We start from the raw sequence: 144,179 nt of genomic DNA on the forward strand, positions 1-144,179 counted from the left end.
AGGACCAAACTCGCCTACCCCTGCCCTATCCTGTAGGAAATCAACATCTGACCGAGAAGCTGAATGAATTTCACTGCAGATTTGATAATCCCAGTCTCACACCCCACACCAAATCTGACGGTCTCTCTGCACAGCAATCACCCCACTTTCTGCACTTCGGTCACTTCAGGAAACAGAAGACCAGAAAAGAACTAGGCTCAGACAGTGTTTCAGACTGCCAGTCTAAAAACATATGCTGTACAGCTGTCATTTATCTTCTCACAGATCTTCAGTAAATCACTGGAGCTGTGCGAATAAATCGTTTTAAATAAATCAATGGTATTGGTCACCATTTACGTCTGTCTGTCTGATTTACAAATATATTTAGCCTAATAAAAGTATTAAAAAGAGCTTGTGACAAAATCTTTTTGGATCCACACAAACTGTCAGTCAACCTCTTAACTCCGCCCCCTGAGTGCAGCGAACTGAAGTTCCACAGCAGAGCAGCTGAACGTCTTGCAATGGTAAATAAATATCTTGTTGTTTGAATAAGTAGGCTACAACGTTGTCTTTACGAAAGAAACATTGGTATAACTATAAAGTTTCATATTTTATGCATTTGAAGCCTGAGACCGGCGGCAGAGAGATAGGGAGGGGGCTAGCATTTGCCTTCTAAGTTAGTCATAGCCAATAGCCTACAAATAGCCTTAAATATCCTGTGCATACAGTACTGTAGTATTACATCTTTTATAAATTGAGATTTTGGCCAAAAACTGAGTGCTCATAACCTATTGATGACGACGTAGAACATAGCCTAATGTGATGCCATCGTTTTAACATTTTTATTTTGCACATATTCGCTGGTCAAAAACCCGGCGTAACTGAATTTGAGTTTGACAAAAAAGCGACTGAGTGATCCCCGTCGTCAGCTATTTAAAATATATTTCAATCATGACAACTCTTGGAGTGAATAGATTCAACCAGCATTTTATTAGCATGGAGCATGGAATGTACATAGGCTTGATTTTGGCGGACGAGATCTGCTTACGCTGCTGCTGCTGCTGCTGCTGCTGCTGCTGCTGAGCAAATACATAATTGTTCAGCTTAGTCAAATATAACAAGAAAGGAAAGGCTGCTGCAGAATGATAGAACCCCCCGTAGCAGATCTCTACAGGTGGCGCTGGGGAGGAGGTAGGATTATAGGAGTTCTCATATTGTGCGGCGTGCTGATCGCAGCTAGGATACGGTATAAATAAAGCCACGTAAATGAAGAAGTACCTCCGATTGGTTGGTGTCGCAGTACTAAAAGAACCAATCAGCGATAGATAGAGTTTCATGACTGAACTTTGTATTTCTAAGGAATTTCTTCTTTGATTTGTGATGGCTATCTGCTGATACACTTAATTTATTAACATTTAATCATATTATATATGGTCACACAGTATGGTTAATGTTTACGATGTTAATATGTATTTGCTCGCTAGATAATTTTTTTAATATTCCCCGCTCGTCTTCACATGTAACATAGTAAAACATGGTTTTACTACAGTAATGTTGTAGTAACTAAAAAACATTACAGAATTGTAAGGTCACTGTGCTTCTTTATATTTTATCATGCAGAATGTAATGTGTTAGTGTGTATTAATGTGTTGAGAGGGACATCCCTGGATCACAGTAAAGTCAAACATCTTCAAACACATGGCTCACAGAAGATTGCTGTTGTAATTATTTTTAAAGAAGCCCTGAAACTCTCTCTCTCTCTCTCTCTCCCTATATATATATGGGGGGGGGGTGCCCTTTTTCAGTTTCAGCACATGCCCCTCAAAAGGTCTGTGCACGGCCCTGCATATGTGGACATCAGCTCGGATTTCAACACCATCATCCTAGCATTCCTCCAGACTAGGTTAACCCAGCTCTTTGTTCCTAGCTCTATCTGTCAGTGGATCACCAGCTTTCTGGCAAAAGCTACTGAGAATGTGGAAAATCACATCTAACACCCGGAGGTGGGGAGAACACCCCAAGGGTGTGTTCTCTCCCCACTGCTCTGCTCCCTGTACACCAGCGACTGCAACGCCCCCCAACACCTCCCTTCTGTCAAACTTCTGAAATTTGCAGACGACACTACCATCATCTGGCTCTTCCAGGATGGTGACAAGGCTGCTTACAGGCAGGAGGTTAAAGAGCTGGCTGGCTGGTGCAGTCACAACAACTTAGAGCTTAACATGCTCAAAACAGTGGATATGATAGTGGACTTTAGGAGAAACCCCCCTGCACTCCCCCCCAGTCACCATCACGAACAGTACTGTGGCAACAGTGGAGTCTTTCAGGTTCCTGGGCACCACAATCTCTCAGGATCTGAAGTGGGACAATCACATCTGCTCCATTGCTAAAAAGGTCCAGCAGAGGGCAGAGATTGTACTTCCTTTGTCAGCCTAAAAATTTCAACCTGCCATAAGCGATGCTGAAACAGTTCTACTGTGCAGTTATTGAGTTCGTCCTCTGCACTTCCATAACTGTCTGGTTTGGTTCAGCCACAAAATCAGATCTCAGTAGATTACGGAGGACGGTTCTGACTGTTGGGAGGATTATTACTGCCAAGAACTATTTTAGCCATGTGTTTCCCTGAAAATAATTGCACACCTTAGAACGTTTATCATCCAATTAGATTTGAGCATTCAACAGCCCCATAATATATTTATGTATATGTGTGTCTTTTTCACATGTCTTTATTATTTATTTCTTATTTTACTATCTGTGTACTGTTGTTGTCTCTGTGTACTGGAAGCTTCCTCTGTCACCAAAGGAAATTCCTTGTGTGTGCAAACAAACTTGGCAATAAGGATCTTTCTGATTTCTGATTAAAGTAACATTGTCCAACAGCGACACCCACAGGTAAAGTTACAGTGGGAGGCATGTCTCCTCTCCCCTCATTGACTTAAAACATTGCCCCCAAAGCCTAGGGTTGGTTTAGGCCTGGTCCCAAATGGCACCCTAAACCCTCATGGTTTTCCTCTGATTCCGCACTTTCGTGATGTAATGGTGTTTTTACTGCCGGATAAAGTCCTCTGAAGTGCGCATCGAGGGCACATAGCAGGCCACAAAGGGGCCACTCATGAGCACCCTTCTGAAACCTAAAATGACTCTACGGTCTTGTGGACGCTGCAGCCATTGTAAGTCCACAAGACCAAAAGTGCATAGAAGTGTTCCATTTGGGATTCAGCCTTTGCCTGGTTTTAGGTTTCAGAAGGGTCCTTGTGAGCGGCCCCTTTGCGGCCGCTATGCACCCTCGATGCGCACTTCAGCTGAGCCCGCAAGTCTGTGAGCTACGCAGAGGACTTTACCCGGCAGTCAATGCACCATTACGTCATGAAAGTGCGGACTCAGAGGAAGACCGTGAGGGTTTAGGGTGCCATTTGGGACCAGGGCTGCCTGTTATTTTTGTGCATGTTCCGCGTTCACAAATTGGCCTGAATGAAGACAATGATGGCTTTAATGTGAAGACTAAAAAAAAGTAAGTAAACAACTCAGTTAGATATCACTGCTTTATGTCACATCAAAATCAAACTTGAAAGGTCTCCCTCCTCTTTAGCCCGGAGGACACAGCGTTCATGATTTCCAACAAGAATGTCAAATTTGGAATCGTCTGACCATAGAACACTTTTCCACTTTGAAACAGTCCATTTTAAATGAGCCTTGGCCCACAGGACATGGCGGCGCTTCTGGACCATGTTCACATATGGCTTCCTTTTTGAATTATATAGCTTTAGTTAAATCTGCAGATGGCAAAGCGGATTGTGTTTATCGACAGTGGTTTCTGGAAATATTCCAGGGCTCATTTAGTAATGTCATTGACACAATCCTGGTGATGAGTGATGCAGTGTCCTCTGAGGGCCCGAAGACCGCGGGCATTCAATAAAGGTCTTAGGACTTGTCCCTAATACACAGAGATTTCTCCAGTTTCTCTGAATCTTTTGATGATTTTATGCACTGTAGATTATGAGATTTGCAAAGCATTTGCAATTTGATGTTGAGGAACATTATTAGCGTTACATAGCATAGCGTTACATCTAGTTCTTTATTTTTAAACCAGCTGTCTGATGGGCCAATTCACCTGTATCAAAGGAAAAATGTTGTTGAATTAACTGATTGCGCAGCTAGAACTGATCTTGTGCCAGTTGTATGCCGCTAATACAACATTAAGAAGGAAGAGATGAAAGGCAGAGATCAATCAAGACTCTCAACTTCAAAATAAGCTCTTTTGCAAAGAGACAGATTAGCCATTCTGTAGCAATTCAAACTCAAGAATGTGTGTGTTTTCCCAGCTGTAGCTATAGGATAATCAGATAATAAATGATATGCCAACAATTCTGTCTATGAAGTCATTAAGAAGCATTTCTGTGGTATGAAACCACTCAAGTCATTGATTCTCAAGAGCACATCAGTGGACCAAACAGTATCTTTCAAAGATTGTTGCATCTGATGTCAGCTATTCCCCACTGTATTTGAATCAATACAAATAAAGACCATTCATTAGCACTTCAGTTGATCAAACAGTTTTGATCAACAACTTTGCACAGGAATATTCACCACTTACCATTTCCTGCTCCACACTCTTTAGTGAGAGAAACCCCGCTCAGAGCATTCAAAGCTTTAAAGCTTCCATTTGCAAGATACAACACAAACTTTAACATTTAAAAAATCACGAGGTGGAGATTTTATATAACTCATAGAATGTGAACCTAAACCTAAGCCTCAGTGGGGTATAAGCAGATCTTATAAAGATTCACAAATGAGAATGTATTCATTTGAATTAGCCAACAGTTCACCAAAACATGAAACTGCCATGAAAAGCCTTCTCCTGGAACTCTTGCAGTGGCACTTGACCAATCAAATTTGGGGACATGACCAAATCTGCTAGTAGAATGTGTATGTACCTATACAGTCCAAAAATAAATGAATGAATATGTATATATATATATATATATATATATATATATATATATATATATATATATATATATATATATATATATATATATATATATATATATATATATATATATATATATATATATATGTGTGTGTGTGTGTGTATAATTTCTATCCATTTGTATTGCACATTGCCACGCTCATGCCAGGCTCTCCCTCACTCATCCAATGTCATGCTCACCAGAGACTACATTTCCCATCATCCTCCCTGACACTTAACCATGCACACCTGACACTCATCAGCCCTCATCATCACCAGCACTATCAGTAGAGCACAGGCACTCATTCATGGGCTACGTCCGAAAACTGGAAAATGCTGCTTTCTGAGGACACATTTCAAGGTAGTAAGGCATCAAGGCATGTCCGAATCCACTGTTAGCTTCACTTCCTGTCTCATGAGATACCTTCCTCAGATCGATTTTTGAAGGAAGCATAGGGTAGTGATGGGCAGAGCGAGGCTTCGTGAAACACGGAAGCAGTTGAATCAAATGTGCCGTGATGATTCGAGGCTTCGAAACAAACTGACACTTGACTCCACGGTGACCCCTAGTGGTCAGAACAGTGTAAATGCAACAAAACTCAAACTAAACATGCAGTAAAAACACCTTTTACAAATCTATTGCAAATGTTTTATTGAAAGTAAAATCTATTAAATGCAATTAACTAATTCTCTAATAAGATTAGGCTACATATAGAGTGACTGTATATCTGTTCTTTTATCCATTTTCAAGGCTTGTTTCTCTGTTCCATGGCTCAAGCTAAACAGGCCAATAAGAGATTAATAACTACCATTATTAATTTTAATTATTCTAATGTCTCATTAAAACATCTACAAATTTATAAAACTGATTTAGAGATCAGGTAAAACCCATAGACACTTGCTCAATGCTTCTCAGTGAATCTGCATGATTCATGGGTTAACTTTATCATCGCCCTCTACCGGTGAACCACTGAAATTTCGAACTGTTTTGAAATGTTTCGAAACAGTGATGACGTAATGAAGCCTCGTTTACTAAAATCACGTGACTTTGGCAGTTTGATACACGCTCCGAATCACTGATTCGAAACAAATGATTCATGAAGCTTCGGAGCTTCATGAAGCATGTGTTTCGAAATCGGCCATCACTAGCATAGGGCTGCGTTCCAGTTCGGTTTTTAAATGCCCTTCCCTCGCTAACTTCACTCGGTCTCGTTGACTCGGATGTACGTCATTGCTTACGTTGCACGAGTGCCCACTTCTGGCGGAACCTTTGCAATGGGCTGAACTGGAACGTCCTAAGCCCTTGATCACTTGGAATCCGCAATGGAGCTGATTTATTATTTATTTTTTCCCCTTACAAATTTGTTTAATACAGCATGCTATATGTATATATGTGTGTTTTAAATGTTTAAAAAATAATTAATATATCATAGAGTTGTTTGTGGTGGGGTAAATTAAACGCGATATGCGGTGACGTCACAATCGTGTTGCATTGTGGGTTATGGAGCTGCCTGAAGTGTGCATATGAAGTAGACTCGCTCCCTCTGTCAAAATCGAGGGAGCGAGGGTCTATCCATATAAACTTCCCTCGTCCACTTCACGAAGTGGAACGCACTTCAAAATGGCGGCAGGGATTTCCCCCGAGGGGAAGTGTTTAGGGAAGTTCGCGAGTGCGTGTCTAAAACTGAACTGGAACACAGCCTAGATGTATCCTTAGCTGCCTTTGATATCCCACAATCCTGTGCTTTCCATTCTGTGACAGTTGAGCTAGAAAAATAAAGATGGCATCCGAAAGTTGCGTTTGCTGCTCGGTTTGTGTATAAATGTACAATTTTGACCAACATATTTGAATTTTGATATCATTTCTATCGAGAAATTACTACTGTAATAACTTAATATTTGTTTAGTTCTCACCAAATCTCGCACTATTTTGCTGTAGATCATTAAACTGATAGGCTGCCTCAGAAGTCTGTCCTAAATAAATTTCGTGAGGTGCCTTCATGCACAAACGCTGCCATACAACCCACATGGAAAGAACCTATATGTGGATATATGCGCATATATGAAACCTATATGCAGTGTATATGCGCATATATGCTGCATATATGCACATGTATGATAATATATATGCGCATATATGCCACACATATGCTGCATATATGCATATATATGCTGCATATATGCGTATATATGCCACATATAGGCAAAATTGAGGTGTATATATTTGCAGATATACAGCAAATATAGGTCTCCTGTATTGCTTCTTCATATCCACATATAAGCCCTATACATACAAGATATGTCTTCTATATAGCTGATGGCAGGATCTGGTCATTTTGTAGCTCATATCTCATTTTTGACTGTCATACATGATGCCTAGCTCATATTTTCTATTATCAAGGCAAAAACTAAGAATTAACGAAAAAAGTTATGCAAGAACTTATGTATGTCTGAACATGTGAAATTGGTCCCACATGGAAAAAACCTATATAAACATATATGTTTCAATATAGGTTTTGATATAGGTTTTTAATATATGTGACATATATAAAATTGACCGTTTTCCTATATTATATGTACATATATGTGAATATTATGTATGTGTACATATATGTGAATATTATGTATGTATACATATATGTGTACATATATGTGTATATATTTGTGTACATATATGCACATATAATATAGGAAAATGGCCAATTTTATATATGTCACATATATTAAAAACCTATATCAAAACCTATATTGAAACGTATGTTTATATAGGTTTTTTCCATGTGGGAAGTCATTCTCTTAAGACAGCGAGGCAGCAAGAGAGCTACCTAGGTTTTCAGACACAGCCATGGTCTGGCCTCATCTGATGCTTCAGACTACTGCCAACTTACCTACTTTATGATCCTGTTTGCAACAATTGATAATCCTGGCTGTAACTTCTTCCAAGTTGATCTCAAGCCTTCAAAGTTATTCTTCAGTCATCCCTTGTATCAGGTGTGTGTGAGAGCACAAGCGTGAACACTCATCAGTATCTATAAACAAAAGCCTTAAAGTTAACCATAAATGTATATTCTCCCCATTTCAAGCATCACCACTTACCTATTTAATGATTGTGTTCCTCCCCAAACAGTTAAAATACACCTTGTTTGAGTTTTTCCTTGTTTCTTGGTTATTTCAGTCTGAGTTTGTACGTTGCACACAATCTAATAAATGTAATGCATATTTTTCAGTCATACATTTCTGCTCTCAAAAAAATAAAAAATAAAAACATGGAATAGTTTATTATAGGCCTACTATTTGCATGTTTTTGGCTTTATTTAAATAAATATATTTTCAAAAAGCATTTATTCAATTGCTTAGAATCAACATAAATCTGTTAATTATGAAACAATTAAATTTAAGTTAAAAAGTATGAACATGGTTAAAAGTTAAAATGTATGAGATTAAAAATGATTTATGACAAAATTACATTAAAATGTTTTATAGTATATGTTAAAACTGTTTTTACAAATACATAGTGTAATTATTATTATGATTAGTTCACTTGTTACAGTTCAGTGTAATACTGTATATTCAATTGATTTTATTCAATATTTATGTCTATTTATCTGTATAAAGTTGTCTGAAAACGTGATGGTCATTTTGCAATGCTGTAAGGCAAAATTTATATTTTCAAGTTATCTGACAAAACTTTTTTTTGGGGTATGACATTAATTGTCATTCACAACCTGACATACATTTCATTTCATAATTACAGTTTAATTATATTCCATGTTGAAAATGATCTGACCACTGAATAACCTGTTAATATCTATCACAGCAAATTATAAACCAATATCCACTGCACAAGTTTGTTTGTCTACATTAAAGGTGCCCTAGAACGTTTTTTTACAAGATGTAATATAAGTCTAAGGTGTCCCCTGAATGTGTCCGTGAAGTTTCAGCTCAAAATACCCCATAGATTTTGTAAAATAATTTTTTTAACTGCCTATTTTGGGGCATCATTAGAAATGTGCCGATTCAGGCTGCTGCCCCTTTAATTGCACGCGCTCCCCGGCCCCAAGTTCTCGACTCTATCATTGCATAAACAAAGTTCACACAGCTAATATAACCCTCAAAATGGATCTTTACAAAGTGTTCGTCATGCATGCTGCATGCTGATCATGTGAGTATAGTATTTATTTGGATGTTTACATTTGATTCTGAACGAGTTTGATAGTATGCTCCATGGCTAACGGGCTAAAGCTAACATTACACACTATTGGAGAGATTTATAAAGAATGAAGTTGTGTTTATGCCTTATACAGACTGCAAGTGTTTAAAAATGAAAATAGCGACAGCTCTTGTCTCCTTGAATACAGTAATAAACTATGGTCACTTTAACCACATTTAACAGTAGCAACATGTTAACAAAACATTTAGAAAGACAATTTACAAATATTACTAAAAATAACATGTTATCATGGATCATGTCAGTTATTATGCAGTTATGCTCCATCTGCCATTTTTCGCTATTGTCCTTGCTTACCTAGTCTAATGATTCTGCTGTGCACATCCAGATGTCCTGCCCTTGTCTAATGCCCTTGAACATGAGCTGGCATATGCAAATATTGGGGGTGTACATATTAATGAACCCGACTGTTACGTAACAGTCTGTGATATGTTGAGATTTGCCTGTTCTTCTGAGGTCTTTTAAACAAATGAGATTTACATAAGAAGAAGGAAACAATGTTGTTTGAGACTCACTGTATGTCATTTCTATGTACTGAACTCTTGTTTTTCAACAATGCCAAGGTAAATTAAATTTTCCATTCGATGGCACCTTTAAACATGATAAAACTGGCATTAGCCAGTAATTGTGCATTTTAGCAGCTCCTATGGGAAAACGGTATTGATAAAAGCATACTTTGTCATAACTCAGGAAGAGAAGTTCTCATTTATGTTTCATTTAGGTCTCCAAAAATTCTTTGGAAACACAAATGGACACAAATTAGACAATGATTGGATTAGATGAGATATTAAATGAACATGGTTATCATAGCTGAGATAATTTGGTTTTGGGAGAGTTTTGATGAGAAATGTTATATTGAGATTTGCAACTTTTGTTTGTAGGGCTTCTGGCATATCTGAGGACAGGAAGCACATGTGAGATTACTGAGGTCTTTTTCCTCAGGAGAAAAATCTTTTAGCCAAACGACTGTAGCACAAGTCTCCATTTGATCTCCATTTAATTGATTTTTGGTTCTTTAGATTTGTCTTCTTTAGACACTTTATTAATGAAACATTTCAGAATGCATACTGTAGTAGATAGCATCATTGGGCAAATCCAGAATTTAATATTTTTGGCTCCCTTTCAAATCAGGGCTGGAATTTTCCACATGTTCCACAGAGAGTTAAATTGAAATTACAGGAAGAGAAGTGTAATGAATTGCAATTCAAACAAGCTACGCAGAACTACAAATAATTACTTCATAAATATTGACTAAATATACAGATTTTCCCCTAAATTTTCTCAACCAAATTGAATGTTGTCGAAGAAGTGAACATCAAAATGCGCTTCATATGGCATCATCTAAATTGAAGTCCCCCTGATGTAGTCAATAATTTTATCCCTTAAAACACATCTTTGATCGCCAAAATTACAAACGGTATTTAAAGATTTTTTTTTCCTGTGAAAAAAAAAAATTTCTTAATGCCTTAAAATAGCTTAAATGTAACTCTACACCCTTGCCTCATTTAAAGCAGAACTAAGTAACTTTTTTACCTTCATAAATAGCTTTCTAAGTCCTTACGATGGTTAATTGACTTGTAGTGGTGTGTTTGAGGCATGCACTTACCCCTTCTGGCACGTCTACCAGAATACAGCACTTGCAACTTGAGCTGCACCGACCCGAAACAATCTCGCCTCATGTTTACGTTCACGCGAGAGTGACAAAATGCTTTACGGTCATTCAAAAACAATGTATATATTATGTCTTTATAAGACAATTTCGAAAATTACCCACCTCCATCGAGTGTACTGTATTTGCAAATTACCCACCTCCTCTTTCTTGTACTGTATTTGCAAAACTACTGCTCTGGCGAGTGTTGTAGTCGTTGTAGTCCAGAGCTGCGCTTGAAGTATTTATGACAGTGTCATTCACTGAAGGAAACTGTAGGGGGAGCTTCGCGAATCTTGCTTAGTTCTGCTTTAATATAGGTGGATCTATGAATATGATAATTAGCCCCGCCTCCTCACGCACGAGCTCAGACCAAATCCACTTGGTCAACTTACTGAGGTAAATACTGCACAATGGTATCACTTTTTACAATGTGAGACACATAACAGTAATTAATATGATTAGCGATTTGCTTGACTATGTTATCGCTTTGAACAACTCAGAACATCAGTGGAGAAAGGCATATAGGTCATCATAACATCAAGCATCACACGCCCGCCATATTTCTAAATCTACCCGATTGTTCATATCAACAGAAAAATATACCGGGGTAACCTTCTTTTGACACTCCCTTGCGCTGTCAGTTAAAGCCCGCCGGCACGTTGACGTGATTGGTTACAAGGTAGTTTGTGACGTCAGAAACACCAGCGATTTCAAACCGCAGGTTTGAGACCGTCTTTGGTTTTCTGCAGTTTTAAAGAGAAAATACTCAGCAATGGTGTTGACTTATGAATTTGGACATGGTTTGTCTTAAAGCATGTTAAAAAAAAAAAAAAAACACCAGATAGACACAACATTAAAGACTTTATTTTCACCACAGGGGGACTTTAACAACACATTTTATTGAAATTAAATATAAAATAAAAAAAATGTAATATAATAATACAAATATAATGTAAATATAATGTTTTCACATGTTAATTAATACTTTAATGAGAGACAATAAAACATAATGCTAAATATATTTGGCTTACTGTCAGTGTTTTGAGGTTATTGTTTACAAGGGGAAGCTCTTTGGCCAATGGATGTATTTCTCTGCACGTGTGTGTTTGTGTGTAGTTCTTTGACGCCATGCCCACGTCACGATGACGCTGAGCTCTTTGCCTTCACTCTCACCACTGTCTGATCCTTCAGACTTCAAGCACAGAGCAGTGACAACTTGTCAGGAGTCAGACTCGACAGACTATTCATAAAACCCCATCAACAACACAACAACACATCAAGCTGGACTCATATCAGCCTACTTCTCCAGTTCATCCTCTTTGACTCACTGTGCGCATTTTATTCTTGCGGTTTTTCACTTATGTCCCGCAAATCCAGCGATGACTATAATCTGCGTAGTATGAGCAATCTGATGGGCGAGAGGAGGAAACGAGCGTCGGAAGATGGAGAGCGGAGTCTCATCAAGGCTCCGTCCAGCGCGAGCCTCAGCAGCGCCGGTCCCTCAGCAGCGTCCCCTGCGCCCGCGGAACTGGAGCGCGCGGCGCGCAAACAGTTCCAGCAGGATGTCACGCCGGGTTTCGTCTACGTGCTGGCCGTGTTCTCCGCAATTGGCGGCTTTCTGTTCGGCTATGACACCGGGGTGGTGTCCGGAGCGATGCTTCTGCTAAAGAGGGACATGAATATAACTTCCCTGTGGCAGGAGCTGCTGGTGTCCGGGACTGTTGCCGCGGCGGCGGTGTCTGCGCTGCTCGGCGGGTGTCTCAACGGGCTGTTCGGGCGACGGGTGTGCATCCTCACGGCAAGCTTCACCTTCGCCATCGGGGGGATAGTGTTGGGATCTGCTCCTAATAAGGAGGCACTGCTGGTTGGACGACTCATAGTAGGGCTTGGGCTTGGTGAGTGAGACACACCTGACCGATGCTGATGCATTCAATGTGCTCTTGACATCAGAAAAGTTACTATGAGGTTGTTTGGTTTCTTGCTATTGTATTGTCTTTCAAATATATGTCGATTTAACACTTTACAATAAGGTGTAATTTGTAAACATTAGTTAACTACAACAATAGTTAACATGAACTAACAATGGAACAGTACATACAGCATTTATTAACCTCGTCATCTACTAATACGTGAACATTTTTTATTAGCTATAACAAATGTTAATAAATGCTTTAAAAATATATAGCCTACTGTTTATTGTTAATGTTACTTGAGACCTTATTAAAGTGTTCCCTATTTATGTAATTTAAATTTTAAGATGTAATGATTATATCAAGCAGATATAAATAATGTTATGGTAAAATATTACAACATTATACAAGTGGTAGGCTACATCTGCAGTTTTTAAAGAGCCATTTCTACCTAAGCTTTTAAATAGCCTAAATATGTTTAATTTATGTAACCTAGGTTGAATTATATATATTAAAATTAGTCAGGCAATTTCAGCCCTGTGGACTGTAGAAAGAAATACCTTTATCACTAGTTTTATGTCTACCGACAGTGTTCAACAGTCTATACAAGCATCACGGGAGAATAGGCTTCTCAAACCTGCAGACAGCTTTTCACAGGAAGAAGAGTCAGTGTTGTTCCACTCAATGTTAATGGCTTCAAACAGCTCATAAGTAGTTGAAAAAATGTCTCCTAGTTTGTTTTCCATAAATAATCATAGTAGCGTTAAAACCTGGACTCTGACCAAGGACAAAACATGAGCCGGATGAACTTGTTCTCAAGCCACTTCATGGTTGTCTTTGCAATTTGCGCAGGAGAATTGTCTTGTTGAAACATAACATCTGATCATTCCTCTTTAGATAACAACTTTTCAATTGTGGGAAGCAAGCCATTCTGCAATATTCTCTTGTACTCCAAAGCACTAAATGACTTTTCACAGTGAAATAGCTCACCAAAACCAGCAGCTAAAAAGGCTCCCTACACCTCTTCCTCCATCTTTCACTTTGGTAAAGATGCATTTATTATATTTCTCACAGATTTTTGAAGACACCGCTCTGGAGCATCACCATGCAACTTGTGCTTCATTTTAATTAATCTATCCGCACACAACTTTCCATATTCTGCCAAAAATGTCACTTCATTACTGTGACCTTCCTTTCTACTCTATCCACCATTTTCCACAAATTATGGGAGTCACTTTTGTTAAACTGTAAACAAGATTCTTAGAGCATTCCAGTGAATTATTCATGAAATACATTGTAAATCAGGAGATCAGACAACAAATGTGCAGTATATTTTATCTTTTTTATACTGTTACAGCGGTATACAAATGAAAAATAATGCAATGACCGAAAAGAGCTCTTGACATAGATATTCTCACCATACCACTTCACATTAAAATACTAAGCATTACGTTATTCTCTAAGTAAATTAAGGACATTTTTACAGCTCATTCAGTGAAACCGATGGATAAGGATTAAGGATTATTTGTAGCACAACCTTATGATTTGAGATGATTTGTTTCATTATTTTTGAATGGAACATCCCCAAACTGGAAATGCCTCCCATAATCTAAAATGCAGTAGGCTTGATAGGAAAAAGGTGGATTGGAGTTATTTCTGTTTGTTTTTGTCATTTGTGTTGTCATGTGGCCTTGTTGTACATGACCTTTTTGGATACCTTTGTTCTCTTGCCTCTTTGTAACAAGATTAATAAGAGTGGGTTTCTTTCACATTTCCTGTGTAATCATCGTCATGACAGAAGACTAGACATGGACCTAGTGGGATTCAGCAAGTACTTCCAGCTTAGTAAGGAAACACTTAAGTGCCATGAGACAGTTCTCTAATGTATTTAGACAACCCGAGATGCTCTAATTTGGTCCTTGCCCTCATTCTCCATTTCTGCAGGCGCTTACACATCATCTCACAACGGAAGAAATTGTGACCGCCCGTATTTTTAGCCTCTTCCTCTACCTCACCCATGGCCACTCCAGCCTGTTATTCTAGCTCTCCTAACCATTGCAACTGATTCCTTCTGCAATGCTCCTTAAGCTATGAGATGCAGCCCAACCACTTCCCGACTGAGAAGGCTAAGGTGGCATATATCATCTCTGTTCTTCCTGGCAAAGCAGGGGGCGTTGATTATCTTGGATCAAGGTGGTCCAGTTCTCCAATCCACCAGTGCTTTCATCAAAGAATTCCAGGAGATGTTCAAGCAACCATTGTGAGATTCACCTGCCGGTGAGTAGTTATCGCTTCTAAGGCACTAAACCTTGTCTGTGGTGCACTGCTTCTTCACCCATGTAGTGTGTAGCAGTTGGAATGAGCCAGCCATCCTCACCACATATCATCAGGAGCTAATTCTTGCTTTACAGAGGCAGCTCCCAGGTAAGGATGATGCTGTAGGACTGCAGTGTTTTATTCAATTTGTGTGGGTAACCTACTAAGAACCTACTCTGCCCTTACAAGCTGTATTCCAGTTATCAGAGTGAATAGTCCTCATTGCAGCAGTCTAAGCATCAGATGCTTTCCCTGGAGGAGACAATGCTGATTAGTTCCACCTGGCATGACTCCAGAAGAGCAAAGGAGTAGACAGGATCAGCGTTTATGTTTATACTTAATGAACACCATTAATTGTTCTACCATCAATACCTCATCCTTCACATTGAGAGTAACAATACAATAATTCTATCCATACTCCTACCCTCGTAGACTCCAGCACAGCAGGAAATTTTATAGCCCAATCACTCCTCTCTACACTTCAAATTCAACTAAAAAAAATCAGTTCCCACTCTTCTCCTTCATCAGAATACCCATTGGTTTCGGATTCATTATTCATCGAAAAGGATCACTCACCTCCAACCCGGGGACCTTCACAGATAAACACATTTATTATTGTTAAATCCACAGCAGATGTTGTCCTGGGACTGCCATGGCTAATTCATCACAATCTGACTCTTTCTTTGGTCCACTAAAGATGTGAGCAGTTGGGGTGAGCAATGTTTTTAAAGGTTGTCTGTCCATTCTCTTTTGTCCCACCACCACTGAGAGTCCCTCCATCTCCTGTAGCATTGACATTCCTCCTAAAAATTCAAGCCTTCCTTGAATTGTTCAGTCCACTCTGAACTGGATCTGCAGAGCACCTATAACCTCATTCATATCCATAGGGGAGATGAGTGAAAAACTGCTTTTTAACTTCGTCCATTACCTTGGATATTTCATATTGTTTCAAACAATGCAAGTGCAAGCTATCACATTCTGGCTTCAGCCTTCCATCAAGGAGTTACAATTTTTCCTCAGCTTTAAAAAATTTGATAGGCAATTAATTCATAATCTCAGCTTTCAACAGGGCCCCCATCCTCTATCACCCGGATCCAGAGCTCCTCTTTATCATGGAGGTCGATGTATCAGTCCCTGGGGTCAATACTGTCCTATCCCAGAGACGGGGAACTCATCCTAAGGTCTATCTCTGTGCTATCTTTTAAAAAAAAATTGTCCACAGCAATCCAGAATTATGATATAGATAAACGCAAGCTGTTGGCTATCAAGATGGCTTGGGAATATAGGAATGGTGGCCCTGGTTAAAGGGCCCCATCACCTCTTTCAAGTCATTACAGACGACCACAACCTTGAGTACCTCTGATCAAACCAAGAGAACCTTGAATCCTTGCTAAGCTTACTGGACACACTTCTTCAGACCAACCCTACTCTACCTAAATTGCACATACGTGCCCAAACCAATTTATCGCTTTCTCCTGGATTGCCACTCAGGAGTCACAGAGGTGCTGGCACTGACCCAGAAGAGATACTTGTGGCCCCATCTCCTTCACGACAAACAATTATGTTCTCATTGTTCCTATTCTGAGTGCATTATCTCCAAGGTTCCTTGAAATCTGCCATAATATTATTTTTTATGTAATCTTGTTTAGGTTATTAGAATCATTAATAATTACTATTTTCATAATGGATTTTCGTAGCTTGGAATTAAAAGTTTGGGGCATGGGTAAAACAAAATCTATACCTAAAAAGCAACTTGAAAAATAGCAAAAATAAATGAAGACAGTTGGTGGGTTGAATGCTGATTTTATGGTTACATGTGGTTATGCAGAAACCAAATACTAACTCAAACCTCAAAAATTCTGTCATTAATATATCTATATATTTGTGTGTGTTTGTTTTGACTATATGTTTTTTGGACTAATGTCTGTCAGACTTTTTTTGCCTTTTGAATTATGTTTGAGTACATCCACACAGGTTATTTAAACTGTGCTCAATGTGGCTGATTTTTCTAAAGGATTGTAGACTTTTTAATTGCTTTGCTTAAAGGATACCAAGTGAGTCATAATGTGTGTAAGATCACAGGCTTTGATAAAATTTCATGCAGTGCTTCATTGAAAATTCAGAACTATTTTTAACTCAGGCAATTAGTACAGAGTCATAAGGATTCACATGATTTGACTGGGTGGTAAGACTGACAGAGCTCCACTAGCTCAAGTGGTATTTCTCATTAATGATGTGTGTACCACAAGGAGCTTCCAAGAATGAGCTGAATATCCCATGAGTATTTGGAAAGAGCAATTTGGCCTGATGCTTATTGTCTAGGATTACACACTGTCATTAGGGAAGATTGGTGTTTTCTCACTCTAATGTTGTCTTGATTGCTCAAATGCAGAGAATTACAATTTGAGCATTAAACCCTGGACCATAATCCACATTCATAATTTTAAAGGTAGACTACTATTACTTTTTAAGTAATACACACACAGTACACATTTTGGTAAAAAGGGGGCTCTTTTGCCAGTAGGCAACCATCCAGAAATACATAGCAACCGCCCAGAACACCCCAGTAACCACCAAGAACACCCTAGCAGTGCTTTTTGTGAAGTTTTGTGTAGTAAATTTTGTCTTCAGGAAGTATGATAATATAATGTTGTTTTTTTTTTGTAATTTCAAGTCTATTTTTTTAAATACTTCTCATAAATAAATTGTCTTAGCTTTCCTGAAAGGTCATTGATCTGATAATTGACCACTGACTTCTGGTTTAAGCAATTGAGCCCAATTACTTCCACACTGACCTTTGCAAAAACACAAAACCATATGGAGCAAAACCATATGGAGCAAAACCAAGGTCAGTTAAACCATCAAATTAATGACCTTTTCCTCAGCTCATTATGTTTATTTGGCATAGCTATGACAGCAAAATTTTCCTTTACTGCACAGTCTATTTATGTTTTTACTCTGTATTCAGTCTATACAGTATGTGAGTCAAGTCATTAATGCAGTGTTCAATCTCAAAGGATTTGGGCAATTCCTCATCCTAACAATCCTTCAAACTGGGTAATCACAGATGGTGTAAAGTAGCAGTTCATTTGGCTTGGTGATGTCTGAGGCAATGGTGTGATCAGAGAAGAAGCTAAGCTGTTTTGGCAATCGTCTGCTGTCTCCATGACTCCACCACCCTTGTGGAGCTAAAGGCCATGAGAGTGATGGCCTCTCACGTTGAGTGTCTGGGGTAGGCCGTCGAATGAAGTGGATGTGTTTTTGCTTTAAGACACTGTGGCTAATAATAAGGGACAGCTACAGCTTCCGTGTGGAGTCTCACTCTAATGAGTTCACTCTCTTGTTTAGCAGCCATACCAAAGCAAAAGAATCTACAGTTTCTTTAGTAGACATAACCAAGACATCAAAACAACATAGACTGTTACATCATAGGGCACAGTATCAATATTGATATTGTAATGTATTGTACTCAGGAAATCTTATTTTGTCTAATGATATCAGTGAATTGATGCTAAGTATTCCCTAGCGCAGATTTACTGGCCATCAGATTTACTGATGGCCATTAATGTTGAAATATAACACTCACACTGTAACTCTCATACAACATCAACAACCTTGTAAATTGCGATTCAGTTGTTTGTGTTTTTTGTACACATTGCTGTTCCAACTGGAAGTACATGCATAGCTACCTTCTGAAGCAGCTTCCTAATCAAGACAAAACCTCATAAGTGACTTAATAGTGTTCTACTTCAGGATACATGTTGAGGAGGGCATTTGTTAAACAGACAGAATGATGCAAATGTTTTTTCACCTCTTCTTTGGATCGTTAGGGATATCAGATTTAGGGACATCGGACAGTGATGTCTCAGAGCGTCTTCTTTCAGTGGAAGCTCTCCATTTGCTTGGCCGCCGTCTGTCACTGGGCAGGCTTATGGATTTACTGCTGGACAAACCCTGGTAGTACTGGTCATCATTGTCCAGCTTTTTGGGGCTGGTGGGTGCAGAGAAAATAGATGAATTTGTACCTATACAGAATCAAAAATAAAGGTCCTTTATTGGCATTGATGGTTGAGTGAAGAAACTTTAACATCTATGGAACCTTTTCAATAAACAAAAGCTTCTTTATAATGGAAAAGGGTTCTTTGGATTAACATGTTCTTAAAATGGTTCTTTTAAGAACTGTTCACTGAAGTTCTTTGGGAAACCAAAAATGGTTCTTCTATGGCATCGCTGCAAAAATCCTCCTTTGGAACCTTTATTTTTAATATTTCTTTCACATCGAGTTTTAAAGGATAGTTCACACAATAAAATTAAATTGTGTCATTATTTATAAGTCAATTATTTGTTTCTTCAAAAGGCATGTAATAATAACATGTCATATGGACTATTTTTAAGGTGTCCCCATCTACATTTTGGAGTTTGAGTGAATCATGACAGAACTATTCCTGTTTACAATGATGTATTTGTAAACTTTGTTATCAGCAGCACTGTAATTTATTACAGAGTTAGCTGCAAAGCTAACCACAAGAAAAGCTAAAAAATATAGCACACACATTTTTTTGTGTGTGTGATTGGTTTATTTTGAACAAGCTGGAACTATTTTTAGTGATAGTTTTTAGGACTGAACTAATTGACCATTTGTTTCTGTTAGCCATCTTTTAAAAAATAGCTAGTTGTGAAACATTCTGGGATTTGGGATTTCTGACTGTTTACACCTGGTCACTTCATGCATTTTTACTGATCAGATAGCTGTCTGATTTTTCAAAACAATTATATTTAAACTCGGCCACAAATGGGCCTGTTTACACCTGGTCACTTTATGGGTTTTCTCTGATTGGATAGCTATCCGATTGTGAAAAGACCAGGTCTAAATGCCCTCCGAAACGCATTCGAGATGGATTTTAATCCGATCACTCAAACCACTTCAGGAGGTGGTCTAGGACGCATTCCAGTCAAAACTGTCTAAATGCATCTGGTTGTTGAAACCACATATATAAATTTTACTCCTCCCAAATATGCTAAAAAATAAAAAATAAATGTGTGAGAGCAAGTTAAAGGCTAAATAACAGATATGACGGCGCTACTGCAACACGCATCGCCGCAGTTGAGTCTCTTCCGCAAGCCGACGCGCAAACTGCTGCAAATGAACCTGAAAGTAAGTCACAGACACTCAAAACACAATCATCTTCAATAAAAGTAATGAGACTAAATGATCTTATCAGTGCAACTGTGGTCTTTCATTGTAAGAATAATCCCCGTAAAATTTACAGTAAAAAAACGGGAGCTGTGGTGGCTAGAACTTTAAAAAAAATATGGTAGGAATGTTTTAGGTTTTATGGGACAGCTCAAAGCTGCATTTAAAGGTTTATATTGTAAAAATTACGGTTCAAAACTGTTAAAAGTCTTCAGTTTTCAGTTAAAAGGTGTCATTTAAGCTGCCCCTAAGTTAATAATTAACGATTTTTACAACGGGAATGATTAAATCAATAACTTACTTCAGTTTGATAACAACTTTCTCCTAGAGCTGCTGTAAAGCCAAAACAATATATGTCCATTCATTTTCCTATTATCACTGTGAAGCTGCTTTGAAACAATCTGTGTTGTAAAAAGTGCCATATAAATGATGACTTGACTTGACTTGACCAAGTGTAAATGGAATCATTTTGATAAATCGGATGGCTGTCTGATCAGTAAAAATGCAAGTGACCAAGTGTAAACAGGCCCATAAATGTGGGTTAAGTATATGTGACTTACTTTCAGTTTCATTGACTTGCTAAAGAGATAGGTCTACTCTCATCTGCTGCGATAGGTTTAAGTGCAGTAGCGACGTCATATCTGGATATAACATGTCATTTAGCCTATACATGCTCTCACACATTTATTTTTTTAGTATTTTTGGGAGAAGTAAAATTTACATATGTGGTTTCAACAACCAGATGCAATTAGACTTGTTCAGTATTTACTGAAATGCATCCCAGACACTTCCTGAAGTGGTTTGAGTGATCTGATTTATATCCGTCTTGAATGTGGAGGGCATTTACACTGTCTTTTCAGTTTACTACATCATATGTGATGCAAGTCAAAAGTCAAAATGAAGTAGTTTACAAATCATGCACTATGGTGAAATTGTTTCGAAGTCACAACATAGTTATGTGCAAGAAGCAACATGAAAATTGTCTTTAATAATCAATAATCTGCATCTGTAATTGTAATTTGCGTGAATAGGAATAATAGTTGCTGCTGTTTTACTGCCACTAATGTTTATTTAAGCTGGAAATGGCAGTGAAATGTATGTATAGGCAAATTTTTTCCAGTAAGACGATGTTGATTAGAATGCATTCATAGGAGGTAGCTGCTTTTTCAGATTAGGTTTTGGAACAGACCCTTTGAGACAACTGGGCAAGTCGTGGTTTCATTGGATAAGCAAATGATTTAATGTTTTGTCCCTCAGTGGAACATGAAATGTTTTCACCAGATACAGACAAAGAGTATCATGCTCCACACCGGCATCTTAGTCATTTTGAATGATCCTTCCATGTGATGATATATTGGTCTTCCCACATGTATAAAAATGAAGGATTGTCTATGAATAGCAATTTTGGATACATGCACCAAACACTTCTACGTGAGAGGAGAATACATCCTTCACTCATGTGAAGTCAGTGTCTTTCAAAACGTAAACGTAATGCCAATAACAGCTGTCGTCTCTCAGTATTGATTAACCTCCTTGTGAGGCAAGCAGTGAGGCGTTCCCATGGCAACAGGTACGTTGTCTGCCGGGCAACAAGAGCGACAGTGAACTGGGGCTATTAATAGACTTTATAGCAAGCGGTTATGTCGTAGACCTTGTCAGATAAATGTGGGCATGTACTTTTTGTTAGTTCTCCTGTGTAAATATCATGTGAACATTGGTCCCGCCACACCACATCACCTTTCAATTTCCTCCCCATCCCAATCTGTTGGAAGCAAATTCACATTTTATGGTGTCCCTGCAATTCTAGAAATCACTTGCTTGTTGAAAATTTGCATAATGTGACACATCTGTGATGTAATTGGTGGGAATGAGAAGGATGTGGCCGGGCTATATTATCATTCTCTTGAGCCCATGATTGGCAGGGAACACGGGCACACAAAGCATATTCACTATGCATGTCACATATTCTTACGTGTAACCCTCTGACAAAGCCCGCCAAGATGAGGTCCTTTTGTAGATCTGAGAGACAATGTCAGAGTAATAAGGCTTTTAATGTTTGGGGATTTATTATGTGGTGCATGTCTGCAGTACTAGATTCAGATTCAAACAGCATTACTGGCATATATTCATATTTACATGTTAAATAAAATAAGCTTTTTTTATTTATTTCTACTACTATTACTACTACTACTATCTACCACTATTTTTGACAATACAATACTTTAATAAAAAAAATTAAAAAAAATCATTTAATGACCCCTTGTCATGTGTGGCTGTAATAAATCGCACGAAAAAAGGAGTAGAGGATCATAAACGGTCATTAATGATAAGTTCAAAAAGGAAACATGCAGGATAATCACATGAAAATATAACTCTGAAGCAAACGGCGGAGTCGAGGGAGGGAGGAGCCATGGAGGATACTTGGCTGACGACACCAGGGGGAAGACTGACGGAGATGAAGCCAATGGAGATGGAGACCCAGGTGAACCTGAAGAGCCCATGATCCCACACAACACCAATGGTTCTGGAGACCGAGGCAGAGCTGCAGCGATGAATGTCAGAGGTGGAGCCAGGGTGCCAGAGGAGTGAGGCGGAGCCGGTGTGACTGACGACCAAGGCGTAGCCGGAGGTAAGGCAGAGCCCAATGGAGCCAAAGGCGTGGAAGGGCGGAGCGTAGCTGATGACCCGTAAGTCTGTGGTGGCATTTGACCAGTGCAAAGCCAGAGGGATGAGGGAACCCGGTGCAGCTGTAAGGACGGTCCCAGGTGTAGCCGAGGGAGGAGCCAAGGTGTAGCTGACAGGAGCCCAGATGGATTGATGGACTCAGGACAACTGGAGGCGGTGTCAGGGGATCCTCTTTCCAAGGCGGAGCTGTTGACCAGAAGATCCGAGTCACATCCAAGCAGCATCTTGGAATTAACGGGAACCAGCGGAGGGGGAGTTGACGGACTGGCTGACTTTGGAAGAGGAGGCAGGAGAGGCAACGTGGCATCGTGGTTCGCTCCTTGCAGTGTGTCGGTGGTGGCTGGCTGGGCTCAGATGGTGAACGCCGATCCATTGTTCACCAGCACCCACTCCACAAATGTGGTGAAATTCTCTCTAGGACCATTCCTTGGTAGGCCTGCCTCGGATCTGGAGATGAGGCTGGAGATGTAAAAAAACACAGAGTGAGCGGTCTGGATAGTGGGTTAGGCATTTCAGATGGTCCTCAGAAGAACAGACCAGGGAGTGGCCCTTCTGTTCAAGGAAGGTAGGTCTATATGTGAAGGGGGAGATGAAAAACAAAAGCACACAAAGAAGGAGTACAGAAACAAAAACAGTCTTTAATGATAAGTTCAAAAAATGGAACACACAGGAGAATCACATGAAAAATATAACTCATAACCAAACTTTGACAATACCGAACAAAGGAGCAGAATGAAACTCCGGCTTAAATACATGGGGAATGTAATATAGGTGAATAGAAAGGTGTGTGGAAACTAATTAACAGCCAGGGAAATTAACTATGAAGTCAGGCAGGCAAAACTGGAACAGAACACAGTGAAAAGGAAACCAAAACTATACATGTTACACCCCTATGCCATTCTAAATCCGTATTATAATTATTATTATTATTATTATTATTGGGTGGAACACAAAATGACTGAAATGAATTAGCTAGGAATATACTGGCTATAATAAAAGTGAATGGAGCTTGGGCTGTCAACCTCAAAAAAAAAAAAAAAAAAAAGTCAGAACTTCAGAACTTGTGGAATATAGTGTACGAACAATATGAGATACTATATGATTCTTTAATCAAATGTTTTTGGTGCTTTTGTTTAATTTTGGAGCTCAACAGCCCCAATACCCATTCACTTTTATTAAGGGCAGACAGTACATTCTTCAACATCTCCCATTTTGTGTTCCACAGAAGAACGAAAGTCATATGAGTTTGGAGCAATAAGTTAAGTAAAGGATTGAATTTTTATTTTAGGGTGACTTATTCCTAAGGTGCTTGTGTGTTTTTGCTTTGGGAACTATGCTATCTAACCACAGGATAGATTTCAAAAACAAACCTTTGTAATAAAAGACAAAAGTATGTAGGAAAGGATTTTGTGCTTAACCATTCTTCCATCCATTCCATACAGTATACTCTGTTGAAATCATTTTCTTTGTATATACTCTTTATATAACTCTTTGTCATGACAGGCACTAAAATTTAATATCAAATTAATGTTTTAAAACCGTTACTGCTTATGTCCACAATCACCCCCTCCCCAAAAAACAGCTGGGTTAACATACTGCACTGTAATGTCTTATAATTAGTTTCACATCTGTGGAATGTGAGCAGCTTATGGAAAGATGCCAAACCAAATGGAAAATAACCAATATTTTACTGCTGTATATACATCTGTTCAGGTATTGGGTCCATGACCATTCCTGTGTACATCGCTGAAACCTCGCCACCCCACCTGAGAGGACGTCTAGTCACCATCAACACGCTGTTCATCACAGCAGGCCAGTTCATAGCCAGCCTCATCGATGGGGCCTTCAGTTACATGCAGCACGGAGGTTGGAGGTAGGAGCATCCAAGTATTTGGGTTTTGCATTGAATCTAGAATTTGTCTTGTTTCTTTGCTGTGGTGTTAAATGCAGTTATCTTTTATTTTTGAGAATTAGTAGAATTCAATGATTTCTATGATGTTCACAATCTACAGCACCATGGCAAAAGTAATGACTAAGATGTGAGCTTGAATTCTGAATTTAGTGTGGTGAGAGAATGAATTCACTGTGTGGATTTGTCTACCTCTCTGTGATGTGATGTGAACGTCAACTCTACTGGAAAGAGTCATCCTGTAGGGCAGATCCTGTAAATCATATCATTCTCACTCTCTGTAGCCTGTCACAATAAATCCTCAAAACAATATAAAATAAATGTTACACCAGCTGTAAAATATCCTCCTCACAATGTGCAGCTGTTGCTCTGGGAAAGAAAATGTTATGAATGTGTACTTGATGGAAATGTTGCCATTAATTTACTTTTATCTTCCCCAGCATCAAAACCACAAGTCACTCTATGTAAATGAAGGGATTACTGCCTACCCAACACATTCTCATGATAATTTGTAGTAAATAAAGATGCAAAGGATGGCTAGGTTCATACAAAAAGTTAAGACTGTTTTTGCTTTATTTATTTTATTATAGCCATTAAGTTTGATGTTTCGACTGTATGGTAAGGTTTAGTATGACCGAACTACAAATTTTGATGAAGAGTTTTCTTGTACAAGTTATTATAACTTTTCATTAGACCAAGTTGTCTTAACTGGAAGATATTTCTTGCAAAGATCTAAAATTTGATTAATTTACTCAGAAATACTAAGCACAAACCTAAAATATGGGTAGCACTTTACAATAAGGTTTCTTATGTTAACATTAGTTAACTACATTACATTTGTTAATTTGAACTAAAAATGAACAATACTTGTACTTCATTTATTAATCTTAGTTCATGTTTATTTTTATCTATTAATATATTAATGCACTGTGAACTAACATATACGTGAACTTTTTTTAACTAACATTGTCAAAGGTGAATATATTGCTCATTGTTAGTTCTTATTAGTTAATGCATTAACTATTGTTAACAAATGACTCCTTATTGTAAATTGTTAAATATGTAAACTATGTATATGTTGAGAATGTTCTTACCCCATTGGATTAATTTTTTTTTTTTTTTGCCTAAATCTTACTAAATTTAGATTGATTTATCTGGTCTCATAATAATGTACTAGTATGTATGTATTTTTAAAAAAAGAAAACATATTTCCCGGTTAAACTTCATTTCAAGTCAAGTCAACTTTAGACATACTAAAAATAAGTAACTTAACAAATACATGTCAACTAACTCTCATTGATTTGAAACTACATGTCAACTACATGTCAACATTAATTTATTAGTAGAGTGTTAGGTTAGGGTTAGTAGAATAAGTTGACATATACTTGCAAATACACTTAAAGCCAGTAGAATGACTGTTGGGGGACAATCAAAATAAAGTGTTAGCATATAGTAAGCAGACAGTCTACTAATATTCTAATAAGAGTTAGTTGACATGTAGTTGCAATTTTACTCATAATTACCAGAATGCCTACAGTCGACTGTTGTAATAAAGTGTTGCCCAATTTTCCAAATGAATTCTTTAGTTCATACCATCCATCCATACCATTAATGTCATGTTCTGTTCACATCAGATGCAGTTTCAAAAATAAACTATCAACAAAGCGTAGGCACCATGTAATCTTTCAGCAGCTGAGGATATGTGACTGAAACAGAAACAATTATTTTTTTCTTCTAATTTCTTACATCCTCTGTTAATTTATTGTTTCTTTTTCTTCTGCGTAGGTATATGCTGGGTCTGTCAGTGGTCCCTGCATTGCTGCAGTTCCTAGGGTTCCTCTTCCTACCAGAGAGTCCTCGCTGGCTCATCCAGAAAGGTCTTACCCAAAAGGCTCGGCGCGTGCTCAGCCAAATCCGTGGCAACCAGAACATTGATGAGGAGTATGATACTATCAAAAGCAGCATTGAAGAGGAGGAAAAGGACTGCGGAGGAGGTGGGAAAATAGTCTTGCAAGCACTCTCACATGCAAGTAGCTCAAAGAAACACAAATATAGTCTCAGTTCACTGGTTTCATTAAATTATGGAAAGTACTCAAGTGCACAATAGAACACCATGTGGATATTGGCAAACTTAAGAAGCTTTCACATTTACAGTGATTTGCAGCATCAATGCACTTGGAAGTCATTTGTTTTAAATGAAAGTTGGTGAATTGAGATGTAGCATTAGAAACTGCTACAAATGCGACAAAGTTGCGGTGACCAATAGGGATGCACAATAAGTCAATAAGTCTAAAACTGCTCTGATTCATTTAGTGAATCAGTCATTGGACTGATTCAAACTGATTACTAATGAGTTGAATCTTTTTAACCAATTCTTTAAAAAAGAACTGACCTATAAGGCTTATTTGTTAAGCATTTTGCAGTAGTACTGTATATATTCAGTAGAGATGCAGTCCCAGTATTCTGGTACAACAAGCTGTCCAATTCTGCTCATGGAGGTCCACTTTCCTGCACACACCTGGAAGTTTCTGGTGATCCTGAAGACCTTGATTAGTTCAGAAGGTTCAGGTGTATTTATTTAGAGCCAGAGCTAAACACTGTTGGAAAGTGGCCCTCCAGAAGCAGGGTTGGACACTCCTGTGTTACAGAGTATTTTGGTACAGTGTTTCATGTGCAATGGTCAAAGAATGCTGACCAAGAGCAGTTAACGGATCCAAATATTTTGAAAATCATTTGGTTCCAGTAGTCTCAGTTGTCAACCATAGCAACTACAAATAGGGTTGCAGGATTGTGCTCTCTGATACAGTTGGATACGGCAGTTGAGTAGGAATTCCTACTAGTAACCTACAGTACAGCATCTTGGCATCCTCAGTGTCAAAGCATGTTCATCCTTATGAAAGCAACAACAAAAACAATTCAAAGTTATCGAAGATGTGGCAGCACGTCTCACACAGAATAAAAAAAAGCTTGCGAAATCCAGATGTCAAGGGACAAGAGGATCTTGGAAAGTAGATTGGTTCTGTCCTTAATTACCTCTGATTCAAAGGTCGCTAACTACTGACTGAAGAGTTCTATACATCCCACTTTCCTCTGCAGAGCTGAAGGTGAAAGAGCCCCTTGTTTTCAAGCTCTATCTAGAGCAACAGTCTTATTGTGGCAAATACATTTTTATCTGTTACAATCCAGGAAACCCTGTGGAGATTAATGGAAATGAAAGAGGAACAAATGTTTTCTTATTGCCAAACAGTACATGCATGGCGCACCAGTACTAAAAACCCGAAGGGGCCACAGGTGTTAATGAACAAAAATTCATTTGAGTCAACATATAATAGTCAAGTGCAATGGAAGACAACACTACCAGCAATTCAGCGGCACAGCAGGGTGGAAATGACTACTGAATAGCACATGTATTTGAACAGCATGTTTCATCCAAGCAAATCTAATTCGGCAGTAGGTGGAGCCAATTACTAACCATGGGAAGTCACCAACCCCCTAATCAGCCATTATACAACCTTGTTTACTTACCAATCACAAGTCAACCATAGTCTCCCAGACCTTATAGCCACTTTAGAACATCTAAATATGATCAGAAAGGAGATCCTTCATCCAGGCTAAAAGTTTCTTTGACCCTATGGACATCATGGTGATTACACCTTTGACAGAAACACATATATTTTCTGGTCCTGCAGCTGTAATAGTGATGATGTCATGCTCTCACCACTTGAATGTGAAAGGTCACTGTTCATGGGTTTCAAGTGGGCAAATGTTAATTACTGAGACAGTAGGCAGTAGTAAACAGGAGCTGAAGTGAAGTGATTGCAGTGATTGTTCTTAAGGGCTGTTCGGAGAGACAGTGGTTTGCAGCAACCAAAAGTACCATTTACTGTTAGAATTAGCAATTTTAAGTAACATAAATGACAGTGACCGTTGCTGATGCAAGTTTAACAGAGTTCAACCGAGAAGTCCCTTTTAAGAAAATTCAGTTCATGCTGTGGCCATATTTGCTTGCCCTATTAAAAAAAATCTAGTATTGCTGGTCACCAGCATATGTTTTGCATGCTGGGTCCAGCATGGGATGCTAGTTACTTGTTTGCAGGTCCCCAGCATGGGAAGTGAGTGCTGGTGAATCAGCTACACTAGCTCAGTCTTGCTTGAGAACATCATGACTATGCTGGTCCACCAGCTAGACCAGCACTATTCCACCAACATAAACCAGCTTGGACTAGCATGTAATTCATACATGTTTATGCTGGATCAACAGGGAATGCGTATTTGCAGTCCCAAGGGCATGTCTCAGGACACTGACTGTTTCTATGGGAACCAGAGCTTCTAACAGCGGTTGGCTCTTTAATATAGAAGGTGGGATTACTCTGCCATATTCCACTTTATCTCATTCACAGTAATATGAGTGAACCATCTTGGTATATATTCCTTGGTTCATCAAATGAGCAGCTAGCCCTGCATAAGCTACTGTATCTATATAGCAGCAACATTATCCAACATTATCCAAACAACATGATAAAACAAACATTAATGATCAGCTGTCAGCAGCTAATGTGATTTGGTTTTGTAGTTTAGTATCCTGTTAACTTGTCCTTTTGAGGTTTTAATGACAGGAAGTTGTATGCGAGAATTGTATGTGAAAATTTAAAACTGACGGATCTGAACAACCAGCACCCCCACTTCCCATGCTGAGGACCAGCAAACCAGCAACCAGCATCCCATGCTGGACCCAGCATGCAAAACCTATGCTTGTAACCAGCAATGATGGATTTTTCAGCAGGGTTAACAATACAGAAAACAAAATAAAATGTAACATTACTCATCTCAACAAGTTTACTCAGTGTTTGGACACTCGCTTGCACTGCTCTGCTTTCAATCCCACAATCCTCTGTACAAGCCTGCTACTCAACTCCCACAGAAATAAATTGAAAAAACCTGCCCAGCCCCACTCAATCCACACCTGTGGACAGTAATAGTGATATCAGCAGTAACAGTTCACATCCACTACATAATATCAGTGGTGACAGAGATTTTGAAGAGAATATAATTATATTTGCATTGCAATCATGATGCGTTGTCCTACTGTGCGGATTGCATGTTGTTCTGATTTTGTTTGTCGTCTTGTTTGTTTTGATTGTTCCTGATGTGAAACACCTCAGCACTAATAGAAAAGGAAATGGTAGATGTGGAGAGGATCAAGGGAAATGTAATGAGAAATCGTCTAAATGAGGTGACACTGTTAAACCTGCCATCTGTAATCGCAATGACAGAAACAGCTAAACTGAAATATCACACAGAGACACACAGTAAGCAATAGAGAGGAGTGAGAGGAATGAGAAATTTAAGACCTTTTTAAAACCTTTTTCCTTAGCCTTTTTAATAAAACCATATTGATTTGTAAGGATACAATTAAGCAATATTACACTCACACTTGTGCTGTTGTAGTCTACTGAATATTAGCATGACCATGCTAAAGTTCCAATTTAGGCTTGTTGGATAAATGTGAGTACGAAATATTAAGTTGCTTCTTTTACATTTTGTGACATTTTCAAAGTAAAAAGTGTGTTCAGTTTTATCTGAAACAGATTAACGTGACTCTGGCAACGTTTTATTATGTATTTGTCGTATGTGTAGGCTCTGCCGCTAAAAGTTAAGGCTCTATTGCATTTGAAAATAACGGACCACCTACAATAAACTATACCCTAAACCTAACCGATAATACAAACATGAGCTAAAATGTATTTTCTGAACAAACCATGCCATTTTAGCTTGCTTCTACAGGTCTTTGAGTTTATTTTATCATGACACATTTCCCAGGAATTGAGTGCACTGCATAGCGCAAGTGCAGTGCTGTACCAGGTGCGCTACTTATCAAGTTTACTATGGCAGAAAGGCCATACTTATGAAGCTGGTTATTTGATGCAAAAATCTAAATATGTTTGTTTACAAATCATGCACTATGGTGAAAGTGTTATGAGGTCATAATATAGTATTTTGAAATGAATTTTTGTTGGTGTTTTAGTGCCACTAGTGTCCATTTCAACTGGAACCTGCAGTGAACTGTGTGAATATACACTTTTGGAGTTTTGTAAAAATGTAGGTAGAGGCATGCTTCTCCAATGAGTAAGAAATATAGACAGTATTAACGACACACTGAATGAATAATTCAAAGATTTCATAAAACCCTTATGGAGCTCATGCCTCTAGGAAATTTGGTTATATATACACATGGAAATACATTTTAATGTTCAGCACATTAAATTTGAATCAATGAATTAATGAGAATTTTCTTGATGTGTACAACTGTACATTTTGTACTGTGTTTTTATGCATAGTGTTACACCTTTTTAACACCTTGCATCTAAGCGTCTACTTTCATCTCCAGACTTCATTATCCCCTAAGTGGCAAGATTTGCAAGTCTTATTTATAAAATGACAAATTGAATATTAAAATGCTGAAGGCATTATCTTTTACTTCAGTAGTCAGCGCTGAAAAATAATTAAAAAAAAAATAAAAAAACATTACAGTAGAATTCTGTTTTTTCTCCTGAAAGTAATGAAAATTTCCAGTGCATTGGGGGTTAAGTCTAATTTCACATATAGTATTTTAAATATATAGAATTCAATAATATTTTCATACTTTTTGCATAATTTTACAAAATTCACCCACATATTGCATGTATCGTATTTCATCTCAAACATGCTCTTTTCCTCTTTGGTAAACAAGTACACTTACTTTACATAAGCAGAAGAAGAATCTTTAAAAAATATAGGATTCTCTTCAAAATGTTCCTCCTCTATTACAATAGTTGACCTGAATGAGAAAACTGAGGGTATGTTTACTCGACAACGATGTACTAAAAACTGAAAAGTTTTCCTTTGCGTTTTTTTGTATAGAGACGACCATTGTTGGGTAAGTCAAAAAAAGTAATCCACTACAAATTACAAATTACTACATTAAAATTTTAATTTGATTACATTGCTGATTACTGCATGTAAAAAGTAATCAGATTACTAATTACATTCAAGTTACTTTGAAAACCTACAAAAATACACCACAAAGTGAAACTCATAAGGTGCGTCCCAATTAACGTACTTATGCACTATTCTATGACATTTTTATGTATAAATAGTGCAATTAATGTGTTCACACTGAAAATTCCAAAAATAAAAAGTGCACTTTAAATACCCGGATGATGCAATAAATTAACAGAAAAAAACAAAGTGTGGAATGTTGGACACTTCATGCACTGAACTGTCACAGCATTAATTACGTAGCAGAGGGGGTATCAGAATCCATTGTTAAATGACAAAATAACCTTATACAATTCATGCACTACGTGGATGAGTACTGGATGAGTGGATGAGCGCATAAGTACATAGTGTATAAGTGCATAGCGTATCATTTGGGACGCAACTACAGTTCTTTCCGTAATTTAATATTGATTGAAAAATATTACAGAAGTTTGAAAACAGCAACTTGACTTAACGTTCCATTACATTACTAGAACTTAAACTTAACATTCTTAAAACCTACCTAACAATGAAAACGTCTCAGGTTACAGATGTAACCCTGGTTCCCTGAGTAGGGAACGAGACGCTGCGTGGTAATGCATTGGGAACCTTCTGCGTGATGTTGTCACTGAAGCACTCATGTATCTAGCCAATTGCGAAGCGAGACGTCAGAGACGGGTGACGTCACGGACCAGGAAACTATAAAGCACACTCGGATGCAGAGCACGCCAGCTTCTAAGTAAGTCTGAAGCAAGCACTCGCAAGTGTGCAGGGGTACTGCAAGAGACGCAGCGTCTCGTTCCCTACTCAGGGAACCAGGGTTACATCTGTAACCTGAGACGTTCCCTTTCGTGGGAACTATCGACGCTGCGTGGTAACGCATTGGGAACGCAATCCCAACTGAGCCGTAGCTCAAGCACTTGCCAAGGTTATCTTGACAGGACAGAGGACCCCGGAGTGGAGCCAACATCAAGGTTATAAAATTTAATAAATGTGTGCTGGCATGACCATCCAGCTGCATCACATATGTCACTCATGGAGACTCCTGACATCAGAGCTTTTGATGCCGCCATACCCCTGGTTGAATGGGCGCGAACATTCAAGGGAGAGGGCGGTCCGGCCGCTTCATATGCAAGTGAGATGGCCTCGACCACCCACTTGCTCATTCTCTGTTTTGATGCTGGGCCCCCTTTTTTAGGTGACCCATAACAGACAAACAACTGATCTGACTTACGCCACAGGGCAGCTCTGTGGACATAAGTATCCAAAGCCCTCACTGGGCATAAGATAAAATTTTTCCTGATCCGCAGATTCAAATGGAGGAGGATAGAAAGACTGAAGCACAATGGGGCCTGGGACATTGGTAGGGACCTTTGGGACATACTCCGGTTTAGGATACAGGAATGCTTTCACCATTCCTGGAGCAAATTCAAGGAAAGAGGGAGCAACAGAAAGTGCTTGTAAATCTCCTATCCGCTTCAGAGAAGTGATAGCCACTAAAAGCATCGTTTTCAGAGTGAGGAACCTCTCAGGAACCTCCTCTAGTGGTTCAAAGGGAGCCTCAGCTAACCCTTGTAAGACCACAGCCAAGTCCCAGGTTGGCACCCTTGTGCGCACTGGAGGTCTCAACCTCAGTGTGCCACAGAGGAAGCGTGTGACGAGGGGGTCTCGACCTACCGAGATATTCCCCTCAAGAGGAGCATGATATGCTGAAATTTCTGCAACATAAACCTTTAAGGTTGAGTGAGATAGGCCCTCCGAGAATTTTTTCTGGAGGAATTTTAGCACAAAGCTAATAGAAGAAAGGACAGGGTCCGTATTATTGTGTCTACACCAGTTAGAAAACAAATTCCATTTGTAGGCATACAACTTCCTTGTGGCGGGAGCTCTGGAATTAAGAATGGTCTCCACAACCTCGGTTGGGAGACCAGCATCTACGAGTCTGGCCCCCTCAGAGGCCAAGCCCATAGTTTCAGTCGTTCTGGGCGGGGATGTATAATCATGCCGCCCGCTTGAGACAGGAGGTCCTGTCTGAGAGGAAGCTCCATTGGGGAGCCGTTGAGTAACGACACTAGGTCTGAGAACCATATCCTGGTTGGCCAGAATGGGGCTACCAGTATTAGATTGGCCCCCTCTCGGCGTACTTTTTGCAGAACTCCCGGGAGCAGTGCGATCGGGGGAAATGCGTACAGGCGCAGCCTTGGCCACGTCTGTACCATAGCATCCAGACCCAGAGGTGCTGGATGTGTTAGGGAGTACCAGAGCGGACACTGGGTTGACTCTCCCGAGGCAAACAGGTCGACTTCCGCTCGACCAAAATTTTTCCACAGGAGACTCACCACTTCTGGGTGGAGTCTCCACTCCCCGGGCCTTGGCCCCTGCCTCGACAGGGCATCTGCTCCCACATTTTGATGTCCCGGGATGTAAGCTGCTGAGGGAGGCGTCTGTCGTAAGCATTACTCGACGAGTAGGGGCCCCCAACATGGGTCCCTGGGACAGGAACCGGGGGTCTTTCCACATGGTCAGAGAACGAAGACATCGTTTTGATACTTTGATCATGCGAAAGGGATTTCCCCTCGGGGAGAACCCCCTGGTCCTGAGCCACCACTGTAGGGGTCTCATGTGCAGAAGGCCAAAAGGTATCACGTTGGACGCAGCTGCCATCAGACCCAGCAGTTTCTGAAACTGTTTTACAGTGAGTGACTGGCCTAACTTCACCCCTTTCATAGCCATAAGACTGGCACTCACCCGAGCGGGAGACAAATGTGCCCGCATCGTGGTGGAGTCCCACACTACACCCAGATAGTTGGTGGATTGAGCTGGAACTAGCACACTCTTTTTGGCACTGAGTCTCAGCCCAAGCCTCTTCATATGGGACAGAACAGCATCTCGATGCTGAACTGCTAGTTGCTCTGACTGAGGTAGAATCAACCAATCGTCGATATGATTCAGTATGCGAATGCCCTGGATCCTCAGCGGAGCCAGAGCTGCGTCCACGCATTTCGTGAATGTGCGGGGTGATAATGATAGGCCAAACGGAAGAACCCTGTACTGGTAAGCTTCGCCCCCAGACTGGCCTCTGGTGTTTTTTGAGCACCTGATTCGACGCTCTGAAGCGGCATACCGGCAGAGAACAATCGAATCAAGTGGCCGGCCCTCCTCGGAGGGTCGGTGGAGACCGCTGCGCCCTGACGCACACTGGGTGGCAGGGTTGGCATAACGATCCCCTGAGGGTGCCGAAGGGGAGCGGCTGTTAGATATATTTTTCGCCGGCTCCCTTCGGAGGGGGCCGCCCTCATCGGTTCCTGACCCACAGACATCAGGACCGCTTCGAAGCCTTCCGGGCCAGGATAACGGCGCGCAGGTCCGTTCTGCCCCAGAAGGCTTCGGCTGAGCGGGCCGACCCGATCCCCAAGCTCTCTGCGGGGGAGCACGGGCGGCCACGCTGATTTTTTGTTGCGCTCTGTGGTGCGCTGAGGAGCTCGTCGACGGCCGAGGCTGATCCCGCTCATCAGCCTCGGGGGGAGGGATTCTTGTTTTGCGGGGGACGGTTCCTCTTCCGCCACGCTCATCACATCAACCTCCTCGGAGGAAGAGAGATGAAGCGCGGGTGCCTCTCTCTGGGGGGAAGAAACTGCTGCGCGTGCTTCCGCCGCCTGAGAAGAGGCACTGGGGCTGGCAGGTAAAGGGCGAGATAAGGCTGGGCCCGTCTCAACCCCCTCTGCCAGCTCCATTTGCGAACCCCACGAATGAAGCCGCCGCTGTGCCTCAACAACAGCGGGACCCGATCCGCGGGGAACGCCGACCGGAGCACCCTCTTTATTGTGAAAGAGTAGCAGACACGAGTCTGCTACAAGAGTAGCAGACTCGTGATCTTAAATCTCTGAGGGTGAGCTTCTCGCAATGGACACAGACAGCCCCCTCGAGAGCTGCCTGTGCATGCTCAACCCCCAGGCAGACAACACACATCTCGTGAGTGTCCCCATCTGGAATATATCGTGTACATGGGTGAACACACTTTTTGAATTGTCTGCCTTCCGCCATTTCACTCGTGTCTTATTCACTATATATATATGTGTGGTGCACAATAACACTCTTGTCCTCAGATGAAGAGATAATGTTTTCCAATATAAGCAGGACAAACAACACCAAATAAGAGACACAAGATAACATGGAGCGCTTGCTGAAGACACAGAAGCTGGCGTGCTCTGCATCCGAGTGTGCTTTATAGTTTCCTGGTCCGTGACGTCAGACGTCTCGCTTCGCGATTGGCTAGATACATGAGTGCTTCAGTGACGACATCACGCAGAAGGTTCCCAATGCGTTACCACGCAGCGTCGATAGTTCCCACGAAAGGGAACTGTAGTCTCTTTAAATTTGTACAGTAAACATGTACAGTGTCTTTTCTACAACATTCCTTGCTGTGTGTAGCATGTATGTGTGTGCTAGCTTAACTGTGTTTATGTTTGTGTTTTTGTATGTAACTGCATGAAAGACAAGAAAAAATTGCCTTAAATTGAAAAAAATTCTAATAACATTTAAAAACAGTATTGAACAGTATTCTTCAGAAGTTATTGTCCCTCCCGATCCTGAACAAAAATCCAATCTAGCTTGTTTAAGCGAGGTTGGACCGCTCTCGTCTTGTGCTCGGGTATCCTCCTTGGCGATAAGTCTTGTTGTAGAATGCTTTCTGTTTAAGTGCTTCAACAAATTGCTGGTTGAGTTAATAGCGGTAGAAAGTTCATTAGAAATTGCACACAGTTTGCATTAAATGGTATTATTTTTAATACGCACAAAGAAATCAAAATAATGTTTGTATTTCCATAATTTTTTTCAAGAAACAACCACCACACTCCTCTCTGTCCTTTTAGGCACACGTTCTCTGGTGATTAATGATGCATCCGCGCCAAACATGATTTCTTTTAGAAATGCATTTTACCTAATATTTTTTTCTTGTAACGCAAGTAACATAATTTTATTGACATCAGTAACAGTACTTTGTAACGCATTATACCTTACTCTGCAGACGACAACATTGTCAAAACGATCCCCATTCACACAGATCCGCAAAAATTAAAAAATTAAAAATACCGTAGCCTATTATTCATGCCAGGCCAGTAGTTTAGTGATGTCACATTCTAAATAGACTATGCACCTATTAGACTGAACACATAATGACATGACATCACCGTTTTCCCAAAAATTGTTTTTTTTAGACATATAAAAACGTTTTCCATTTTTAGTTGAAAATTATGGCTTTTAAAGGTCCCATGGCATGAAAATTTCACTTTATGAAATGGCGATGGGTGTAAACCGAGCCCTGGGTAAATTGAGAAAATGAAAGCTCAGACGGCCCAATCTGGAATCTTCCCTATATGTCGTCATAAAAGGAAAGGTTACCTCCTCTTTCTCTGCTTTGCCCGCCCCTGAGAAAATTAGCTACTACAGTGAGATTTGAGCACAATATTTTTTTTTCCTCAAGAGACATCATGCCTTGTAAACGAGCAAAGCATGGCAGTTGCTCAGTGGATGTACAAATGAACACCTTAGTATTTTTTTTAGTTCTTTCATCCGAGCCTATGAAGAAACAGTGGGTTAGTTTTATTTTCTCTGGTAATGCGCCAATACAACGTCCCATAGTTTTGTATGTCTGCGGCACACATTTCACAGACGACTGTTTCCTCAACTTGGGCCAATACAGCCCAGTTACTGTTGCTAATGTAAAGGTAGATAGCATCAAGTGTGTGTGTGAATACACACACTGTAACGCGAGTGTTGTACATTTCTTTGTTGTTTGGATAACTGTTCTGCTGTTGGTGTTATTGCGCATGCGACATCCACATTTCCAGATTGCAGAGCTTGATGTAATTGTAATAAGACTGTAAAAACTTTTAAGATTCATGAAATATAAAATATGTAAATAAATAAATGATGTTGGCATGGTAGCACAATGGCACCTATCAGAAAAGGTATTTGTAATAATGGCAGAGGTCTGAGTAATTTAGTTGCGCTGGTTAGTGTCTATAGCTGATAATTATATATATAATATATATACGATAGCAAATCAGAGCAACATGAAGAGCCAACAATGTAGGCTAGCATTAGCTACATGATAATAACTGTAACAGCATACATAAACCAACTAAAGTACCGTATCCAGACACAATGTTTTAAATGAACCATTTGGAGTCATCTGGATTAGATTCTGGGTCAAACTGTAAAGCTTGAACGACTGCGTGTCTACGAGCCATTGCGATACATCCACTGTCAACATTAGCGCATGGTACCGTGGCTGCAAGCTGGTTAAGGCCACACACCCCTCCATCTTGCCCCGCCTCTCTCCTCCTCATTAGCATTTAAAGCTACAGACCCAGAAACGGCACGTCCTGAGGAAAGCTCATTGTGGGACTGGCTTGTAGTGGCTGAAATTCTGCACCAAGGCTGAATTTCGGGAAAAAGACTTAAGATGCAATACTAGAGACCACTTTGGCCTATATAAAAGCATCCAAAAAGTAGCATGTCATGGGACCTTTAAATGCCCCCTAACTATAGAAGAAGAAAGTTTACACTAATGTACATTATAGCGTCCCTTGTGGCAATACTGAGAATGCAACATGTACTTCCATTGTATTGTAAATAGAAAATTCCATATTGTCACATTTCATAACTCGATGCAAGAAATCAAGCTTGTGCAACTAGAAGTGTTTGCATTCATGTACTTGCCTAGTTGGCCTATGGTCAAAAATAGCTCTTTTTAAGTATTCAAAAAGCCTTCCAGACACATTTTTATTTATTTTGTATATGGGTGTATATACTGTATGTGTATTTGTTCTGATACAATCATAGTGATTGTATCATGGAGCGAGATATTGAAAATGACCTATACAGTATTATCCTTTGATAAAGCATAATGTGAGAAGATTGGATCTCAGGCTTTAATGCGGTATATTAACAAGACCAGAGAGCATTAGAACATAATGATCCATTGAGGAGATCTGTGATGTTTGCCATGTTATGTTCATTCAACATACTGTCTGTAGCTTTTATAATATAATGCTTCCAGTTAAAATATACAGAAAATATTTTGGCTGCACACTATTTTCTTCTTGTATGCTTGTTTTGCAACCATTGTGTAGATATTTTCCAAATGAGCAGGAACAGGGACTACAGGTATGACAAATTGTCCTGAAATCTCTTATCTGCCACATCTAACCAGACACACATACATACACACTAGCCTATTGCAGGCGAAAACTGTCACAATTATGATGTCTTACAATATGAGATGGGTTTTTCATTGCAAATTCTGCCATTTTGGTGACATTTATGAGGATTGTGGGAAGCACAAAAGAACAGTCGGTTAGAACACTGTCCCAGAAATCTTGAATAATTTGAGCTTTTTCAAGCACATTCAATGGAAGAGAAAATGCATTTCATGCATTTTCATACAGTTCATACATAATTGCTGATGATGTTATTGAAAGCTCTGTGGATTTGGACTAGTGGTCTGAAAAGAGCTCTAGAAAGTGAAATTTTACTGGATATATAAAAGTGTGTACAACATGGAAATATTGTTGTAAAAATATGCCCCAGATACTGTATTTTAAACCCCATGACATTTGTATGCATTTGTATGCTATTTCTCAGTTATTTATTTATTTTTATATTAAGATTATTTGATTTGATGGTGTCTTAAAACTATGTGAAGTAGGATGGTTAGTACAGTAATCATAAAGATGACTTGCTGAAATTATGGTCAGTTTTGAAATTTTTTTAAAGGTGCCATAGAATTGAAAATTGAATTTACCTCAGCATAGTTGAATAACAAGAGTTCTGTACATGGAAATGACATTCAGTGAGTCTCAAACACCATTGTTTCCTCCTTTTTATGTAAATCTAATTTGTTTAAAAGATCTCAGAAGAACATGCGAATCTCAACATAACACCAACTGTGACGCAACAGTCGGGATCATTAATATGTACACCCCCAATATTTGCATATGCCAGCCCATGTTCAAGGCATTAGACAAGGGCAGGCAGTATTAACGTCTGGAGCTGCACAGCTGGAACAACAGACATTATGCAGGTAAGCAAGCAAGGACAATAGCGAAAAATGGCAGATGGGGCAATAATAACTGACATGATATTTTTAGTGATATTTGTAAATTGTCTTTCTAAATGTTTCATCAGCATGTTGCTAATGTACTGTTAAATGTGGTTAAAGTTACCATTGTTTCTTACTGTATTCACGGAGACAAGAGCCAGGGACGTGCACAGGAATTTTGAGGGGCAGTTGCTCTGACCTAAAAAAAGGGCACTCCCCAATCGCTTCTCGGGTCGACATACACTGAAAAAAATTAGATTCAGAATTAAAAATATTTTTATACCACTTTTTAATGTGTGATTGTGTAAAGGTTTTCACGAGATACCAAATTTCGCGAACTTGCTTCCAATACTCGTTCTCATGGAGGCGCAGTGTGCACGGAGGGGAGGGGCTGTGCGCGCGCGAGTATGTGAGAGAGACGCTTGAGTGAGAGACGCAGGGAAATGAAATGCAGCTGAACGTTTGCTCTATGAAAGACATTGACAAAGACGAAAACTAAGGACATTTAATCTATAATTTTATTTTATTTTATTTTAAATAGTTTTCCCAAACACACATTACAGTTTTGGTTAGTTATCGTTTTTTTGTAATGCCTCGTTTTTATTTTTATTTCAGTTAACGACAATGTTTTTTCCCACCTAGTTTTCTTTTTTTTCCGTTCGTTTTCGTTAACGATTATAACCTTATTCACCTTTCCGACAATGTTAAAGGCCCTTTCACACAGGACGCGGCATGGGCTGCGCAGCCGCTGGGCTGGCCAGAGCACAGTAGGCGGAGTTTTCCAAACATGTAGCGGGAGTTTTATACATAGTCATTTGATTGTTGTTCCACCTTTCGGTCAGCAGTAAAGTATATGTCCCGGGCCATGCTAAGAAGTGAGCAATAGCAATAGCCCTGCTTGTAAGAAGAAGAAAGAGAGCAGCTCTTGACAGTGTCTGTCATGTCTCCATGACACAGCTTTTCTCCCGATGTCACTATAAGACCAGCAAACTTGTATTGTATAGCTCTGGAAATTACAACTCAGTAAATAAAAACAGCAAAAGTTGAACTATTTTGAACTTTGACCGCGGCGTGCGCGGAAGCTGTGCTGCGCTGCGCTGCCCTCGCGCAGCGCAAGCCATTGAAATGAATGGGTTTCATACCGCGTCCTGTGTGAAAGGCCCTTAAGTCGTCTCACCCGACAACCGCAACAATCTCCTTCTAGTGCCGCTCATGCAGGCTCAGCTCAGGTGCCGGTCGCGTGCAGTGCTGCAGCCACTTAAACAGAGTTTGCCCTTCCCCTACTGACTTTCACTTTCGGACGGGTGCCCGAATATGGAAGTGAATGAGGCTTTGCGAATTTTTTTTATTTATTTATTTTTTTTATCTAGGCCTACGTGAAATTCTGCATCCATTGTACGATTGTTTTATTTATTTTTTTCCACCTCGGAAGGGCAACGTGAGTCGAGAAGGGCATATGGGCAGTTGCCCGGGCAACCTGAGCAACCCCCCTGTGCACGTCCCTGACAAGAGCCGTCGTTATTTTTATTTTTAAACACTGGCAGTCTGTATAATTCATAAACACAACTTCATTCTTTATAAATCCCTCCAACAGTTTGTAATGTTAGCTTTAGCCACAAAGCATAGCCTCAAACTCATTCAGAATCAAATGTAAACATCCAAATAAATACTGTACTTACATGATCCGATAGGCTGCATGACGAACACTTTGTAAAGATCCATTTTGATGGTTATATTAGCTGTGTGAACTTTGTTTATGCAGTGTATTATAGAGTTGCGAGCTTGGGGGCGGGGAGCATGAGGATTTAAAGGGGAAGCACACTGAATCAGCGCATTTATAATGATGCCCCAAAATAGGCAGTTAAAAAAATGAATAAAAAAAAAATCTATGGGGTATTTTGAGCTGAAACTTCACAGACACATTCAGGGGACACCTTAGACTTATATTACATCTTGTAAAAAAGCATTCTATGGCACCTTTAAATGTTTTTTTTCTGGGTGATCTTAATGAGCAGCTGGTGTCTCGCTCTAAAATGAAAGCCCTACATTTATGATGAGCTTTTGTGTAAATCGTGTTTCCAATGACAACAGCACTGAGATCAGGTGATATTCAGCAGCCCTGTTATCTGTCTCGAGAGGGTAAATGGGAGAGGGTTTAAGCCAGTGGAGACAGACAGCTGTGTAAAGTGTATTTGTCCCTTATGTTCTCCTGTCATCTGTAAAAACATAATTTTCCATCATACTGTGGGATATTAAAAATCTGCAATGTGCTGTTGACCTGTTGCTTTACGCTCAATACAAAACCACTCAAAAAATTGATATTTTGTTCTTCACTTGCTCTGTGAGGAGATTAAATGCTTTGACTTTGAGGAGATTTTATGTCAAGTCAAGTGATCTTTATTTATATAGCGCTTTTCACTTAACATATTGTTTCAAAGCAGCTTCACAGTTACAATAGGAAAATTATTATCGAGCTAAAGTTGGTTTTTGATTGAATCACTTCCGTTGTAAGAATTGTTAATTTTTATTTTAGGTAAGAATTTCTTACTGGTATTATTTTATCTATAATTAATATAGGCTTAAATTAAAATATTCTGAGAGTGAGACTTGGTAACCACAGGTAGAACCATACATGGCTACTCACTACTACCACTGTCAAATTATATTATATTATGATATAAAAAAAAAACGCCTAAATGCAGGTAAAAACTATAAACACCTTCACCATGAATTATATATTCCCATACACACCTAATAAATATATTGCAATATAAATGTCTAAAACATGGTATTCAGTATAAATATTCCACATTTCCACAATCCATGGTAAATTACTACAGTTCATTCATGGTAAATTTTTTTTAAGGGTGTTGATTTTGGGATTTAAAAATCTTCATTCATGGCACGTTTCTCCTGTTTTCCTCGTTGGGAATGTTGAGGCTGTTTCATCTGATTTAAAACTAGTTTAATTATCAAGTGTTTTGTGGTTTTTCCCCCGAGACTGGGAATAAATGCAGCTGCTTTAAGCTTTTGTTCCGTTATCCACTGGGCCATGCTGCATAGGTCAATGTAAACTAGTGAAATGCCCTTGTTACTGACTGAGAAACAACTTCAGATGATTCAGTGAAAGAGCAGTCCGAACGAATCCAAATAGTTTCAGATTGTTATGGAAGCGCCTTTGGCCAATTCACAGAAAAGAAAGAATCAAGACAAAAGAATGATTAATTCATGAATGATTGTGTAGCACAGTTAAAGTTCGTGTGTGGGAAGGAAGAGGTCTGGGTGGGTGAACAACTGCTGACTGAGCTTTTATTGAGAACAAAGTTCAACAGAAAGACTGTGCAGCGCACAACAACAGCAACATAAAAAGTCCACAAAGGGCTTCACTCCAGATTTGGTAGACACAATCCACAAGGGCTTCACTCCAAGTAACTCGCTGTGCCTCAGTCAGCAGTTCCCCTCTCTCTCACACACTCCTGCTTCTCATGCCGTCTTATCCTGTCTCCGTGTCAATCACTAGAACGAGAAACAGGTGTTCGTGATTTGTATTCAACCCACTCACTTACCACGCGTCTCCTGCTATTCTCTCCGGTTGCAGACCTCGCTGAACCACGCCCCCCTCGCCACAGATTGGTAACGCTGGTTTAGTCGACATAAATATTTGCACGGACAATGTTTCTCAGGTCAGTCAGAGGAGTATGCATGGTATGAACAGTGCACTGCCGCCACCCAATCTGTGCGTGTAATCTCGTAGAAAATATACTCCAAAATGACTTTTGGTGTGCATATGACACGCAATTTATGGTGTGCATATAATATGCTTGGTAGTCTTGAGTAGGATTAGTGGTGTGGGTGCCCATGGGCCGGATGAAGATGATTGGGAGATCCTGGGAGAAGCGTGCTCCTCATGTCTACCCACAGTTTAGATTTATTCATTGATCGTGGGGCTCAAGGAGAACGGTTATGGTATGATGCCCAGGGTTGAAGAGACATTAGCTACATATATCTCCCCTGACACTGCGTCGTTTCTGAAAACCCAGACATGCCCGCCAAGCCTTGCGTATAGGGCAGCAGGCCAGACCTGTTTAGGGACCAGGATGAGGGCCAAGGTGTGGGGCCTGATGCCATTAAATAACTGTGTTGGGGCACTATTCTATCTCTCCATGCCACAAAGGAAACTGCTCGTGCCATCAGCAATGGCACCTCTGGCAGAGGTTCATTCCTTATTACCATAGGTCCCAAGGGGCCGCTGCCTGGGGCATCCCCAGCCCATTATACCCAGCTCCTCATACAGGCACAGAAGGAGAGTGTTGCTGCTTGCAACAATCTTGGAGGTCGAAGCAACACTTTTAGCATAAGCTCACAAAGGAGAAATGGGATCTGAGGACCATTATTCTCTCTAAGTGGGCTTCGGGAAAGAGGTCCAAATGGTCGAGTCCCGTTCTCCCGCGGAGCCCTCAGGAAATCGATTTGTCAACCACGCTCATTTGGTGTCTTGGGGCACAATGATTTCCAATGAACCCAAACCCCAATGTCCGCCTGTCAATGTTGCCCCCATGTGGAGGTCGCTGTCCTTAGAGAGGCCTTTAGAAACATTGATTTGGTTGAACCCGGCCATAAATTTACTTCAGGGCACTGCTCTGTCGAATATATCAGAGGTCAGCCTTGAGAGGCTGGTTCCTCTAGTACAGTGATTCCCAAACTTTTTAGAGTGGAGTACCCCTGAGGCATTTACCATTTTTCCGCGTACCCTCTCTCTTCTGCACCTTTTCCATGAAGGGGTCAAGGCAGGGACTGAGGCCTGAGAAATGGAGACTCCACCTCAACTCGGTGGAGTAAATAGGGAGGCTGTTTTCATCACAAGAGATGTCTTGTTGCCCACTGTGGCTCTCCCTCTCTCATTCAGCTCCTTTGGGACTGGATGCCATGGAACAGAGGTGGTCGAGGCTTTGTCTGTACGTGTTCACCCCAATCACTCTGCTTCCGGGAATTCTAGTCTGTAGGGTATCAGTTCCTGAATGAAGGTCTGTCAATTGATGTTGTTGAGACCATTCTCAATTCTATAGCTCCTTCCACATAGAAATTTTAATACATTAAGTGAAGAGTATTCATTTTCCACGAGGAAACTTTATACATTAAGTGAAGAGTATTAATTTCATGGTGCAGAGATCACCTGCTGGACCCAGTTAACTGCCCAGTGGCTTCTGTGCTGGTGTTCCTTCAAGAACCTGGTGTTCCTGGTGTTTTTTTCAGCCGGTCTTTCCCCATCCATGCTTAAGGTGTACATGGCAGCCATAGCTGTTTTTCATGTGCCAGTAGCCAGTGGACCTTTGGGGCAACACCACTTGGTGGTTCATTACCTTCATGGTATGCTGAGGATGAGGCCTAAGGCTCAGGTTATAGTCCCAGCCTTGGACCTATCCATAGCATTGGAAGGGTTATCCCTGGCACCCTTCGAGCCTTTGGACACTGCATCTTTGAAATGCATTACTCTCGAGATGGCACTCTTACTGGCAATCACTTCTTTTGAAAGAGTAGGTGATTTGCAGGCTCTCTCTGTGGCCTCCTCATGTCTGGAGTTCACTCCAGGTAAGGTCCTTACCCTAGGCTGGGTTATTCACCCAAATGCCCACTGATGTGGCCTGGCCATCAGTTCTTCAGGCCTTTCATCCTCCTCCTCATGTGGCGGAACAAGAAAAGCTTCACCTGCTCTGCCAAGTTAAGGCACTTGAGGTCTACAAAAAAGTTCACACCAAGACAGGCATTTGTCAGTATGGTGTAGTGGGCATCTCATTTCTCATCTCATCATTGACGCAGCATGAGTTCCCTCAACAGGGAACGTTTTGGGTTACAACTGTAGCCCCTGTTCCATAAGAAAGGAATGAACTGGACAGAATTTAAAGTTGTTCACAGGTTTCAGAGCAGTCACATTGAAGGCGTTCCCCAAAGTGTCATCATCAACGCAGCATCTCGTTCCCTTCTCAGAGAACAGGGGTTACAGTCATAACCGAGATGTTAGTCTTGGTCTGAGCTCGTCATTTTATATGTGTTCTGTTTCTCGTGTTCTTGTTTACAGATAACCTGAAGTGTAATTTGAGTTCCTATTTATTTAAAAAAAAAAAAGAATAACTGCTCACAAATAGATCCACATGATTACCATCACTCATAATATAAAAAAAAAATCCGCACCATCACACATTGTACCAAAATCCACTTGAAGTTTGAACAAGGCCATGTTTTTACAGGGATGAAATTGAGTTTTTTAAAGCAGAATTTTTTATTTTATTTTTTACATTTCAATTGGTCAAAAGTGCCCCCAACTGAAGAATCACCTAAATATGTATACTGTATGAAGCTTTAGAGATTATGCCTTATGCCTTCATTCTGCTCTCACAATGTCAACTGTTTTTACCATTGGGTTGTCATGTCTCTTGCTTCACAGCATATCTGTAATTAAAAAGGAGATGGAAAATGTGTAAAAGAACAAGACAGAGAGAGAGAAAACCTCTATTCTCCTGTAGAATTTTTCTCTACTTATTAATATTAAATTATAGTCGGAGTACAGCAAAAGCTCAATTATATTCCAGGCTGCTGCAGTTGTCAGCAAACCTCTTCCAACTTTTACAAATAAAGAGCTTTGCGTGTACATAATTAGAAGAAAATGTATTCTCAGGGTCGCATGGATTGTACCCACTTTTGAGATTCTTGAGTGATATAGATGAATAGGTAATTCCTGTAATTATTTAGAATATAAAACAATATGAAGACTCGAAACAGAATATGATAAATGTTCAACAGTTTGATTGAGGATATATGTAGTCTCATGTAAATAGCACTAGAAAGTCTAATTCATTCATCACTCAAACGTTTTCTCATAGAATTTTGCATTTCATTTTTGTAGTGAAAGTGGTGTTTGCTATATAAAAAGAATCACTATTACTAATGTCTGCCATTGGTCAGTCAAGCCCTAAACTCAGTTTATTGGTTAGTGGCGTAGCTAATCAGGCTAGTAGCTCAAATAAACAAAGCAATGTTTTGAAAGTACCGCATACCTGCATGCAGCATTTACATGTTTAAGAGAAATCCACCTACGAATGGCTTATTTATAGTTGAGATATTTTAGTACTGTGACACCAAAAAAATTCACATACACTCTGAACTGGTGTGAACTAGTTCAGAGTGAATAGTCGACAGAATCATTAAAATAGCTAGTTCAAAAATGACTAAATCTAAAGACTAAATTTAAGAGATATACTTATGGACTGGTTTTAGTTTATTTGAAGTGGTTTGTGCATGTTTACAGTACTGACACTGTAAATTAGTCATGTCCTTGTTTTTTCTACTCTTCCTTTTTCTACCATGACTCTGTGAAGCCATCACCAAACAATATGCTTTTGTTCATTGCATCACTGATGCCTATGAGCTTTGTGCTGGTGAAATGTCACTGCCCATCTGGGAACATATAGATCTCTCCTTTCAAAAGGCTACAAAAGTGAACCCTTATATGACAAAACCTGTGATAAACCTGTCGGTATACAGACCATTTATGTCTGCGTGGTGGGAAATGTTGATATTTTGTCAATATGTGTAATGTACTGTTTAGGGAACATAATTCAGTCAGTGGAAATGAAATCAACTGACAAAGTTGATCATTAAAAAGTCTATGTTTATGCTTTAAATGCAATTCTAGAGTTCTGCTTAATGTATACTGCACTGTATGTACTGCATACTGCCTCGTATACACATTTATTTTTAATTATATAAAAATTTGTGTTAAAATTTTCTGTGCAATAAACATTGTACGGCTGTTAATGTGCCTATTAAGACCCTTATGTACATTCCAGTGGCGTGCAGTGGTGCTCTTTTTTTTTTTTCTTTTTTTTTATGACTCATTGTAAATTCATGTGCATTACTCTTAAAGTTGACAAATCTTCCTTGTTAAATGAACATTACTTTACAGTACATCAAAAAAAAAAAAAAGAGAAAGAAAAGAAACCAAATACAACTCTATTTTGTAATTTTACATTAACAATGTAATGTTCTATTTATCAAAACCAAGTCAATCTCATCAAGCATCAAGTGTTTTAAGCATTTCTACATTCATTCCAAAATAATAACTAAATAATAATTTAAACAATATATTTTATTTGTTTATTGCGGTTTTTCTTTTTAATTGTCAACCTAGAATATTTTGGATCATCAGTCATGCTCCATTAACACCGTCTGTCACAGACACGAATTGCATTTTTAATTTCACCAAGCTGATTGTACTAAAAAACCCCGCAGTAATCATGCTTTCAGTCCATTTCAAGTTTGATTTTGACGTAACATAAAGTAGTGATATATCTAACTGGGTGATCTGTTTACTTACTTTTCGATTAGTTTTCCGATTGACGCCATCATTTGTTCAGTCAAACCTACGCGCGGAACGCGCACGTCAACGAGAGGCGGGATTTATCGCACAAACCAATCATATCCAATCATAACCAATTACATCCAATCATAGCGCGATGGAGACATTGCCTCCTCTCACGTGACTTTCCCCCATTCATTCTCAATTACCCCCCACAAAACCCACCGCACGCCGGGGTTCTGATGATTTTCTATAGATTCCTATGAGAGGAAAGGGAGGCATGACTCCTCTGTGTAACTTTACCTGCGGGTGTCGCTGTTGGGCAGTGTTCCTTAAGAAATACGCGTGACTTGCGTTCTTTTTAATGTCATAATTTGTAATATTTGTGTTGTTTTATATGTAGTATGGATTATTTTCTCATCCTATTTTTTTGAGGAGGCACTGCCTCCCTTGCCTACTCGGAGGAAACGCCCCTGGTACATTCCCATACCATCAATGCGACAGAATTTTTTGCTAAGCGACAGTGAATAAGAAGAAGAATCTGAAACGGACCTACTGTCCGATTTTTTTCATTTTTTTTTTTTTTTAAACAAACAAATCGCATTAAAAAATAGGACCTTTGTGTTGGTGTGAACAGACCTTACATCTATGGCATCTCATTGTTCAAAATGTGATCACACACTTATAGTAACAACCTTGAATTAGTTTGTCACCATTAACATACAGTGCAAGTATTCCCCAACTTTTGTCAGCTGAACCTAGGCCTAATATATTTATTTGAAGTACTCGCTGATATTTTGTTAATTCTATACTAATAATAAATAATAAAATTAAGTTCACAGTTGATGTCGGTAAATGGTCACATGCCATGCAGGTAAACAAATAAAATATTTTATTTGCATTTTTTTAATTATTCATTTTAACTTTAAATTTAAGATTTAATTACTTAATAGCTTTTTATTAAACCCTGTGCAGTTCCATCAAGAACCTCAGCCTGGGAAACCCTGATGTAATGTAATATTTAATGCACTTATTGTTGTTGGTAACAGTCACGAATACGGCTCCCGCGGCTCTTCATCCCGGCCGCCGGAGGGAGCCGTCACCGGGATATTGACTTTTTACTATCTGGACTACATTACCCATAGGCCCGCATTCCTGGGACTGATTGCGCACACACCTGCACTACATCACACTCACTCCATAAAACACTCACACACGCAGCCATGCACCGCGAAGTCTTGATTTGCCTTGGAGATCATTTCTGAGCGTTTTCCTGTGGACTGTTACTTTGTTATCGATTGGACTGCCTTCTCTGTGTGAACCTTTGCTGCCGACCCTGATCCTTGCCTGTTCCCTGGACTCTGTTTGCTTGCTGCCTGCCACGATCCCTGCCTGTTGTAAGACCTTGATTCATTGCCGCCTGTCTCGACCCAAGCCTGTCCCTGTTTATGCTTCTGCTTTGTCCCTGTTTGTACTGTGCTGTTTATCTTATTAAAGACGCTGCAAATGGATCCTCACGGTCTTGACCCATCATTACAGAAGACTTCGCCATCAAACGATCCAGCAGCACTCATGCAAATCTCCACCAAGCTTTCAGCACAAGCCAGCCAACTCGCAGTACACCAGCACCAGCTGAATCGTCTCACCTCGCTCACAGAGGAACTAGTGAAAACCCTGCAAAGCCTCCGCTTCACCTCTCCCGAAGCCGCCATGCCATCAACTCCCGCCACTACGAGTCAGACGATCACGCCATCACCAGTCAACCCACGCCTCGCTCTGCCCGAGAAGTTCGACGGTTATCCTGCCAAATGTAAGGGCTTCCTGTTACAATGTTCTCTGTTTGTTAAGCAACAACCATCCTTATACTCCACGGAGATCAGCCGCATATCCTTCGTGTGTTCACTACTCATGGGCAAGGCGTTAGACTGGGCCACGGCGGTGTGGAGTGAGGACAGCTCGGTGTTCCCCACTTTCTCAGCATTTCTCCAAAGCTACAAGGAGGTGTTTGAACATCCAGAGGGCGGTAAGAGTGTTGGTGATCAACTGCTCACACTAACCCAAGGAAAGTCCACGGCCGCAGAGTTTGCTCTACAGTTTCGCACACTGGCCGCGCAAACTAACTGGGTGGAAGACCCACTGAAACTCCTCTTTCGCAAAGGCCTGAATCTTGAGCTTCAAGCTGAACTGGCATGCCGTGACGAGGGTCGGTCATTAACCTTATTCATCGAGTTGGCCATTCACATTGATAATCTCCTTCACTCCTGCCGACCGCTCCGTCCCCTCGCCACCAACGCAACCAGCACGACCACTCCCGAACCCATGCAACTTGGATATACCCCACTTCAACCAAAGGAACAAGAGAGAAGACGACAAATGCACCTATGCCTTTACTGCAGACAGGCTGGTCACATTAAGATAAACTGCCCTATCAGACCCAACGTCTCCAACCCCAGATTGGTGAGTTCAAGTTACCCATCTAACTGCATAAGAATACCCATCCAAATCACTTGTAACGGCCGGGTTGTGTCCACTCACGCACTCCTAGACTCCGGGGCTGCCGGAAACTTCATATCAGATGCTTTCATCCAAGAACATGACATCCCGTTAACAAACTGTCATTCCCCGTTAACAGTGGAGGCGCTTGACGGAAAGCCCATAGGAGAAGGAAGGGTGTCACATATCACTTCAGAGCTCGATCTGCAAGCCGGGGCTCTTCACAGAGAACAGATTCGCTTCTACGTCATTCATTCACCCAATAACCCCATCATCCTTGGCCTGCCCTGGTTACGTACACATAACCCTGTCATTTCTTGGAAGGAGGGTCAAATCATCCAGTGGGATCCCGCCTGTCGTCAACGCTGTTGTTGCCCAGTCCTACCACTCACCATTCACACCATAACCGTCATTGAGGCCCCAGTTGATCACGAATCAGTCATTCCTGCCGAATACAGCGACCTGGCCCTAGCTTTCAGTAAATCCAAGTCCACCGAACTGCCCCCACATCGCTCCAGTGACTGTGCGATTGATCTACTGCCTGGAACGACACCACCCAAGGGACGAATTTTCCCTCTGTCTCAACCTGAGGAGGAAGCTATGAAGTCATACATTGAGGGAGAACTAGCTAAAGGATTCATTCAACCTTCTACCTCTTCCGCCTCATCAGGGTTCTTTTTCGTCAAAAAGAAAGATGGCAGTCTCTGACCCTGAATCGACTATCGTGGTCTCAATGACATCACCATAAAGTTCAGGTACCCACTACCACTAGTACCAGCGGCTCTCGAACAACTTCGTCAAGCCCAATATTACACCAAGTTAGACCTCTGGTGTGCTTATTATCTGATCCGCAATCGAGCAGGTGACGATCAACATGCGCAATCCCAGCAACATGTCCGCCTAACCGCACATTCGTTCCTGTGCATCTCCGAGACAAATTATTGCACCAGGTTCACAATTTCCCCAGTTCCGGCCATCCGGGCATCACAGCCACTCTCCAGCTCCTTCAAAACCAGTTCTGGTGGGAGACCATGCTCGCTGACGTCACCACCTTACTCAATAACTGTACTGTCTATCAAACCACCAAAACGTCACACCAAGCTCCGGCCGGTCTTCTTCAACCACTTCCCATTCCTCAACGCCCCTGGTCCCATATCGCAATTGACTTCATCACCAACCTACCTGAGTCCCAGGGAAACACCACCATCTTCACGGTCATTGGTCGCTTCTCTAAAGCCTGCCATCTCCTGCCACTACCCAAACTTCCCACCGCGTTAGAAACTGCTGAACTCCTGTGCAACGCAGTCTTTCGCTTCTACGGATTACCTGAAGACATAGTATCCGACAGAGGACCCCAATTCACCTCCCGCGTCTGGGCCGCCTTCTTTAAACAACTCAATGTCAACATCAGTCTCACATCTGGATACCATCCTGAATCCAACGGGCAAACGGAACGCATGAACCAGGAACTGACACGGTTCCTATGCACCTACTGTAATCGGAATCAGGCCGACTGGAGTCGTTACTTGATGTGGGCTGAATACGCACAAAATTCACTATGAAAACCTGCCACTGGCATCACACCATTTCAGTGCGTTCTGGGCTTCCAACCTCCGCTCTTCCCATGGTCTGGCCAGCCGTCAGATTTACCCTCAGTCACTGAATGGATGCGTCAAAGTGAGGAGACCTGGGAGTCAGCACACCACCACCTACAGCGGGCTGTGAGATGTCAAGAGCACCAAACCAATCGCCATCGACGACCCAATCCTCGCTACGCTGTTGGGCAATGGGTATGGTTATCCACCAGGGATCTTCGCCTCCAACTTCCATGTCGCAAACTCAGTCCCAGGTTTGTAGGGCCTTTTCAAATTTTAAAACAAATTACTCCTGTGTCATTCCGTCTAGAGTTGCCTGCTAATTATCTCATTTCTCCCACTTTCCATGTGTCGTTGCTGAAACCCTCCGGGGGACCGAGAGAGGATCCTTCGGGAGCCGAAGCCCGCAACCCCCCACCCATGATCATCGAAGGCGAGGAGGCTTATCAAGTTCGAGATCTACTCGACTCTAGGCACCGGGGTGGTAGACTGCAATGGGGGGGGGCTCTGTCATGAATACGGCTCCCGCAGCTCTTCATCCCGGAGAGAGCCGTCACCGGAATACTAGAGTTTTTGCTTCAACATGATGTAAAAATTATCCTGCCTACTCGTTCATATAAAACAATATATTGATTTAGATTTTGTAAGACACTTTTTGTCAAGAAACACAGTATGCGTGGAGGTGTGAATCATTATGAATAATGGGTCATTTACACCTGAGAAGACAAAATAATCGCATAATGAGCTGTAATGACTTGCATAATATTGAGGTTTTTCAGTCAGGTAGGCTGTGAAAAAACCCTCTGTGATCATGTCTCAAGCTCATCATTGTGTATATCAAACATACAGAAAAAAAACAGCAATACTGTGAAATATTATTACAATTTAAAATAATGGTATTCTATGATATACTTTACTTTTCTAGTGTCTGAACAATTATGTTACCTCTATGGCATTTCATATAGCCTTTTAGCTTAAAAGCATGCACATTTGGAGAAATATTGATGGATTCTCATATGTTTGTCAATTTTCTATACAGAGGAGTAATATTTATCGCATATTTATTGTCATCACTATGAATGCTGGATAATGTGTTTTCAATTCATACTTGCAGCCGGAGGGCGTTCTGTGCACATTTAGTCCACAAATTAGGACAGGTCATGTGGCATTCCAGGAACTAACGGCATGTCTTCCAGTGGTCTCTAACCATGGCTTTAACATAAAGATAAACACTTTTCAAGACAATAAATACATGATTGAGATGCTGTATGCGTGTATTGCCTCAGAATTTGCGTCTGAATAACGCTGGCTCCATGGGCATGGCCTCATTAGCGATAATGAGCTGAATCATGGGCGTCTGACATGTCTCTTTTCATACAGATTACATAAACACAGAATATTTGTTTTGATTTGACTTACACGATTTAAAACCTGACATTTCAACGTTTCTTTAGACATCAGATTGGACTTCGTTCAGAGGTAGACAAGAGATCACGCATCATGTTAGTTTTCTTTATTTTTCAAAAAGCACAACATTTTGTTTTTACTCTGAGTGTACACAAACAATGACTGAGTATTTTGAGTCTCATTTACACTGGTAAGAAAAAAAACGAGGTGGTATCGCCGGCGTGACTGCCAACCCGAGGGAGTTAAACTGACAGAGTGTGTCTGCTTCCCGGACATTGCTAGGAAGACTGTTCTAAAGTTTAGGTGCTAAACAGGAAAAGGATCTACCGCCTGCGGTTGATTTTAATATTCTAGGTATTATCAACTGGCCTGAATTCTGAGATCGCAATAGACTATAATGCATGAAGGAACAAGCTCACTCAGGTACTGGGGAGCTAAACCATTTAATGCTTTGTAAGTAATTAGCAAGATTTTAAAATCTATACAATGTTTAATAGGGAGTTAATGCAGTGTTGATAGAACCGGGCAAATATGGTCATACTTCCTGGTTCTAATAAGAACTCTAGCTGCTGTGTTTTGTACAAGCTGTAGTTTATCAAGCGAGCAGGGCAACCACCCAGTAGAGCATTACAGTAATCCAGCCTTGAGGTCATGAACGCATGAACTAACTGTTCCGCATTTGTCATAGAGAGCATATGTTGTAGTTTAGATATATTTTTAAGATGGAAGAATGTGGTTTTACAGATGCTAGAAATGTGGCTTTCAAATGAAAGATTGGTATCAAAGAGCACACCCCAGTTCCTAACTGATGACGAGGACTTGACAGAACAGCCATCAAGTGTTAAACAGTATTCTAGGTTATTATGTGCAGAGGTTTTGTCCAATAGTTAGAATCTCTGTTTTTTCATCCAATCATCCAATTTTTATGTCAGCTATGCATTCCGTTAATTTTTTGAATTGGTAAGTTTCATCAGGGTGCAAAGAAATATAAAGCTGAGTATCATCAGCATAACAGTGAAATGTTACACCATGCTTCCTAATGATATTTCCCAAGGGTAGCATGTACAGAGTGAAAAGCAACGGTCCTATTACTGAGCCTTGTGGAATTCCATTTTGAACTTGTGATGAATTCTATTCAAAAGAATGTTGTGGTTGATAGTGTCAAATGCAGCACTAAGATCCAGTAACACTAGTAGAGAGATACAACCCCGATCTGATAAGAGCAAATTGTTTGTAACTTTTAAGCCGTCCCAGTACTATGGTATAGTCTAAATCCTGACTGGAAATCCTCACAGATACCATTTAATTCTAATAAGGAACATAGTTGTGATGATACTGCCTTTCTAGTATTTTTGACAGAAAAGGTAGAATGAAGATCGGTCTATAAAAGACTAATTCTCTAGGATCAAGTTGTGTTTTTTTTAATAAGAGTTTTGATAATAGCAAACTCAAAAGTTTTCAGTATGTATCCTAGTGACAAAGATGAATTAATGATATTAAGAAGAGGATCTATGACCTCTGGAAGCATCTCTTTCAGTAGCTTAGTCAGCATAGGGTCTTGCATACATGTTGTTGATTTCGATGATTTAACACGTTTAGATAGTTCTTCTTCTCGTATAGCAGTGAATGAATGTAATTTTTCCTCAGGGATACTGCAATGCACTGTCTGAAACGACACTAGTAGACAGTTGCATGGTTATAATTATAACTAGTCTAATATTGTCAATTTTGCAAGTAAAGAAGTTCATAAAGTCATCACTGCTGTGCTGTTTGGAAACACCAGAAGTTGAAGCTTTATTTCTCGTTAAATTAGCCACTGTATCAAATAAATACTTTGGGTTGTGTTTTTCTTCTAAGAGATTTGAAAAATAAGCAGATCTAGCAGTTTTTAAGGCCTTTCTGTACTCAAACATTCTCTCTCTCCATGAAATGCGAAAAACTTCTAGTTTTGTTTCCACCTGCGCTCCATTTTTCTGGCTGCTCTCTTGAGGGCCCGAGTGTTCTCGTTGCACCATGGTGTTGGACTAATTTCTTTAATTTTCTTTAAGTGCAAAGGAGCAACTGATTCTAGTGTGCTGGAAAAGAGAGAGTCACTAGTTTCTGTTGCAACATCGAGTTCTTCTAAGCTATCTGGTATGATAAGGCGATGAAACTGATCAGGAAGATTATTTATGAAGCAATCCTTAGTGGTAGAAGTGATAATTCTATCATAGTTGTGGCAGTTTTGCAACCTTGGCTAAATGTAGTATACACGAGACTAGATAATGATCTGAGATGTCGTCACTCTGCTGTAGAATTTGAATGGCATCAATATTAATTCCATGTGGCAATTTTAGATATTATGACAATATTAGACAATAATAGAAGTATGATTATGACAATAAGTGGGTCCTGACACATGTTGTCTAATAGAGTTTAGAATATCTGTAAATCCCAATCCCAGTGCGTCTTTTTCATTATCTACATGGATATTAAAAAACAACAACAATTAGGACTTTATCTGCAGCCAAAACTAACTCCGATAGAAAATCACCAAATTCTTTGATAAAGTCTGTATGGTGCCCTGGTGGCCTGTATACAGTAGACAGCACAGATGTCAAATGGGATTTGCCACTTACATTACATAACCTTACATGAAGCACCATCCTTACGAATAAATTATATTTGAAAGACTTTTGAGTACTACTGAAGATATTACTATAAATTACAGCAACACCTCCCCCTTTGCCTTTAAGACACAGCTAGTGTCAATCATTTTATAGTTGAGAGCTGGACTCATTTAAAATAATGTAATCCTCTGGTTTTAGCCTGGTTTTTAGCCTGGTTTAGCCTGTTTTTAGCCACAGCACATCTAGATTATTGATAATTTACAATAAGTGCTATATTATCTACTGCTATGGAGAGAAAATGCTATAGAGAGAAAATGCAAGAAGAAGCGTGAGAAAGTGAGACCTCACTCCCGTCTCCTGGGCATGTCTGGAAACCTAGCAACCAGTCATTCAGGGCTCTCTTGGATAACTACCCAGCTGCCAAGGTGCATCTGTGTAGCAGGGTGGCTCAAGCTTAAAGGGTTAGTTCACCCAAAAAAGAAAATTCTGTCATTTATTACTTACCATCATGCCGTTCCACACCCGTAAGACCTTCGTTAATCTTTGGAACACAAATTAAGATATTTTTGTTAAAATCCGATGGTTCAGTGAGGCCTTCATAGGGAGCAATGACATTTCCTCTCTCAAGATCCATAAAGGTACTAAAATCATATTTAAATCAGTTCATCTGAGTACAGTGGTTCAATATTAATATTATAATGCAACAAGAACATTTTTGGTGCGCCAAAAAAAAACAAAATAACGACTTATAAAGTGATGGCCGATTTCACAACAATGCTTCAGGAAGATTCTGAGTGTTTTGAATCAGTGTATCGAATCTGCTGTTTGGAGCGCCAAAGTCACGTGATTTCAGCCGTTAGCAGTTTGACACGCGATCTGAATCATGATTCAGTACACTGATTCATAATGCTCTGAGTCTTCCTGAAGAAGTGTTTTGAAATTGGCCATCACTAAATAAGTCATTATTTTGTTTTGTTTGGCACACCAAAAATATTCTTGTCACTTTATAATATTAATATTGAGCCACTGTACTCACATGAACAGATTTAAATATTTTTTTAGTACCTTTATGGATCTTGAGAGAGGAAATGTCATTGCTCCCTATGAAGGCCTCACGTAGCCATCAGATTTCAACTAAAATATCTTAATTTGTGTTCCAAAGATGAACGAAGGTCTTACGGGTCTGGAACGGCATGAGGGTAAGTAATAAATGACAGAATTTTCATTTTTGGGTGAACTAACCCTTTAACCAAGTCCAGTGATAGAGAGGCTGACGTGGTGATTAAAAACAGTAATGCCTGGCAACCGTTCTACCTGTGGCTCAGTCAGAAGCGCATAAAAGAGATATCAGACTGTCTAATGGCACAGTCATCTTATTGTTTCTTTGTTGCCATGGTGTGTTTGAAAGAAAAGAGCCAACGTTCTTCTCCTGTCCTCCATTGAACTGCCTCATAATAACACACAAGTGGTCAGTTGCGCTGATAGACGCTTGTAGCACAATTAGCATGAGCACATGCTTGATTAGAGACTGATGAATGTAGTTGACTGCCTTTTTGTGGTTCCAAAGTATGACACATCGATCAGCCTGCTGTCTTTGAATTGATTTAGATATCACTGACATTGACATTTTTGTTTTCAATGGAGATCACTTGTTCTCAGGCAACCTTATTGATTATGGGCTTCTTTGTGGAACGCTTGGTCAGCTGGTGACGTTCTAGTGCTGGTGGTCATGGCATTTAATGGTACAAAATATTGTAACATGACTGTAAATTGAGTTATTCTGTCAGTTAGCATAATTACAGAGTAAAACATTTTTTATCCTACATCTTTGGATATCAGATGTGTTTTTACATATGTATTGCTATAAATCCATAAACTTTGTCCATAAATATAATAAATAAAAAAGTTATGTTGTTAGCACTGCCCCTGCCAATGTTTCCAAAAACCTCTACCAAAATGTTTTGCCACATTCATTTTTGAAAGTAAATTGTTTTCTTATATTTATTCTTAATACTAGGCCTTTCAAATTCAAGCTTATTTGATTCATGTAATTCTGAATAAACCAAGCAACACTTTAGTCATAGGTCACCTACACTTTAATAATATTCCTCTTATTATTTCTTTCTATTTTGTAATTTTGATACAATTATTGATTTTATTTTTCATGAAGTAAAACTGTCAGAAGATGAGTGGTTTTGTGTTAAATTGTTATTTTGTGCAATTTTCTCTTTATTATTTTTCTGTGCCAAAATATTTTCTGTTCATTTTATTGCCTTCTGTCATTTAAAGGTCCCATGACATGCTACTTTTTGGATGCTTTTATATAGGCCTAAGTGGTCCCTAGTACTGTATCTGAAGTCCCTTTCCTGAAATTCAGCCTTGGTGCAGAATTTCAGCCACTACAAGCCAGTCCCACAATGAGCTTTCCTCAGGACGTGTCGTTTCTGGGTCTGTAGCTTTAAGTGCTAATGAGGAGGAGAGAGGCCGGGCAAGGTGGAGGGTGGGTGTGGCTTGTGGCCACGGTACCATGCGCTAATGTTGACAATGGATGTATCACAATGGCTTGTAGACACGCAATCGTTCAAGCTTTTCAGTTTGACCCAGAATCTGATCCGGATGGAGAAGCACCGAATGTTGCAACTCAGCGACTACAGCAGGATGACTCCAAATGGTTAGTTTAAAACATTGTGTCTGGATACGGTACTGTAGTTGGTTTATGTATGCTGTTAGTTATTAGGGACTTTAAGCAGCAGCTGCTGATACAACGGCAACGGCATTCTGGCGTTCCATTGCGCATGCGCAAATTTAACTGCTAACGTTACTTCTTGACGTTCTACTGTAACCGTCTACTACGGCAGGGTAGCCGATTTGCCGTAGGCGATAATACGTGACAGACTAGATAAGTAACTGTTATGCTCTATAGTTATGTGGTATTTTAGTTGTATCTGTATGTCATTTAATGCCAACAGCAACCATTCTCTTGCTTTTATTTACATGTAATGTATTGTTTACTATGTCAAATGATTAAATGATCCACGCCATCCTCTTTGTTGTTGCTTAGTGATTTTTGCATTCTTTAGCTACGGCAGTTGACAGTTTACTTCCGGTCGTCGTTGCCGTTCCATCAACAGCTGTTGCTTAAAGTCCCTATCATGTAGCTAATGCTAGCCTACATCGTTGGCTCTTCATGTTGCTCTGATTTGCTATCGTATATATATTATATATATATAATTATCAGCTATAGACACTAACCAGCGCAACTAAATTAGTCAGACCTCTGCCATTATTACAAATACCTTTTCGGATAGGTGCCGTTGTGGAAAATGTGCTACCATGCCAACATCATTTATTTGTTTACATATTTTATATTTCATAAATCTTAAAAGTTTTTACAATCTTATTACAATTACATCAAGCTCTGCAATCTGGAAATGTGGATTTCACGTGGGCCAACAGCAGAACGGTTATCCAAACAACAAAGAACTTGCGTTACAGTATGTGTATTCACACACACTTGATGCTGTCTACCTTTACATTAGCGACAGTAACTGGGCTGTATTGGCCCACGTTGAGGAAACAGTCGTCGGTGAAATGTGTGGCGCAGACATACAAAACTATGGAATGTTCTATTGGTGCATTACCAGCGAAAATAAAATTAACCCACTGTATCTTCATTGGCTCGGATGAAGGAACTAAAAAAATACTAAGGTGTTCATTTGTACATCCAAAAACTGAGCAACTGCCATGCTTTGCTCGTTTACAAGGCATGATGTCTCTCGAGGAAAAAAAATATATATATATATTGTGCTCGAATCTCACTGTAGTACAGGGGTCCCCAAACCTGTTCCTGGAGGGCCGGTGTCCTGCAGAGTTTAGCTCCAACTTGCATCAGCACGCCTTCCTGGAAGTTTCTAGTATGCTTAGTAGGACCTTAATTAGCTGCTTCAGGTGTGTATGATTAGGGTTGAAGCTAAACTCCGCAGAGACACCGGCCCTTCAGGAGCAGGAATGGTGACCCTTGCTGTAGTAGCTCATTTTCTCATGGGCGGGCAAAGCAGAGAAAGGGGACGTAACCTTTCCCCTTATGACGACATATAGGGAAGATTCCAGATTGGGCCGTCTGAGCTTTCATTTTCTCAATTTACCCAGGGCTCGGTTTACATCCATCGCCTTTTCTAGCCCCTGGGGGACCATATGCAGGCTAGGGGAACTCATATTAATGTTAAAAAACCTCATAAAGTAAAATTTTCATGCCATGGGACCTTTAAAGTATAAATCTTGTGGGCTACAAGTAGCACTGTTACTGTTATAGTAACACTGTTAATATTATATATATATATATATATATATATATATATATATATATATAATAGTAAAATTAAGAACTTTTGACTAAAATGTAATGTTGCAGTTTTCTACTGATCATATTTTGCTTGTGATATCTTGGTAACTGTAACGTTCAGGCTGAGGAAGAAGACAATGCGAAAGTAGCTGAACTGATATATATATAATATGAGTGAACTTAATGAATAAAACAAGGATCTAGGTATGTGAAATCAATGAAAAATGAGTAACCATGACAACGAATCAAAACACTTAAACTAAGCTGTGTTCGAAATATCCCCCTATACCCTCATTCACTATTCCCTACATTAGTCCACTAATATAGTCCATTTGAAGGAGTGAATGAATACGAGTGAGCGAATTCGTACACTGAGTGCGCCGGAAGGCCTGCCACTTTTGCATAGGTTGTGCTTGCTGTTTAATAATCATTTGAAACTTAGCAAACTGGCAGCTCCATAATGAAAACATTTTTCTTGAACTCTGCTGTGGAAACTATGTACAACCCTTAATTAAACAATTTAATAATCAATTAAAAAGGAATTTATACCTGTATGATATTACACTGTAGCCACAATGGACCAGTGGTTTCGAAACAGGATGGATTGAAGATTCAACTGTGGGCGCCATCTTCTGGTGAGACACAGGAATTAATTCGGCATGACCCTCACAGTGTATTATGAGTAATATCTACATCAGTAGAGTGTGCATCAGTTGTATGCTCGTTATTGCGGTGTATTGTGGGATTGAATGAGTCCACTCAATAACACCCACTGTGGCTTCGGACACCACTACAAATGACTGTCCCCTCAAATAGTGCCCTAACTCAGTGTTATGAAATGCTATAAAACCATTTTGTGTTTACTGAGTTTCTCTTCACAGTAAAGAGATCATGTAACAGATATTGATGTGTAAAATGACTTCCACTTAAAGAAGCTCTGCCACACTATTCAAGAGTGCACACTCTAATTGCTTTCAGAGGCATTTAAGAAAAAAGGTGTTTTTCTAGGCTAGTGTCATTGCAGTTGAACATAATTGGGGATTCCATGATGTTGAGGATCAAAAGGGAAAGAATTACCCTCTCCTTTAAAAAGAAAAAATGGTTCAAGAACACAAGCCACACACAACCTAAAGTAGGCCCTTCAGCAGCCACTATACTTCTAACATTTCACTGCTTCAGCTAATGTCTCACCCTTTGATATTAGCAAAGAGTAAAGCTAACTGGCCGAGTGGTTTCCATGGAGATGAAGAGGGTATCTTTGTTAGGGTGACAGCAAATTTAAGGGTGTAAAGTATGTACAGAGAAAAATTCAAGTGCTCGTTTGCAACCCTTCTTCAAATAAGCTATATTGGATTGGAATACTGGCATACTGCTTACTGGATACTGCACAGTATTCACTTTAAAACATAACTTTAATAATAAAATAAAGGGTTTTTATATCTTCTTCATGTGCCTTTTCTGCCATGATATCCAGTGCCTGGTTCTGCATTTGGGGGGTAGTTAGAACTCTACCTCATGGTTTGCTTGTTGGGTGAGGGGCATTGTGGATTATTTTTAATTGTGTATCTGATATACACAAATAATTGTGTATCTGATCTGTCTCAGGAACTACATTTATCATTTAATGTCACAACACTATGTTTGCTGATTGGTTTGAACTCTCCAGTGCTAACAAGCTGTCGACTTGTTTTATCTAGAGACCAGAATATCACAGAGAATTGGGACTGGACTGCTTTGACTTGGCCAATGAGAAACCACCAAAAAGCACTAGCAACCACTATAGCAATGCCCTTACATCAATACAGTGTAAATTATAGGGAGAAATATGTCTGACTGACAGTTGTACTTTAAAACATATATTTAAGGAAAACAAGTTGTCCTTCACATAATCTTAGACAGAATGCAGGTGTGTTGTATAACTTCCATGATGACCTTTGTTGCTTCCTGAGTTACCAGGTTTTGCCAGTTTTGTTTGGAAGTAAAGATTGCATGTCTGAGTGGATGAAGTTAGCATCTCATTAAAAGCGCTGTTCCTCTCTACAGTCGTATTGCAAGTGGTTCATGAATTTGAGTTTGGGGCGGTAATCAAATAAGCATCTCTAGATGCTGTCTCTGGAGAATATCCAGTCATCACTCGGCATGAGAACCTGCATGCTTCCTCTGACAATCAGACTAACACAGGACAATTTCACTCCCAATAGGGGTTTATGTGTGAAAGTGTATAGAAATAATACACCCAAAAATGAAATTTCTGTCATAAATTTGTCTACTCATATCATTTCTAAACCCCTATGCCAGTGGTCGCAATAGGCGGTCCGTGGGCCAAAACTGGCCTGGCGTGCCTGCAGCCAGATTATTTTAAGAGTGGCTGGTTCTGAAATAGATCTTTATCTAGTGGTGCCGTCTAATATTTTCAACATGTCTACACCAGACACGCCGCAACAGCTAAAAGCTGTATACACTAAACACGACAAACCAACCATTGCAAAGAACTTGGACTATGTCAAAAACAGAACAGGGAATCCATTTACTGTCGGGAATGTGTTGTCACGCCGCATCCAGTGTAAAGAATCATTATAATGGGTTCTATTATCTTTTGTAGCGTCGCACCATGCCGCTCACATCTGGTGTCGGTGTTATTTTCTTTGAAAACAGCAACGACTTTGTTGCAGATAAGACACACCGGCTTTGCATTCACAAAACTAGATGAACGCATAGTTGTCTTTCCATTCTTCTTTGCATGCCCTATTTTCGCTGTCAACTTTCCTCTTTAGACTCTTTGATAGTGCCATTTTATAGTTTTATAGTGTACATCCAGCACGCAAACAATAAAAAAAAATGCAGTTTAGTGTGTGAGGATGCCAAGGAATAATTGTAAGTGTAAAAGTAGGCTACGTCAAATAATTATTACATTAAGTTAGGCTCCATTGTGTAACAAGCAAATTAAAATGTTACACATTTGTTATTCACAATATGGAAAGAGGAAATAAAACATAGTCCGTTAAGAGCATGACTCACACATGCCATTAATGGGCTTATCCATGCTATTTTTATTCATTCCGCATCTTAAACATATGTGTGTTTTAGCAAGGCATCTGTGTTGCAAGTTGGTGAATGAAGATACTTGCCAGGTTACACAGGTGGCACTACCCTGCTTTATTAATTTATCCAGTGTAAAACCCAGAAACCACCAAACAAATGTGGCTTTTTGTTAATGACTGTCCTACTACAGGATTTAACACAGAATAACAGCTCAATACCAGTTACAAAAGACACTGTAACATTTTTTTTTTTTACAGGCAGTTCTAGTTGCATTTTTCAGTTAATTTCTTAAATTATCCTTTGACTATGTTCTCGCCCACCATCTAATGGCGAATTTTTTTTGGCCCGATGCTAAACTTAATTGCCGACCCCTGCCCTATGCCTTTATTTTTTTCTTTCTCTATATCTCAGTACTTGTGATTTTTTTCTGTTTTAAGGTCTTTGCTACTCTTATTAAATGTTTGAAATCAATTTAATAAACATCTTTGTCTTGGAATGAAAAAATTGGAATGTCCAAACGATACACTTGAATTTCATGAATTTAATAATAAACCTTAAAATATTCCATACGTTTTCTAAATGTAATATAAAATGTAAGTGTTTGAGCGCAGTTTACAGCCAAAGATGCACATCAGTGTTAGTAAATGTAGCAAACTACCACTGGTAGTACCAATGGTAGGAAACTACCATTTCTCAGTTTTGCTTCTTTCTGGTGCAGTTCATATGTTTTGGAGTGTAAAAAAGAGCTTTAATTTAATCTATAAATTTAATACCATCCATTCACAAATCTACTATGAATCCATTTTAGCTCTCAAATCTCATTTAATCAATTTAATGGCTGTCAGTGTAAATGAGGCGTTAACAGGGAAAGAGGTATTTTCTCGTAATAGGTGAGTCATTCTTGTTGTTGATGCAGGTCTACATGTTGACGTAAATATGTATTTATATTTGTGCTTCCAGAGGGCCCAGTGATCTGGCGCATGGTGACCTACCCCCCGGCTCGCCGTGCTCTCATTGTGGGTTGTGGACTCCAGATGTTCCAGCAGCTTTCTGGCATCAACACGGTCATGTAAGACTCCTTCTCAATTCTTAGCTCAATTCTCAGGTATTCTTTGAATCTCAACTCTAATCAATAAGCACCAACTGAAGTACTATTGTCAAGTCTGTTTTTTGTTTTTTTTTAGAGGCCATTTTGTATAGTTTTTTAGCATTTCACTTGTAAAACAAGTAATAATGCCAATCAAGGTTTCTTGGATGTTTCAAAACATATATTTAGCTGCCTTGCTGTCTACATAGGCAACTACCTTGTAAGGAATCATCTTATTATTTAAATTGAATAAATTGAATTTAAAGTGATTGATGTGGAACACATTTGCTACACTGTGACAGACCCTCACGATTAAATACTGTAAATAATTTTTGGTACTGTGCCTTTAAAACTTTTATATGTAAATAATTCATCAAAGCGGGTCAAGCTGCTGAAAAGATGTATATTTAAACATGGTTGGCCATTTGTTAATATGTTGTGATGTCATAATCATAAAGATTTTGGAATGTAATTTTGCAGTTTAGTTTCAATAATTGGTATAATTTCAATAACAGTATGTCTACAAAGTACAATTTTCAAAACAACAAAAAATATAACTTAATTTAAATATGTCCCCTTGAAAAATGCCACACATAGATGTTATTTTATGTAGGACAGACTGTTTCATAACTGATTCAAAGTTCAGAAGTTGTTTATTCACATTTACAGATGCGACTATGCCTTTAATTCTCATTTTAGCTGCATTTCAATGGATGCCTTTCTAACGTGTGATTTCCTCTTCGTGATCTCTTGTCTTTTTCGCTCCTTATGCACTGACTATTTTTCAAGCATCGTAAACAATCTCGGAATGTGTGCTGTTGCTAAGCAACCCCTCATGGCAAAATGAGAAGTGTTTATGGGAGGAAGAGGGGAAAATTATGTGACTGGGTGTTTACTTCTCAGCTGTCATTTTGGAAGATGACAGGTCATGACAGATGGATCCTAAAATGACATTCTCGATCAATCAAACACCTTCATTCTTATCCTTCTGTCGCTGTCAATCACTCTGTCCAAAGCAGGTTTAGATAGACAGTATAGCAGTTAAAACTGTCAGGTACACTCACACACACATATACATGAAGTAGTATTTGTATGGTTTAACCTGATGTGCTATTTTGTATTTACCCATAATCCCCTACTCCTCAATCGTACTTGCACTGTCAGATGTCAATCCTTTGTACACAGGAAGTCTTGTTCTGGGATGTGTTATCTGTCAAGCTTAACCTCTGCAAGTAGTATTTGTCAATACCTCTCATGGTGCAAATGTCTTGGGGGACCTCTGCCGATTTTATGTTAGACAGAAAAAAATTGATTTGGTTCAGACAAGCATGCAGCCAAATCTTGCACCGTTATATGTTACTATTGACTCCCAAGGGAGAGAGACACTTTTTGCCTTCATAAAACCATCATTACAGCATTTACCAGCAGAACCCCACTGTCTTATTATCTATATTGTTATTGTTATCTATATTGTTAACTAAAACTATTAAAATAATTTTCGTTAATTGAAAAAAAGTTTAAATAAAATAAAGTTTAAATATTGGATGAAAAAACATAAACTTAAAGGCACAATATGTACGATTTTTGGATTCAAAAACCACTTGAACAGTGTTATATATTTTATTGACTTGTGTACTTACATTATCACAGATGTTTCCAAGAATGTTTGAATCCAGAGAAATAAATAACTTTAACAAGGACATGGACCGTGAATCAGTGACATCATACCTGCATTACCCTCGATTTTTCAGAAACAATATATCAATATATTATATATTAAATATATATATATATATATATATATATATATAAGATATATACAATGTTTTAATAGACAAGGGAACAACTGTTTGGTTACATTTATAGACAGAAAACTAATCATTGTTATATAGCTCAACACGTTTAGTCTCGTTCCGCTCCCACAGCACTCGGCCCTGCTCTGCTTCATACTACAGTAACATTAATAATCTCATCCATGAACATGATTTCTGTGTCGTCCCGAGTCTTTCCACTGGCTGAAGATGACATCTCCCATGATTCCGCGCTCAGTCTTGGCGTCATCAAACTACGCCTTTGTTTTGAATAGGTGACCTCTTGCAGTGAAAAAATTACATATTGTGCTTTAAAATAAAATAAAACATGTTTAAGGACCAAATTCACTAATACAATCAATAAAGCTAAATAAAAATAACATAAATATAAAAAATGAAAAAAGCATAAAACAAATTACATGAAATACATTAAATAAAAATCTAAAAATTAAACTATTTATACGTGTGTGTTTGTGTGTATATATTATATATATATATATATATATATATATATATATATATATATATATATATATATATATATATATATATATATATATATATATATATATATAAGGGCTGTCAATCGATTACAATTTTTAATCTAATTAATTACATACTCTGTGATTAATTAATCTAAATTAATCGCATACATAATTTTTGCTGTGAAATTATTAAATAGTTTAATTCGTCTTCGGTGGTGACAGACATGGTCATCCACACAAACAGTAAAAAGTGCCCTACCCACGTGATTTGCAAGCCAGATACTGACAATAATGTACCCGTTGTTACAGATCCCGTGTTCCCCTGGACTCCATTTCCCAATATCCTCCTGTTCTCCACACCTGCACCCACTTCCTCGTCATCTCCCCATCTTCATGGATCACCTGCACCTGGACTCTCTCATTAGCACACCCTTTATAATGCACTCACTCCCTGCACTCCTGGTCTGTCCTGAATGTTAATCTTAGATGTGTGTACGTATTATTTCTCTTACGTGTATATTAAAGACTCGTGATTGTGGATATCCGTGTACTGCCTCATCCATACGCTAGCACGCGTAACAGAAGGACAGACCAAAACCGCTGGACATCCACATCATCAAGATGGGTCTTCTCTTAGTTCTTGTACCCCCAACGGTTCGCAAGGCAGAGGCTCCAACTCTTCTTCAACCTCCTACTTCAGTAGCAGAAAAGCTCATCGGGCTCTTCCAGATTGGACGTTCACTGGAGAGGTATGTGGAGGAGTTCGTAGAGCTAGCTTTTCTGACTAACTGGTCTGATGCACGTTTAATCACCCTGTTTCTGGATGGACTGGACGAGAACACTATCCGTTTTTATGAACCTGAAGATTATTTTTCCCTGAACGAAACCATTAATCTAATATTATATTTAAACGGATCTAGTTTCTATTGTGATGAGGTTCAGGATATGTGTTCATCTCGTCCAGTCTCTCCTGAAACACGGGTGGCCAGGCCAGTTGGTCAGCCTGCGTCTCCCTCCGCATATCCCTCCAGTGAACTGATTTCCTGGTCAACGCTGGACCCACACTCCTCAATTGGGTCCAGAAAGCAGCGGAGGAGGAAGCAGCCCGCTCCAGTCTCTCCAGAGCCCGCTCCAGTCTCTCCAGAGCCCGCTCCAGTCTCTCCAGAGCCCGCTCCAGTATCTCCAGAGCCCGCTCCAGTATCTCCAGAGCCCGCTCCAGTATCTCCAGAGCCCGCTCCAGTATCTCCAGAGCCCGCTCCTGTATCTCCAGAGCCCGCTCCAACCCTGTGCGAGCCGCCAGATCTGGACTGGCTTATTGACTTTTTTAACGAGCCCTCAGCTCCAGCCGCCGCCTACGAGCCCTCAGCTCCACCTGCCGCCGACGAGCCAGCCGCTCCAGCCGCCGACGAGCCAGCCGCCGCCGAGCCAGCCGCTCCAGCCGCCGACGAGCCAGCCGCCGCCGAGCCAGCCGCTCCAGCCGCCGCCGCCGAGCCAGCCGCTCCAGCCGCCGCCGCCGAGCCAGCCGCTCCAGCCGCCGCCGCCGAGCCAGCCGCTCCAGCCGCCGCCGCCGCCGAGCCAGCCGCTCCAGCCGCCGCCGCCGAGCCAGCCGCTCCAGCCGCCGCCGCCGAGCCAACTGCTCCTATGAACTGTGTTATTGAAGTCTCCAGCCCTAAGACTGTTTTCCCTCCCTGCCTCCCTCTCCCGCCTCCTCCCATTTATGTTTACACTGAACCTTCACCTCAAGCCCCCTCGCCCAGATCTCCACGCCTCAAAGTCTACGGCCCCTGACCCTCCATGGCTGCCTTCGGCCCCTGACCCTCCATGGCTGCCCTCGGCCCCTGACCCTCCATGGCTGCCCTCGGCCCCTGACCCTCCATGGCTGCCCTCGGCCCCTGACCCGCCATGGCTGCCCTCGGCCCCTGACCCGCCATGGCTGCCCACGGCCCCTGACCCGCCATGGCTGCCCACGGCCCCTGACCCGCCATGGCTGCCCACGGCTCCTGACCCGCCATGGCTGCCCACGGCTCCTGACCCGCCATGGCTGCCCACGGCTCCTGACCCGCCATGGCTGCCCACGGCTCCTGACCCGCCATGGCTGCCCACGGCTCCTGACCCGCCATGGCTGCCCACGGCTCCTGACCCGCCATGGCTGCCCACGGCTCCTGACCCGCCATGGCTGCCCACGGCTCCTGACCCGCCATGGCTGCCCACGGCTCCTGACCCGCCATGGCTGCCCACGGCTCCTGACCCGCCATGGCTGCCCACGGCTCCTGACCCGCCATGGCTGCCCACGGCTCCTGACCCGCCATGGCTGCCCACGGCTCCTGACCCGCCATGGCTGCCCACGGCTCCTGACCCGCCATGGCTGCCCACGGCTCCTGACCCGCCATGGCTGCCCACGGCTCCTGACCCGCCATGGCTGCCCACGGCTCCTGACCCGCCATGGCTGCCCACGGCTCCTGACCCGCCATGGCTTTTGAGCCTGCCCTGGAGACCTCCACTCCAGTCTACTCCTCCCCCTGCTCCGGTTTGAGGTCTCCAGGGCGTCCGCCCTACCGGGAGGGGGAGGTACTGTTACAGATCCCGTGTTCCCCTGGACTCCATTTCCCAATATCCTCCTGTTCTCCACACCTGCACCCACTTCCTCGTCATCTCCCCATCTTCACGGATCACCTGCACCTGGACTCTCTCATTAGCACACCCTTTATAATGCACTCACTCCCTGCACTCCTGGTCTGTCCTGAATGTTAATCTTAGATGTGTGTACGTATTATTTCTCTTACGTGTATATTAAAGACTCGTGATTGTGGATATCCGTGTACTGCCTCATCCATACGCTAGCACACGTAACACCCGTCACTCTCACTGTAATTCTTTCTTGCCCTCTTTGAAAAAGAAAAAAAAGTAGTGATTTTATAGCTTTGTGAGAGAAGATGCTTTTTTGCTAAACCTGAAAAGTATTAAAAAGTAGCATTTAGAAGTTATATTAACTAATAATATAATTTTCTACCATATACAATTGAAAGCACCTAGCTAACAACAACTTGCTTTGTTCTGGTTTCACCTCACTCCATTCTAAACTAACTGATTTTATAGGTAGGCCTAATTTACTACACATTGTCATTTAAATAACCTGAAAATACTGTGTATTATTAAGGCTAATTTTACTAACCACTCTTGCTAAATGAGGTAAGCACACTTATGTTCTCATTTCAGAGTTGTTCGAGTAAATGATTCATTATAGACCGTGTGGACAGATCCATAGACATCATAAGTTGTTGTCATGATTCATTCAAATGAATCTGTTCAAATGAGTCATTAGGTTGCGAATTGGACATTAGCGGACGTTGATTTAGATTATTATGTGTGAGGTAGAGAGAGTGCAAAGACGGTGCTTACTTTGAAGACAAAGAGAGCTCGTGCGCACGAGGGAGGAGCTCTGCTCGTTCTGTCCGTCACGTCAGTGCAGCAGTCTTCTGGTGGCTAGAACGGCTCCAGGTTCGAAGGTCATTACGGAATGGAGTAATCTGCGTTATTTTTTTTAACGTGTTATTATTTCTCAGATTAATTAATCGAAATTAACGCGTTATTTTGACAGTCCTAAAATATATATATATATATATAATTTTATATATAAACTGAGACACACATAGCATTTGATCACTGCATTTACAGAAATCATTTCACTTTTAAGAAGTGTTTTGTCAGCATTGTATATCTAATAAGCTCCTGACAAACAAATTATCTCAGTGAGTCATTTAACCCTGTATTACTGTCTCTGGAAAGCGTTTGTCTTTCAAACATGGCTCTATCACTCTCTCTCCTGTCCACATCTAACTGGTGTGTGTTGAGTGCAAAAAAGAGAATGTAATTTGCTAATTTATTTAGCAATTTTTACCCTTTTAAATTTTAAATTTAACTAAAACTATAAGGACACAAAAAAATGAGCGTCACGTCATTGACCCATATATATATATATATATTAGGGCTGTCAATCGATTTAAAATTTTAATCTAATTAATTACATACTCTGGAAAGCTTTTGTCTTTCAAACATGTCTCTATCACTCTCTCTCCTGTCCACATATAACTGGTGTGTGGTGAGTGCTCTGGCGTCATTGTACTGTGACTGCCGTCGCATCATCCAAGTGGATGCTGCACATTGGTAGTGACTGACGAGAAACCCCTGATATGATTGTAAAGTGCTTTGGGTGTACAGTAGTACATAAGAAAGCGCTATATAAATGCCTCAATTTTTCATTAATTCATAAAATGTGCAAATTCACAATTTTATATTTACATGCAATGTAGTGATTCCACAACTTTTGTTTCAGCTGAACCTCTTTGTCCTAATATATTTACTTAAACTATGCCCTTATATGTTAAGTTAATAAGTTAGATCAATAATAAAATTTAGCCAATAATAAATAATAATTAAAAGTTTGCGGTTTTCTGATGTCAGTTTATGGTCACATGACAGGTAAACGATTAAAAAAAATGTTTAGTTTTATTTTGGTTGTTTTTATTTTAAAATTATTTATTGACAAATATTATTTACTATTTATTAATTATGATTTAATTACTTAATAGCTTTTCATTAAACTCTCAAACTCCTGCAGTTCTTTCACAAATCTCAGTCTGGGAAACTCTGATATAATGTAATATTTAGTGAACTTAAAGTTGTTGATAACAAAGAATGGAATATATTTTCTTTCTATTTGTATTTTATATTAATATGGTACAAAATTTTCCTATTCAAATCAATGTGATAAACATGGCAGGTCAAAAGTAACCTAAAAAGTAATCAAAGTAGTCAGAATACATTACCTAAAATAAGTAATCTAGATTACATTACTAACTGCAATTACTTAATTAATGATAAGCAGCCCCTCCTGAAGGACAAGACCACAGTGTAGGCTGAAGCACTGGCCATGCTGCCGGTATAATTAGCTTGTGCTAATGCTTCCTTCCAATCAGACATTGAACAAGTCTGCTTTCCAGCAAACACTCCACTCCCTAGCCATTATTCACATGCCTTAATTGATAATGTATGTATTTTTTAGCATAAAACATTGTTGTTACTTGCTAATACCAGAGTGCTACCATTTAAACAAATCTCAAGGGTTGTAGAGGAAGCATTCTTGCTGATGTTAGGTAGTTGTTGATTTCTGAGATGGCACCCTGTATGTGCATGTGTGTGTAGCAACTGAGCCTCATCTGTGCCTGCATAAAATGATTAGATTAATTCCTGCTGCTGAAACAGGCAGAACAATCTGGAATCTCTGTGTTTTAATAAAGATGGATGTTCATTATAAACACTCATGGTCATCAGCAATACAGATTGGTTCAAGTGATACATTGTTGGCCTGTTTTTGTTCTTGCTGGCATGGTGTGACTTGTTCCTTGGGTTTGTGACAGTGCTGGCACCATTGGCGCTCTGTGTTTTTGATACGTATGGAGCTGTGCATGATTCATACTTACCAGCTGTGAACCTCCCACAGTGTGTTCACTGACCAGACAAACAAAAAATTGCAAGAGCTTTTTGAAAGTGGCAAGCTCCGATCTGGAGTGTGTTACCCAGCTATGGTTGAAAGATCCATCATTACCAACAGCTCAACTACCGCGATACCACCGCGGTTTTTTTTCTTACCAGTGTGAAAGAGACTCAAAATACTCTGTCAATGTTGCACATAAAATTAAGAGTTATACACCATTTTAATCTGTGGATATCTTTTTTTATTTGTGTACACTCAGAGTAAAAACAAAATGTTGTGCTTTTTGCAAAATAAAGAAAACTAACATGATGTGTGATCTCTCGTCTCCCTCTGAACGAAGTCCAATCTGATAGTTCTCAGAAAATGAACTGTAACTTAGTGAATACTAATCACAAAAAAAGACTTATGTCTAAAAAAAACGTTGAAATGTCAGGTTTTAAATCGTGTAAGTCAAATCGAAAACAAATATTCTCTGTTTATGTAAACTGTATGAAAAGAGAGCCATGTCATAAGTCTGTGATTCAGCTCATTATCCGCTAATGCGGCCACGCCCACGGAGCCAGAGCGATGCAGACGTAAATTCTGAGTCAATGCATGCATTCATCATCTCAATTGTGTATTTATTGTCTTGAAAAGTGTTTTGAATAGCCATAGTTAGCGATCTCTGGCCTCTGTTAGTTCGGTTATTTCCTGGATTGCCTTTTCTTCTTTAGCAGGCATTTGTGGACTAAAGGTGCACAGAGCGCCCTCTGGCTGCAGGTATGAATTGAAAACACAGTATCCAGCGCTCATAGTAATGACAATAAATCCTGAATAAATATTACTCCTCTGTATAGAAAATTGACAAATATATGAGAATCCATCAATATTTCTCCAAATGTGCATGCTTTTAAGCTAAAAGCCTATATGAAATGCCATAGAGGTAACATAATTGTTCAGACACTTTGCATCACAGAAATACATTATATTTTAAAGAATATAATAGAATACCATTATTTTAAATTGTAATAATATTTCACAGTATTGCTGTTTTTCTGTATGTTTGATATACACCACATGATCACAGAGGGTTTTTTTACAGCCTACCTGACTGAAAGAGCTCATTATTATGCAAGTCATTTCAGGTCATTATTATGTCATTCTTTTGTCTTCCCTGGTGAGAATGACCCACTATTCATGATGATTCACGCCTCCACGCATACTGTGTTTCTTGACCAAAGATGTTTTAGAAAATTTAAATCTCTCTATTGTTTTATATGAAAGAGTAGTCAGCATAATTTTTACATAATTTTGAAGCAAAAACTCTAGTCTACAACCTCCAATACCCAGAAGTCTTGTGAACACAGATTTAATATAATTTTTTTGGCCTTATTTCAGTGACTTAAGTTTTTTGCTTTTTCAATAACCATGCATAAACATTATTCCTTAAAAACACAAACATGTACATACATGTTCCTCACATATTATGGTAGCCTAGTTGTGCTGAATACAGTGTAATGACACTTTTGTCATTAATATGTTTATGAACAACTGAAAAAAGCACAAATGTCAGGGCATGTCAAAACTTCTCCAGGCCCCAAATCGGCCTCAGACTCCAGGGGGTTAATAGATCATGTTCTTGGGAACAATAAACAAGCTGACATTCTAAAAAAGTACATTCCATGTGAATTTATTCCATTTCCATATATATATTTTATACATGACAGACAGAAATAATAAAGTGAAGTAGTCCTCAGATGCCATATTCTTGAAGAAATTACATGGAGAAAGCTTGATAATGGTCACGTAATTTAAGTTCCGTGCTTCAGAACTTCCGATGCATCGATGCTCCCTTGTTTTCACGGTGCATTGTGGGACATTTTAGTGAACGTTTCAGTGCCCTGGAAGGATTTTGGGATTGAGACAACCCTTAAAATTACTGACTCCCTGATCAGTGCCCTCACTACTGAACTAGGATTGAGACACACCCTTAGTTTCTCAGCCTTTGTTGGATTACTTTGCCTGTTTGGAATAAACTTCATATTGTATTTTTGATACAGTGCACTTGTTGTGTACTGTAAGAAAAAAGTTTGCAACCCAGCCACTTTGGGCCACCATTGACTTCCATAGTACTTTTTTTCCTACTATGGAAGTCAGTGGTGGCCAAAGCAGCCTGGTTACAAACTTTCTTCAAAATATCTTCCTTTGTGTTCAGCATCAACAATAATGACAAAATTTTCATTTTTGGGTGAACTATCCCTTTAAAGTCAAAATTAAATGAAAATTCAGTAATTCATCCTATCTATTTTGCAAATACATGTTATAGATCTTATTGTGAATGATTCATGCACATATATGATTTTCTTTTGACTTCGTAATGTTTAATAAAAATGTCATTACTAACTAAAGTTTACTTCTTCTCTCTAGTAACAAGGATTTCTCCAAATCGTTTAGTCCACATAAACCCTGCCCCTCCACATGTGACTGCAAGCTTGCAAACATGTTTTTAGTTCAACACCCACATTTCAAAATCTACTCAACAACTGAACGTTAGAACCATATCCCCGCTATGGAAGAAAAGATTTGTTGCTACTTCCATTTCTTCGTAACATTCATTATTACAAAATATTGTTATCAATACATATTTTAATAACTATTTCCTTCTGCCATTATCATTTAATTTACATACTCCTAACTCAGAAAGTTCAGAAAGTCTATCTTTTGTTTGTGTTTGATGTGTTCTTGGGTGCAGATCAGTGTGTGTGTGTATGTATACCATCTGCATAACGAAACAATGTTCGTTTCTTTCATTATTAGTTAGAAATAGGTTAGTCCCCATGGGAGTGTTTCTCTCTCTACCTCTTTTTCTGTCTGTCTCTTTCTTAGCGTCTCCCTCTGTTTTTCTCTCACACACTTCTCACTAGCTTCAGTGCTGTGTACAAGTCCACAGTACCCTAACTGCTCTCAGCCTGTTCTCCATTACATCCCTTCACTACTGTTACATCATGTTTATCATGAAGATGGATGGTGTCTGAGATTCAACCAAACACAGCACATGCAGTCTGTTGCTCCATGAGTCAGTCCGTATGCAAAACCCTTTCAGAATGCTCATTTTATAAAAGAGAGAGAAAAAATGAAACCCTCCAAAAGACTCAAATCTTAGGGTCATCTTTTAAGAAAAAAAAAAAGAACACACAAATTTTTTTAAGAAAACAAAACAAAAAAAATAAAAATAACATTCCTTTTTAAGGTTTAAAAGACAACCTATTTGTTTCTTGCCATGATAGATTGTGAACCTCATTAATGGGTTAATTCACCTTAAAAATGAAAATACTGTCATGATTTACTCACCCTCATGTAGCTCCATACCTTTTTTTTAATATTCTCATCATTTTTGTCCAGTCATTTTGTTGTACTGAATTACCATTCAATCAAAATTTTAAAGCTTCAAAAAGTACATAAAGATATCATAATAGTAATCCATACAGTATGAATCAAACAGTGTTCCAGGTTTTCTGAAGAGATACATGAATATATTAACAGATTTAATTTAGACTTTTATTCACATCCCTTAGTGTAAAATAGTAACACTTTATAAGTCACCAGAGCACCAGAACCCCATAAACCAATTAAACTAACCCCATCGTAAACACCAATGTCATAAACTGGTGATGGATCACCACCTATTTGAAACCACCACCTAGAAACTTCCCAAAACTCCCTAGAAATTACATGCTAAAAACCTCTATGATGTTTATCGGTTATAAATGGCTTACAAATACATTATTACTAATGTAACTAGTAAATGTCACAGACATGTCCATCTCATCCCTGCTCCCGGATCTACAAGTCAAACAAGGACAGTATCACTTTCTATTCATCTCTCAAGTACCTGATAGCAACCATTTTCACTCTGTGTTCTACGCATTGTTCAATAAAACTCACCTGGATTGCTTTTACCTCTGCCTCCGTGTCTATATCATAACAGTAAATGCATAGCATATCATACATTCTGGGGTTTAGGATTGATAAATACTTATATATTTACTAACAGGTGTGACAAATTATGTTCATATGACAGATTGTGAATGAATGTCTGTGTTATCAAATAACATTTTTGATCAAACGCTCACAAGTCTGTCACAAAATCGAGTCCAAGGCCATATATTTTCATGGATTCTGGAGCATTGTCTTGACTCAAGCCTGACACTCTTCAGGTCTCTGTCTTGACTTATACTCGACCCTTATGTGGCCTCAGTCTTGATTCGATCTCAACTTATTTAGGTCTTGGCCTGGACTCGTATTTGAATGAGCAGGTCTCGTTTATACCACGGAAGAGCATAGCATTTGTTATCCACATTGACTGACTGGATCTAAGATTTTTGACAGGTAACGTAACTTACCTTTGTGGGTATGAGCCCTGAATATTTAAGGTGTCAGTTTGGTTATAGAATACAGTTGTTGCTCTGAAACAGGGCTGACACCAACTTTCTAGTGATGTGTGATTATACCCACTGTGTAATTAATCACACACACACACACACACACACACACACACACACACACACACACACACACACACACACACAGGCTATTCATCATGACATTCTGTGAAATCACAACCTAGTGTTGGTGTTGTTGAGGTTTCAGTCATTATAATGCTGCCTCTGAGGCCTTAGCATGTACAAGAAAGACAAATGGCTGTTGAACTCTCACTTTTCTCTCGGTGGAGTGTGGCAGCGGTAAGACCTTTGAAAAAGCCTCATAACTTAAATGTCAGTGTGTGGTGTGCGTACCTTCGCCTAGAGTGAATGAGGCAGTCTGCTGGCCAGCGGGAGTCTCTTACGAGAGTACATTGTGTATTTGATGTCTGGCATCTGTGTACCCTTCCATATTTCTGTAATAGTAGGGGGTTTTAACACAACTGATGACTTATAAAATTTAGGCTTTTATTCACATGTAAACATTGATCAAAATATCCCTTTATGTAATATACTGTAATAATAATTAAACTAATCCCATCATAAATACCAATGTGTGAAGATTGTATTTTGTTGCAAAAAAGTGTTAATTTAGTTTTGATTATCATTTTTCAGCATTTCTGTCAAACTTGAAAATAAATATTATTATTTTTTTGAAAATTGATTTTTTATTTATTTCCATTGCTCAAGAAATGAACTAGCTAGTCAAAACTGTTTCCCGAAACCATACTGTCACAAATTTGTTGTCCAACTATGTTGGTTAATGATGTCACGCAGGTAGCGGAGTAATAACTTCTTTTAATGAATCTGTTTAAGATCGAATTAATGCTAATTTATTTATTTATTTATTTTTGCTATAAATTACAGACATGGCATCTGTGTCAGGGATGACTGTATATAATGAAAATAAAAACACAATGAAACTAAGCCAAAACAGAACATGACAGAATCTCTATCAGAAGCCAATTTCTATCAAATTTAATGTAAAGTCAACAGAGGCCAGTGGCAGCTCACCTTCAGTTGCAGGAGCTTGGGCGGGGCTCCATTCCACGCCTTCAAATGGGGGGTGGGGGGGGGGGGGTTGCTCAACGATCATGAGTGGGCGATCATGAGTGGTTGCTCAACTCGAGGTCTATGGCAGGACCATCATCTCACGTGGCATATAATTGTCTGGAAATGGTATTGGCATTCTGGCATTGAAATACTTCCTTCCAGACCTCAGAGACCAACATATGTGTTAGTCCGTACGGATAACACATCAGTAGTCTCTTTCACCCGGGAGTTCTGGAGAGAGTTCGCCAGGATGGGGCCCGTCTCATACTAGTAGCCCCGTACTGGCCGACCCGAGTATGTTCTCGGACCTGGTCTCACTCCTAGATGGGTCTCCAATGGAGATTCCGATCAGGAAGGACCTTCTCTCTCAGGCGGGCGGTCTAATACTGCATCCCCGCCTGGAGTTATGGAGACTGTGGGCGTGGCCTTTGAGGGGGCACATCTCATACACTCCGGTCTCTCAACTGAGGTTGTTGAGACCATACTCCAATCCAGAGCTCCCTCCATGGGAGCAGACATCCTGTCGAGGCAGGGGCCGAGACCCGGGGAATGGAGACTTCACCCCGAGGTGGTGAAGTTCTTATGGGAGAACTATGGCTAAGCCCAAGTGGATCGGTTTGCGTCTCAAAAGACGACTCACTGTCCACTGTGGTTCTCGATGTTAAACCCAGCACCTCTTGGGCTGGATGCTAAGGGTACAGCCGTGGTCGAGGCTACCGCTGTACGAATTTCCCCCGATTGCTCTGCTTCCGGGAGTTCTGGAGAGAGTTCGCCAGGACAAGGCCCGTCTCTTACTAGTAGCCCTGTACTGGCCAACCCGAGTATCTTCTTGGACCTGGTCTCTTTCCTAGACGGGTCTCCAATGGAGATTCCGATCAGGAAGGACCTTCTCTCTCAGGCGGGTGGTCTAATACTGCATCCCCGCCTAGAGTTATGGAGACTGTGGGCGTGGCCTCTGAGGGGGCACGTCTCATACACTCTGGTCTCTCAACTGAGGTTGTTGAGACCATACTCCAATCCAGAGCTCCCTCCACGAGGAAACTATATGCACTAAAGTGGAGATTATTCACTTCTTGCTGTGAAAATCACCAGTGGGATCCAGTCAACTGCCCGGTTAGCGCAGTACTAGTTCCTGCAGGACAGATTTTCGGTAGGGTTATCCCCCTCCACGCTGAAGGTGTACGTGGCGGCCTTAGCTGCTTACCACGCTCCTTTAAGTGGGGTATCTTTGGGGAGACACCCGCTTATTATCGTTTCCTCTGTGGCACTTTGAGGCTTAGACCTGCAGTATGCACGAGAGTGCACCTAAGAAAGGTCTCCCAGCATCTAAGCAGAGAATGAGCAAGTGGGTGGTCGAGGCCATCTCACTTGCTTGAGGGCTTACTCAACAAGGAGTATGGCTGCCTCTAAGGCTTTTATTTCTGGGGTTTCCCTATCTGACATCTGTGATGTACCAGGTTGGTCATCGCCACAAACATTCATGAGGTTCTATGAACTAGACCTCGGCTCCGCTCTAGGCGCGCAGGTGCTTCTGTAGCGTGTGCGCCTCGGCTTCACACATACGGTCACTTGCTCATATGGGAAAGTTAGTATTCTCGTTCCCAAAGCAGCAATGCAGTGCGAATTCCCTTGAAAGGGATCGTCTCGGTTATGTATATAACCTTAGTTCCCTGAATAAGGAACTAGACACTGCATTGTTATGCCATACTCCCTGCATGCCTGTAAGCGACTTGCTTCAGACCTTTTTCAGAAGCTGAATGCGAGTGTGTTTGGGGCGGCTTTATGGTTCCCGGTCGGTGACGTCACCCGCCCATGACGTACCGTTTCCCTATTGGACAGATTTCATACGTGCTTCATGACGACATCACGCAGAGGCATTCTCAAAGCGGCAACACAGTGTCTCGTTCCCTATTCAGGGAACTAAGGTTATATACATAACCGAGACGTTTTGGGAAACACAGACTCCTTGAACTATGCTGATAATGACAGAACTTGCAACCAAAGTTGGCTAACAATACTTTTAGGAAAGTCACCCCTGGATGATTAACTAATTGATTAGTTGTCTAACAACTGAATAGTCGATTAGTGAAGCATTTACAGAGAGTCACAATTGTCAATTTGTGTACCAATAGTAAGTGTGGTAAAAGTCTCAGATAAGTTTTGTGGCTTGTGTACAAATTTACCTTTTTTAAAACTTGAATTTCAAGAGAATTGTTTGAACTATCACCAGAAACCTATTTGTATGCAGTAGTTTTCACTCATTTATGATAATGAACTTTTAAATGTCCAAGCACTCGGGTTGCTCTGAAGTGTATCATTCTGGATCCAGAATTTTTATATATTTGTTGAAAAGCTATTAGTTGCCCAACTGAAGGACTAAGCTTACCATCCATATATCCCATATATCATATCATACCTATATATCTCATATTTGCAATTCCTCTTAATGATTCCATTTTCTTAAGTGTTCCACTAAAGACTTATTTAGGTCTTACAAGCCTTTAGAACAAAATTAAACATTCATCATAATCGGTTCTTGGTTCAGAGCCAGACAATGACTTGCGGTTCAGTTAGTAAGTCAGATTAATTAGGAATCTGATCCAACTGATTCTTAAGTGTTTGTGATTCACTAACACATATTCTCATTGTGAGTCTACTAAATTAATTAATGTAAAAAGAAGTGGTTCTTAAGAGTTATTAATCAAGAATCAAACTTGGATGTTCTGCATGTTTTTGATTCACTCATAAGAGTCACTTTTAGAGAATTTTAGAATGGTGTTTCATCTTCATCTGTGTTCAAATGTATTCATCTGTCTGACATCAGAAAGAGTCAATGTTGCACCTTAGTTTCAGATCCTCAAAGAGAGGAAGTGAATAAAGATTTTTCTTAAAAGATCGAAAAAAACTGTGATTCTTCTTGACATGGCCTTTTAAATAAGATCCAATCTAGACGTTGACCACACCAGCCTTTATCTCATCCAAACACTCAGCAATTACCTCTTCTATCCACATAAGGACCCTCCCCCCATCCCTCGCACACCATCTGACATCTCTGTTGATTCCTTGACTCACATCGAGTAGTCTGGGGTGAATTTGCCATGCAGGGTTATGTCAGAGAGCTCTTCAAACAGTTGCTATTTTCAGACAAGAATCCATCTTACACCTTGGCATGAGTCCATGGCTTTTGCCATTTCCTACTCAACGTCTATCTTTTAGTTAATTTGTGTGCCGAGGCATTCATAGGAAAATTAGTGGCACTATAGATAACACAAAGCCGTGACTGCGTTAGTGCTTTTATAATTCTGAAGGTCACTCTGTCTTGTTTTTCTATTTTTCAGCTTCACTGAGAATCTTTTAACTATCGGCATCAAGAATCCAGCTTACATAAGCTATAAAAACGAAGAAACGGGTTTCTATTTTGGTTGAAAAACCAAACCAGATTGATTCTAATTCAGCTGGTCGTGATGGACTGATGTTGTTGAAATGATCATGACGATACTCAGTGAGGGATTTAATTTTTTTAACAATCTTCTAAATTATTATTTTGAATTTATTATTTGATCAAACATGATTTTAAGAGTGAAACAAACTTTTCAGAATTTTACAGAATTCATCAAATCTACTGTTAATACTTAATTTTTTTTTTAGAAGTATAGTACATAAAATATGATTTAGACATATTGTTGATCAAAATAAATAAATACAGTTGCTAGGAGGAATAACAATATTACAATCTGAATAGCTCTTCCTTTTTTTTTCTTTTTCTTTTTTTTTTTTTTTTTTGAGGGCTAGAGTCAATAACGTTTTACTTCTGTATACTAAGAAGCATGGTTTTCCTGAGAATTTATGGATATAAAATTTAGCCATACATTTAAAAATATGTGAGTTTTAACTTTCTGACGTGCATAGAGATCCAACAGCACATTTCCACTAAGGAAAAAAAAAAAGTATAGATATTTATATAAAAAATTAAATATTTATAAGCCTAGTCTTTAACAAGTAGGAGTATTTCCACACATCTTCATTGAGTATACTGTTTTTAGTTTAAAAAAAAAATTGCTAGTAAATTTCCAACCCAATCTCACGGCAATTTGTATGTATTTTACAAGGTAGCTAATTCGTATGAATTTGTATAATCCCAGTCGTACGAATTTGTATGTTTTTTGCTAAATCGTACATATTCTACGAGTTGCAAAATTCTAATGAAATCGTATGAATGACCTACCCCTAACCTCGCCCCTAAACGTACCCGTCACTGGGGTTTAGATAATTGTATGAATTTGTACATGTGTAGGAAAACACCCTAGGAAGTAAAATTAGCTCAAATGAAATATTTATAGGGAAATATAAAGAGTTGTTTAGATTATGACCGAGCAACTGATTCATCCAGCGTTCATTTGCTCGAGCCATAATAAGCTCTTGTAACGGATATAAATATCCAACAATCGTGAAAACACTGATTAGAGCACGGTAACTAAATCGATAGTTTAAGACATTACATTTTAGAATCACATAATACAAGACACTTTCTTTTTAAAATCTACAAGAGATTTTATTTATTCTAACACAAACTAATCTAACACAAACACACACACATACACACACACATACATTCATACGCGTTGCAGTTAGAAGGAAATGAGAGAGAAAGAGTTTTGAAAGAGAGAGAGAGAGAGAGAGTGATATGATTAACATAATTCCTATCAATGCATTTCAAAGACCCGAACGAACCATGAATCATTGATTTAAATGCACCAGTTCAGTTTTCATCTGGAGGTACTTGAGGTACCTCCCTCGTCGTGCAGAGAAGGGTTTCCCAAGTCGATGATTGGTCCAGGTCAGGTCCGTGTGGAACAATGAAAGGAAGTCTCTTTGTCACTGGTGTTGAAGCAGCAAAAGTCGTTGGTTGAACTTTGCGGCGAAACTTAGGACACAAGACTTTCAGCAGTAAAGGAAAATTAAGTAAAAGAAAAGAAAAGTGCGTGAAGATTGGATGACTTGAATGAGCGGCTTGTCTGTTCTTCTTGTTACTCCATTGTTCTTGGTACTTGTCTTGGCTTCTTTTCCCAGAACTAACCAACCAGTTCACTATCTTGCAATATGACCATTTAAACTTAGTTGTTTGTCACATCTCAGAGGAGTTCTTGCCAATCAGACATTGACCTGTTTCAAGAGGGCCTTCCTCTGCCCCCAATAAAACACAAGTGTCACATCCCAATCTGTCTCTGCTTTAGCAGAGTGCCATTTTAACATAATTTCTATTAACTGGAATATGATACATTTTAAACAGATTTCATTCAAGCCATGATTTAAGAAAGATGAAAAGAAATAAATCAAGTCCAAATAAGGCATACGTTCAGTCATTCAGTCAAGGCTAACACATTTACATGAATTGTGAGTGTTCTAAAGCATAACTTTTTACAGGTAGTACTTGTGGACACATAATGCAAAATGTATGTAGTTAAAAGATGTTTGATAAGTCCATTAAAATTGTTGAAACAATTTTGATGCAGTTTTAGTTGTATATTTTGAAAGAATCATCTGAATGATTCATTTGTCTGGTTCGTCCACACTTCCTACACATGTGAGGTCGTACAAATTAGCCACCTTGTAAAACATGTATGAATTGGTCATGAGATGTTGTAAATTCAACAATTAATTTCATAGAAATCGCAAGGAACACATTGAATTAAAGGTGACATTTTTAAGGTGAAAGACTGAAATAGTATTTTCAACATATTACATTAATATTTGATTTATTTACAACTTCAAAAAAAGTGCGCATGCACTTTTCAATTTTAACATAATTTAAGAGCAGAAGATAGTGTTTGGCGCTTGAAACCAGTAGATCTGCAGTGTAGGTCATTTGAACAAATCCACAGGGGTCACTGACCCACTGCCAGAAGTGCTGTATTATGAAACAAGGAAACAAAAACCTTTGCCATGATGTGCAGGGAATAAGACATCTCTTATCCGTCCCTGCGTGAACACTCATCAGTAGCTTAGGTGCCATTCTTCTCATTTTCTGACCTTTGACACCACTATTACCACAAACAATACCTCATCTCTCTGTCTTTGTACTACAGTAATGTACCTGCTGTTTCTTCTTTTATCAGTGCTTTATATCCAGCTTTTTGTGGCCAATAGAAGAGACAATTAGGGAATGAGATTTTTTCCAAAGAAGACCCTTGCTGAGGGCAACCAAAGGCTTCAAATTTTAATCAACTCAATGGAATGGAGCCAGGAAGCTTTTAAGGATCAAGACAGAGCACTTTTAAAAACACACACACACACACAAGGGAATACTGTGAACAGAGAACTAGGCGAACATGATAAATCTCCTCTGAGAGCCTCTGAATCTGGAGGCAAACAAGATGCGTGTGTGAAATTCATCTAGAAGCTCAAAGGTAGTCCAGTCTTCATGAAAGTAGGAATTAATTGCTGTTAAATCTGAAGTAACCGCCAAAATGACCTTTTTTAATAAGTGGTCCGTTAAATACTCACCGTCTTACAGCTGAGACCCTTTGACGTCATGTGTTGAACAGCTGCATTAATGGAAATAATTAGAGCGATGTAATTCAACACAATCTGGTGGAGGCTGAGGGTCCGTGTACAGGTTTTTACTGGCCGGACAGAATTAACAAGCATTACATTTAAAATGCAATACTAACCAGTATTCAAGTACGCATCAATAATGCAAGGAGGGGGAAATAAGCTTTAGTAGATATTTTGAAACCTGTCAACATTGTGTCTGAGTCATATTATACATCAGAATCAAAACAAATAGATAAACAGTTATAGCTTATTTTGGATTAAAAAAAAAGTGAAGCCTAAAAAGTAACAACATAAAAAGCAATGCTTAGTAAACCATTCCTCCAGGCAACCACTGCAACTACTGTATACTGTGATCTGACATTTTTTAAGTCTCATTGCTGAATCTGAGCACAGACTCTGTACTGGAACTCTGCCTAATTAAACATTGTTTCTAGTTTAAAACTGACACAGTAGAGCAAACAATAGATAGCCCAAATTGTGTGCTTTCACAGCAGCTCTTCTTATCAGTAATCTCTGAGCAGAGTGTATACTTTCTGCACACTGAGAAAGGATCTCAGTGGGTAGACTGAAAGCATTGTTCCTTTTCATAAAATCTCTGTATTTTGGTAAATTGTCCTTAGTAATAGAAAAGTAACACTGGACATTCAGACTTTCAATTGAGGTTTCTTGTACTGTAAAACCATACACTCTTTAAAAACTTTTACTATGATTTACTCAATTTTTACACTTAAAAATATTGAGTAAATTTTAAAGCAGTGAAACCAATTACATATACCGTATGAACTGAGTAAATGTAAGAAAAAAAGATGAAATAGATCTAAGTAAATGCATTTGGTACATTAAAGGGTTTGTTCACCCTAAAATGAAAATTCTGTCATTAATTACTCCTTTATTATTAATTACAACCCTCATGTCGTTCCACACCCGTAAGACTTTTGTTCATCTTCAGAAAACAAATGAAGATCTTTTTGATGTCAGAATGCTGTCAGATTTCCTTCCATTGACTGCCTTCGTAACTACCACTTTGACGCTTCAAAAACTTCACAAAGAGATTGGAAACTAATCCATAAGAATTGAGCGGTTTAGTCCAAATTTTCTGAAGAAAATCGATCATTTGTTATGTTGAAAAGATTTAATTTAGGCTTTTACTCGCATGTAAACATTGATCAACGAACATAAGCAGAATCTCATCCTAACCTGAATGACACATAAGAACAAACCTCTTCTGGAAACGTGCTGCTTAACCAATGAAATTCATTCTCGTGTGTTACACAACACGTTTGAGCTTCCGGAAGAGGTTTGTTCTTAGGTGTCTTTCAGGTTAGGATGAGATTCTGCTTATGTTCGTGCTGTGTGTTAAAGATGAATAACATTGAGTATTAATAAGTAATATTTGAATTAAGTAATATTTGTGGTTCTTAAAACAGATAAGTTTAATTCACCATTCTCAAATATTTTGATAGAAATTTCACAAATATATTTTTTAAAAACTAATTGGTTAGTCAAATACAAAATTCTTGAAAAAAAAATTTGTGAAAAAAAGAAAAAGTGAAAATGCATTTTTGCATGAATTGCATGAGGCAACAAGTCAAGTCAAATTTATTTATATAGCGCTTTTACAATTGGTAATTGTTTCAAAGCAGCTTTACATATTAGAAGCACAGAAAAAAGGGAAGTGGTTAAAAATAAGCTGTACAAACAAGCGTGGTAATATGTAACATATACAAGATGGTGCTACATTAAGCCAATGTCGGCTGACTCCCAGGGGTGGAAAAAAACCCCTAGGAGAAAAACCCAGCGTGCTAGCACTGGGAAAAAAGTCCTAGGAGGGAAAAAAACCCTTGGAAGATATATATAATATATGTAAATGGATATGGAGATCAAAATCTGAATTATACATTTTTATTATAGAGATTAAAAATAGATTATATATAAATATATGTAAGCGGATACGGAGATTTAAAAATCTGAATTATAGATGCAGCCAGAACTGGATCTGTAGGCCCATTGTCTCCTGGGCTACGTTGAAGTCAGGTCCGGACACAGGTTCTCCATCTGATCTGGATACGGCCTGGATCCAGCACCCGGCAAACCTCAGGATAAGCAGAGAGACAGATATTAGCATAGATGCCATTCTTATTATGATGTACAGGTATATCTAGTGTTATAGGAAATGTTCTCGGTTCCGGCCGACCTAATTATTGCAACGTAACAATCCTTTAACGGATTTGAAAAATGTTAATGTATTGATAATGTGTTATGTGTATGCAAGAGCAAAGAGATGTGTTTTTAGTCTAGATTTAAACTGACAGAGTGTGTCTGCTTCCCGAACAATGCTAGTAAGATTGTTCCAGAGTTTAGGTGCTAAATAGGAAAAGGATCTGCCGCCTTCAGTTGATTTTGATATTCTGGGTATTATCAACTGGCCTGAATTCTGAGATCGCAATAGACGTGAAGGACTATAATGCACCAAGACCTCGCTTAGATACTGGGGAGCTAAACCATTTAGAGCTTTGTAAGTAAGTAGCAAGATTTTAAAATCTATACGATGTTTAATAGGGAGCCAATGTAATGTTGACAGAACTGGGCTAATATGGTCATACTTTCTGGTTCTAGTAAGAACTCTAGCTGCCGCATTTTGGACCAACTGTAGTCTGTTTAAAAGCCGAGCAGAACAACCACCCAGTAGAGCGTTACAGTAATCTAGTCTTGAGGTCATGAATGCATGAACCAACTGTTCCGCATTTGTCATTGAGAGCATATGTCGTAATTGAGATATATATTTTTAGATGGAAGAAGGCGGTTTTACAGATACTAGAAAGTAAGCTAGATCGATTTTAGAATATCTTATTAATAAATGCTGGATCGCTTGTGCTGATTAATGGCATTAAATACAAACATATTGTATGATGGAGAAAATGCTGTATTAAACTGTTGCTAAAAACAAAGCAGCATCTGATTATGCTATGTTAGCTACTTGACAAAATAGTGTTTTTTTCTGAGGCATGGTAAAAGCATGGTATTCACGGAAAATCAAGACAAAACGTATTGAGCTATATAACAATAATTTGTTTTCGGTCTATAAATGTAACCAAACAGTTGTTCCCTTGTCTAATAAAACATGTAATATATTAAAGCGTCTTTGGTGTTTCCATCGTTTCTACAAGATAAAATCGGAAATCAGTAGTAACACGTGTATGACGTCACTGATAGGCAAAGCACGGACAGTCGGACACGTCCACGTCCTGGTTAAAAATTGCTTATTTCTCTGGATTTAAACCTTCTTGGAAACATTTGGGATAATGTACGTACACAAGTCAACTAAATATATAACACTGTTCTAGTGGTTTTTGGATATTTTAATCCAAAAATCCTACATATTGTGCCTTTCAATATATTGTACTTTTATTTTATTTTATTTTGGTTAGGGTTTAGGTAATAGGTTTTAAAATAAGGAAGTTTTGTTTGTTATTTGGCCAATTCAGCTCCCGAAAAAAAGTTCCCTATTTATTTGTTTGATTATTGTGGGTTTTTTTTATTTTTTTTTATTTTTTATTTTTTTTTATTAAAACCCTTTAAAAGATTCCCTGCTTCCACTCTCTCATTTCATGTTGCATCCTTTACCCCTAGACAGGGCATAACATCATTTAATAGTTATTTATTATATATAGAAATAATATACTTTAAGTTTATTGAAAATATGCATATATACAAATAATTAAGTGTTTTGACAGCATAGCAAGGCGACTCGATTACATCATTTGCAATGCTTCACGGGAGTGTACATTCCCTGCAAGAATGTTTGGCATGATTTTCGAACAAGATGACTTTGATTCAATGAAACAATGAAATCGAGCTAAAACTGTCCAGATACTTGCATGTATGTGGCCTTCAAACACATCATTGTTCAGCATAATGTCCAAGTTTTTCCTTAAAATTAAAGTAAATGAGGGCTTCATGTTCACTTACAAATTTCTCTTTCAATATAGCTCTCGGATATAATTAATGTGATTTGAATAAGCACATATTGGAATTTGGCATCTCATGATTACAATGCCTCTGGGCACAGGCCTGGCTCCACATAGGGCTCAGGGTGGGCCAGGCCCATCCAATCAAGAGTGTGGCTCACACTGGCCCCATGCCAAATAAAGACTGATTGCAACATTGGTGCTATGTTGAATTCAGCTCCAGATTTTGAGGGAGATCATGCTTTCCAGCCGCTTGGTATCAAAAATCTGCATGTTATTTAGAAACTAGAAAGTCGTATTTGAAAGTGACCACAGTGTTTATAAACAATGAAACAATTTTAAACTATTCAAGCAATTTTAAACTATTCGAGATGCGGAAGAAACTCAATTCGGTACCCGTGCACTGTTTTCTGTGCATATACACACAAAGCATGCACACATAGAGCTGCGTCTGTTACGGTACTGGTGTAGAGATGAGGCAGATGCAGATTTCCACAATCATAAACACTCTTTAATCAACAACGGCAGGGAATCACCAAACATACACATAACACAACAGAGAACGGACGAGGAGTGAAGGGAGTGAGTGCAATATATGGGGAGTGCTGACAATAGAGTCCAGGTGCAGGTGATGAGTGACGATGAGGAGCTGACGAGGGAAGTGAGTGCAGGTGTGGAGAACAGGAGGATCATGGGAAATGGAGTCCAGGGGAACACGGGATCTATAACAGCGTCTCAGTCAGTGCACTATTACAAAACTGAGTTCTCTTTTGCGTCTTATCGCACTTATATGGACGAATACACACAAAATTATGTCAAAATGCCTAGAGATCCATGCATTTGGTCTTAAAGTGACAGTAGCTTAATATACCTGCTGCTGCCTTGTGTCATTAATGCAAATTAAAGAACAAAAGAAAAAAAAAATCCTGTTTTTAATTTTTAATAATTTGCTGCTCTTGACTGAATAACTTCTTTAGTTTTAATAGGATTATAGTGCATAGGATGATATAGGATGTGCATAGTTCAGGTATGAAACTGGAATTCTGTATGCATCTCAATCAGAAGTACTTTCAAATCCATGTAACCATATTTTTGACTGTATATGTAAAATACAACTATGCTGAAATATATCCATCATGTATTTCCAGAGTATGCATGTTTTCTAGTGTTTAAATGAATGTATTTGTGCTAGTGTGCATTTTAATGCTGGAATTTTGTCTGTAAACCATAACTTCTTTTTTATGCCTTTCTAATCTATCGAGTTTGATCTCTTTTCGGACTCGAGCTATTCACTGAGATAGGTCACATAGCTGACAAATGCATTTTTCTATGTGTTTAATGATATTGTGAAGAAAGCACCCCATCTCGAAATCCGATCTGATAGTCATTAGGTATGTAAAGTCAGCTTGGAGACAAGACAAAGAAATAACTTGCCCACCAACTTCGCAGCAATGTCATTGGCTATTCCACCTCAGGATTCTTCGGTGTGTCTCCCGATTTTCTCACGAGCACCTCGTGCACGTCTCTCCCGGACGTCTCCGGTGACCACGCGCCTCCATCGTGCTCCTCTTTTCGGGACCACCACTTCTTTGGACTCTCTCTCTCTCTCTCTTCGGTTAAGTTACTTAAGTTTAAACCTCGCTTGAAAACCCCGCCGGAGAAACCCTCTCGGAAAGGACCAACCCAGCCAGGCGCATTGAAACTGCTACACACGGACTTGAACCAATAAGCAAGTATTATAATTCCTCTGAAATTTGTTTAAACTGATTTCTGTGCTGGCTCTCTCAAAAGGGTTTAACTGTGTAATTTGCCATTCTTTGATCATCTTTCCTTGCCTGTCTTTTCTTCATTTTCACATATATATATATATATGTATATATATATATATATATATATATATATATATATATATATATATATATATATGTGTGTATACCTTCTGTATATATTTTAGACGTATAATCTCTGTAGTCGCAGTTTGCATATATTAAACACTTATTCATGCTCGATTGTTCTGTTTGTTCTTTCAACTGAAGGCCAAGTCACTTTAACATTTTTCAATTGTTTTATGCTTTGATGCTATAATAGGAATTTATTCTCATGGCCAGAGAATAACTCCATTCATAATATTTTATGAGAAGCAACGATTTGCTGGATGAGCTGGTAGTTTCTCTAAATAATTATTGAACCTGAACTAATCATATATGTAATTAATTATAATTTGTTGTAATTGATTCACAATATATGTTTAATTCCCCCTTGGGTCGGTATATGCATCATCATGAATCATAAAGATTTATGATTTATCATATTCATATATCTAACCCATAAATTGATTAATAGCTGTACGAACCGCTACATCGTTACAAAATGTATCCACTCCCAAGAGTTGTCATGACTGAAATATATATATTAATTCATACATTATAGTATTTCGTACCTGAATACTGTTAGACCTACCTGAAATTTGTTTATTTGTATTTTTGCTCTTTTGTATTTAATTGTATTATTGCTTGTAATTTGTTTATTCATTCTTATGTTATTGCTGACTGTTTACTTGTATTTATTCAACATTATTCATTAAATATTATAAAATAAATACTAATTTGTTTATTTATTTATTTGTGGGGGCAGTGAACATTTTGGTAGGGCAAGTTCATATATAAAGTCTCTTTTAAGACCTGCCCCTTTTGTGAAAATAAAGTTACAAAATCTGTTATGGGGAAAAAGTAATATAATGTTAAAACTCCACCCCACCGGGAATGTCACTTGGCCCACCTTACATCTCAAAGCTGGAGCCAGGCCTGTCTGGGCAGCAATTTTACAAGCTCTAAATCTATTTCAATTGGGAAATACTGAAATCTCAAAAACTGCTTGCCAAAATAAATAACATATTTCAAATCAGCAATAAACTCTGATATGAACAGTCCAGTAAATGTTGTTTCTTACTCTCCAATAACGATTAAAAAAACATATATTTCAGATTGGTCCATCCAATGTGCATTTGCAGTCCTAAGCGTGAGTCTCAGGTTTCTATGGGAACTGGATCCTCTAACTGCATGATTTGGATTCATTTGCGACAAACAGTAATTGCGACTATCAGGATATGCTTCCAATGCTATACTAAGGTTAAGGTTAGAGAGTATTTAAGCTATGTGTAAACGGGAAAAAAAAATGGTGTAGAAACAATTTTAACTTGAAATTGTAACTTTAGAAATTGATAGTAAATTTCACAAATAATTACAAAGAAATGGCATGTAATACATTGAATTAATGTATGACATGAATGACATAACCAGAGAAATCTAGCTTGAATTGGCTGCTGGACAGGGTTTAGGAAAAATCACATTTCTAACAGCAGCTACACTGATGCAATGACTTTACCAATTGGCAATTGGCTCTTGTATTTCGAATGTGGGACTTATAGCGTGAGCCACTATATTGCACACTGTGGTTTCTCCCATTCAAAGTAGTGCGACTTTGCACCTTGGTCACCATTTACTTTGCACTGTATGGATTGCATGCAATAGCATGATCATTCTGCAAGCTGTCTTGTTTAGCGTTTCACAGAAGAAAGATGGTCATACGGTCATAGTTTGGAATGACATGAGGGTGAATTGTTGAAAGAATTTTAATTTTTGGATTAGCTGATTTTGTATAAGTTGGCATGCAAGACTATGGCAACATATAATAATGCAAATCTCTTGTGAATGTGTGTGAGAGAGAAAGAGAGCAGGGAGATGGCATTTTACTTTGGGTTAATGAATGTTTTCCTGCTTCAATCCTTTGTGTAGAGAGAAACACAGTTGCTCCAGTGTCGCTCTCTCGCTTAACCTCACATCCATTATGCAGAGTTCAAGTGCTGATGTCACAGGCGAGTGCGTGTCTGTGTTTTTAAGTAAATGCTTAATTACGGTATAGAATGACTGCATATTGTAGGTTTTTAATTGTAAAGGAGGATTTAAAACACATTCATGCACAACTGTTGGTTTAGGTAACAGTAACAGCTAAAAATCCATTTTATCCCCTGCTTATGTTGATGAAAGGGTTATTTGAAGGATTAAAAGTCCTTCAAATCATAATGAGTCAATTAGTTGTAAGTATGCTTGAAAAAGAAACTGTTTTAACTGAAAAAGATGAAATGACATCAGCCAGAAACATGTGGATGAATTGATTGCAAGGCCACAATCTCATTGGCTGATACTACATGGTGAAGTGGAACTGATTGGCTGGCTCAGTCAGAGAGGAAGCAGCCTCTGGCTATGTTCAAAATTGCATACTAACATACTACTCTTACTATTTCTGAAGAGAAATACCCACAATGCAATGCAACTGTATTCCATTCCAAACATGAAGACACGAAAGGTAACTCACTCAATTCATTTCTCACGTGCTGTGTGGGAAGTGCGCACCCATCTGAAGCACATGCCCGGAAATTTGCGTCTCAGGACACGAATACAGAACTGATCTCTCTTTCATGTCTTCTTCTGCTTGAAAAAACAAATTCAAACAAAACGTAAACAGTTGAGAAAGAAAACACATGTATCAGTATATTGGATCCGTTCATTAGCTCTTAAAGTGACAGCAGCCTAATATTGTTGCTGCTGTCTGTTTTTAATTTGATTCAAACTAGGGCTGCACGATATATAGTGATTGATCACAAATTTTATCACACGTGATTTGGAAAAGGCTGTGGTTATTTTATGCACAGCTTGTCAGAGCTGTACAGCTCTGTGATCAGTAGTAAATGCTTCTCCATCTGAAAGCCAGAACTCAGAAAGTCCAAATATGACCTGCCGCATAAGTAGATAACACGCATCATTCCAGGAAATCCCTATGTGCATCATACTATCGCTGTAGCTGAATAAATAGAAGATTGAAGTGCTTTGATTGATTAAAAATGACTAATAAACACACGACTGCCTTATTCTGTGTAAGAAGCCACATCATCTCACAGAAGGATTCTCAACTGTTATGAAGTGAGTTTGGAGTAAAACCATTATTAAATGTTGTCTTTTGTTGGACAAGATGTTAATAAATGCTTCTCATGTCTGGAAAGATGTTTGACGTTTGTTGCTTTTTCAAATACATTATAAGCAACTCAAACTCTCAGTGCTTTCAAATGGAGCAATATTTCACTGACAAGCTGCGCATAAAAAACAAAAAAAACAATCGTAGCCTTTGCGATTTTTCGTATCATGCGATACATCACGCAGCCTTAATTCAAACAACAAAAACCTCATATTCCCTATCTGTGACCTATCTGTAGGTACTACAGCGCCACCATTCTGCAGATGTCAGGAGTACGTGATGACAAGTTGGCCATCTGGCTAGTGACTGTAACAGCGTTCACAAATTTCCTGTTTACACTGCTGGGCGTTTGGTTGGTTGAAAGGGTGGGCAGACGCAGACTTACAATGGGGAGCATCTTTGGTAAGATTTTGACATACTTAAAGAAGCATAATACTGTATATTCAGTATATTTATTTTAAAAAATACAGTAAAAAAAAAATTGTGAAATTGATATAATTACAATTCAATGCAAATGATAAATGATTTCTATTATAATATATTTTAATTTGTCATTTATTCCTGTGATGGCAAAGCTGTTTCAGTTTCACATGATTCAGAAATCATACTTATTTGGTGCAAGTAACATTTCTAATAATTTTACATTGTTGAAAACAGTTGTGCTGCTTAATATTTTTGTAGAAAGCATTATACATTATTTACAAGATTCTATGATGAAAAGAAGGATCAAAAGAACAGCATTTATTTGAAATAAAATGTTTTGTAACATTGTAAATGTCTTTACTGTCACTTTTAATCAGTTTAATGCATCATTGCCTCAGTTAAAGTATTAATTTCTTTCAAAAAGAAAAATACCTGTGAATGGTTGTGTATTTGTATTTAAATTTTATTTTATTCTAATTAATTACGTCTTAGCAACATTTAATTCAAGAAACAAATGTAAAAAAAAATCATAATGGTAATATGCAAACATATGAACCAACTGGTTTGGCCAACAAATATTGTAATTAAACTTATAATTACAAAGACATAGTGCTTGTGATCACTTCTCTGTATGAAAACTTGCCCACATTTCCCCCACATTTTTGCTATTTAAAACGCTTTTTTGAACAATTTGAGATAAAAAAAATAATCCAAAATATATTTTTATATATGAATATGTATTTTTGATTAAATCTTTGTGTACAGGTACTGTTTTGAGTCTTTGTATCCTGTCTGTTGGCTTCCTCCTGTCAGCCCAGCATTCCCCTCCTGTTACACTACATCAGACAGACCCCACAACACCCAACTCCAGCTGCACAACACATCTGTGAGTATGATTTATTTGGCATTGTTATCTTCTAGAACTTCTCTAGATGTAGTATGAATAATTCATAGGTACACTATATAGGATATAGTATAATCAGTGCCTATATAGCGACAGCTGTCTTGTTACTTGGTGTCTTGTCATTTAGCATGTAATAAAAGTGACTGAAGAGACAGTTGCCCAGAGTAGTGCAAGTTCCTAAATGTGCAAGACTTCCTCGGTCAGCCAACTGTTGAAGCTTGTTGAACAGCATGGTTTTTCTGAAGAAGTTAGTTGACAAAGGAAGTTAAAGAGATAATTCACCCAAAAGCTATGAAGAGGCCATGAAGTACAATTATCAATTAGTTTGTTGGTGGGTAAAACTGAAATTTTATGTTTCTCTCATGATGTACCACATTCATGTTGCAGAACAATTTATTGTTTCCTGCAATACTGTTAAAAAATGGCACTCTCCTTACGAAGAAGTATACTCAAGTAATGTTTAAGTATATTTTAAGTATACTTTATGTAGTAAGTATACTAATATCAATGTACTAGTAGTAAAATGTGAAGTGTAATATTTCAATACTGCTTGGGACTAAATTGGCCCACTTTTTAGAATATGAAAGTATACTTTTAAGTGTACTATAAGTGTAACAGTAGTAAACTTTAAGTTCACAACTATGTTTCTCATTTGGACTGCATCTGTACTACAAGTGAAGGACACATTTCTCAATACTTAGGTCACTTTTGCAAAACTCTTCACACAGTGAGCACAACAGAAGTCTATGTGGGCTAAAGTGAGGATCAATTATCATTGCTTTGGTACAAAATGCATTCAATGACTACATCTCTCAAATTTCATGAATTCTTTTTTCACTCAGACACAACAACCGCCAAAACTCTTTGTACGTACAGGCCAATTTGCACATGCTTACATACTGTTTTCAAAACTGTTAAACTTATGTTCAAAACAATAACATAATACAAAACTGGATAAGACAGAAATTTGCTACATTTCTACAGTAATATAGTTATGAAATATATTCTGAATCTAAAAAAAATCAAATACTATCAAAACTATTAGCTGAAACTGAACACCTACACAAGCATTAGCCTTTTAATTTCATTACCATCAATTCAAAGGGGAAACTTAGGGATAATTTTGTTCTGTAATGTAAACATGGACCATGCAACATAAAGTGCAGTGAATTATAAGCAGTAGAGAGTGTCATTCTTGTTTTGTTAAGAAATTTTAAAAATGAAAACGTATATTGCTAACTGATGTTAGTGTTTTTAGGTCAGTGTTTTATGAGTGACAAAGTGTGTTTGCTGGGTGAAAACCTTTGCTAGTGTTCTGGAAGAATGAGTTGATTTGAGACATGTATGAAGTGTTTTGGTGGATTTAGTGCATTCTGAATGTGAAATTAACTGCTGTGCCAAGATGAAAGTTGGTTAGGAGAACTGTGTGAAGAGTTTTGAAGAAGTGACCTAAGTATTGAGAAATGTGTCCTAGCGATTGTAAAAAACTGTAAAGTATACTAGTAGATTACTATTTTAATACTAGTATTACATTTTTTTGTTTATCAAAGTACACTTTGATGTATACTCTCAGTAAAGTAGTTTAGTAGTTTTATACTGCAAGTTTTCTTGTAGGTTTTCTTTAAGTGAACATAACATCATACTTATAGTTTACTATTTATATATTATATTTGCACTTTAAGTATACTACTATGTTCCTATTTTTGGTATTAATATTTTTTTTTACTTGAAATATACCTTTTACTGTACTTTAACTTTCCATTTTAAAAACATTTTATTCTATTTTCATGCTTCCTTTTTTATCAACACTTAAATGTAAGTTTCATTTAAAAAAAAGAAACATTTAAAAAAAAAAAAAAAAAAAAAAAAAAAAAGCTGAGAAAATTGCATTTTTGTCAAAGACTCTGGATCAGATTCAGAACGATGATCAAAGCACAGATGGAGTAGATCGAGTTCATCAACCCCAAAGCTTCAAAGCACTATAGCTCATCCTGGGTCAGCATTTCATTCAGTAACGTTAGACAGTTTTGATTTATATGCTGTTTAATGTTTGATGATCGCTTTATTTTACATTTGTGTGAGCAATCTTGTTTCTGCAATCACATGTTTCTGCTTTTTCTTCACCTGTGTTTTGATTGGAGATTCTGTACTAGAAGAAACATAATAGTGCCCCCTACCATATAAAACATGGATAAACATGGATAACCACAAAATTCAGTCAATGGTGGGGAAAGAGTAAAGTAGATTTGAAGAAAATTCCTATGTACAGTACACTACCAGTGGACTAGCCTAGACAAAAATTCAGATACTCAGATTTAGGGACATATCTGTTTTCTTTATAAGTCAATATTTTTCAACAATGTAAGTTTATAAGTCAGTATGTAAAACTGTGTGAAAAATATATTATAAATATATGTGGAAAGTGTATTTAATAGGCTACTTAATCAAAAGAGTAAACACAACTACAAGCCAAGTATACTTAGAATACTTTTAAGTATGTCTCGATCAAAAGATTGAGTGCAAGTCAGTATACTAAGACTTTTCTCTCAGTAAGTCAAGTGCAGTGCAATTTTAAGTATTTCTGAGAAGTAGGCTACATAAAAAGTAGACTGAAAGTATACTTTCTTATTTTTAGTTTAAAAGAAGTATACTAATAGCACACTTAAATAAATATCTTTTTCGTATGGTCCTCATGGGCTGCATGCAAAAATAAACATACAACATGACTACCTACGTAGTCCGATTCACAAACAAATTTTACTCTTATGAAGCAGTTCTTTTAATGCATCATTCAAGAAGGCTCACAAAATCTTGAGCTAGTTTGAATTAGTCGGATGAAATTCCCTGAATGAACTAACAGAATCCATCAGAGCAGCAGCTGAATTAACATGTGACTTCACTTACTGAACTACAAGTTCCATGTTGATGCATAATTTCTTCAATAAGCCAATATATATTGTTTATCTGTCTTATAGTAATGAAATTGGTAACTATATACCCATTAAAATAGTATGAAAGAGTAAAAAATGTATTTCAAATTAATATTTTAGTCTAAAAAGTCCAACAGAGACAGATTATATCTTTCTAGATGGGTCCTGGTTTAGGAACCACAGTTGAAGTGATCTGGGGAATTCATACTGGAATAAAGTGAATATAAATCAATATCAAGCCTCTATGGGAGATGCATGAAAATGAGTTGAACAGACAGCTCCGAAACACTGTACAATTGGAACTGTGGAACTTAGGGACCTTATGAATACCATCAGTCTCCACATCATCGTCTCGGCACCATCTGCCGGTACCATTGACCCCAGGTGGATTGCAGTGGCAATATCATCTTTACTGCAGAAATTGAGACTTATCTTCCAATTCTTACTAGAAAGGAGAATAACACATCATGGTCCTCATCAAACCTCAGGCCAAAAGTTGTAAAGCAGGGCTTTTAAAGCTTTACCCACCCTGGCACCCCATCCGCTTGTTAAGTCCTGATGTAAGGAATACTGTTTCCGGGTCCAATTCTCTACTCGTTTCACTCGAGAATCTTAATAGCTGTTTACAGTGCACTGTTTATATGTATGTTACACATTTAACCTAAGCTATTTAAAACTTACTGTGTATGCTACAGTCTCCATGCTCATAGCATCTCGAACACTAATATTTTAAGTATTCATAAAAGATGAATTACTGTCCGACTATCTGAGATTTCAGTATTAAGATAATGGTTAGGATTGGGATTTTTTAGTAGAATTACATCCCATCATGAGTGTATATTAGCACCATTTGTGGTTTGCTTATGGCATCTGATGTAGCGCTTGGACCCGGAAGCGGTGGCATGTGATATCAGGCCTAAAAAATGCATACCAAGACTCTCATCCTATCCAAGGACCCACAATAAACACTTCCTCAAAAAAGTCTCCTCAAAAGTGCAAGTTTCAACAGGGGTGTAGTCCTCTATATTCCACTGCACTCATTCAAGTCTGATTTCACTCTGGTTTGTGAGTCATTTATATTTTATACTATTTTCAAGATAAGTTTAAATTGACTACTCTAAATTGTCATGTGAAGAAAGAACATATTTCCTTTCCATATTGCCTGATATATTTTTGTAAATATACATTTTAGATTAGTATAAAAAATACATTTCTCAAGGTAACGTGTATTTTTCCAAATATCATGAATTATTTCTGAAATAAGTTTTTGGAGAGCCGTGCAGTATAACATTGTATAACCTGAACTAACCTTGCCCTAAAATCTGATATTTTAAGATATTTATTGACCATAACACAGCCATTGAGGGACTGCATGCCTAGCTATGAAGTAATTTCCTGCTCCCTATTGAAGTTAATTTGGTTGTCAAGGTTTTTTTTAAATAGGAGTGAAGCAGTTTGTTAAAATATTATTAATTTTCCACCATCAATTTATAAAGGATTGAATCAAGTCCCACTCTACATTTTGTATCATTTTATTGTTTCACAACACATCACATTCACAGTAAAATTGATTGCAAATGCCATTTGTTGATTTTTTTTTTTTTTTTTTTTTTTCTATATATAGTTTGTTGAGTCCAGTGAAGATCTATTACTATACTTGTGTATCTATCAGTACTCTTATTGTGAAATTATACCATTTCTAATGGGTTTCTCTTGCTTTTGTCAACAAACAAGTCATTGGCTTTCAACCTGACTGAAAATCAATTTTATCTTTGGCTCTGTTGGTGTGTACTTTGCAGTAATAACTGCGTGTGTTAGGGGGTCCAGGCTTCTTGCTGTTCCTTAATGTCATGGTAATAGAGAGTCTGAAGTTCGTGTAACCTCATAACAATGACCCCCCCACACCCCTTCCCCCCACCCCGTAGTCTGACAGAGCGTGGCCTCTCTCTCCATCCTAATTTACTCTTACACCATCCTCCAGTTCACCATAAACACACCGCCAAAACAAAGCATGTTTATTTTCCTGCTAATGGATGCATAATGGCTGCGCTATCATCACAGCAGCAAACCAATTTGTGTATAGACCGTCTCTCAAAAGCCCTGTCCTCAAATCTTCCATAATGGAATACAGTATTTGATGGGCACACTGTAACTGCCATGACCAAGTATCCATTGACCAAAACAACTGGAGCTAAATACTTAATAGGTGTTGATATGTAAATGTGGTGGTCATATGTTAATGAGATTGTGGTTATGATCTTATAATCATAAATATTTCTAAGTAAGCCATTTATGCAGCTGAATAAAACGGAAGATGCAACAAACTTTATTACTGCGTTTTTAAAAGTAAAGCAGCTTACCAAACAAGGGAAAATGTGTAAATACAAAGTTCAGTCATGAAACTCTAACCGAGCGCTGATTGGTTCTTTCTACGCCATGGCATCAGCCAATCGGGAGTAATTCCATATCCACGCAACTATATATATCGTACCCTAGCCTGCGATCGACAAGCTGCGCAACGTGAAGCGCTGTTATCCCTCCTCCTCCCCAGCGCCACCTGTAGAGATCTGCTACGGGGGTTCTACCATTCTTGCAGCAGCCTTTTCCTTGTTGTTTTATTTGACTAATCTGAACAATTTGTATTTGCTCAGCAGCAACAGCAGCAGCGTAGCAGATCTCGTACGGCAAAATCAAGCCATGTATACTTCATACCCCATGCCAATAAATGCTGGTTGAATTTAATCCACTCCGAGAGTTGTCATGATTGAACTTGATTTAATCTTTCGGTTGTTAATATGTGAATGGCTTTACTGCAGCGTAGGCTTGCATACGTCAACAGAGAGGAGTCTTAGGTTTTAGTTTTTAAGTAATTTATCTTGCTCTCAAATTACCTTTCCAGGTCATGCGAGCCCTGTATGTTGGACCCCAGCTGTGGTTACTGTTATCAGGAAAACAGCACTGCTGTGTTTGCCTCCTCCTGTGTGCCCGTCAATCCGACCTCCACCGAGAGAGCAGCGTGGGGCAAGTGAGTCACTAGTGAAGCCAGGATTACGTGTGTACTTGAGCTGTATATTTGGGCATATTATGTGATTTCATTCTAAAGTACATTGCTAAGTTGCCTGATAAAACTTTACAGATGTCAAATCTGTAATAAAACTGGTTGTCAAAGTTGTCATGCCCTTCAAAAAAAAAAAAAAAGGTATTTTCCAACTTCTATCTTTTTAACACGTTTTAGATTGTTCATTGTCACATTGCTGCATTATGTTGCATGTGGTTGAACCTGCAGTGCTGTTTCGTTATTTATACATTTTCATTTATTTAACTGTTAATTCATATACCTTGTAAAATTCATTGTGTGTCGGATTTAACTCTAACAGGTGCTCCAACTCCACACATATGCCAGATAGTGGTATATGGGCTTATAACTTTTGCCCAACCTCTTATTCATGGGTTGTGCTCCTGGGACTTGTGCTCTATCTCGCATCTTTTGCCCCAGGTAAGATGATTAAAATTGTTTTTTAATTAACTCAGTATACAGTACACGCTCTTCTGTTCAGCAGAGCCACAACAACACTACTGATTCCACAAGGCAGTTATGAGCCAGTATTCTTATGAGCAACATGTCCTCCAACCCATACGATCATATAGGTCATTTGTCACTTCCCTGAAATACAACCCATAGGAGCGTTTACTAAAGTTACGCCCCTATCGACTACAGGAAACTTTAATTTTAATTCATGAAATACGACCCATAGGAGCGTTTGCTAAAGTTACGCCCCTATCGACAACAGGACACTTTCATTTTAATGCATTGTTCCCTTTTATCTGCGACTTATTTCGGGTTTCATGTAGCTCAAATGGCAGAGTATTGCAATAACAATATGCAATCATGTGATCATGCGGCTGTGGGTTCGATCCCAGGGAATGCATGTGCTCATAAAGTCATATGCACTATAAATCAATAAGGGTAGGTTTAGGGGTGGGGTGTGTGTAGTCGTTAATAAAAAAAAAAATAGGAGAAATGGTGTAAAAAGTCCACACGTTGTATTTAAATGAACACGAATTTTGATTGGTAACTACGGTTATACGTCATTTCATAACGACAGACGTAACATGACACTGTCATTATTTTTACACCAGCTAGAGGGCGCATGACTTTAAAACGTAAATATAGGTCGTAATAAGGTGCTTGAAAAATGACCTATAGGGTCTTTTTTTTTTTTGGAGGACAGTCTCAAAGGAGAAACAATAGAGATGGTAAAAGTGTCAAGGATCCTTGGAGAGCAGCCTCCATTTCACATTCTTCATTCAGCTCATTTTGAAGGTTGCATCGTGTATCCTTTGCACACATTAGAATTCACGAAAAATAACTGACAGAAAATTAGTCAGTTCTGAGCTTATCTGAATTCATGAAATGTAAGGCAAAAATAATGCTTTTGGAGATAAAGGCATACGTATTATCTTTTGTTTTGGTGGAAATTAATCACTTAACACCAAACTGCCAATAATGTAAGCCACTGGGAGAACACAGACGGTTGTCATTTACTGCACTGCATTAATAAACAGGCAGTTAATATAAGTTTTTTTCCTAAATGAATTTTTAATAGTATTTTCGTGCCGTGACCGTGGGGGTGGGAACATGTGTGCTGTTCAATGCGCACTTACTAGACCGTCTCATTCTAGCACTTAATACTGATGAGGACTCTTTTTCCCTTAGCAATACATGCTAAACTTCTGTAAACTATTACAGAAGGAACCAGCAATCCATCACCATTGTGCCATTCAGCAAGACATACTGTATAACCACAGGTTGCTTTGGGGAAAATATACCTGTTTTACCTGGAATTATACCATGTTCATTGTGACATTGCATCAAGGTCATTTAAAATAGTTTTACCTCTTAACAGGAATGGGACCGATGCCATGGACAGTTAATTCTGAAATCTACCCTCTTTGGGCCAGAAGCACGGGCAATGCTTGTTCGGCTGGGGTGAACTGGACCTTCAATGTGTTGGTGTCTCTAACGTTCCTCCATATGGCCCAGTATCTGACTTACTACGGTAATGCTCTAATTAGTCCAATGACAGCAGTCATGAACATGACCTTTTTGTCAGCATCAATACAGTATTTGATCTCTCAACATCAAGAGTATACTAAGCATTAAGGCATTGTAGAACTAATTATGTTCATGACTCACTAATACTTTCCTCTGGAAGTCCCTGTGCAAATTGACATTTTAAACACACTTTCATGGACTTACTGTGCCAATTCCTCAGTGTGTATTATTGAAAAGGAAAAAGAAAGGTTGTCTTGGTAACAGTTCATCAATATGTAATAAAATGCTTTGCGTATAAAACAACTTTTGTTTTTTTGTTGACATCATCTAGGCAGTGCAGGCCATTGGATAATTACAGTATCATACATTTTCTTTTTGTAAAGAAAAAAAATGATCAAAAATGCATAAAGGAAATATCACTTAAAGAGTTAGTTCACTCAAAAATTAAAAAATTACGTCATTTATTACTCACCCTCATGTCGTTCCACACCGGTAAGGCCTTTGTTCATCTTCGGAAGACAAATTAAGATATTTTTGATAAAATCCGATGTCTCAGTGAGGCCTCCATTGCCAGCAAGATAATTAACACTTTCAGATGCCCAGAAAGCTACTAAAGACATATTTAAAACAGTTCATGTGACTGCAGTGGTTCAAGTGGTGCCAAAGTCACGCCCCCCAATATATGCACATAAATTATTCTCGTCGCTTCATAACATTAAGGTTGTACCACTGTAGTCACATGAGTAATTTTTGGGTGAACTAACCCTTTAAAAATACAAAAAAATATACAGTAAAATAATAAAAATGGCCCATTCTTTGATGTTGAGGCCAGTGAAAATGTTGGAACTACAATTCCTACCAGGCCAGCAGAAAAAAATATGTATAGTTGACTTCTGTATAATTTTGGTATCTTAGCCATTATTAAAATGATAATTTATTAAATAATATCTCTCTGTTGTTTTTCAGGTGTATTCTTCCTTTATTCCAGTTTGGCTTTAACTGGTTTCTTTTTCATTTATGGCTGCCTCCCTGAGACTAAGGGACGGCGACTAGAAGAAATTGAGTCCTTGTTTGAAAACCGGCTCTGCTCGTGTGGCATCTCGGATTCTGATGAGGATCGGCAGGTGGAATACATTCGGGTAAAAGGGTCAAACTACCACCTATCGGACAACGATGCATCAGATGTCGAATAACACGTGTGAAACCTCTGGTTTGGTGTCGATTGAGCCTCGCTCAACCCTGACGTCAGGTCCGCCCACTGTATTGGTCAGGTTGAGCCTCTCTCATCCAGACGTTCACCGCGATGGCAAGAACAGGGTTGTAGAGCACACACAAACAAACACGCAGTGCCATGTCAGCTTTTATGATATTGTCAGTATGTTTCTGGCTCGTTCCTTCACTGTCAGATGAATATCCTCTGCTTATTTATGTAAAATGAGATGTTAGCTGTAAATTCAGTATATATATATACTGTATGCAGAAGGATATTGTTTTTGTCTTAATGTCACCACTTTAGAAGTTTACATTTAACTATGGCAACTTCCAGTTCTGAGAACCCTAAAAATGTGAAAAGGGTTTATTGTATTTTAGAATAATACTGAAGTCATCAAAATATTAAAAATATCATTAATGGAAGTGTCGGAATTATGTAGTGATCAAAAATATTCAACAAATCATTCTTTTCTATACATTCAAATGCGTCTGAATTTTTGACTAGTAGTCTAAATTAATCCAAACCAATTGCCTAAAATAATGTGACTCCCTGGATATCAACAAAATATAATAATTAAGTGAAGTGAATAAACATAATTTGACATGTCCTCCTCATTAAAATCTTCAAGGCTTTTAAAGCATGATAGTGATAATATGTGATCCATCTTTCACTGTCTGGTTTTTGAAATACCATAAATTATTTTGTAATTTGAATCTTCATGTTTGTAGGATTATGGATCATTGACACAAAACAGTCATATGTAGCTTTCTGCAGTTTTCTGTGATAGTGTAGTGTGGCCTTATAAAATATTTTTCAGTTTGTTTCATTATTGTTTTTTTTAACTCTTTTAAATTTAATTATTTATTTTCCTTCAAATGTAAAAATGTTAAATGTTTACATTTTATGATTTATTAAATACATCTTTTTTATTATTTTAATTTGTCTTCCTTATAGCCTAGTGTACAAAAATCATTGCAGTTGGTCTTGTCCATGGAACAGTGTAGGATAACCGTTTCGACAAGTACTGTAATATCCAGATGTTCTGTTGTGCTACTTCGTAAGTATACAGATAGACCAATAAACATAAAAGTGTGCCAAATCCACCTGAAAATCTATATGTTGTGGTTGTAGCTTTATCAAAACCAAGTTGATGGCTTTCGTAAAAGCAACCAATAACTTGTCAGCTTAAGTACCTGTTTAAAGGTTTCACTGTGTTCAGTGATACATAATTGTGCACATCAGGCCTTGTGTAATGTGTATTTTGTTCAGATACTGTACATGATCATGTGTAATTTGACATTTTCCACTGGATAAAACTTAATTTGGTTGAGAGAAGCACAAATTAAATTGGCACAATGTTTGGCATTAAATCAATTTAGATTTTACAAGAAAAGTTCGCCCACAAATACACCCTCAATTATAATTACTCACCCTCGCATCATTCCAAAAATTTTTTATTCTGTGGATCATAAAAGGACACATTCTGAAGAATGTTCAAGCTGTTTTTTTCCATATAATGAAAACATATAATGACCAGGGGGGGGTCAATCTCCAAAAAGGACAAAAAAAAAGAAATGTCTGAAATTTTTGGGTGAACTATTCAAAACCAATCAAAACTCTAACATAAAATATATTATTGCTTGAAGTCCAAGAAGAGACATTAGAAAAGTTTCAGTCTACATGTATGATGTAATTTAGAGTTTATTAATCAGTTTCATGTGTACCAGATGTATTTAAATTTTAGATTGTACTCGGGAGGTTCTCCAACATGAACAGCCCTTTGTGTTATTACCAATGAACACATCTGTTTTAAGTGTATGGATGTATTATTATTTTTTTATTATAATTATTTTTATTTTTATGTGAAACAAAATGCAGCGTTTCTACCATTTATCGAAACTAGTGAGGACAAATGTTGTGTTGTACAGTATTTGATTACTGTTGCTGTACTGTTGCTAGATTTATACTCTATAAAACTAAATATATGAACTTTGAAAACTTGAATATGTACTTGGAGATAATAATAAAGACATATAACATACAATATTGTTTTTCAGATTTGGCTTTTCAATCCTACATGCATCAAATTTGAAGTGAAGTAACAATACATTTTTCAAAATGTAATTTTGCTTACTGCCTAACTGATGCCAAATCTCTTTTCGCGCTCTTCTGACTACGAAGTTTGCGGAAGGAGATGCCGGTTTGTGATTTTGTATGTCTCGGTGCCTGCTGGTTTGTTGCTGATGCCTCTGAGGGCCTATTTCCTGTTCTTTTGTGGCCATCCTTTGTAGAACTAAGTGTAGTTGGTTTGAGCATCTGATTAAAATTAGAAGACAGCCGCCTTGTGGTAAGGACGTTGGTTTTGTGATCAACAGTGGGGAAAGACACAGAGTTGCTGGGATGAATAAGCAAACACTGAACTGAGACATCACAATAAGATAAAGCATCTGTTTGTGTCCCGGCATCCAAGGTTATTGGAGGATTCCCATCATGCCTTAGTGCTTTAGTCTGGAGATTTGAAGGCGCAAACTGATTTTCCTTGTGTCTCTGTCCAAGGTTCACTTGTCTCAGACTGTCCGAAAGTCTGGATTTTACCTCACTTTGACAATCACAGTAAGATGTTGCTTCATGTTTGCAGGATAGAGCTTGTGAAGGTGTTGCCGTTAAATTGTTCACAGATAAGCAACAGTGCTTTGCTATGAAAGAATCTTCAGCATGGCACAAGTCAATTTTTTCTTCCTGTCCATTAAGAGAGAATTTCATGGTCATAAAGAAATAATTTGATGGGTGAATTTCACAAAAACATGTCCAAGTCATATTTCATCCCACAAATAAAACATTTACATCACATGGTTGACAGGTTAATAGGTTGTTAACAAAGCAAAAACATTATCTAGCTATTATTTAATGAGCAAATTAATAGTATAATAAATATATAATATTATATATAGCCTATAAAATAGAAATCATTTTGTTAGTGACAATGAATGTAGAACTCACTGTTTGTATATAACTTATTAACAATGTAGAGACTACATTATATAAACCATTCCTTTTTTTAGTGAATCATATGAAACATGTATCCACTGAAATACTTTAAGGAACAAAGCTGGTAATTTTCATTACATCCAGTGTGTTCATTACGTTTTTTCATGCACCATATATCAGCAGAGATTACAGAATCCATTTTTATTGTTATGGTGATTAAGATTATTCAAATTACAGGAATAGTTTGTCTTACGTCCTCTGTGCCGAGATAAACTCTTCTGGGAGACTCACAAACATGCCCAAAGACATTTATACCATCAGCACCTGCTGTAACAAAATAAAACTTGTTGTTCTGAGCACATTTAAAATGGTACTTCATAAATAATAACAAACACTTACTTGTGTTGCAGTCGGTAGATGCAAATTCCTGAAAGAAAGAAAAAACTTATCTTACTGCATGTATATGTTACCTTTAACCACAAGGGGACAGTATTTGCTTACAATTGATAACAATAATTCAAATGTCCCTATAGTTTGTTAGCATTTCACGTTATTTCTAAATGAGCCAACCAGTCAACTCTATGTATTAATGAAGTAACCATATGCTGAAAATGTAAAATATATCCATAAATGCTTTTTTCAGTATAGTTTCATTTCCAAATTGAAAAGAGTGCACAAGCTTGTTTTTTCATACCTGTGTTGAAAAGTGGCCATCATTGTCCATGTTTTGTGATCTGTCACAAGAACTCATTGAGGCAAGCACTGTAATAAATGAGAATAATCATATGCAGTGAATAAAAAAAATGACTGTACTCTGGACAGCTCATGAAGACTTTAAATATTATTAATTGGGTAGGTCAGTCAAATGTAATATTGTTTCTGTATTTTCTCAAAATCTGATATGGACCTCACTGCAGAAAACAAGATCCAGGGGGCGAGGTTGGATCCAGATCCAATTCCTCCCACTTTAAATATCCCTAAACCTACCCATCTCCACCCCCTGGATCTGGATCATGGATCTCATGTTCTGCAGTGAGGAGTTACTGCAAAATCTCACAATTATTTACTCTAAAAAGATATAAATACTCTGCATCTGTATTAACCTTAAAGAGTAAATGTAATATTTCATAGGAGTAACTTCCCATTTCAAAAATTTTTCTTATTAAATGACATTAAATAATTGCCTGGGGTGTGTATTTTTTCTTAAAAATGTGGGGCAAAAATCTTGTTCATTTACACAGTTTTATTATTATTATTATTTATTTATTTTTATTTTAAAATAACAGTTACGTAAATGTTTCATAGTATTAATGTTATCTGCCTAACATTTATTAGGCAGATAACAAACTGAAACAACTAAAATTATTCACACATAATAACCAAAACAAAATGATATTTTTTATTTTTATTTCAAAATGGCCTCCATTTGCCTTGATTACAGCTTGCATTCTTGCTGGTATTGTTTTATATACTTTTTCCACAGTCCACAGTCTGATTAAACTTTTGTGCAGCCTATCTTTGAAGCAATAATTATATTTTAGCATTAGAAACACCATTGTGATTAAAGAGCTTACACATACTGGTGTGGATGATTTTGGTAATCACCAATACTGTTAGTTTAGGCAAGCTGTGGCATTGGACCTTATGTGACCTTACATTGGATGGTGGTCTAATACATTTATAGTTTTTATTTTAGTATCTCCCCCTAACTAGAGACTAGAAACTATATTATTACCTTATATTATATTATTACCTTCCAAATCTATGCCCTTGAAATCTATGAACAGTGGCTCCTCCGGTTGTTCACTGCTCAGTGGATACAAAACTGAGGTCACTGAATGTTCTCCCATCTCTGGGCTGCAACATATTATGATAATTCCATGTTATATGCACTTTCTCATACCTAGACTCTTACTGGCATACTGTGTTGGAATATAGTATTATCATTGTACCCACTTTGGTAATGTGCTCTCAAACTGAATTTCTACCACTGAGCTGTTGTGTGGCGGATCTTGTTCAGGAGCTTCATTAAATGCAACTTTCCATGGATTATTTAGCTTTGTTGGTTGAGCGAATGACACATACTGAAAGTAGACATATACTGTAACTATTCGTGTTACTCAGTTGTGTTTCAAAAGTTGTTAACTTGCTATCAATAGACCTGAGGAGTATTCTTCTTCATATTATCAGGATTGTCCCTGGATGGCAGGGGGGAGGGTACATGTGGTGTGGGTTTGGGTTGGATTGGATCTGAGGAGTCAGCAGAAGTTGAGGATGGTTGCTGTTGATTTTCTGAGCCACTGACATCGGACAGGTTAGTTTCAAGCACAGGAGACAGCTACAGGAGAACAAGCCATTACATAATCTTTGATAATTAACTTTTATATACAAAATACTATAAATATGAATAGTTCCAGTTAATATTATGGTCAATAGCTGATTAATGGAATATACAGTACAGTCCAAAAGTTTGGAACCACTAAGATTTTTAATGTTTTTAAAAGAAGTTTCGTCTGCTCACCAAGGCTACATTTATTTAAGAAAAAATACAGTAAAAACAGTAATATTGTGAAATATTATTACAATTTAAAATAACTGTTTTCTATTTGAATATATTTCACAAAGCAATTTATTCCTGTGATGCAAAGCTGAATTTTCAGCATCATTACTTCAGTCTTTAGTGTCACATGATCCTTCAGAAATCATTCTAATATGCTGATCTGCTGCTCAAGAAACATTTAATGTGTACAATTGTACAAAATATTTGTGTACAATATTTTTTTTCAGGATTATTTGATGAATAGAAAGTTCAAAAGAACAGTGTTTATCTGAAATCTAATCTTTTGTAACATTATAAATGTCTTTACTGCCACTTTTGATTGATTTAATGCATCCTTGCTGAATAAAAGTATTCATTTCTTTAATTTCTTTTCAAAAAAATAAAAATAAAAATTCTTACTGACCCCAAACTTTTGAACGGTAGTGTATAATGCTACAGAAGCTTTGTATTTCAGATAAATGCTGTTCTTTTGAACTATCTATTCATCAAGGAACCCTGAAAAAAAAAGTAAACAACTGTTTTCAACATTGAAAATAATCATAAATGTTTATTGAGCAGCAAATCAGCATATTAGAATGATTTCTGAAGGATCATGTGACACTGAAGACTGGAGTAACGATGCTGAAAATTCAGCTTTGCATCACAGGAATAAATTAATTTGTCAAATATATTTAAATAGTACACAGTTATTTTAAATTGTAATAATATTTCACAATATTACTGTTTTTTACTGTATTTTTAATTAAATAAATGTAGCCTTGGTGAGCAGACGAAACTTCTTTTAAAAACATTAAAAATCTTAGTGGTTTCCAAACTTTTGGACTTTACTGTAGGTGAATGATTTTGTGGTAGTAACCATTCTAGTCATCCTTACCGGCATGAACTTGAATTCTTCGGAAAGGCAATGTTTTCTGATTTTGAAACCAGGTGTGTCTACACTGTTGGAACAAATATCCAATAACTGTAGGTCAAATTATTAGGTAATATATGGAATAACAAACCTAGTGAAATGTACCTGTACTGTGGCTGACTGGTGACTAGGTTCAGCTTTGAAGGAGAGCAAGGGCTCATTGGTAACTCTAAGGGTTCGTTCAAAGCTTTTTTGGTTCTTTTTGCACCAATCAAACGGTTTATTTTTGGTTTGCCTACAAAACAAAAGATAAAATTTTACATATGAGACTTAAAAGGTCATAATAGAATGTTTGATTTGTGTTCATTTGTAAGTGCACTATGACTGTACCGGTTTGCTCTTTCTTTGAAGCAATCTGGTTGACTATGAATAATGTAAGCAGATCCATATTGCCAGAGTTTTGTCCTTGGGTTGAGTCCATAATATTTGACTTTCTCTTCATCCTTTGCTTTTGAAAAAACGCCTTAAGGTGGAACAGAGAAATACCAGTTAAGGGCTTTCAGATAAAAACCAACCCCGCTAGGGGTACAAAAACAGCTAAAACCAGCCTAAGCTGGTTAGCTGGTTTAAACTGGATGTAGCTGGTCTAAGCTTGTCTCTCAGCCTAGCCAAGCCAGTGTTGCCAACTTAACGATTTTGTTGCTAGATTTAGCAACTTTTCTGTTTACCCTAGCAATTTTTTTTCCTAGCACCTAGCAACAAATTTAGCTATTTTTAAAATTTATTTGGCAACTTTTAGCAACTTTTGAAAAGTGACTCAATCAATAAAAAAGGCAAACATTTTCATCTAAATTGCACAGAAAGAGGTAACCACTGAACAGCTAGCTAGCTAAACAGCACATCAGCCTGGAGAGAGCTGAAGAAAGATGCCTAAAATAGTACACACATTATATGTGAATTAAGTTGATAGTTGCAATTTTTCAATAATAAATGTTCATTTATGATACAGCATGTTATTAGCTTGTACCTAAAATTAAGTTAGGTACACTGTAAGAAAACAATTGTAAAAAAACAGAAAAGGTACTGGTAATTTTCTGCCAGGACATTTTCTGTTAAGTCGTAACCCTGTGTGTAACCCTAAAACACAAAATGTAATGCGTAATTTAAAACACAGGTAAAACACCTGTGAAAAATCAATACGGCTATTCCTTAATATAAACACAGTACATTGTGCCCTATTTTAAGACTTTTTTTTTTTAGTGTAGCACACTAACTACCATTACACTGCTTAAAACTGTAATTGTTCAAAGTTTACTAGTTAATAAGAAAATAGGAAAATGTAACTGTTCAATAATTCAATGTTTTTTTAAAAAATAAAAATATCCAATCGTAAAAATATTTATATTATAAATAAAATGTTTATATTATTTTTTATGAACAAATTTAAATTAACATTTCAAATCATATTTTTTATGCGTATTCTACGCAATAATGCAATTTTGCGTCATGGATACGCGATGACGTCATAAAACAATGACATCACAATGTCACTCAGCAACTTCCCTTGAAAATTAGTTGGCAACACTGGCCTGACCATCTAAAGAAGTGGTAAAAACAATCCTGCTAAACAAGCTGGCTGGTTTTAGCCGTCCTTTTTTCTGCAGGGAATTAACCTGTAACCCTAGTTTAATAAAATACAGTTAGCTGTAGTCAAGTTTTGTAGGCCTATTAAGTTATTGTTCAAATGTACTATTATGAATGTATAGTCACTTAAAAGGTGAAAACGTCTTGGTTTAAAGAAATTAAATATACTCACTCTCTGTTTTATTGAGTCTTCTTTGTTTTTCACATACCTGCTCCTAGATTAGACGCCATTAGACATATGTAAACTTAATTACTTTACACATGTAATTTTGATAACATCTTTCCGTTGACCTCTAAGAAATGTTAGTTTTACCGTCAAGAATGATATAAAATCAGTTAGAGCGTTTTAATGATGTTAGCATTAGCACTGACCGGGATCCTCCAACCCAATTCATGTTGCTCAGTCTGGCGGTTATAAATTCACCCTCTGTCTTTCTCTACAGATAACTAAACACTGACAGCGTTAAATGCTACCTTTTCAGTTTATGGTGGTATTATTATGCATAGACATGTGTTGATATTAGGTATATGTCAAGAACAGGAACCAATAATATGAACAGGAAGCGATAACCGCGCGAACGTGGTCACTGTGCGCGCGAGAGTAGGCTACTTCACAAAAGCTGCAAGTCTCATCAGCGATCTTTTGTTAAGTTTCCCTTCAGAAATTGAATATATTTTATTAAATCTCCACCAATGAAGAATGTAGTTGGAATAGAAAACGATGCAGCAAGATTGCTGCCTCGTGCATAGCGTGAATGGCATGTTATCTCTCTAAAAACGGACAATAACAAGTAACGTTAAAGCATATAACATAAAATCACTGGATGACAGTTATAATAAAAACATAAAAAATATGAGTCATTCAATATATTTATATAGATATTTTTATTGAATGCTTATCACACAACATAAAAACTTTACAGAGAGCTGTAAAAGGATATTCAAAAAACAACATACAAGGGGTTTACAAAAGAAAAAAGAAAAGAAACAAATTAAAGACATCATTTTTAAAGTTTTACTTTTACTTAAAATGTCTAGCAAATAATTGTTCTTTTAAGATATATTGAATAGATCAGACCATTCCGTTATATTTGAATACGTCAAGTGCGGCAACCAATCAGCGTGGAGTGGGGGCGTAACCAATGAGGAAAACCCAAATGACGGAAGCATCTACCTAGCGGTGCTGTTTCAACCTTACGGTGCCATGAATTGTATGTATATATTCCCTATTTATGGCATTGAATGACCATATGGATGTAACTCGCAACAAACTGAAGATTGCAAGCTACTTATTTTTGTAAAAGCAGGATAAAAAATGAGCAACATCCTACACGCGGCATCAAAAGTGAAATGGAATCAGAGCACTGCGGCGAAAAGAGCGGCGTTCCTGGCGGCCGCCGTATACGGGGCGAAAACGCTTTACCCCATCATCTGCAAACAAATAAATCAACGGAAAACCACCAAGAACAACACATCTGCACCAGGACATGAGAATGGATTGATATCTACTCATAAAACTACACCAGAGACTGTGTCTGGTCTTAGTAAATCACCCGGTGTCAATGCGGAATTCTTCAAGCAGATTCTTGAACTGGTTAAAATCGTATTTCCGAGGTTTGTAAGTAAAGAACTGGGTTTACTATGTTTACATTCACTAGCTCTCGTTTCACGGACGTTTCTGTCTATTTATGTGGCAGGTTTGGATGGTAAAATAGTGAAAACGATCGTAGAGAAGCAGCCGCGGAGCTTCATGATCAAACTGATGAAATGGCTTCTGATCGCCATCCCGGCCACATTCGTCAACAGCGCGATCCGTTATCTGGAGTGCAAGCTCGCGCTCGCGTTCCGCACGCGTTTAGTAGATCATGCATATAAAACGTATTTCACCAATCAGACCTATTATAAGGTCAGTAATATGGACGGGAGACTGGCGAATCCGGACCAGTCTCTGACAGAGGATGTGATGATGTTCTCGCAGTCCATTGCGCATCTGTACTCAAATCTCACCAAACCCATCCTAGACGTGATACTGACTTCATATACTTTAATACAGACTGCGCGATCTCGGGGTGCGAACGCAACCGGACCGACTCTGTTAGCGGGTCTGGTGGTGTTCGCCACGGCGAAGGTTCTGCGCGCCTGCTCGCCGAGGTTCGGTAAGCTGGTGGCAGAGGAGGCGCACAGGAAGGGCTACCTGCGATATGTGCACTCCAGAATCATAGCCAATGCAGAGGAAATCGCCTTCTATAGGGGACATACGGTGAGGAAATACATAATGCACATTAACAGATAACTGCTATTAGCTATAGGCGAGGAAATGCATCAATCATATATAGTGCAAATGTGATTACTTATAAGTTATAGGATACCTTTATAGGGGCCATAACGTGTCAGAAACGGTGTACACATGTGCATGAATACATAAGATGAGGAAATACATCATTCAAATGTGTATTTTACTTTTTAGGTCATAATTTCAACTTTTTAATGTCATTATGAGCTTCAAGTCATAATTGTGATTTACTAAAGCATTTTTTTTTTTTTTCGGAAGTGCCAGAAATGAGCTTGCATTCAGAACTGAATCGAGATTCATTTTAAATTTCTATTCATTTCCTCAATTGAGGTATTCAGATTTTAATGTAAGGAAGTAGAATTAAAGTACATTGACAAATTCAAATTCAGAAATTCATTTAACTGTATGTTTTAACTACAAAAATATATGTCAAGACCAATTTAGAATGTTAGTTTGAAAAAAAAACTGAAAGTTTTGATTAGTTTAATTATCTTTTGGATGTTATCCTGTGGCAGGTGGAGATGAGGCAGCTGCAGAAGTGTTACAGTGCCCTGGCAGAGCAGATGAAACTCATCCTATCGAAACGTCTGTGGTACATCATGATCGAACAGTTTCTCATGAAGTACGTCTGGAGTGGATGTGGTCTGGTTATGGTCGCAGTGCCCATCATCACTGCAACTGGCTTTGCTGATAACGGTAAAGTGGAAGTTCAGTTCATGCAATTGCACAGTATATGTAATCTCATTGCAATTTCTGTGATATTTATTTTATATTTTTAGTTTCTTCCTTTATTTATTGTATTATTTTATATACTTTTTTGCTTTACTGTAGCGTATTCTGTTTGCTTAAAGATGTCATGTTTCAAATCCATTTGTCTCTTAAAGAGCTGGCGGATGGTCAGACACAAGTGTTGGTGAGTGAAAGAACTGAGGCCTTCACAACAGCACGCAATCTACTGGCCTCAGGGGCTGATGCCATTGAAAGGATCATGTCTTCTTATAAAGAGGTAAAATATTAAACATATTCCTCTTTGTTGACTTGAAATTATTTTTACAGTCATTAATCATTATAAACAGTATGACTGTTCTTAATATTATCATCAAGGAGCATGTCAGAGTCATATTTTCTACACACTCACACACACACACACACACACTCACATTTTTTATTTATTTTTATTGTATAGCAGGCCTAAAGGCCTCTAGCAACTGAAACCACAAAGGATGTGATGTCACGCAGCAGTGAAAGCTGGGAATTTTTGCGTATAAGCTAGTGATCGGTGTTGGTATCAACTGCCACTCTGTTGACTAAGCCTGCTGGGCAACTTAATCCACCATCTGTTGAACAGAGAGCATCAGTCAGTCCCACTTCACAGATGCTGCGTGTGTCTATTACAATGATAGATAAAGCACAACATCATGCTATTTCAGAGCTTTTAAATAGCATAATGTGTTATAATTATAATTGTCAGCTGATCCTACTTGTGATTTGTTAATAATAAATTAACATTTTGACATTTTCTCAAAAAACGTAAATGTGAGCAGTGCTTACTAGTGTAATGTAATGTCATTTTGCCAGGTCGTAGCTATGTTTGTGGTTGTTTAGGTCATTGCCTTACTTTTAGGCCATTGGAAAACACGCAGGAAACACGCAGGAGAAAAGAATAACTTAACCACATAATACTAAGACTATACTAGACAAAGGAACTAAGGAAACACAGGGCTTAATACATGAGGAGCATAATCAATGTAAAACAAAACAGAACAGATGTAGTAACTATATTACTAACCAGGGAAACTAACTAGGGAACACAGAGCAATACATGTAACAGTATGCCCCCCTCCTGGAAGGAGCATCCTCTCACCATAACAGTCTAACTGAGGAGGGGTTCTAAAGGAGGACATGGAGCAGGCAAAAGGCATGAACAGAGAGGAGCTGATGACGGGAGAGAACGGTGGAGCCAGACAGGGGCCAAAGCACAGACAGGAAGATGTCCTACGGCAGAGTTGAAGGAGGAAGGAGCCAAGGTGGAGGTTTGTCTGTTGACAAAGCCAATGGAGGTGGAGACCCAGGTGGAACTGATGAGCAACATTGATGTTCTGGAGACTGAGGTGGAGCTGCAGTGACGAGCATCAGAGGTGGAGCCGGAGGGAAGGCAGAGCCCGACAGAGCCAAAAGGGGTGAAGAGATGAAGTGTAGCTGAAGGCCCGCAAGTGGCGCAAGCAGAGAGATGTTTGACCAAGGCAGAGCTGGAGGGACAAGGGACCCCGGTGGAGCCATAAGGATGATGGTCTCTGGTGGAGCTAAGGGTAGGAGGAGCCAAGGTAGAGCCGACAGGTTGACAAGCCGAGAAGGAGTGACAGACTGGAGGCGGAGCCAGGGAATCTCCTTGACTAGGCGGAGCTGGTGACTTGAAGACCTGAGGCGGGGTAATTCAGGCAGAGATTACAGGAACCAGCGGAGGCAGCGCAGATGGACTGGCCAAAGTTTGGTGGAACGTTGCTGGCTGTCAAGAAAGTAGTCCAGTTCGTGAACAAAGCGGACTGACAAGCCAGTTATCCAAGACCATTCTGCAGATGGGAGAAACATGTTACAGCACTGTATTTCTCACGCTCAAGTCTATCAAGGACATGTACGCTAAACTATGTGAAAAGCTGGAGTGACGTGGAGAGGCCCAAAGAATGGCGGATGTGTCCCCAGATGTTCTGGATTTTTTGGTCGGTTTTCTCCACCCCTTCTACGAAGCGCAGTGGGAGTTGGAAGGTGATCAATATCCAACTTTGAACCTTGTTGTGTTGTGGCACAAGAGGCTGAACCATCATTACCAGCTAGTAAGCACTGACATGCCTTACCAAGCCACCATCCGCCAACGCCACTTGGAATGGATTGGTAAAAAGGTCCAGATTCAGCCACTCCATAAACTGGCAATATTCCTATGTCCAAAATTAAACCAGTGGAAACTGAGAGAGTTGCCATACTGCAAGATGCAAAGAGTTGGATTGCAAGCTATCAAGCAATCGGTGGAAATGCAACTGAGGAGCCAGCTAGAGAGGTGACGTCAGATACTCCGCCAGCAGCAGCAAAAAAAAGAGAGTCTTGTCAGACTTTGAATTGGAGTGGGAGAATCATGTCACCCAGGGTGATGACACAGATGTGGATGAGGTTCACATATACCTAAATCTTACCCCCAGCAAGGAATATAAGTTTTGCTGGGTTGGTGGAGTCAATATGACAAGACCATTCCTTTGTTGTCAAGACTCGCCTGTCAGGTGTTGAGCATACCTGCAAGCAGCAGTAGCAGCGAACGCGTTTTCAGCACAGCAGGGAGGACGCTGGAGGAGAGGAATACATCTGTGAAGCCTTCAACAGTGGACGATATTCTTTTTCTTCACAACATGCATGAATAAACTGTGAATGATGATCCCCATACATGCCTAAAGTTCAATTTTTTATTATTATTTAACGTTGAAACATTGTTCTTCAGTTACTTAACATCAAAGAAAGGTAGGCCATAAAGCTTTATTTACTTACTTGCTGCTGGATCACAAAGCTTGGCTATATTGTCTACTGCATGGTTATGCTTCTCTGTAATGGGCAGTCCGTATTGATATTTGTGGCCATGATTGTCGGTGGTGGTAGTGATGTTTGAGGCCTACAATAAAAGTTTACCTCTTAGTAGCGTGTGTACAGTATGTGTTTGCGTAGGCCTAAAGCAGAGATAGTGTGCATCAGAGAGCTTGCGTCTGAGAGAGCTTAAAGTGATATTGATGTTGGTCTTGGGTCGGGTTGGGTTTGGGCTGAAAAATTGCAGACGCTGTCGGGCTGGGGCCGGGATAGAACTTGAACACCACGGGCCAGGGCTGGGTTAGGGCTGGAGTTTTTGGCCCGTGCAGGGCCCTAGCTGGATGGTATCACTGGAGACACAGGAGACTTGGAGCTGGGTGGAACTAGCAGAGTCACAGGATACTTGGAGTATTACGAATAGTGTGTGTTGACATTAAAAACTCAGGGAGGCATAGTGTACTATGGTGGAAATGTCATTCTGATCTCCCACTGAAATGACAGACTTCACTGTGGTGACACAATTGACTGCAAGTCTGCATTAAGATCTGCTTCCATCCAATCAACAACAGATGAATAGAACCAAATCCACCCTACCTTTTTTTTAGGGCTGCACGATTAATCGCATGCTATTCTCACGCGCATTTCGTCAGTAAAGCCGGTTCCCTGATTACCGCTAAATCGCCATCACCTGCTTTCAAATGAAGCGGCATTTAATAGACAGAGCCGTAGATCACTGAAAAGCCACGCAATATCGCGTTCATATCGCAGATGAATCGCCTGCGATAATGAACGCGATATTGCGTGGCTTGTCTGTGATCTACGGCTCTGTCTATTAAAAGGCGCTCCGTTTAAAAACAGGTGATGGCGATTTAGCGGTAATCAGGGAACCGGCTTTACTGACGAAATGCGCGTGAGAATAGCATGCGATTAATCGTGCAGCCCTACTTTTTTTCAATAATCTGTTTCACTTGGATGTATGTCTCAAAATGGAAGAAAAGATCTGTCACTACACAACTTAGTATGAGCAATAGTAATGTTTGGATTAGCAAACACTGCTAATTTTAGTATAGCAGAGCATATCAAGCTAGCATTGGAAAATATCTCTTAGATTCCTAAACCCTTTGGAAGGTCATTTAACCAGTTTCTCTCAGGAGAGGAATCTTTTTTGTTGACTGCGTTGAGTTCCCAAAGGAAAGCACAATGTTTCTTGCCGAGACTCTTGGGATGTGGTGTGTCTGCCTAAACAAGGAAAAAAGCTTGCTAAACACTTCCTAACACATGCTTTGGATCAGATTAAGCATTCAGGCCAATACTGTGTAAAGGATTGATCTATGAACTTCACACAATGGGTTTAGCGAAGGCTGATTTGCATTACTGAAGCTAAGATACAGAAATTTCAGCTCATTTTTTTTTTTTTACATAAGTGGCCCAAATACCTGGTCACCTACTTTGGATCTGACAAACAGCAGTTGAGCAATATTATCTGATGTTGAGTCATCCTGACCTCTAAATGTCTCGCTATCACTCCAATCACATACGTTTGTTCTGTGTGCTTTAGGTCACTGAGTTAGCTGGATACACGGCACGCGTGCACAACATGTTTTTGGTATTCGACGAAGTCCAGAGGGGAATATACAAACGTTCATCTGCCACCTCGACTGCAGGCGAGGTGATAAGCGGAAGCCGTCCTGAGATGCACATCGACGGGCCTCTGGAAATCAAAGGTCTAATGAATAAAGGGCAGCTCTGCTCAACATTTACTCACCCTTATGTTCAAACCTGCATGACTTTCTTTCTTCTGTGGAACATAAAATATATTATATTATATTTCTCTTGAGAAATGTTTTTTCCATACATTGAAAGTCAATGGTTTCTCAAACATTCTTTAAAATATTAAATATAAGAAAATCATATACAGTAGTTTTAAAATAGACCAAATCTATAAAATAATAAAGAAAAAAGTTCAGAATAGATAATAAAATAAAATAAAAATGTTATTACTTTTACAACTTTCTAATGAGAGATATTTATTCCTCCAAAGTTTGATTCTATTCTAAAACTCTGTCTGATTACGTTTTTCTACTGTTTTTACAGGCAAAGTTATTGATGTGGATAAAGGTATAGTCTGTGAAAATGTGCCTATAATCACTCCTAATGGAGATGTAGTTGTGTCCTGCTTGAACTTCAAGGTAAGATAAACGAGAATAAACATTTATATCAGTAACTTTCAATACTACACATCAGGGCACAAATATACTATTTACTATAAACTTTACACCGTACACTGATACCATAGATGTGTTTCTGGTTTTATCACTGAGCAAGAAATCATATTTTTATATTTGCACATGCAACTCAGACAAGTCAAGACAAGGTTATGGGAATGTTGTTTGGCCTTGTGCAAAGTGGAGTTTAGTTGTTTATGGTTGCCAAGCAATGTGATATTTTTGCATTAATTCAGAATTAAACTGATTTGATAACTGTCCATTTTATTGTATAAGTTGTTTATTGTATTGAGTGTTTTATTAATATGAAGCTGTGTTTACATTGATGGCAGACTTAATATGAGTCACACAATGAGTCTATATATATATATATATATAATATATATATATATATATATATATATATACCCCTGAAGGTATCTGACACCAAGATGTTAGCATTAGATCCTTTAAGTCCTGTAAGTTGCAAGGTGGAGCCTCCATGGATTGGATTTGTTGTTATATATACACTACCGTTCAAAATTTTGGGGTCAGTAAGATTTTTTAACGTTTTAAAAGAAGTATCTTCTGCTTAAAACAGCTGTTTTCTTTGTCAGTATACAGTAAAGTGTAATTTATTCCTGTGATCAAAACTGAATTTTCAGCATCATTACTCCAATCTTCAGTGTCACACGATCCTTCAGAAATCAATCTAATATGATGATTTGATGCTCAAGAAACATTCATTATTATTATCAATGTTGAAAACAGTTGTGTACAATTAACATCATATTTGTCTTTACTGTAACTTTTGATCAGTTTAACACATCCTCGATGAATAAAAGTATTGATTAATTTTATTTGTATCCCCCAAAAATAAAATAAAAATTCTTACTGACCCCAAACTTTTGAACGGTAGTGTTTAATGTTACAAAAGATTTAGATTTCAGACAAATGCTGTTCTTTTGAACTTTCTATTCATCATAGTATCATGAAATAAAAATGTAAATAACTGTTTTCAACATTGATAATAATCATAAATATTTCTTGAGCATCAAATCATCATATTAGATTGATTTCTGAAGGATCATGTGACACTGAAGACTGGAGTAATGATGCCGAAAATTCAGCTTTGATCACAGGAATAAATTACACTTTACTGTATATTGACATAGAAAACAGCTGTTTTAAATTGGAATAATATTTCACATTATTACTGTTTTTGTTTGTATTTTTAATAAAATAAATGCAGGCTTGGTGAGCAGAAGATACTTCTTTTAAAACATTAAAAAATCTTACTGACCCCAAACTTTTGAATGGTAGTGTGTATATATATATATATATATAATATATATATATATATATATATATATATATATATATATATATATATATATATATATATATATATAATCCTCAAAGTTGATGTGTTAGAAGCAGGAAAAATGGGCAAGTGTAAGGATTTGAGCGAGTTTCACAAGGGCCACATTGTGATGGCTAGATGACTGGGTCAGAGCATCTCCAAAACTGTAGCTTTTGTGGGGTGTTTCCGGTCTGCAGCAGTCAATATCTATCAAAAGTGGTCCAAGGAAGGAACAGTGGTGAACCGACGACAGGGTCATGGGCAGCAAAGTCTCATTGATGCACGTGGGGAGCGAAGGCTGGCCCGTGTGGTCCAATCCAACAGACGAGCTACTGTAGCTCAAATTGCTCAATATGTTAATGCTGGTTCTAATAGAAAAGTGTCAGAATACACACTATATCGCAGTTTGTTGTGTTTGGGGCTGCATAGCCGCAGACCAGTGGCCTCTTTCAGCAGGATAATGCTGCCTCAAAGCAAAAATGGTTCAGCAATGGTTTAAGGAGTACAACGAGTTTGAGGTGTTGACTTGGCCTCTAAATTCCCCAAATCTCAATCCAATCGAGCATCTGTGGGATGTGCTGAACAACAAGTCCAATCCATGGAGGCTCCACCTCGCAACTTACAGGACTTAAAGGATCTGCTGCTAACATCTTCGTGCCAGATACCTTCAGGGGTCTAGTGGAGTCCATGCCTTGATGGGTCAGGGTTGTTTTGGTAGCAAAGGGGGACCAACACAATATTAGGAAGGTAGTCATAATGTTATGCCTGATCGGTGTACAGACAGCATACATTATATATACAATTCACTTAAATTGATTTTGAATTGCTTTAGTTACAATTGTACGGCTTGAGTTCACACCTAGCTAGCTATCTAACTACCTTTCTCTAAGTTATGTACCTCTTACTTAACCATGTGAACTGTACTTGGTTTCCTGTAACTGGATATTGTGTGCAGGTAGAGGAAGGGATGCATTTGCTGATCACGGGGCCAAACGGATGCGGGAAGAGTTCTTTGTTCCGGATCCTCAGTGGCCTGTGGCCCGTGTATGGTGGACTACTGCACAAACCCTCTCCTGAGCACATGTTCTACATCCCACAGAGGTACGGACAACACTTTCCCATGGTATCTCACACACATCTCTTCAGAATCAGCAGTATTACATGCCGGCATTCACATAGCACATACTGTACAAACGCTCTTATAAAACCTAGTCTGCTGTTGGGGATTTTTTTTGTACCTTTCATAACCCCAGTTTTTTACAGAATATGGTTTGTGATTTTTAAATAATTAAATAAACAAGTTATGATACAAAGCATATAAATTTAAATAATGTTACATTTAAATCACATTACATTTACTTCATCCGCGAGGTAATAAATCGCCATTGAGGTAAATAGCTCACTAGGTTTCAGAAGAGAGCTACTGTCCTCCATCTCTATTCCATCTTGCAGACATTGCATCGTCAGGATTTGACTGCTGTAACCAGAGTCAGAGAGAGCGTAACTAAAGCTCTGTGAACTGCTGAGCGATAGAAACCAGAGTCCTCAGTAGTGAAATATTTACTGCAGGTCCTGCAGGTGCAAGCGCAGCGGTTAATATTTTATACACGGGTCGAGGGGAGAGTAATCTATCTATCTATCTATCTATCTATCTATCTATCTATCTATCTATCTATCTATCTATCTATCTATCTATCTATCTATCTATCTATCTATCTATCTATCTATCTATCTATCTATCTATCTATCTATCTATCTATCTATCTATCTATCTATCTATCTATCCGTCTATCTGTCTGTCTGTCTGTCTGTCTGTCTTAGCTATCTAGCTAACTTGCTAGCTAGTTATCTATATATGTAGCCTGTAAATATTCTGTCAATTAATTAATCAATCAATCAGTCAGTCTGCCTGTCTGTCTGTCTGCTGCACATATAATACCACACAACCTTACAAACTTCAGCCCACCTGGCGTGATATTAATAAACATGTTTTATCCATCTCTCCAGACCATATATGTCCGTCGGGACATTACGAGACCAGGTCATCTACCCTGACTCTCTGGATGACATGCATGACAAGGGTTACAGAGACAAGGACCTGGAAGTCATTCTGGACATTGTCAATTTAAACCAGATAGTTACCCGGGAAGGAGGTTTGTACATGTAATTCCCACCTTGCATGACTCCAGTATTTCGCCATTTCAATCTCTTTTTCATCCATGAAAGAATTATTGTGAGCTGTATAATAAGCTTTTCACCAGAAAAAAATGACATTTCAACATAGTTATTTCGAAAGGCCAACAAAAAATTCTAATCCTATAGAAAGTACGTTTTGGAGGTAGTTTAATCATGTGTCTGGTTGCAGGCTGGGATGCAGAGATGGACTGGAAAGATGTTCTTTCTGGAGGCGAGAAGCAGCGTATGGGCATGGCACGCATGTTTTACCACAAGTAAGATGTCATTGCACATATTATTTTAATATATTGAAATATTATTGTTGATTTTTGTTTTTAATATAATTGATACCTTTTTCAGGCCCAAGTATGCTCTTCTGGATGAATGCACCAGTGCTGTCAGCATTGATGTAGAGGGTAAAATATTTCAGGCTGCAAAGGATGCTGGTATCTCCTTGCTGTCCATCACCCATAGACCCTCACTATGGTAAGAAACATAAAACTTTAAAAGCTCTTGAAATTAATCCCCAACAAAATGGCCACATTCACACAGCAGCAGAATATGGTCATCCGTCCTGTATTTGAGTCTTTAATACGGTTACATTCACACACAGTTCAGTTATTAACTGGAGTGACAACAACATTCTATAACCGAACTCAACCCATAAACTCACAACCACTTTCTTGGAAAACTTGCGCTGTGTGAGCAGAACCGGACTAGACAACAAGCTGTCTGTCACGTCACACAGTGCGAAAGAAAGTCGCTTGGTGTTGCACAAAAGAGTGTCTACCTTCGCTTTGAGCAGTGTGTCATCTGAGGGTTCTAGATCCAGACTTTGTTCTCCACCGGATCTATTCAAGTCAGTTTTGTGTTCTGCGCGCGACTCAAATGCTCTGCTTGCTCTCCACCCATATATAAAAGCTGCTGTTAATAAAGATTTGACTGATGATCTCATAACTCGATTGGACTCTTGTCATGTCAAAAGTGATAAGACTTTTCTTTTTTTTTAGACGTTGTCATCTTTGATAATATAATGTTTTCTGTCTCTATGGTTACTGGTAAGAGAATACAGGTTTACCCCGTTGCATGTTCATACAGACAGTATTCGAGATGCTACTGTAAGTTACTGTTTGAACAGGACATTTCGAGACTCACATCTGTAAGTAAATGCGGTTGTCAATCCCAAAAACTGAGAGTGTGAACATAGCCAATATTTCAAATTAAGCAGGTTAAATTATTTAAAGGGTTAGTTCACCCAAAAATGAAAATTATGTCATTAATGACTCACCCTCGTGTCGTTCCAAACCCGTATGACCTTCGTTCATCTTCGGAACACAATTTAAGATGTTTTAGATTTAGTCCGAGAGCTTTCTGTCCCTCCGTTGAAAATGTATGTACGGTATACTGTCCATGTCCAGAAAGGTAATAAAAACATCATCAAAGTAGTCCATGTGACATCAGAGGGTCAGTTAGAATTTGTTGAAGCATCGAAAATACATTTTGGTCCAAAAATAACAAAAACTACAACTTTATTCCGCATTGTCTTCTCTTCCGGAATCCTTTCCATTGAATTGATTAAATTGAATCCTTTTATCTGTCGGCGTTGGTAATGCACTTTTACGTCGCCATGGTTGTTTTTGGCGATTAGGACATCCGCAATATTTTGAAGCATCGAAAATAACAAAAACTATGACTTTATTCAGCATTGTATTCTCTTCTGGGTCTGTTGTCAATCCGGGTTCACGACTCCGCTTCTTCTTCTTCTTCTTCTTTCTTGTTTTATGGCGGTTGGCATCCAGCTTATTGGTGCATTACCGCCCCCTTCTGCTCCGGAGAGTGGTTCACGACTCCACAGTGACGCTGCTGATGCAAGACGCTGCTGACGTGTTATCTGGTGCGCCAGAGCTTCATTTACAGTCTGAGGGAGACGCACGCTGTATTCAAGCTATTCTACATTGTTTGTATATTGCTATATGTTTTAAAATGGTGTGCATGTCGCAGATGTCCTAATCACCAAAAACAACCATGGCGACGTATTCAATGGAATCAATTCAATGGAAAGGATTCCGGAAGAGAATACAATGCTGAATAAAGTCGTAGTTTTTGTTATTTTTGGACCAAAATGTATTTTCGATGCTTCAGAAAATTCTAACTAACCCACTGATGTCACATGGACTACTTTGATGATGTTTTTATTACCTTTCTGGACATGGACAGTATACCGTATATACATTTTCAATGGAGGGACAGAAAGCTCTCGGACTAAATCTAAAATATCTTAAACTGTGTTCCGAAGATGAACGGAGGTCTTACGGGTTTGGAACGACATGAGGGTGAGTCATTAATGACATAATTTTCATTTTAAAGGGTTAGTTCACCCAAAAATGTGCTCTAAGTAGAATTTGAAAAACGCTGTTGGACATTGTTGATATTTCAAATCAACCCAAACAATCCCACCCCTCTCTTCATTGCTCCAAAACTCCAATCCTAACCACCTTGCACTGATTCAGTCTCAAACCCCTGCCTGTCCGCTGCTGGCATGCGAGTTGAGTGCATTAACAATGACGCTAAACACCACACTCTCTAGCGGTCCTCAGTGTGCAGTAGTTTAACAGCAAAACTCTCACTATCTGGCCACTGTTACACACGCAATGTGAGTGGATGTCTGTTTATCACAGCTGACGCGCAACAAAATGCTTCACGAAAATAAAGCGCAGTTGATGAACAAATGACAATGAGCACAAAAAATGAACGTACAGTACACAAGAGTAAATGCAAAGTGTTCGTTGTTAGTCGCAAACAGCACAGCAGCTCCAGACAATCAAAACCCAGTGTACTCACATGTGTAGCGGGATCAAAGCAGCCTCTGCGTCTGTTTTCAGGCATTCCCACTTAGCGCTCTCCAGCACTGGAAAGTTTTTCTAATATAAACACAAGTCTTAAAGCACTTGCCCAGGCATAAACCTTCATTCCAGTGATATTCTTTTGAGCTCCCAAAAGACTCTTTTTTTTGTGTCCCATTTCTCGTTCTGCAGGGTTTTTTTTTTCTTATTTTCAAATCTCCCTCTTGCTCGTTCTCTCTCCTCGACCATCATACGCCCCTTAATGCTGATTGGTTAGATGTTTGTTGTTGGTATCGGCCCGACTAACTTCCAAATCGTGTATTTGAAATACTACTGAGTCCCCCTTTAAGTACTCATCCTCATGTCGTCCTAAACCCGTAAGACCATCGTTTGTCTTCGGAACACAAATATTTTTGATAAAATCCGAGGGTATCTGATCCGCACATCCACAACGACATTGCACTTTTTGAGGTCCGGAAAGGTACTAAAGACATTGTTAAAACCGTCGACGTGACTACAGTGGTTCAACCTTAATATTATGAAGTGACGAGAATACTTTTTGTGCAAAAAAACAAAACAAAACAAAAATCAAAAATCATCAAAAACAAAAATAACATACAGCTATGCTATTTTCGTTGCAGAGCTTCAGTGTTTATGTCTGAACGCTAGCTCACGCATGCGTTGTGCTGCTCACGTGACCAGAGCTAGCCAATACTGAGCCGCCATTCAGACGTAAACACTGAAGCTCTGCAACAAAAATAGCGACAAGGGACATATGAATTTGTTAAATAACTGTTACTTTTGTTTTAGTTTTTTGCACAAAAAGTATTCTTGTCACTTCATAATATTAATGTTGAACCACTGTAGTCACGTCGACGGTTTTAAAGATGTCTTTAGTACCTTTCTGGACCTCAAAAAGTGCAATGTCGTTGCTGCCTATTTGTGGATCAGATACCCTTGGATTTCATTAAAAATATCTTAATTTGTGTTCCAAAGACAAACAAAGGTCTTATGGGTTTGGGACGACATGAGGGTGAGTACTTAAAGGGTTAGTTCACCCAAAAATGAAAATTATGTCATTTATTACTCACACTCATTGTCGTTCCACACCCGTAAGACGTTCATCTTCGGAACACAAATTAAGATATTTTTGATAAAATCCGATGGCTCAGTGTGGCCTGCATCCCTAGCAATAATACTCCCTTTTGTTCAATGCCCAGAAAGCTACCAAAAACTAATTTAACAGTTCATGTGACTACAGTTGTTTAACCTTAATATTATAAAGCGACGAGAATACTTTTTGTGCACCAGAAATAACAAAATAGCGACTTTATTCAACAATATCTTTTTTGAAAACACCCATCACTAGATATTGTTGAATAAAGTCGCTATTTTGTTATTTTTGGCTCACAAAAAGTATTCTCGTCCCTTTATAATATTAAGGTTGAACAACTGTAGTCACATGAACTGTTTTAAAAGTTTTTAGTAGCTTTCTGGGCATTGAAAAAGGCAGTGTTATTGCTGGCGTTGCAGGCCTCACTGAGTCATCGGTTTTTATTAAAAATATATTCATTTGTGTTCTGAAGATGAACGAAGGTTGTACGGGTGTGAACGACATAAGGGTGAGTAATAAATAACAGAAATTTCCTTTTTGGGTGAACTAACCCTTTAATGACAGAAATTTCATATTTGGGTGAATTAACCCTTTAAGAGACACTGCAAAATGTGCCTATAGGAGTCTGTTTTTTTGTTTGTTTGTTTGTTTGTTTTTTTTAATTAATGAATGCAAATACTTATTGAAAAAACATTAATTAGTAGGGAATTGTAGGGAATTTGTTTGCAATTGTTGTCCTTGAAGGTATATAGCAAAAAAATGCATGGAATGCATTTTATATACATAAACTATATATTGGATTTCTTCAAATTACCATCCACCCATCCACAGGAAATACCACACACACCTGCTGCAGTTTGATGGCGAGGGTGGCTGGCGGTTCGAGCAGCTGGATACAGCCACACGGCTCTCGCTGACAGAGGAAAAACAGCGCTTAGAGTCTCAGCTTGCAGGCATCCCTGAAATGCAGCTCAGACTGAATGAACTGTGCAAGATCTTGGGTGAAGATTCGGTCCTAAAGACGGTGGAAAACAAGAATGAGGAGTAAAAGAAACCCGGAGATGCTTGTTGTTCAGGAAAACTTCTGTTTTGGTACTTTTAAAGTTTTAGCAATGATTTTAACATTTGATGTGTATACGTGACAATTCAGTACTGAAATGGAAGTTTAATAGGAATTATACAGTTGAAACTGTTCCCTTTTGTTTTATTTTTTGTTTTTATTATTTAGTTTTGTTTTGCTTTTTTGTTTTAGTTTGTTCCTTATTTTGTTTTGTTGTTTTGTTTTACTTTTTTGTTTTGATGTTCAGTTCTTTTTTTTTTTTTTTTTTTTTTTTTTTTGCTTTTTGTTAATCTGTTTTTGTTTTGCTTTTTATAGTGTTTTTTGTTTAGTTTCCAATTTTCTTAATTATTTTGGTTATACCTTTTCAGCACTTTACTGAACCAATTTCTTTCCTGGATTAACTCTTTCAGCTAGTTATTATTTAGGTAGTGTAATTCTAAGGCTAAATTGATAAAAAAAAAAAAATTATATTTTAACCAAAACAATTTCTCTCCTTATCTAAAAACAAAAATGTGCTATCCTGTGGTAACAGGATAAATAGGTAAAGAGTGATCAAAATTTTTTTAGTTAAAGTTAAAACCTACACATTTAGTAATGGAAAATGGTGTAGGTAATTTACAAAACCAGCTTTTATGCAATCAACCACTGAAGTAACTCGAAAGAGAAAATGATGCATGACTATCTATAGGTCATTGTGTGAGTCAGCTGGAGAGCTCTGGGTTTAAGACAGCAGGTTTCTGGTTTTCTGAACAAATACAATATGCTGGATACACAAACTGAGGGCACAGGACACAGGAGGTGGTTCTGTTGTGTCCACACTCAGCTGACAAAAAGCTAGAGAATGTGTGATTCTGGGTCACCAGACTAAACAAGATACATGCTCACCACAATTTTATATTTTTTTTTCTCAGTTCCACTGTCAAATCGTATTATTTAGTTGTTTTGAAACGTATTGCACATATGTCTATCTTCATTTAGACTGATATACTGTGAAGTTTGTCTAACAACTGTGATGTTTATTCTTGTGTTTATTTTAATATCAAATACAACACATACATTTTAAGACTTTTTTATTCAAATACTGAAGAACTGTATTTGTTTTTATTATTGTTTTGTTTGAAACCCTAATTGGTTGGAAGATTTAATTGACTACAAGGTACGTTTTCTTTGCTTTGCAAATCTCAAACAGCTATGATGGACACGATCACCATTATCTTTTAAAGGACATGAATTTGACAAGGCTGTCAACCTTAAATTTGCACTCCTATGGGTGTGCTTGTTTGTGTACACAATTATCAAAGTTTTGATCTAATCATCCCAAAAATGTAATACTTTTTTGATATTCCTTTATCACCTATGGACTATACTGACCTAGGCTGAAGAATTGGACTTAAGGGGGGATAAAATCATTAGGTTAGGAAAAACACAAACTGGCTGTGGACATACTTCTACTGATGTACAAACTACAAAATTACTGCATTTTATGAAATTACTGAAGAACAAAAACAATTAAGTTTTATTTGTTTGTATACCTCCTCGCCTGTATGCTAGGTAATATTTTTGAACTGATGGGAGTTTTTTTTTTTTTTTTGTAAACATACAGTTGAATTACATGTGGATGAGACTTGACTCTGTCAAGTATGTCAACAATCAACAAACAAACAAAAATCTGCCTGTAAATAAAAGAAATACTACCAAAATATAGACATTGATCTATCTATCTATCTATCTATCTATCTATCTATCTATCTATCTATCTATCTATCTATCTATCTATCTATCTATCTATCTATCTATCTATCTATCTATCATCATCTGACCATGTCTATCTATTTATCTATTATCTATCTCAACAAACAAAAAAATCTGCCTGTAAATAAAATGAATACTATACCAAAAATATAGACATTATGTTCTATCTATCTATCTATCTATCTATCTATCTATCTATCTATCTATCTATCTATCTATCTATCTATCTGTCTGTCCATTTTTATCTATCAATCGCAACAAACAAAAGAAATCTGCCTGTAAATAAAATAAATACTACCAAAAATATAGACATTATGTTCTGTCTATCTATCTGTCCATTTCTATCTATCTATCTATCTATCTATCTATCTATCTATCTATCTATCTATCTATCTGTCTGTCCATTTTTATCTATCAATCGCAACAAACAAAAGAAATCTGCCTGTAAATAAAATAAATACTACCAAAAATATAGACATTATGTTCTGTCTATCTATCTCAACAAACAAGAAATCTACCTGTAAATAACATAAATACTATACCAAAAATAGACATTATGTTATATCTATCTATCTATCTATCTATCTATCTATCTATCTATCTATCTATCTATCTATCTATCTCAACAAACAAAAATATCTAACTGTAAATAAAATAAATACTACCAAAAATATAGACATTATGATCTATCTATCTATCTATCTATCTATCTATCTATCTATCTATCTATCTATCTATCTATCTATCTATCTATCTATCTATCTATCTATCTATCTATCTATCTATCTATCTATCTATCTATCTATCTATCTATCTATCTATCTATCTGGCACACGAGTCTCATTGCTAAGCGCAGTATTGCATATGTCCAAAAGGAGGTGCTGTAAGATTTATCCTTCTGCGTTTACAAAGAATTTGACATGCTTTTGTTTAGATACTTAAAAGAAAATTAATAAACAATTTAGTAAACAAATAAATATAAATGTAGCTAAACATGTATATTGGTCTGGATATTTTACTGTTTTGGAAAATGTGCATATATATTGTTGTAATGGATATTTTCCATGTCCCACGTAACCTGCCTACCCTGTCATTTTGGTGTAGAGAGGAGGGCGTGGTCTAACGTGCAAGATGAAGGTGTGGCGTGGTGATGTCATATTCCAGGAGAGAGTCGCTCTTCAGGACAGATGATTGTGTGTGATCGCAGTCAGTCAGCGTTCAGCTCATTAAACATGTAACGTGCTCTGAGCCGAACACGAGATGTTTTATTTCATATTTGCATTATTTTCCTGTCAAAAGAGCGCCCGTTTGGATTATTTTAGCTTTATAATGGCAGAATAGACGCCGGGAGGGACGCTCTGTGTATGTCTGCTGCATAAGCCGATAAAGAAAAGGAAAATCAGCTATATTTATCCCGTGTCCTGACCGGGAACATGTCTTCGGGACAGGATGAGAGCTCAGTGCGCGTGGCTGTCAGGTATAATTCTATACATTCATATATATTATATAGTCTACAGAAGAGCCTATAAAGTCTCACTGATGCTCCATATGGGCCCGCCTCTTATGTACCTGCTACAATGTCACACCATCATCAGGGTTTTATTTTCCGCACGAGGTCATTGTGTTTACGTAAACGCCTTGTGTATAATAAATGTACAATTATATGCGTACATGTGGCATTTCTTTTATTTTTGCCTTATTTTTTAATTCTAAGGTCAAACTGTAAGGCCTTATTGTGTTGCTAAACATGGATCCTTGATGTAGAATAAAGTGCTAATAAGGTAATGTTAATTAGCTGCTGTTTTACAGTACTATAAGATTATATGGATTATGGGTTGTATATAGGTTGTTAGATATATTTCTTTTATTTTACTGCATGTTCTTTTCTCTTGTTTAAGAAGTACGTGAATACTGTTATGTTACAGTATGGCTGTAAGGCCTCTTTGTGTTATAATGAACTCACGATGTGTAATAGATATGCTAATAATGGTCTTTTTACTCTACTGATTTATTATTTAACAGGATCGGATTCTTATATACAGTAGCTACTTTCTTTATATAGTTTTAGGCTGTATTTTAAACTCCAGATGCATCATACACACAGACACTCAAAAGCATCTTTATTGTCATCCAATATATTTATTTGTTTCTAGTTGAACATGTTGTGTAAGATGACATGCGCATACATACATTTTATTTAAGTTTGTTATTTTACTTTCATTTTTATGTTGTAGTTATGGACTTATTGTATTTTATACATGGACTCTTAATTCTTTAGATATGTAAATTTAACATTATATGCAGGCATATCTTCTGTGAAGTTTCTATTGACAAAAGCCACAAAAGTGGGCCCAGATTACTGTATCTAATGTTACAGTAAAGTTGTAAGGCCTTTTTGTGTTTATAATGAACATTAAATGTTTTATAGATATTCAAATATAATATTTTGTCTACATACATCATTCTGCTGAGGCCTGTTGAGTTGAAGTGGCTCTACTAGATGCAATTTGAGATGCTTATACATTTTTATAGCCATTCAAACTCCTTATTTCTTTTGGCAATCACTGAATGTATTTGAAATTTGATTGTATTTTAAAGTCAAAGTGCAATCAAAATTGACAAATGACAATTCTTTTTTCATGGAATATTGCAGTATTTATTATAAAAGATTTATCCGGCGTGAGGGCGGGACAACCTATCACTCACATGAGATCACAGCAATTGCAAACGACAACAATCCAATCAATTCCCCATGGACAAAATCAAGTCTCGCCCTACATTTTTTGTTGTTCGAGAAGCAATTTCACTTGGATATACATCATAATAGGGAAGAAAAGACTATTGCAACGTCTGTTTCATGCCGATTTAAAAGCGATAGTTCATAAATGATAGTTCACTCAAAAATTATTATATATTAAACTTGTACATTTTTATTTTTTCTCTGTGAAACACAAAATAAGATTTTAAATAATGTTTTTGTCAGTACAGTGAAAGTATAATGTAGTTTTGGACCCCACTGACTTTCATTTTAGATGGACAAAGTTGAATTGTTATTCAAAATATCTTTTCTTGTGTGTGTGTTTGACAGTTTTATTAAAGTATTGTTTACTATTATAAAATGTAATCATATTTAGATTTTTTTTTCTTTCAGTTTTCAATTTAATTTTAGTTTAAATTTTAGTTTTATGTGCTTTGCCATTTTTACTAGTTTTGTTTTTTTCTTTAATATTTCTGTTTAGATTTATTTTATTTTATATCAGTTTTAGTAATTTTAGTACTTCAGTTAGTGTAGCCAGGCAACACTTTAAATTTCATTTAAGTTTTTCATTTAATATTGAAATTTTTATTTCAGCTTTATGTCAGTTAATGAAAACTTTTGTTTAAATAATTATCTACTGAAGAAATCCATACAGGTTTTGAACAACAGGAGGATGAGTAAAGCCTCGTTCAGACTGTCAATCCATATCCTATTTTTCTGCATATCCAATTGGACTTAGATTTAATAAGAGTGAACGGCAAAAAAGATGCATTCATATGTAATTTGAAATCCTATTCAAATTGCATTTCTGAAAATCCATTTCAGTCTGACCACTCTGAATTTTGCATGGTTTATGTCACTTTCTCACACCACATAAAATGTAAACATGACAACAACAGGGGGTATTGCAAACCCCTCCATGTAGCTGTTATTGTTGTTGTTGTTTGCGTATGCCTACCAACACAACGTCATTGCCATAGAAACCAATGCAGATATTCTGGAAAACTACAGAGGACACACAAATCAGATCTGAAGAGTTGCGATACACAGTGTGGACACTCAATAATTTAGATTAGATTCCAATTGGATACACAAATAATTGGATTTGGACTGACGTGAACAACCTAAATGATGACAGAATGGGTGAACTATCCCTTTAATTAGTCCAAGTTAAGCAGTTAAAGTCTTTGTGTGATAATATCTAGGAAATTATATAATCTTCTTCATTAAACACATCCTTTTGTGACCAAATTGAAAGGAATAGTTCTTTTTTGTGGTTGGAAAAGACTCTATTGAAAAACAAAGGCCGTCTATAGACTCAGGTTACATTGTACATGCCTCAGGAGCTCTGGTTACTGGAGCTGACAGACTTTGACCTGCAACTCAGTTTGCTCAATGTTTGGACTTAGGCCTAATGTGATTCACTCCACCTCTTTTTATTCTGCTGTCACATTTCTGTGAAGGCATCATATTTGTCTATGAAAGCCTGTCTGAGAGAGAATTTTAAATGTGCTAAAACAGGTGCTGGATGTATTGTGAACACATGGAAATGAGCTTATTTAGCACATGGACAATCTAAGAATTGAGTCTTTTTTGGATTTTAATGATGACAAATGAAGAAAATGTGCGTATAGTTTACCACAAAAGTAAATGTACTGTCTTAAAAAAGTCACAGGTCTTAAGTGTTTTTTGCTTGGTGGGCATATGAACAATCCAATACAGATCACATTAGTATGTTAATCTATCAAACTCAGATTAAGCAAGCAGGTCACACAAAGACATTGTTTTTTGGACATGTACCTTGGCTGATGTTTTGCAAAAATGTTGTCGCCTTGTATTTTTGTTGGTCACAACAAACGTTTCCTTCAGATATCTGCAAACTAAATGTGTTATTATTCAGAGATAAACATGTTAACATTTACCTAACTTGTTCCGCAATATTCTTTTCCAAGAAATCCACATTTAGCTTATTTAGCTAATTTAGTAGAAGCAGTTTTGTTAATGTTAGACCTTATGTAGCCCCGCCCCGTTTCAGGTCTGTGCTCGTTGTGTTCTGTCTTCCGGTTTGTATTTCCACAGCATGAAGGTGAGATCTTATGGATTAATGAATGAACCGCTCGTTTAAAAATCTTTCTGGTCTACTGACATTTGTTATGACATTCTCCGCAAACTTACAATGCTCATGATACTGTAACTTTCGTTAACTCTACATTAAGTAAATTCACTTCACCAGCTAATGGTGACCTCTTTGACAGCGATGTCATGGAAATATACAGAGCTACAGCAAAAACAGAAGTTCAAAGGTCTAGGTCTATAGTTTAGCTAACATGTAGTCTTTTAGCTAATTTTGTAGAAGTGTAGCTAATGTTATTATGTTGCAAATGTTTAGTAGGCCTTGGATGATAAATCGATGCATTGCGAAGCGATTTGTGGATCGATTCTTAGATTTTCCAAATGGATCGCGATTCTCTATTAAATCGATTCTGAGCTTAGTTTTTAACAGCAGATGGTGCTCTAGGCTAGTTTTTAACCACACGTTCAAATGCTCACAAAGAAGAGCACTGAAGAGCACTCTTGCGTTCGGCTGAGTCTGAGAATGTACTTGCACCTCAGAATTCTTTTACCTAAACTGTTACCTAATTTTATAGTTTAATGTTCAGTAGTTTAGTTTATGTGACGTCATTTAGCTAATTTGGCTTATTTAATAATGTAATGCTGTAGATTAGCTAATTAATTAGTACTCATTGTGGTAATGCTGAGAATGAAAATTACACATTTCAGATCACCATTGAACTGCCATATTTAGAAGCGTACAGTATTTCCTTATTTATTTGAATGTGTTTAAGGCCTTCAGAAGTAGCTTGTGTTAATTTCCAGTTTCTTACATTATCACACTGCAAACGCCCAATGGTTCAGTCCGAAGATATCACAATGTTTGTTCAAGCTTGTACTACCTCAGAATTGCTTTGTGGAATGTCTTTAGACTATATCGGTAGATTTTCTCTCCACAGGGAATGACATCAGTGTTTTGGTGCCTGGCTCAGAATCATTAAGACAGTAGCAGTCTTTATGTCCTTTTAAAATGAAGTAACAGTCAAAGGCTCAGAAATTTAGACCTTCAATCTGCAACATTAAGGGAGGACAATCCATCATTCTTCTTTGTTTGTGAGGCCAAAGTCATGGCAACTGTTTAATTAGCATTACATCGCTGACAGAATCTGTTGTCAGTAAAACCTCTTCTGATGAGGCCCAAAGGCTTGTGTTTTTACTGGCTAGAAAGAGACGAGATTCTGTAACATTTCAGTCATTTTTAGTTTAGCCAGCCTGTGGTTAGTTGTTGATACAGTACCAGTCTCTACCTGTTACTGTTGCCTTCCTAAGCACTTCATTCATCTTGTGTTCAGAAACTCTTGGATTCATTCATCAGTTGTTCTCCTAATTTGACTTTAAATAGATTTGTGATACTTGGATGCTGCTCTTTGGGAACATCCTTAATCAGAAACAGCTGGTGTATTTTGTATTGTGAGTTGACGGCTTTTCGAACTAGAACCTATTAAGGGTCCAAGTATAGCCATTGGAAAAACTCAGCTGTTTGTGTACTTGTCAGGTCAGTGCACTTTCCACTTACTTACTAAATGACACGTTAGTCTTTTTCAGAGTTTTGCGATTGACACACAAATGTGTGTGGAACTGAGATAAGCTTTCTTCTGTATGTTCTTTTTTCTGATGACGTTTTAGTGCCATGTCAAAATTATTTAAAACCTAAGAATAACATTAAACATTGTGCAATTTAAAGTTGTATTATTACAAGAATAAAGACAGAAAATTAGGAGATTAAAGACTTCTTATAGTATTAATAATGTACTTAAAGAAATCCTAATATTATGAGTTATATTATTAATATTATTATAATCTCATAACTACAATGACAACATGCTCAAAATACTGTACAACTTTATTCTTGTAATGTTATGAATTTAAGTATTTGACAGCTTGTCTCTAATGACTTTACATGTGTAGTTTCTGAGCAGTTCTCTAATGGCCTGCAAGAATCCACCATTGCTATATTCAATACCACCAGTCACATCATTAATATTTTAAGCTCCTGGTCTTAACAACAGGATGCTTCATCAAATTACTCTGTCGCATTGGTCTGAGGTTTATGTTGCAGATTAATGTATTAGTGTTTGGTTATGGCATGTATGTAGTTAGACTTGTGGCAAAGATCTCTTGAGAAGCTGAATCAAAATCTCAGATTTACACCCTTTCATTGTTTAAAATTTCACCATAGTTATGAGATGTAAACAGCCTGGTTAGCTGCCTGCTGAACAAGGTTGCAAGTGGGTCAATAAGCAGTAAAGCAGTAAGGCCCCGATATATTTCAAGCGAAATGAAGAATGAACTGGTGTAATGTCATTTCAAACAAAATCAGGAGCTCTGGCTGGTAAACACCTTCGAAACACCATGTGTCCATGGCGATTACGTATTAGGTATGTGTGCACTGAGGCTCCGCCTTCTTTGATGTGGAAATCTTTTTCGGTTCATTTCATTGTATCAGCATATCAGCAGTGTGGGCGGCATCGGGATGTTCGCTAACAGTATACCGCTGTTCACGTATTTCAAACTTCTTTTTACCTCAAAAAGAAGAACTTAAGAGCATTTGCTGGTTAGGTATGTTTTAAAGCATGGCAGCTGGTTTGAGCTGGTTTATGCTGGTCCTTATTTGGTCATGAGCTGGTTTAAGGTGGTCAAGTGCTGGTCCTAAGCAACAAGTTCAGGACCAGCTTAAACCAGCTCATGACCATCTAAGGACCAGCTTAAACCAGCTCAAACCAGCTGCCATGCTTTAAAACATACCTAACCATGCTGTTTTTTCCAACAGGGATTTTAGTCTTTAAATTGACTTTTAATAAAAATGATATAAAATTTTCTCAAAATTGTATGAAACCACCATGAATCAAAAGCCATTTCTAAAACTTGGCTCATTCAGTTGACATTTTTGTTTGTCATTGACCCAATTTCATGTCACGCTGCATGATTGCGAAGGGATTTTTTCAATATGCACCTTTATTCTGACTGTGCATAATGGTTACAGAAAAAAAAAAAAAAAAAAAAAAAGGACTAGAGACTAGATGCAGAGCTCCACCTACTGTTGCAACCCCAATGGATTTTTTTTTAGGTCTGCTCATGATTATTCATGAGCCAGTTGAATAGGGCCAACCCTAGGAACCCAACTGTCATGTGAACTGATGACTCAGCAGACTCACGTGCACACAGGATTGGGTAGTTGTGTACACAGAGATGATGTGATTAGTGCAAGGCTTTAGACAGATGCTTTAATGTTTACTCAAGCATGGGAGACATCTGTGCACATTTTAAATGCCATTTTAAAGAGACAACAATTTTCACCACAACTATTCTGAAAAGTCAACGATATGTACTGTATATCTTTCCAATGTCACTCATTTCTTATTTGGTGCTTTTATTCTGTCCCTTTGATTCCCACATATAATGTCTCTTGTTTAAATAGAAAAGTTTAGGCCCTATTTAGTTTTAGGCTTTATTTAGGCTCTATACTTCATACAGATATCCTGCACACTTTATCTTTGAATATTTTCGTTCCAAAAGCAACTGATTCTTTCCATTTGTTATTGTTGATGTTTTATGCCTGTGAGCTCATGGGAGCAGATGTGGGTGGATGTTTTGGGTCTTTGTTTTCATCAGATGTCATCTCTTTTTCTCCTGCTTGACCCATGGTCGGACAGACGGACAGCATTTCAGTCACCTGTGACCTTCCTGTCCGTAACCTCACATGTGTGCAGTGAGACCTGTAAGCAGACAGTCAATCAGTGTGGACACTTCCTGTATGCGTCAAGCCTACTTAATTTGCACTTTCCAGAGTGATAGAACACAACTGATGATGCTGCAAAAATATTCCTCAGGAGACAATCTCATCCTGATAGGATGTTAAAAAGGTGCCAGAGTTCGAAACAATTTACCACAGAAGATTACTACAGAAATAATTCAATAGAATTTCGATTGCAATAGATTTGTTCATTTTGTAAGCATAAGTCATGTTTACAGTAATGCATTTATAGAAGTCTGGATTAGACATGAAACCCTGATTTATATGGTTTTATTTTCAAGCAATGAACATTACACTTTAAAATCAATAAGAATTCCGAATGGGTATCAGAGCTGCCTGCTAGCTAGTTTGGTACCAAATGTAGGTCTCTTATGCTCGTCAAGCCTACATTTATTTGATCAAAAATGCAGAAAAAAACAGTAATTTAAAAAAAAATATTATTACAATTTAAAATTGTTTAAATTGGTTTTGTATTTTAATATACTTTAAAATATTATTTATTTCTCTGATGCAAAGCTGAATTTTCATCAGCCATTACTCCAGTCTTAAGTATCACATGATCCTTCAAAAATCATTCTAATGTGCTGATTTATTATCAATGTTGGAAACAGTTGTGCTGCTTAATATTTTTTTTTTTTTTTTATAACCTGTGATACTTTTTTCAGGATTCTTTGAATAAAAAGTTAAAAAGAACAGCATTTATTAAAAATGAAATCTTAGAAATAGAATCAATATACACTACTGTTCAAAAGTTTGGGGTCAATAATTTTTTCTTTCTTTTTTTGAAAGAAATTAATACTTTTATTCAGCAAGAATGTGTTAAATTGATAAAAAGTGATAGTAAAGACTTAGAAAAGATTTCTATTTTGAATAAATGCTGGTCTTTTCAACTTTTTATTCATCAATGAATCCCTGAAAAAAGTATCACAGGTTCCAAAAAATATTAAGCAGTATTAACTTAAATATTTATTAGTTAATTAAATATTAACTGTTTCCAACATTGATAATAACAGTGTATCAAATCAGCTTATTAGAATGATTTCTGAAGGATCATGTGACTGAAGACGGCTAATGAAATTTCAGCTTTTCATCACAATAATAAAACCATTATTTTAAATTGTAATAATATTTCACAATATTATTGTTTTTTTCTGTTTTTTTTTTTTTTTTCTTTTATTATTATTATTATTATTCAATTAAAGGCAGGCTTGATGAGCATAAGAGACTTCTTTCAAAAAGATTAAAAACTATGTTTCCAAACTTTTATATATACTGTGTATATAGAATGTAACAGGATTGAGTTGTGGAGCTTGACTACAATTTATGCAAAAATTGAATGACCTTATTGCATCAATTAATGATATTTGTTACATCATCATGCTGTAGAAAGTTCTGCAAATCATTTTTAGATTAATATTTAGGTGTTTTTTTTTTTTGTAATAAGGAAAATTTAGGGCTGACATAAATAAATAAATAGCGTAGTGTTAATTAAAAAATGCTGTGAATATCTTGAATATATTGACATGAATGTGAATTTAATATTTTGTGTACATTTTTGACACCATTCTAAATTCAATAGTTGAAGACAATTAAGAATGTTAAGATAAGTGGGACAGGAGAGAAGAGAGTTTATCTAGTACTTTAAATACAATACAAGATACTTTTTCTTCCAATTCTTTAAAAAAACAAGTAGGCAGCCATTTTGTGCTATGTGCTTGTCCTATTTGTGGAATGTAGAAACAGAGATATTGGGGGAAAAAAGGTTAAAACAGAGTGTTTGCTTTTTTAGAACAGGGTGGGAATTTGATGTCTGAATGCTACTGCTTCCCGTGTCATAATGTGTAAGAAAAAATGCTTGCTTGTACATGTTCTTTTGTTATTTAGCAAGAAATGAAATATTCAGTAGGATGCTATGAAACACAAAACTAATCTGTGCAAAGCCAATATTTTTAATCAGGCTTTTAATCAGGACAATACAAACAGATAATGTGATAGTTTTGTTGACTGTTCAACAGGGGGGTAAATCCTCACATCCCATTTTTGGCCACTCATTTACCCGTGAATATTCTCTTCCTGCTTAGTTTACAAAACCTTAGATGACCTTTCATGTGCAAAGGTAAGAGTGTAGTCAGAATTTTGACTATCAGCAAGTCTTGGCCACTTTGTAGCGGCCAGAAATGTACTCTATCCAAATATGCAAATGCAGATGTAAATACTTGGCGATTGCATTGCAAGCCCAATAGATAAATTCAAATGTCTATATATCATTAACCAGTGTTATTATTAATTTGCTAGCTATAAACAAACACTCCACTATAGCGCCCTCTATGGCAAAGGTGAGAATGCAACATGTCTTTCTTTATAATATAGATTTAATTCTGAAACATTCTGGTGTGTGACAACACTCCAAATGTTTTAGTATGTTGATGAATATGGCAATGTTAATCAGTGCCGATCCTACAAAAAAACGTATGAAAAACGTAATATGTAAAGGGAAACCCATTAAAACAGTTTAATTGGCAGTAAAAAACAATTAAGTAGAATTAAAACCAAATTTTTGTTGACAGCTATAAATAAATGCTTTTTTATAGTAGAAATGCTTAATTTACTAACTAAATTACAGCATGATAAATAATAATAATAAAAAATAATAATAAATGCTAGGTTGTTTAAACTCAAATTTGGGGTCAAATATGGAAAAATCTAACCATTGGGTTACATATTTTAAATTACATTTTTAACCCAATGGTTAGGTTTGTCCATTTTGATCCAAATCAACAAAGTGTTGTTTTGTTTTTTTTAAAGAAGGCAGGTAAACATACAAAAATACATAAATAATTCTCTAAATTAGCTAATTTAAGACTATGTTTTTAAAGTAGGCCTACCTGAGTCACACAACAGCTTGTAATACTAAACAGGAATGTTTATTTCTTATATACATTAAACCACACATAAGAACGTTTTGATTATTGATGTGTACCAACACAAACTGAAAGTTACATGTCATCATTGGTCATTTCTAATGAAACACTGTGGATACCTGGACTGGAGTTATTGCTTTACGACTTGCTTATGTATTTACTCTTCCTAACAATGTTGCTTCAGTTCATTGAGGTTTGTGTGCATCTGTTTATGCACAGCTTTCTTAAGGTCCCACCACAGCATTTTGATCTGTTGAGGTCTAGACTTTGACTGGGCCAGTGCAACACCTTGATTCTTTTCTTTTTCATCCATTCTGTTTTAGATTTACTTGTGTGGTTGGGCTCATTGTCCTGTTGCATGTCCAAATTTCAGCCAAACTTTAGCTGTCAGACAGATAACCTCACATTTGGCTCTAGAATACTTTGGTATACAGAGGAGTTTATGGTCGACTCAATGACTGCAAGGTGCCCAGGTCCTGTGGCTGCAAAACAAGCACAAATCATCATCCCTCCACCAGCGTTGACAGTTGGTATGAGGTGTTTGTGCTCATATACTGTGGCCAAACAACTTCACTTTGGTCTAGTCTGTCCAAAGGACATTGTTCCAAACCTAAGATGGGCTGCCATGTTCTTTGACAAAAGAGGTTTTCACTGCTTATTGTGCTTAAACAGTCAAATACACACAAAATAATATCAAAATGCCAGTCTTGGTGAGTATGCACAAAAATGCAGTCAGTTATGTTTTAAGTGAATTTAAACAGTTGAGAAAGAAAATGCATGTGTAAAAGTATAATGGGTCTGTGCATCAGCCTAATATACCTGCTGGCAAATAATAAAATATCTACATGGCAGTTTTTCCCCATGGTATCAATGTCAAAATTATGGCCAGTGAAAATGCTGAGTGGTTAGTAATTAACCACTAAAGTAACACAAAGTAAACCACTAGCCACAGTGGCTGATGAGCATTAAAGTTAATTTCAAGCCCTGTTTGCAGTAATAATCTGAAATAATTTCAAATCTGAACCAGTTATTTAGCAGATTACTAACTTTTTACCCCATCACCTGCATGACGACATAATTAACTGTATTGATGAACCAAATGGTTTGACACATTGAATGTGCACACAGAAATGTGCAACAATGTGAATGCGGTTTTGCAAAAAAGTCATGAGTAGTTAGTTAATTTCTCCAACGATGCATGTACTATAGTAGTTAAGCAGTGAGTTACTGTTACGGTCTGGCTGTTGTAGAGATGAAGGCTGATACGGACTTTCCACAATAGATGGGTTTTATTCACACAATGAAGAGACAACGTCCAAACCCACATAGCAGCATTTAGAACAGACAAGGAGTGAAGGGAGTGAGTCCATATATATATATATATATATATAGGGAGTGCTAACAAGGAAGTCCAGGTGATGATGATGAGTGATGATGGGGAGATGACGAGGGAAGTGAGTGCAGGTGTGGAGAACAGGAGGATCATGGGAATTGGAGTACTGGAGACAAGGGATCTGTGACAGTTACATTGTTGTATGCAAAATGCACACCTTGACTATAAATTTTAACTGATCAACTAATGTAAGGTTCTTTCCAACCCAATCTCATGGGAAAACCTAACTATTTTACGAGGTGGTGATTTCATAAGAATTTGCATGTGAATCATACAGACACTTACAATTTTTAGAAAAGGTGTAAGCATTAGGTCCACCTCAACATCACTGGGGCGTAAGCAAGTGAATCATATGAATGAGATTGTATGAAACAAAATGTTAAATAGTTTTAAATGATTTTATGTGTTGGTTAAACGTGTTGGTTCTTTCACTAGTTTTTCCTCAGAATCGCTTTGTCTACCAGCCTCGTACCTGGTAAACAACACACTTTGTACTGTTTGTGGGCAGACTGATTAAAAACCTTTGAACCTTGACTTCTAGAAATTACGTAAAGCCAC

The 144,179-nt window shown here is 38.1% G+C and overlaps 3 protein-coding genes across 6 annotated transcripts in view; all 3 read left to right on the forward strand.

The window, feature by feature from the left end:
- Positions 1 to 12,041: 12,041 nt before the first annotated feature.
- On the forward strand, positions 12,042 to 106,372 carry LOC137023980 (proton myo-inositol cotransporter). The gene is made up of 10 exons (XM_067391120.1): positions 12,042 to 12,722; positions 24,646 to 24,805; positions 26,627 to 26,835; positions 64,764 to 64,872; positions 93,986 to 94,149; positions 94,936 to 95,056; positions 100,904 to 101,029; positions 101,382 to 101,500; positions 102,912 to 103,064; positions 104,027 to 106,372. The coding sequence occupies exons 1-10, from the start codon at positions 12,188 to 12,190 to the stop codon at positions 104,251 to 104,253; spliced, it is 1,923 nt and encodes a 640-aa protein (XP_067247221.1). The 5' UTR covers positions 12,042 to 12,187; the 3' UTR covers positions 104,254 to 106,372.
- A 7,112-nt stretch (positions 106,373 to 113,484) lies between these two features.
- LOC137023981 (ATP-binding cassette sub-family D member 2) lies at positions 113,485 to 129,117 on the forward strand. Of its 2 annotated transcripts, none has more exons than XM_067391121.1 (10): positions 113,485 to 114,575; positions 115,124 to 115,304; positions 115,493 to 115,614; positions 119,731 to 119,896; positions 120,267 to 120,361; positions 122,695 to 122,840; positions 123,747 to 123,892; positions 124,105 to 124,189; positions 124,275 to 124,400; positions 128,703 to 129,117. In XM_067391121.1, exons 1-10 carry the CDS (start codon positions 113,631 to 113,633, stop codon positions 128,917 to 128,919), a joined length of 2,229 nt encoding a protein of 742 aa, XP_067247222.1. In that variant the 5' UTR covers positions 113,485 to 113,630; the 3' UTR covers positions 128,920 to 129,117. The 2 variants fall into 2 exon arrangements, with proteins under 2 accessions (XP_067247222.1, XP_067247223.1); XM_067391122.1 differs by having other exon boundaries at positions 113,849 to 113,929.
- A 2,743-nt stretch (positions 129,118 to 131,860) lies between these two features.
- LOC137024617 (kinesin-like protein KIF21A) overlaps positions 131,861 to 144,179 on the forward strand; it is a 74,052-nt gene continuing 61,733 nt past the window's right edge. For all 3 annotated transcript variants that reach the window (XM_067392364.1, XM_067392365.1, XM_067392366.1), the window contains exon 1: positions 131,861 to 132,160. In XM_067392364.1, the coding sequence (XP_067248465.1) occupies positions 132,117 to 132,160 (44 nt within the window). In that variant the 5' untranslated portion in view covers positions 131,861 to 132,116. The remainder of the gene's footprint in view (positions 132,161 to 144,179) is intronic.

Source organism: Chanodichthys erythropterus, chromosome 8, assembly GCF_024489055.1.
Source record: "Chanodichthys erythropterus isolate Z2021 chromosome 8, ASM2448905v1, whole genome shotgun sequence".
In the NCBI taxonomy this organism is placed as follows: Eukaryota; Metazoa; Chordata; class Actinopteri; order Cypriniformes; family Xenocyprididae; genus Chanodichthys; species Chanodichthys erythropterus.

What these genes read in the sequence shown, in the direction of transcription:
- LOC137023980 (XM_067391120.1), top strand. Translation starts at nt 12,188, where the DNA reads ATGTCCCGCAAATCCAGCGATGACTATAATCTGCGTAGTATGAGCAAT. An exon ending in GGAAAAGGACTGCGGAGGAG is followed by an intron (nt 26,836 to 64,763) that starts GTGGGAAAATAG and finishes TTGTGCTTCCAG; the next exon opens with AGGGCCCAGTGATCTGGCGC. An exon ending in TCTGGCATCAACACGGTCAT is followed by an intron (nt 64,873 to 93,985) that starts GTAAGACTCCTT and finishes ACCTATCTGTAG; the next exon opens with GTACTACAGCGCCACCATTC.
- LOC137023981 (XM_067391121.1), top strand. Translation starts at nt 113,631, where the DNA reads ATGAGCAACATCCTACACGCGGCATCAAAAGTGAAATGGAATCAGAGC. An exon ending in CGGGCCTCTGGAAATCAAAG is followed by an intron (nt 119,897 to 120,266) that starts GTCTAATGAATA and finishes CTGTTTTTACAG; the next exon opens with GCAAAGTTATTGATGTGGAT. An exon ending in ATGTTCTACATCCCACAGAG is followed by an intron (nt 122,841 to 123,746) that starts GTACGGACAACA and finishes CCATCTCTCCAG; the next exon opens with ACCATATATGTCCGTCGGGA.